At 47.8% G+C, this 144179-nt stretch overlaps 2 protein-coding genes across 2 annotated transcripts; both read right to left on the bottom strand.

Annotated features, from left to right (window-relative positions):
• Positions 1-18502: 18502 nt before the first annotated feature.
• Positions 18503-60122, bottom strand: LOC140389946 (uncharacterized). Its single transcript, XM_072474628.1, has 5 exons — positions 59934-60122; positions 47871-47972; positions 44542-44586; positions 23746-23897; positions 18503-21945 (listed from the first exon to the last, which is right to left on the bottom strand). Exons 2-5 carry the CDS (start codon positions 47941-47943, stop codon positions 18652-18654), a joined length of 3564 nt encoding a protein of 1187 aa, XP_072330729.1. The 5' UTR covers positions 47944-47972; positions 59934-60122; the 3' UTR covers positions 18503-18651.
• A 67821-nt stretch (positions 60123-127943) lies between these two features.
• cops9 (COP9 signalosome subunit 9) lies at positions 127944-139665 on the bottom strand. Its single transcript, XM_072474630.1, has 3 exons — positions 139503-139665; positions 136521-136593; positions 127944-128216 (listed from the first exon to the last, which is right to left on the bottom strand). Exons 1-3 carry the CDS (start codon positions 139563-139565, stop codon positions 128179-128181), a joined length of 174 nt encoding a protein of 57 aa, XP_072330731.1. The 5' UTR covers positions 139566-139665; the 3' UTR covers positions 127944-128178.
• Positions 139666-144179: the final 4514 nt, after the last annotated feature.

Here is a 144179-nt window from a genome sequence, read left to right on the forward strand (position 1 = left end):
TAGCAGGGTAGGCTTTGAGATGAACTTTAATACATGTTCCATGTGCTTGGTAATTAGAGCTGGGGGATCAGAAGATACTTTTTGCAAACTTACAATGTCTCCTTGCTTTTAGCCGTCAAATGCAAACAACCTGCAAATTGTCAAGCAGAGGACTCTGTATGCTAAGGAAGCTGTTGAGATGTTAGTGTATAGCTGTATAATCATGCCTCAGCAGACATTGAGCCAATGACCTGCCTTTAGGAACAACACTTATCAATTGGAATAGATTGATTTTAGCATAAATGTAACATACCAGATGTTACATTTTCTTACTGATGTTAATCAAAATTTAAAAGAAGGTACATAGGAACATGAGACTTAGGAGGAGTCCATTCAGCCCTTTGAACCTGTTCCGCCATTCAATAAGATTATGGCTCATCTGGTTGTGGTCTCAATTTTACATTGTCATCTGCCCCCCATAACCCTTGATTCCATTGTCTACCAGAAATCTGTCTAACTCCGCATTGAATAAATCCGATAACTCAATCTCCTCGGCTTTCTGCGGAAGAGAATTCCACATATGAACGACCCTTTGAGAGAAAGAAATTCACCTCATCTTCAATGGTCAACTCCTTTTTCTTAAACTGTGTGTCCCTGGTTCTAGTCTCCCCCATTGGTGGAAACATCCTCCTGGTATCCACCCTCGCAAATGCCCTCAGCCTCTTACAGGTTTAAATATGATCACCTCTCATTATTTTAAACTCCAATGGGTACAGGCCCAACTTGTTTAACATTTCTTCATGAGTTAAACCCATCATCCCAGGAATGAGTGACGTGAGCCTTTTCTGAGCTGCTTCTAACACAATTGTATCATTTTTTAAATATTTAATATATAAATACAGTATTTAACTGTACACTTCTTTAAAAATCGATAGCTAATGATTTCCTGCTGATCTTTCAGACCTTGTGGAGAAGATACTGAAAATTTATAAGCATTTGCCAAACTACAGAGGAATAAATGATGTTGGGATGTGGGAAATATGCCATCAGGTGATCTAAGACCCTTTTTGTCAGGCCTGTTGGTTGTTCTTTTAGTAATCTATCTTAGTGAAAGCAAGCAGTGCCAGGAGAGGTTGATTAGTAATGAGGATTGCTTTATAGTTCAGTTGGTTTATTTTCCGACAGAAGTTAACCCAAAGGCTATCCATCACTATCATTCCAATTCCCGATGAAGAAATGGCAAGCATGTTCACCAACCCATTTTATTTGCATTGGGACATGAGCAACGAGATACATTTTCTCTCTTTTCAAGGTTGGGGTAAGATGCAAGTAAAACTGCTGATTAGCTCCAGGTAATCTTGGCCCCCGTGCTGGAGAAGTCTTCAACTCAAGTTGCTCCACACAGGAGATGCTGCTTTGATCCAGTTTCCCAATGTTACCAGTGAGAAAGCTGCAAGTTAGAGTTGAGATATCCTGAGAAGACAAGAAAGAAACTAAGAGGGAGAGTTAGCCCATTTCTCTGCATCTCCTTGTCGCCAATCCTGGACACCATTGGCTCAGATCCGTCATCACCTTCTCAGCTACACTACTTGCATGGAAAACATACGTGGAAGTAATCAGCTGAATGAAGAGAATTTACCCTCAAACTGGAGAGAAGCAAATATAAATCTAGCACAAAAATTTGTGAAAAATAAAATGATGGAACTTATGTTTATATAATGCCTTTCACAATCTCAGGCGGGCCAAAGCGCTTATTGTGCATCAATTGTGTAGACCACGAGTAAAGCATTGATACTGTTATCATGTAAGAAACACGGCAGCCAATTTGTGCACAGCAAGATACTACAGACAGCAATGAGATAAATGACCATCTATTTAATATTGATTGAGGCATAAATGTTGGTCAAGACATCAGGAGAACTTTCCTACTCTTCTGTAAAAAGTACCATGTGATATTTCAGAGCTACTTAGAGAGCAAATGGGGTCACAGTTTATTGTCTCATCCAAATGGCAACACTTTCAACAGTGCAGCACTCCCTCACCAGAGAGTTGTATCTACATTTTTGAATCAAGGCTTGACCCACCGTCTTTGGATTGGATTGGATTTGTTTATTGTCACGTGTACCGAGGTACAGTGAAAAGTATTTTTCTGCGAGCAGCTCAACAGATCATTAAGTACATGAGAAGAAAAGGGAATAAAAGAAAATACATAATAGGGCAACACAACATATACAATGTAACTACAAAAGCACTGGCATCGGATGAAGCATACAGGGTGTAGTGTTAATGAAATCAGTCCATAAGAGGGTCATTTAGGAGTCTGGTGACAGTGGGGAAGAAGCTGTTTTTGAGTCTGTTCGTGCGTGTTCTCAGACTTCTGTATCTCCTGCCCGATGGAAGAAGTTGGAAGAGTGAGTAAGCCGGGTGGGAGGGATCTTTGATTATACTGCCCGCTTTCCCCAGGCAGCGGGAAGTGTAGATGGTGTCAATGGATGGGAGGCAGGTTTGTGTGATGGACTGGGCGGTGTTCACGATTCTCTGAAGTTTCTTGCGGTCCTGGGCCGAGCAGTTGCCATACCAGGGTGTGATGCAGCCTGATAGGATGCTTTCTATGGTGCATCTGCAAAAGTTGGTAAGAGTCAATGTGGACATGCCGAATTTCCTTAGTTTCCTGAGGAAGTATAGGCGCTGTTGTGCTTTCTTGGTGGTAGCGTCGACGTGGGTGGACCAGGACAGATTTTTGGAGATGTGCACCCCTAGGAATTTGAAACTGCTAACCATCTCCACCTCGGCCCCGTTGATGCTGACAGGGGTGTGTACAGTACTTTGCTTCCTGAAGTCAACTACCAGCTCTTTAGTTTTGCTGGCATTGAGGGAGAGATTGTTGTCGCTACACCACTCCACTAGGTTCTCTATCTCCCTCCTGTATTCGGACTCATCGTTATTTGAGATCCGGCCCACTATGGTCGTATCGTCAGCAAACTTGTAGATGGAGTTGGAACCAAGTTTTGCTACACAGTCGTGTGTGTACAGGGAGTAGAGTAGGGGGCTAAGTACGCAGCCTTGCGGGGCTATTGTGGAGGAGGTGTTGTTGTTCATTCTTACTGAATCAGTAAGATGAGTGCGCTCCCATTGTCAACTACAGCGAAATATTAACACAGTTAACTCAGCATTGTTTAATCCATGGAATGATTCGGATGAATGTGACCTTGTAAAATGCCACTTAGATATTCACCAACCATATATGACGTTTTAAGGTTATGCATTAGTTTCACAGCTTAACAAAGGACAAACTTTATCTTGGAATATTTTAGGAACATGTCCCATAAAATGTGTTGAGCAAACTATGATAATGACATTCATCCTTCAGAATCTTAGTCCCTCAATACCTTTTGAATGTCACTTATCCCGGTCCAGTAGCCAGACATTAGATGGCATGGTGGCACAGTGGGTCGCACTGCTTCCTCATAGTGCCAGGCACCTGTTTCAATTCTGACCTTGGGTGACATGTGGAGTTTGCATGTTCTCCCCTTGTCTGCGTGGGTTTCATCCCGGTGCTCCGGTTTGCTCCCACAGTCCAAAGATGTGCGGGTTAGGTGGATTGGCCATGCTAAATTTCCCCTTAGTGACCAAAGATGTGCGGGTTAGTGGGGTTACAGGGATAGGGCGGGGGAGTGGACCCAGGTAGGGTGCACTTTCAGAGGGTCGGTGCAAACTTGATGAATCGAATGGCCTTCTGCACTGCAGGGATTCTATAGAATGTCCCATGACTGAGCTGGAACTCTGTATTCAGAATAGTTTATTGTTTTAAATGTAGACACCATGGGGAGGCAGGCAGACCCCTATAGGAAGAGAATAGACTGAGCTCAGGTTACCCTCAAATCAAGGTTAATTTGAATTACATAACCCAATACTCGGTTCTTGATCCTTTTACCTGTCGCTCTGACCACCCACTTGCTCACTCCTACTTCTCTTGTATCGCAGCTTCAAGTGCTGGCAAAAAGTATACACCTAAAACAATGCCCACATTTCACAGCATTCCCTAGTTTTAAATCCTTGAACACTCATCACCTAACTGCAATTGCAAATGCTTTGTCAAACAAAAGCATTTTCAACATAATTGCTGCTCAAATTCCCAACACAACAGACAGATTTGGAAATGTGAGCCAATAAAGTTTTTTTTTCCATAATCAGTGCAAGATTATGCACTTAACTGCTTCTCGTCCAATGTAAGGAAAAGAGCAACAATTAATAAATTCTTTCTCCCTCACCCTCTCTCACACACACACTGAATAAACAATTCTCAGTTACCGGTCCAGATTTCTGTATGAACCGGCAAAATTGACAAACTCCAGGTACACAAACAAGGTCATTTGCTTCCGTCTTTAAATCAATGGCTAAATCATTCAAATTTCCTGACTAGACTGTTTCACGAAGTGTAACGGATGACATTTAAGGAAATGTAAGTAAATCAAATTATTCAAGAAAACGAAATATGCAACTGTCTCTGAGGCGAGCCAAAGTTACAGGAAACAACTTGCCAGTTTACTCCAGTAGCTTTCACTGAGCAGGAGGGGGCGCCAAACGATTTGGGATGTATTGAACTGTGAAATGGGCGATTTGAACAAGAAGTAGAGAAACACACACGTTCGGGTCTGTCAGCAAACGTTAAAGAGATTGGAAAGAAGGGTTGGGGAATTACATTTCAGCAGTTTTTGCTCTTTACGGATGCTGTCTGAACTAATGTTCTCTGAGATTTGCACAGATTTACAGCACTTTCACTTTTCCCAAGTGGTCAATTTCACTTTTCAATTTGGAACACGCCCCCTGACATCTGAAAATGTCAACTGTGCAATGTCCAACTAAACTCTGTGGAGTATTTCTTGGTCCTCTGCAACCAACACCCCCCCGCCCCCCCTCCCACATAGCAATGTGATTTTTAAAAAACTGTCAAATGGCTCTTCTAATCCTCTAACCTGTCTCAGATTGGTCCGTGTGGGTCTGCAATGTCCAGATTGGAGTCATACGGCCGGCAGGACATTACAGCGAAGTTGGCAAAGGTGACTCCCATTTCTGAGCCGCATTCACGAAGCTCCCACTGCTCTCCCATTGGCGATCTCTCTCTCCCTGTCAGCCGAGTATAATTTCAGGTGGGGTTTCAGTTCTGTTTCACACTTTGAGATCTGACTGTGCTTGAGCATCGGGCTCGCCTGGTAATTTCACGGCGGTGCTGCTGGGGCCTGATCCCTAGACTGTTACTAAGTGCAGGGGGGGCGGGGGGGAGATCAGGCTGCACTCTGTAGGACCTGGCACTTTCTGTATTATGTATGAAGCTTGTTCAGTTTCAGTGAGTGTCGTGTTGGGTGCTCTGCTACACAGACGAACTAACACGGTTGCGGAAGGTACAACTCAGTTTTATTACTAACAATTATTAACATTTGTAAACTGGTTACTGTGGTTCGTTCATTACCCTCTAACCTGTGGACCCAGCCCTAACACTATCTTGGAGAGGCACTCAGCACATGGTGAATGTCTGAGTGGCTTGCTGTGAACTCTGTGCCCTGAGCTGTCTCCTGCTGGAATGAATCTGAAGTGTCGTGTCCCCCGTTTTATAGTGTATATGCTCTTGCTTGTGATTGGCTGTGATGTTGCGTGTGTATTGATTGGTCTGTTGATCTGTCCATCAGTGTGTATGTGCGTTTGCACCATGATGTTTATCTGAATATCATGACAGTGAAGAAAGAAGAGCTCATGGAAATGGCTCGATCAGTGGCAGGGTACAGGATTCCTTAGCATGACAGAATGTCCCCATCCCTCACCCCGCCCCTTTGCTCTACCCGTCACTTCATCCTCTTCCCTGCATCCCCCATCTTTCCTTCCCTGCAACTCCCTTCCTTCCCAACCCGTTTTCTCTCTCCTCCACTCCTCCCATGCCTCTACCCCAGTGACTAATTGTGCCTTCCTTACCATTTCATTGGCTAGGTTAAGAATAAACAGTGGATCCTTGTTGGTTTATTTGGTTCAGTTGCTTATTCAGCTAAGCAATTCTGGGGAGCAAGTGACTGAATTTGCATAATAACATTCTTGTTCTTGCTTTAATTTTTCTAAATGTACATGAAATGTACCGAATTACAAAGGTTGCTCACAAAATAGTATAAAGTTTGAAACTAAACTCTGATAGCAGTGGTGTTTGATTACACTGACACCTTCCTTTTGCATGTTTCATATTGTTCGCTTTTGAATAATCATTGTTACCTTCTTTCAAAATTCTCTTTAACGATTACAATTCAATGACGTTGACTTGTATAAATACAGCTTTGACAAGGGGTGGTCTACACTCTAAATATTAGCTCCCTTCTCTCTCTCCACTGATGCTGTCAGACCTGCTGAGATTGTCCAGTACTTTCTGTTTTTGTATAAATGCATGTCGCAGAGCGAGGTCATCAGACTAATTAAAACGTTAAAAGGCATTTCCACTCAGTTCGATTTTCTGGCACTCACCTTTTTGCATATACATGTTTTTCTGTTTCTATTTTAAATATTAGAGTCACAGAGTCATACAGTAGAGAAGAGGCCCTTCGGCCCATCGAGTCTACACCGACAAAACTACACTAAATCAACACTAATCTGGGGCGGAATTCTCTGGAAACGGCGCGATGTCCGCCGACTGGCGCCCAAAACGGCGCCAATCAGACGGACATCGCGCTGCCCCAAAGGTGCGGAATGCTCCGCATCTTTGGGGGCCGAGCCCCAACATTGAGGGGCTAGGCCGACGCCGGAGAAATTTCCGCCCCGCCAGCTGGCGGAAACGGCCTTTGGTGTCCCGCCAGCTGGCGCGGAAATGACATCTCCGGGCGGCGCATGCGCGGGAGCGTCAGCGGCCGCTGACAGTTTCCCACGCATGCGCAGTGGAGGGAGTCTCTTCCACCTCCGCCATGGTGGAGACCGTGGCGGAGGCGGTGGGCCCCGATCGCGGGCCAGGCCACCGTGGGGGCACCCCCCGGGGTCAGATCGCCCCGCGCCCCCCCCCAGGACCCCGGAGCCCGCCCGCGCCGCCTTGTCCCGCCGGTAAGGTAAGTGATTTAATTTACGCCGGCGGGACAGGCAATTTATCGGTGGGACTTCGGCCCATCCGGGCCGGAGAATCGAGCGGGGGGGCCCGCCAACTAGCACGGCGCGATTCCCGCCCCCACCGAATATCCGGTGCCGGAGACTTCAGCAACCGGCGGGGGTGGGATTCACGCCAGCCCCCAGCGATTCTCCGACCCGGCAGGGGGGTCGGAGAATGTTGCCCCTGATTTCCAACACTTGGCCATAACCTTGAAGTGCTCGTCCACAGACTTTTTAAAGATTGTGAGGTTTCCCCAGCTGTGCTACCCTCCCAGGCAGCACATTCCAGACTCCCTTTGGGTGAAAAATGTTTTCCTCAAATCCCCTCTAAACCTGCCTCTCACCTTAAAACTTTGCCCCCTTGTTACTGACCCTTCAACTAAGGGGAACAGCTGCTTCCAATCCACCCTGTCCGTACCCCCTATAATCGTATAAGGTAAAGTTGTCGAAGTCCCAGATGACATTTCCCCTTTGAGAGAGAGAGCTGACTGGTGATGGTTTAACCTGAGGATCACCAAACCTCAGGCAAGCGGGAAAGGTGGAGAAAGCTCAGCTGGTATGGGAATTGAATCCATGCTGCTGGCCTGGCTCTGCATCATGAACCAGCTGTCTAACCAACTGAGCTAAACTGGACCCCATAATCATATACACCCCCTCCCACTCTGCACTAAAGAAAACAACCCAAACCTATCCAGCCTCTCTTCATTGATCAAATCTTCCATCCCAGGCAACTTCCTGGTAAATCTCCTCTGCACCCTCTCCAGTGCAATTATATCCTTCCTATAGTGAGGCGACCAGGATTGCACACAGTATTCCAGCTGTGGCCTAACCAAAGTTTTCAATAGCTCCAACATAACTTTCCTGCTCTTATAATCTATGCCATGACTGATAAAGGCAAGTGGCAAGTTACATTTGCACAACACAAGTGCCAGGCAATGACGATTTCTTACAAAAGAGGGTCTAGCCACCCTCCCTTGACATTAAATGGCATTGGGCAGCGCGGTGGTGCAGTGATTAGCACCGCTACCTCATGGCACCGAGGACCCGGGTTTGATCCCAGCCCCGGGACTCTGTCCGTGTGGAGTTTGCACATTCTCTCCGTGTCTGTGTGGGTCTCACCCCCACAACCCCAAAAGGTTGTGCAGGGTAGGTGGATTGGCCATGCTAAATTGCCCCTTAATTGGAAAAAAATAATTGGGTACTCTAAATTTATTTTAAAAATGACATTCAATGGCATTACCATCGCTGAATACGCCACAATCAACATCCTGGGGGTTACCATTGACCAGAACTGGACCAGCCATATTAATACTGTGGCAACCAGGGCAGGTCAAAGGCTAGGAAACTCACCTCCTGAACTCCTCAAAGTCTGTCCACGATCTACAAGGCACAAGTCAGGAGTGTGATGGAATACTCTCCACTTGCCTGGATGAGTGCAGCTCCACCAATACTCAAGAAGCTCGATGCCATCTAGGACAAAGTAGTCCGCTTGACTGCTCCCATTCCACAAACATTCAAACCCTCCACCACCGCCGAACAGTGGCAGCCGTATGTGCCATCTACAAGATGCACTGCAGTAACTCACCAAGATTCCTCAGACAGCACCTTCCAAACCCACGACCACTATCATCGAGAAGGACAAGAGTAACAGATACCTGGGAATTCCACCACCTGGAGGTTACCCTCCAAGTCACTCACCACCCTGACTTGGAAATATATCTGAAATATATCTTACCTGATAGAATTTCATAGAATTTACAGTGCAGGAGGCCATTCAGCCCATTGAGTCTGCACCGGCCCTTGGAAAGAGCACCCTACTTAAGCCCCATGCCTCCACCCTATCCCCTTTATCCCCATAACTGAGTAACCCCACCCAACTTTTTTTGGACACTAAGGACAATTTAGAATGGTCAATCCACCCAACCCTGGACCGCAGTAGGAAACCGAAGCACCTGGAGGAAATCCACGCACACACAGGGAGAATGTGCAGACTCCACACAGACTGCGACCCAAGCCGGGAATCAAACCCAGGACCCCAGAGCCGTGAAGCAACTGTGCCAGGCCACCGTGCCGCCCTGAGGCATGTGATATTTATATGATTGCTCGATAGCACCATCTAGTGACTCGAGTAGTAACATTACATTAACCCTTTATGTTCCTTACAATGGGCAGCACGGTGGTGCAGTGGCCAGCACAGACGTCCCACGGTGCCGAGGTCCCAGGTTCGATCCCGGCTCTGGGTCACTGTCCGCCCGGAGCCCACACATTCTCCCCACTCCTGCGTGGGCCTCGCCCCCACAACCCAAAGATGTGCAGGGTAGGTGGATGGATCATGCCAAATTGCCTCTTAATTGGAAAAAATGAATTGGGTACTCCAAGTAAAAAAAAGTTCCTTACAATATCCACATATTGTGACATCCCCTTCTTTGAAAACTTTAATTTTACATTCATCTTTACATACAGACAGTATGGGCAATGTACAGTAATGAACATTATTAAAGTTACACATGAGTTAAATCAATGTTTTACAGTTCATAGATTGAGATGATCAGCTTTCTTTTTTGATCTCGTTGATCTTCTCAATCCCACAGTCATGTAGTCAAAATTCTCTTTCTTCTGATCGGGACTTGTATTAGTCAGTTGAGTAGACTGGTTTCTTTGACAAATATCACATTCAGAAATATAATTTTCAATATCAGAATTTATGTCAGGCCAAAACACGGATTGCCTCGCACGTCGCTTATATTTCTCAATACCCTGATGCCCTTCATGGGTCTGGGTAAGAATCTGTCTTCTCAAATTTGTAGGAATGATTAAGGAATGATGAAGGAGCTGCGCTCCAAAAGCTAGTGATTCGAAACAAACCTGTTGGACTTTAACCTGGTGTTGTAAGACTTCTTATTGTGCCCACCACAGTCCAACGCAGGCATCTCCACATCATAAAAATGTATCACCAGTCCTCCACTGTCGGTGGAGCAATATCCTGGAATTCTCTCCCTAACAGCACAGTGGGTGTACCTACAACTGAAGGGCTGCAATGGTTCAAGAAGGCAATTCACCACCACTTTTTGAAGGGCAACTAGTGATGGGCACTAAATTCTGGCCTAACCATCGCCGCCCACATCCCGTAAATGAATAATTTTTATAAGTGTCCTGTATGCCTTCATAACTACCCTATTAACCTGTCCTGCTACCTTCAGAGATCTGTGGACAAGCACACCAAGATCCCTCTGTTCCTCTGAGCATCTTAGTACATCCTTGAGTACACCCTTGTCTTGTTACTCCTTCCTAAGTGCATCACCTCACTTTTCAGGGTTAAATTCCAACTGCCCATCTGATCAACCCTTCTATATCTTATTGCAACCTAAGACCTTCCTCACTATTAACCACCCTGCTAATATTCAGGTCATCCGCAAATTTACTTATTACACCCCCCTCCCCACATTCTTTTCTATATTGTTTATATATACCACGAACTATAAGGGATCTAGCACTGATCCCTGTGGTATGCCACTGGAATCCAGCCTCCAGTCACACACAGTCTTTTACTACCACCTTCCGTCTCCTACAGCTAAGACAGTTTTGGATCCTACTTGACAAATCACCCTGGATCCCTTACCTTCTTTATCAGCCTCCCTTATGGGACCTTGCAAAAGCCATTTTTGAAATCCATATAAACCATATCAACTACCCTCATCTACAACCTGATCACCTCCTCGGAAAATTATATCAAATTTATTAGGCATGACCTCGCTCTGGCAAAGCCATACTGACTATCCCTGATCAAACCTTGCCTCTCCAAGTGTAGATTAATTTTCTCCTTCAGAAGTTTCTCTAATTGTTTCCCACCACTGATGTGAGACTCACTGGTTTGTAATTCCCTGGTCTATCTCAATCACCATTATTGAAAAGTGGAACCACATTAGCTGTCCTCCAATCTTCAGGTTCCGCCCCTGTGGCCAGAGAGGAATTAAAGATTTGGGTCAGAGCCCCTGTAATTCCATCCCTTACCTCCCACAGCAGACTGGGATACAACTCATCTGGATCTGGGGATTTGTCCACATTATTAAGCCTGCCAAAGCCTCCAATACCTTAAAACTCCCTATATCAAACCGGTAAAGAAGCTCACAGTCTCTCTCCCCAAATTCTTTATCAACATTTTCCTTCTCCCAAGTAAAGACAGATGTGAAGTATTTGTTTAACTCTCTACCAATGTCCTCCAGCTCCACGCATAGATTGTCTCATTGGTCCCTAATGGGCCCTACTCTATCCCTGGTTATTCTCTTCCCTTTAATAGGCTTTTAGAATATCTTGGGATTCCCCAGAACCTGTGTATTTAATATCTTAATTGGCTGTTCAGTTACAGAAGTTTATTGGACAGACATCAGGAACCAATCATTTTGCAGCTTCCCGCATGTTCCTTCCATGTGAGGTGCCTATTTGTTTCTGATTGAAAAAGGTGCTACTTGAGACACAGTCCTGTTAGACTTGGTACAGCTCATAAAAGTTGCAGGAACGCAGGAACAAGGTGGTCCCTAGGATTTCTAGCACAGCAGCAGCAACAGCAGTGTCGCCTGGAAGAGCTGACAACATTACCTGTGAAGTTGCTGAAAATTATTTGTTTAACTCAAACTAGAGATACTGGGGGTGGGGGGTGGGGAACAAATCTAGGTAATGATACCCATGAAAAAATGTATTGGAGAAGTTGAACATTTTAAATGACAGCGTTTTAAACAATGTGTCTATCAGTGAGTTAATGCAGAGCTGTGCTTCAGGATCAGATTAGAGGTGGAATAGTTGGTGAGTGGGACATAAGAACGATTCTACCTATCCAGACATTTTAATTGGATTGGGTCATTATTCCTGTCGTGCCAGGATAAGATGGTAGCATCCAAGCTCCCTCTTGCACCAATCGACTGCTCTTTATCCGCAGGGATGTGTTAAGGGGTTAGTGAGGGTGATTCACTTGAGTGAGCTTTCGTGATGAGGAGCATATGTTCATGGGGGCGATTCTCCCAAATGGAGCCCAAGTGTTTGCGCCGTCGTGAACGCCGTCGCGTTTCACGATGACGCGAACCGGGCCCGGGTACGACCTATTCTGTCCCCCACAGGGGGCCAGCACGGTGCTGGAGTGGTTCACGCCGCTCCAGCCTCCTTTCCCGGCGGCAAATGGGCGCTACGCCAACCCGCGCAAGCGCAGCTGGGCCGTGCCAACCCGCGCATGCGTGGGGGACTTCTTTAGCGCGCTGGTCCCGACTCAACATGGCGTCAGTATTGAGGGGCCGGCCGCGAAGGGGAGGAGGCCCGGGGGGGGAGAGGCCGGCCCGTCGATTGATGGGCCCCGATCGCGGGCCAGAACCCATCGGAGGCCCCCCCCCGGTGAAGGAATCCCCTTCCCCCCCCCCACAGGCCGTCCATCGACCGTTTGCGCAGAGTTCCCGCCGGCAGCGACCAGGGGTGAACGGCGTCGATGGGAATCTGGCGTATCTGTGAGGCCGCTCAGCCCATCCGGGCCGGAGAATCGGTGGCCCCGCCGATTCCAGCGGCCCGCGGCCGGCGCCGCGCCAAACGCGCCAGCGCAAATGGTGCCGATTCTCCGCACCTCGGAGAATCGTGTGCTGGCGTCGGGGTGTTGAGGCGCGGTTGCGGCGATTCTCCGGCCTGGCGCGGGCTTCGGAGAATCGCCTCCCATAAATTCATAAGATAAAGGAGCAGAATTAGGCCATTCGGCCCATCGAGTCTGCTCCACCATTCTATCAATGCTGATATGTTCCTCATCTGCTACCTACAATGCTACAGACCAAGAGCTGGATTGCGAAATCAGCCAGGGTATCTCCTCCTTAGAACACATGACCTCGGAGCAGAAGAAAGTAATTTAGCCTCCCGAGCCTAACACCCTCAATGTGAACATGGCTGATCCCATCCTGGCCTCAGCTCCACTGTCCTGCCCATTCTCCATAACCCTTCAACCCATTACCAATTAAAAATCTGTCTAACCCCGTCGTTAAATTTGCTCACTGTCCCTGCATCCACCACACTCTGGGGTAACAAATTCCACAGATTCACAATCCTTTGGGAGAAGTAGTTTTTCCTCAAATCGGTTTTAAATTTGCTACCTTTTATTCTAAGATTACGACCTCTCGTTTTCGAATGCCCCACAAAAGGAAGCATCAGCTCCATGTCTACTTTATCCGTTCCTTGTATACCTCAATTAGATCTCCCCTCATTCTTCTGAACTCTAGAGAATATAAGCCTAAACTGTTCAATCTTTCCTCATATGACAAACCCCTCATCTCTGGAATCAATCTAGTGAATCTCCTCTGAACTGCCTCCAATGCCACTACATCTTTCCTCAAATAAGGGAACCAAAACTGTGCACAATACTCCATAAGTTGTCTTTCCATTTGTTCGACCAAAATGCATGACTTCACACTAATCAATGTAAAACTCCATCTGCCACATTTTGACCCACGCTCCTAACTTATCTATATCCATTTGTAAAGTTCTTATTTCCTCATTGCAGCTTACTGTCCCACCCATTTGTATGTCATCTGCGAATTTGGCTATAGAACCTCCTATCCCTGCATCCAAGTCATTAATATAGATTATAAATTGCTGGGGCCCAGGGACAAAAACCCTGTGGCTCGCCACTAGTTACATCTTGCCATCCAGAAAAATACCCATTTATCCCGACTCTCTGTCTTCTGTCCGTCAGCCAGTCTTCTATCCAAGCTAATAAATTATTCCTAATTCCATGTGATCTCACCTTGTGAATTAACCTTCTGCGTGGCACCTTATCAAATGCCTTCCGGAAGTCTACATCTACACGATCTCCATTAGACGCTTTGCTTGTTACATCTTCAAAGAACTCAAGCAAATTAGTCAAACATGATTTGCCCTTCATAAAACCATGCTGACTCTGATGGATAGCACTTTGGCTTTCCAAATGTCCTGATATTACGTCCTTGATAATTGATTCTAACAATTTTCCAACAACAGATGTTAAACTAACTGGTCTGTAATTTCCCACATTCTGCCTCCCTCTCTTTTTGAATAAGGGCGTTATATTATCATTTTTCCAATCCACTGGAACCTTTCCCATGTCCATGGAATTTTGGAATATCATAACCAATGGATCCACTATCTCTACTGCCACTTCCTTTAACACCCTATGATGTAGGCCATCAGGCCCTGGGGACGTGTCTGCCCTCAATCTCAAGAGTTTGTTGAGTACCATTTCCCTATTGATGGTGAATGTTCCAAGTTTCTATTACATCTGAATTGCCCGTTCCTATAGGAATGGTACTAGTGTCCTCCACTGAGAAAACTGAGGCAAAGTATTGATAGGCATCTCAGCCATTTCTGTGTTCCCCACTATTAACTCACCAATTTCATCTTCCAAGGGGCCAACATTCACTTAGCAACTCTCCTCCCTTTTATGTACCTGTAGAAGCTTTTGCTATCCTTTTTGATATTCTGTGCTAGTTTTTTTTCATAAATTACCTTAGCTCTTTTTATTACATTTTTAATATCCCTTTGTTTATGTTTGAAAGTTTCCTAATCTTCCAGCCTGGCCTTTGCAATTTGTCCTTGTAATGTCCTTGACCTCCTTGTTTAGCCATGGATGTTTTTTACCCCCTTCCCATCTTTCTTCCTCACTGGGATATATTTTAGTTGTGAGGAATTGAGTATCTCCATAAACAACTACCACTTCTCATCAGCTGTCTTACCTTTTAGCCTTCCTGCCCAGTCGATACGGACCAAATCTGACCTCAATCCTATGTAATTTCCTTTGTTAAATTCCAGAACACTAGTGTGAGACTCCACTTTCTCGCCCCAAACATAATCTTGAATTCTACCATACTATGGTCACTACTCCTAGTGAATCCTTAACTATGAGGTCATTAATTAATCCTTCCTCATTACAGAATACCAAATTCAGAGTCAGAGTAGCCTCCTCCCTGATTGGTTCCCCAACATACTGTTCCAGGAAACAATCTCTAATGCATTCAATGAGCTCTGCCTTCAGGTTACCCTTGTCAATTTGATTCCTCCAGTCGATGTGCATATTAAAATCACCCATTGTTATTGCCGTACCTTTCGTACAAGCCCCCAGCATTTCCTGGTTTATTCTGTGCCCCACTGTAGAACTACTGTTTGGGGAGCTATACATTACTCCTACCAAGGACTTCTTCCCTTTCTTATATTTTATCTCTACCCAGACTGATTCCACATCTTGATCTCCAGTGCTCATGTCATTTCTCATTACAGCACTGATCCTTTCCTCACCAGCAGGACTACGCCACCTCCTATTTCTTTCATCCTACCTTTCCGAAATTTTGCATAACCTTGGATATTCAATTCCCAGACGTGGTCCCCCTGTAACCACGTTTCAGTAATCCCCACCAAGTTTGTTAACCTTTTGTTTCTATTTGCGCCATTAGCTCATTAAGTTTGTTATGAATGCTTCTTGCATTTAGATACAAAGCTTTTAAATTTGTTTTAATGTTAGGTTTCCCTACTCTTCTATAATTCTTTGGTGTATAAAGACATTCACCTGTTCTGTCCCTCACTTTCATTTTCTGGTAACCATCCACCACATTGCTAACCTGCACTCTTTCCTCCTCCTTTAAATTGGGGTTTCTAGTTTCCCCTACAATTGAACCCCCACCCCCCCCCCCCCCCACCCCTATTATTTAGTTTTAAGCCCTATCTACAGCCCTAGTTACGCGATTCATTAGGACTCTGGTCCCAGCATGATTGAGATGAAGACCTCCCTTCGGAACAGGTCCCCTCTTCCCCTGTACTGGTGCTAATGTCCCAGGAATTCAATGTCCCATTTCTCCCACACCATTCTTTGAGCCACGTGTTTTCCTCCTTAATCTTATTGACCTTGTGCCAATTAGTTTGTGGCTCAGGTAGTAATCCAGAGATTATTACCTTTTTGGTTCTGCTTTTTAATTTAGCTCTTAGCTGTTCATACCGGCATAGCAGAACCTCTGTCCTTGTTCTACCTATGTCATCGGTAACAACGTGGAGCACAACAAATGGATCTTTACCTTCCCCTCCAAGTTCCTCTGCAGCCCAGATGAGATATCCTGAACCCGAGCACCAGGCAGGCAACACTACATTCGGGATTCTCGACCCTCGTCACAGAGAACAGTGTCAATTCCCCGAAGTATAGTATCCCCAATTATGGCTACATTACTTTTCTCTCCCCCCAACTTGAATGGCTCCCTGTACCACGGTGCTGTGGTCAGTTTACTCATCCTCCCTGCAGTCCCCATTCCCGTCCACACAGGGAACACGAATCTCAAATATGTTTGACAGGGATAAAGGCTGATGCTGCTGCAACCCTACCTCCTGGATCCCTCTACCTGCGTCATTCACAGTCACACCCTCGTCTGCGTGACCACTGGCCGAATTTAAGTTAGTTATTGTAAGTGGTGTGACTACCTCCTGGAACACTATGTCCAGGTACCTCTCCCCCTCCCGGATGTGTTGTAGTGTCCGAAACCCAGACTCCAGCTCATCAACTCTGAGCCAAAGTTCCTCAAGCAACTATCACTTACTACAGATGTGCCCACTGAGCCTTCCTGGGATGTCCTTTGTTTTTTTTCCCCAGCTGGAACTCTTGTCAGTTTCAGTGAGAGCGACGATGCTTCCTCACCTTCCCGAGTTGCAATTTGTTTAATTACCGGTCAACTATTCTCCTCTCCGCTACGGTGTGTGGAACTCCTCTCTCTGACTCTGCTCCCTGGAGACTTACCAGTCACTTCTCTCCCTTGTAGCCTCAGCTGCCAGTTTCACGTTCTCCAAATTCCACCTAATCCCAGTTTTCATCCAACTCCAAAATACACTCTCACTCAGCCAAAGCAGCACCTTCCAGTGAAGACGTTGGTACCTTCCTATTTCAAAATCACGGTCCCACATCCTGGTCTCTAACGGACATATGTTCCACCCCTGTTTAATCTACCATTTTGCTCTCCTAATTGTTTTTTTAAGTTTCCCTCTACACTTTCTATACGCCACAAAGCCCTTAGCTGATTTGCTCCATTTGTCTTAGAATCATAGAATTTACAGAGTAGAAGGAGGCCATTCGGACCATTGAGTCTGCACCGGCCCTTGGAAAGAGCACCCTACTTAATCGCATGCCTCCACCCTATCCCCATAACTCAGTAGCCCCACCTATCCTTTTGGACACTAAGAAGCAATTTATCATGACCAATCCACCTAACCCGCACATCTTTGGACTGTGGGAGGAAACCGGGGCATCCGAAGGAAATCCATGCAGAACGGGGAAACTCCACACAGCCAGCCACCTGAGACCGGAATTGAACCCGGGTCTCTGGAGCTGCAAAGCAGCAGTGCTAACTACTGTATCACCGTACGTGCTAAAAGCCACTCTTTTCTTTCTTATTCAGTCCTGAATATTTCTAGACATCCAGGGCTCTCTGGGATTGTTGCTTCTACATTTAACCCTAAATGGGACATGTTGAACCTGTTCTCTCCCCATTCAATTGGGAATGCTGCACCCCACCCTCCCATCTCACTGCTCTGCTGAAGAATTTCCCAGGTGAAGCTGTTCCCAGTCTATTTTGGCTAGATCTTGCCTTATTCCAATAAAATCTGCCTTCCCTCAATCCACAACTGTTTTTTGAAGACCATCTTTTTCCTTTTCCACAGCAAACTTAAATCAAACCGTGTTGTGGTCGCTATCACTAAAATGCTCCCCACCACCACCTTAAACACCTGTCCAGCTTCATCAACTTTTTTTTTTGAAAGCCTGTTTCTCATTGGACATTTCATGTACTAACAATTCTATGTATTAAAAAATACTTCCAAGCCTTAAACGTTCAGTTGGTTTTGCTCCCTTAATTCATTTTAAATGTCCAAAGGATCATGTTATATAAACAGGAGGAATCTGCACAGGACACAATATAGCATTGAATATATTTTAGTTTCTCTCAGTTTTCTTACAATCCGGAAAACAATGACACATAACACTTGGAGAAAAGGAATTCATCGCCCTCTTTTCTGTTGAAATAATATTCAATCAGTGGGCTTCAGTAATAATTGAATTAAAAATGGAAGGCAGTGGGTATTTTTGATACAATATTAGAGGTGTCAGTGCAGAAAGAAAACTACACTTTTCCACTTAAATATATTTCTATCTCACAAGAAACAAGGCCAATGAAATAAAAATGCCTTTTTTGATTTTGCATCATGTGAGAACTACTGTCAAAGTCCATCAAAATCTGGCTAAGTGTTAATACATGATTTAGCTAAAGGGAGATAAAGGACAGAGAAATAAGTCTGCACCTTTGTTGTGGAATTATCTATCAATTTATGATTATCGTATGGAAGCATGCTGCATCGGGACCTCAGTAAAAACTGCTGGCACAGACACAAATTAGTAGGAAATGTGTTCTTTTATTTACTTACTCAGATCAATATTTTAGATTCACATCTCTTCAATTTTCTATTATTCAGAGGCATACAATACAAATAAAGCCATCACAAATACCTTTCCTCTAGCAAAGGTAATAGACTTGCGGAGATCTAGTTATCTCCTTCAGAGGCATTTGGATTTTTTTGAGAATCATCTTCAATTTCAGTTACATGATGAGTCTCCTGATCACTTTGATATCGTTCTTCATACCCTGCACTATAAGGGTTATATACATGATGATATTGATCATAAGACGTTGTCACATCATTAATATCATTTTCATAAGGACACGGAGTTTCAAGGTCTGGATCACAGATGATTTCATAACGACTAGTATCACGGAAGTCACCCTCTCCGTCAGTAGCACCAAATCGCTCCATGCGGCATTCAAAGTCACAGTCAGAATCTGGTTCATAAAAATCCTCTTTCTCATTGCGGCAGTTGGAGTCATAATATGGGTCGCAGTCTTCTCTGTGTATTTGGTCACCACCGTGAGATTGAGAAGTCTGGCAGTCAGGGTCGTGTTCAGGATTACAGATGCCTCTTGGCTGATGAGAGTCTGTTGCCACTCCATTACAATAAGGGTCATATGGGTCACACACCTTTGTATGTGTTCGTTGACTGGAATGGGAGAGCCTATGACTACAATCAGGGTCATGGTCAGGGTTACACTCACGCACCATCTGTTCGTGACAGTTTGAATCAGAATTTGGATCACAATCTTCTGGGCGCCTTCTGTCTTGTGTTTGCTCATTAATGTGAGATTGAGATCTGTCACAATGAGGGTCAACATTTGGATCACAATTCTCTGCAGCTGCACTCTCTTGCTGTCGAGCATGATATCGGGAGTAACACTCCGGGTCAGTGTGTGGGTCACAATTCTCTGAGGCTGCTCGTTCTTGCTCCCTCGCTCGATATCGGGAATAACACTCAGGGTCTGTATATGGATCACAATTCTCTGTGGCTGTTCGTTCTTGCTCCCTCTCTCGTTGTCGGGAATAACACTCAGGATCCGTGTATGGATCACAATTCTCTGAGGATGCTCGTTCTTGCTCCCTCGCTCGATATCGGGAATAACACTCCGGATCCGTGTATGGATCACAATTCTCTGAGGATGCTCGTTCTTGCTCCCTCGCTCGATATCGGGAATAACACTCCGGATCCGTGTATGGATCACAATTCTCTGAGGCTGCTCGTTCTTGCTCCCTCGCTCGATATCGGGAATAACACTCCGGATCCGTGTATGGATCACAATTCTCTGAGGATGCTCGTTCTTGCTCCCTCGCTCGATATCGGGAATAACACTCCGGATCCGTGTATGGATCACAATTCTCTGAGGCTGTTTGTTCCTGCTCTCTACCTCGATATCGGGAATAACACTCCGGATCCGTGTGTGGGTCACAATTCTCTGAGGCTGCTCGTTCTTGCTCCCTCGCTCGATATCGGGAATAACACTCCGGATCCGTGTGTGGGTCACAATTCTCTGAGGCTGCTCGTTCTTGCTCCCTCGCTCGATATCGGGAATAACACTCAGGGTCTGTATATGGATCACAATTCTCTGTGGCTGTTCGTTCTTGCTCCCTCTCTCGTTGTCGGGAATAACACTCAGGATCCGTGTGTGGGTCACAATTCTCTGAGGATGCTCGTTCTTGCTCCCTCGCTCGATATCGGGAATAACACTCCGGATCGGTGTATGGATCACAATGCTCTGAAGCTGTTCGTTCTTGCTCTCTCGCCCGGTATCGGGAATAACACTCAGGGTCCGTGTATGGATCACAATTCTCAGAGATTGTTCGTTCTTGCTCCCTCGCCCGGTATCGGGAATAACACTCAGGGTCCGTGTATGGATCACAATTCTCAGAGATTGTTCGTTCTTGCTCTCTCGCCCGGTATCGGGAATAACACTCAGGGTCCGTGTATGGGTCACAATCCTCTGGGTTTGCTCTTCTATGACAATAGGGATCACGTTCGGGATCACAGTTTCTGTCTTGTTCAGGTACTTGATTGTATTCATTTCCACGACAGTTGGGGTCATGGGGGTCACAGTTATCATTTGGCTGAGAATCATGAACTGGATAACAGTCCGGATGATAATAGAGATCACAATCATAACCTTCCTTTGTTTTCCCTTTGTACATGGATTGAGGCCTGCGGCAATTACGATCATATTCAGGATCACAGTCAGGATCTTGAACATCTTGGTCAATAGATTTTACATTTTGTCGACAGTTGGGGTCACGATAGGGATCACATTCAAATTCACTTTTACCACCGTATACTGAGCTCTCAGCCCTACAATAAGGATCATATCTTGGGTCACATTCAGAGTCTGGTGCAGGTTCATCCTTAGGATGATATGCTGATTGACAGTTGCGATCATAGTATGGGTCACAATCATACGGACTTTTATATGCAGCCAGGGTGGAGCGGCAATATGGATCTTTTGCAGTGTCACACGCAGAGTGTGTGGAATGCACTTCTTTCTTTGTTCTTGGAAAGCAGTTAGGATCTGAGTATGGATCACATGTTTTCTTTAAGTAGGCAACTAGTGCCAGACAGTGCGGATTATTTGGATCATATGGATTGCAATACTGGTTTACTAACTGAGCATATTGGGTGTACGTGTAGGGTTGTTGGTAGCAGTTTGCATCAGAACGTGGATCACATGCAGAATATGCTGATGGGATGTGCTTAGAATATGAGTCAGGATTGCAGTAAGGATCTTTCGAGGGGTCACATGACACTACCTGGGCTCTGCAGTTGGGGTTTTTGTATGGGTCACATGGTTCTGCTCTGCCATATGCATCTTTCGGTGGATCAATGGGGTATTTATCAGTTCTGCAGTATGGATCTTTCTGTGGATCGCAGGAGTATGCTTCCGCTCTGCAGTATGGATCTTTCTGTGGATCGCAGGAGTATGCTTCTGCTCTGCAGTATGGATCTTTCTGTGGATCGCAGGGGTATCTCCCTGTTCTGCAGTATGGATCTTTCTGTGGATCACAGGAGTATGCTTCTGCTCTGCAGTATGGGTCTTTCTGTGGATCACAGGAGTATGCTTCTGCTCTGCAGTATGGATCTTTCTGTGGATCGCAGGAGTATGCTTCTGCTCTGCAGTATGGGTCTTTCTTCGGATCGCAGGAATATGCATCTTCTCTGCAATATGGATCTTTCTTTGGATCGCAGGAGTATGCTTCTCCTCTACAGTTTGGGTCTCTGTAAGGGTCACATTGCTTTTGAGTATAAGCTACTTGCTTCTGAAGAATAGTTGGCTGACAATCAGGATCTTTTGCTGTGTCGCATTCCTCTTCACGCAGACGCTGAAGATATGCTTGATATGACTGATGGCCTTCATCTCTGTTCTTGGCCTTAAGATAGTGTAGATAAACTCTATCCATTTCATGTACCTGAAGTAAAATGGAAGTAGTGGTAGATAATAGTGGGTATTCCAAAAGTCTGGCACATTTCTGCTAACTTGCACCTATTGGCAAAATAGCTCACGTTCTTGTCTGATAAACTGCAATTTATAATTTCCTCATCTTCTGCTTTAGTTTTATGTGACACACTGTTCCTCCACCCAGAGGTTCAATAAGCCTTTGGCCTTTTGCAGCCAGTGGTTGTGAGGTAGGTGCGAATATCTGTGCAGCTGTCTTATTTATTACACATTCTCTTTCTACTGCAAAGCTATCAATCCAGTTTAATTCATCCCTCTGACAGCCCAGTTGAGATTGGCGAGCCAACATATTGTTGTTGGAGCATTCAATCTGACCGTTGAACACCTATCCACTCTTTGGAAAGTGGGAGACTTTGAGGTGATTCATGAACCAAATTGTTCAATGTGATAATGGGCTGAAATAATTAGGAAGGCACAATCTAAAAATTAAGAACTTTCTGCGGGTCAAAGGGGAACTTATAGTTCCTGCAGTATGGATCTTGTTGAGGATCACAGGAGCATGTTTCTGCTCTGCAGAGTAAGAAGGCAGTTGGGCAAGATTTCTCACACCACAAATTGTGGAGTAAAATATCAGAAAGGACCACAGGAGTGGGCAGGCTAATTAAAGTGATTTATGGTGAAAAGATGGAAAGAAGAGGTTTTCATTGGTGTCACAGAGGCGAGCAATATTTCGCAAAAGCATCATCTCTCAGGTTCAACTGAAAATGACTTTTATTAGATGATAGGTAAGTTCCATGCAAAAATAATTATTTTTTCTATCAAAATATTACCGACAAACTGTTTGCATAGTTTGCCCTCTGGAAGAAGACAATGTACAGATGAAGTCCATGGGATTTTAATGTGTGCTTTTAGATTTAACAGATATGTTTGCATGAGGTAATTTACTAGGCCAGAATTTGCATTAACGGGGTGTCTCATGGCATCTGCCATTAGTTTAACTTGCACTTGCCTCTTCCAGCTCAAAAAGGTATTGCCCGAGAGCTGTTGAAAGCACAACTGATAATGATACAGAAAGTGAAATAGGGCATCCTGAGAGAACAGGATAGTCCCCTTAATCTATGAGTTTTAAGAATTGAGTAAGAAATACTGTAAGAACAAGAAGGACTGAGTTGGTCGTGAGGGGGGGGGGGGCAGTGTTGAATGTAAGTTGGTGAATTCGATGTTTGATCAGATACAGAAAAAAACGAAGAAAGGAAAATAAATATTAAATAAATAGAGAAAATAAAGATGCAGAAATGCTTAAAAATATCTGGCATTTCTAAAATTCCTAAAAGTTCAAATCAAGGGAATGAGACTCAGCACTTGTAAACATTCATTTTTGCTGCCAGAGAGATTAATTGACGGTCATTAACACTTATCACATCAGTAAAAGTGTATTTACACTTGTAATGACAAGGATTAACTTTCAGTTGCAAGTTTACTGTACAAATACAACAAATTCCTAAAAACAATGGGGAGACTAAGGGCAAGATATCAGTTTCCAAGTTAACGACAGGGAATAACAACTCAGGCAGCAACAGTTAGATATTGATATTTACCCGTGCACCTGCTCCTCACCATAGGTTTATCCATAAGTAACTGTAAATGCCATTAGCCTTGCTATTATTCTGGGAGCAAATTCTATCTGGGATTTTCACAGTAACTCCATTGTAGTGTTAATGTAAGCCTACTTGTGGCACTAACAATGATTATTATCATTGGCTATCTATTTTGCATAAGTAAATCCCTCCTTCACAAGAACATTGGTACTTACTCCTTCATCAAATCCAATATCGCTGAAATGCTGATAGGCGATCCAGAAATCTGGGTGCTGTTGATACCGTTTTGTGTGTCGTCGAGAACGTGTTAGTTTCTGTAAGAAGTTTGTTGCTTCTTTGGGTTCCACGGTAATTTTCTGTTCATCAACTGGGAGAAACAGAAAACATGGAATTGGCTGAAATCGAGGCTATTAACTTTGCCAGAGTCCACCAGGCCTGAAAAGTCAGATCTGTGGAAAACAAATTGAAAACTTTTCCATTTTCATGAGTTTTGGCTGAAACAAACGTCCCTCCCAGTGATGAAAATTAAATTTTAAATTTAAAGAGGACTGTAACCTGCATTTATTTAAAATAAATTATTTTAATAAAACTGCATGGCCCTGGAACTGATTCTGAAGTAAGTTGTACAAAGTGTAATGATGAACCTGTTACACTACCATGCCACTCATTATTAGACTACTTAAGATGTCTCCAGACAAGGCACGTCTAAAAGCATCCAGGGACTGAATACCATTTCCAGTAAAGGTAAAGGGAAAGAATTTCCATCCCATCTTGAAGATCCTGGGATTAATTGCCTAGATGAGATAGGTCTACACTGATCCTCTTGACATATACATGTTAAAAGCCAGTTTGTTACCAGCCTGCTGGTGTCTGTCTGTTAATCTGTGGATGTGTGCCGTATGAAAAAGCAGCTGGCAGTTTTCCACACTAAAGGTGTGTGATACATTAACTAAAGCATGGCCCCTGCAAAAATAGCCATCTTCTGCAGGAATATTTCAGAACTCTTTTTCAGACTGTGGAAGTCAATTGCAGCTGGAGAAAGCACAGAAATCTACGTACCAAACCACAGGACAATTGAGGGCAGCACAGTAGCATTGTGGATAGCACAATTGCTTCACAGCTCCAGGGTCCCAGGTTCGATTCCGGCTTGGGTCACTGTCTGTGCGGAGTCTGCACATCCTCCCCGTGTGTGCGTGGGTTTCCTCCGGGTTCTCCGGTTTCCTCCCACAGTCCAAAGATGTGCAGGTTAGGTGGATTGGCCATGATAAATTGCCCTTAGTGTCCAAAATTGCCCATAGTGTTGGGTGGGGTTACTGGATTATGGGGACAGGGTGGAGGTGTTGACCTTGGGTAGGGTGCTCTTTCCAAGAGCTGGTGCAGACTCGATGGGCCGAATGGCCTCCTTCTGCACTGTAAATTCTATGATAATCTATGAATTGAAGGGGTCCAATGGTGGTGAAATAGAGCTGAGTGTTGATGGCATAAACAAAGAACTTGATTGGTTTTCGGATGAGGTCACCGGGGGTAAATAAGAAGATGCAGAAGGCTGGTGGAAGGGGGACAAGGATATATCCTTCAGGGACATCAGCAGTAACGATGCATGAATCAGAGGGAAGCCGCTACAAATGATTCTCTGCCGATTTCTTCAGAACTGAAGAGAGGTAGAAGCGTGATGGGTTTTATGCTGTTGAAGAGGGAATGTGGAGCTGGTGGAGCAAAATAGGACATCAGGAATAAGTTGAACCTCAGGAGAGATTAAATTACAAACTGTCATGGACTGAAGACAAAGGGAATGGTAATGATAGTGTAAAAGACTAAGGTGGATGCTAAAGGCCAGATAGCTGAATGTATGAATAGTAGAACAAGGGACAGCAGTCCCTGAAAGTTAAGTATGAGAATATTGTCATGTGAGAGTACCTTTAAGAAATGGGTGTTTATAAATGAGTGCATATAAATATCTGTAGTGAGAGTACCTTTAAGAAATGGGTGTTTACTACTGCAGTGATGTCAGAGAGTGCGTGGAGCTGGGCTGTCTGTCAGCTTTTTACTTTGTTTTCGGCTGTTTGTTGCAGGGTGTGTTTTAGTTTCGTTTTCAGAGCTGGAGATCTGCAGTCACAGCCAGAAGGGGTATTAGTCACTCTCTCTGTAATCTAAAGACTGTAAATTGATCCATTGGTGATTTAAACCTAATAACTGCTCTCAGTAGTGACATTAACCTGATGTGCTTCTCATTAAAGTTTTTCAAAAAGTCATACGGATGTTAAAAGGACAGCGTAAGGATTACTAAGTGTTGTATTCTTTGGGGGTTGTATTTGAATTAATGGTTGCTAAGATGTTCACTGGATGTTTTAAAAAGGTCAACTTGAGTTCATAGAATAAACATTGTTTTGCTTTAAAAAATACTTTTCCATTTCTGCTGGACAACTCCTATAGAGTGGGTCGTGTGCTCTCCATACCACAATCTAGTAAAAGTTGTGGGTCAGGTGAACTCCATGGTACACTTTGGGGTTCTCTAAACCCTGGCCCATAACAAATCGGGGGCTCGTCCGGGATAAAAGTCTATCTATTGGATTGGCTGAGTGAGCTTAAAGACAGTGAGGGGTAAGCACATTGTGGTTGCTTTTCAGGTGTGGTATTCTAGTTTAAGTGGGGAGTGTGTTGTGGACAATGGCTCCTTCAGAGGCTCTGAAGTTTTGGGGGATGGAGACGGTCACACGCAGTACCTTACGGAAAGAGACTAAAATGCAGACTGTTAGATTTGGCAATAATATTGCAGTTAACATTACCTGACAAAATGCGAAAAGACAAAGTAATTATGGCGGTGGCTAAGCATTTAAAGTTGCCTGAGATACAGTTTGACTCATTGGAAATGGCAAAAATTCAGTTACAAATTAAACAAATGGAACATGAGAAAGAATTAAAGCAGCTTGAATACGAAAGTGAGGAAAAAGAAAAAGAGAGAGAGCGGAAAAAGAAAGAGAAAGAGATAGAGAGGAAAAAGAAATGGAGAGCGAAGGAAGGAGAAAAGAAAGAATAACCCGAGCAGAACAAAAAGAAAGAAAAAGGGAGATACTGATCAGGGAAAAAGATAAAGAGAGAAAGTTTGAACTTCAGAAAATGGCCATGAAACATGACAGTCAGTTAAAATTGGCAGACGTAAAGGGAAACGTACAGTTGGATGATAGTGATGAGAATATGAGAAAGAGCGTCAAAGTCGAAGGCTTGGTGGGGATCTATTTAAATATGTCCAAGCATTGCCAAGGTTTGATGAGAAGGAGGTTGAAGCCTTTTTCATTTCATTTGATAAGGTAGCTACAAAAATGAAATGGCCATAGGACATGTGGGTATTACTGATTCAAACAAAGCTGATATGTAGGGCTAGTGAAGTGTTTGCATCACTACCAGTGAAGGTATCTGGGACTTATGAGGAGGTGAACAAAATCCATCTCAGGTGCATATGAACTAGTGCCTGAAGCCTACAGACAAAGGTTTAGAAATTTAAGGAAAGAATTTGGTCAAACATACATCGGGTTTGAAAGGATCAAAGAGTAATTTTGATAGGTGGATAAGGGCTTTGAAAATAGACCAAACGTATGAAGCTCTCAGAGAAATTATACTTTTGGAGGAATTTAAACATTCAATTCCTGATGTAGTGAGAACTCGTGTGGAACAGCAGAGGGTTAAAACTGCGCGATTGGCAGCAGAAATGGCAGATGATGATGAATTAGTTCATAAATCAAAGCTTGGTTTCTGACATCAGTTTCAGCCTGTGAGGGATAGAAACTGGGGACATAAGAAATACTCAAGTGGTCAAGGTAAAGGTGATCTGATGGGAGATAATAAGGAGAGTACTCAGATTAAAAAAGAAATCCAGGACCGTGGAAAAGAAATGAAAAATGTCAAATGTTTTCACTGTAATAAACTAGGCGATGTAAAGTCACAGTATTGGTGGTTGAAGAAAAGCATTGGGAATGCTGACGTAGTAAAACAGGATAAGACAGTGGGGTTTGTTAAAGTGGTAAAGGAAAGCCCAAGTCAAGTGAAGGAGGTGCAAACGATTGTACAGCCTGATCAAGAGGTGATTGATAAGAAGGTGCCAGATCTCTTTAAAGAATTTACTTGTGTGGGTAAAGTTTACTCATGTGTATCAGGAGGAGCAGGTAAAGAAGTCACAATTTTAAGAGATACTGGAACTAATCAATCTTTAATGGTAAGTGATGAGGAGTTATGTAGTTTGGGAAGAATGTTGCCGGAAAAGGTATTAATATGTGGAATTCAGGGTGAGAGGAGTAGTGTTCCATTATATAAGGTAAGGTTGGAAAGTCCAGTGAAGAATGGTGAAGTGGTAATAGGAGTAATAGAGAAACTATCTTGTCCAGGAATACAGTTTATCTTCGGTAATGATATAGCTGGATCGCAGGTGGGAGTGATGCCTACTGTGGTTGATAAGCCAATGGAAAATCAAACAACTGAAGTCCCCTGGGCCGGATGGGATTTATCCTAGGATTCTTTGGGAAGCTAGGGAGGAGATTGCTGAGACTTTGGCTTTGATCTTTAAGTCATCTTTGTCAACAGGAATAGTGCCAGAAGACTGGCGGATAGCAAATGTTGTCCCCTTGTTCAAGAAGGGGAGTAGAGACAACCCTGGTAACTATTACCAGTAAGCCTTACTTCAGTTGTGGGCAAAATCTTGGAAAGATTTATAAGAGATAGGGTGTATAATCATCTGGAAAGGAATAATTTGATTAGACATAATCAACACGGTTTCGTGAAGGGTAGGTCGTGCCTCACAAACCTTATTGAGTTCTTTGAGAAGGTGACCAAACAGGTGGATGAGGGTAAAGCAGTTGATGTGGTGTATATGGATTTCAGTAAAGCGTTTGATAAGGTTCCCCACGGTAGGCTACTGCAGAAAATACGGAAGCATGGGATTCAGGGAGATTTAGCAGTTTGGATCAGAAATTGGCTAGCTGGAAGAAGAAAAAGGGTGGTGGTTGATGGGAAATGTTCAGACTGGAGTCCAGTTACTAGTGGGTTACCACAAGGATCTGTTTTGGGGCCACTGCTGTTTGTCATTTTTATAAATGACCTGGAGGAGGGCGTAGAAGGATGGGTGAGTAAATTTGCAGATGACACTAAAGTCGGTGGAGTTGTGGACAGTGCGGAAGGATGTTACAAGTTACAGAGGGACATAGATAAGCTGCAGCGCTGGGCTGAGAGGTGGCAAATGGAGTGTAATGCAGAAAAGTGTGAGGTGATTCATTTTGGAAGGAATAACAGGAAGACAGAGGACTGGGCAAATGGTAAGATTCTTGGCAGTGTGGATGAGCAGAGAGATCTCGGTGTCCATGTACATAGATCCCTGAAAGTTGCCACTCAGGTTGAGAGGGTTGTTAAGAAGGCATACGGTGGAACTTCCGGGTGTGGCTATGCAGAGCTAGGTCGCATATTCGGCAGCTCCCCCTTGGAACGGACTTTTGGGCTCTTTTACAGGGCCCCCACAGCATTTGTTTGACATTTCCCGGTGTGGGAAGAAGACCGCAGCATTCCCCTGACAGTGTCCCCCAGGAATGTTATGTCTTTTGACTGCCAGACCCGGCAGAAACAGTAAAAGATTTGGCTTTGGCTGCAGGTTTAGACAAAAACCTCTTCCAGCATGCAGGCGGGGGAAGGGCAAGCTTAAAGCTGCAACCTGACTTGACTCTATCAAAGGTGAATTCGAGCAGCAGAGGGAACAACTGTGAAAAGATCTACCAAGGCCATTGAAGAAGCAGGGACGAGGCTTCCCGTGGCGGCCATGGAGGAGTAGGTCGCGCATTCGGCAGCTCCCGTCTGGAACCGACTCTCAGACCTTTTTCAGGCGTTTCCATAGACTTTTTGGGGCAGACTGGTGAAGCAAACACTGCCAACTTCTATGAAACGGACCAGAAGTGTAACGGCCAAAGGAGCGGCACTGGAGCAACGGGAGAAGCGAGGGAAAGAAAACAAAATGGCGGCGGCCAGGGACAAAGGGGAGCTGCAGGAGTTCATCAAGCGCTGCTTCGAGGAGCAGCGCGAGGAGATGCGCAAAGAGATGTTGGCGCCTATGCTTTCGGCAATTGAAGGACTCGGGATCACGCAGAAGGCCCACGAAGCTAAGATCCAGGAGGTACAGAAAAGAGTCAGTCAGAACGAGTCGAGCTCATGGGGCTGGCTGTGAGAGTGGAGCAGAACGAGGCGCTACACAAGAGGTGGGCGGGAAGACTCGAAGACCTGGAGAACAGGTCGAGGAGAAAAAATCTGTGAAACCTGGGCCTCCCTGAGGGAGTGGAGGGGGCGGATGCCGGGGCATACTCGAGCACGATGCTCGAGGCGATGATGGGCACGAAGGCCCCTTCGAGGCCGCTGGAGTTGGACGGGGCACATCGGGTGCTGGCGAAGAAGCCCCAGGCAAATGAGCCGCCAAGGGCGATGGTGGTGAGGCTCCACCGGTTCACGGACAGAGAGTGGGTCCTGAGGTGGGCCAAGAAGGAGCGGAGCAGTAAGTGGGACAATGCAGAGATCCGAATATACCCGGACTGGAGCACGGAGGTTGCAAAGCGGAGAGCCGGTTTCAACCGGGCAAAAGCGGCGTTGTACCGGAAAGAAGTGAAATTCGGAATGCTGCAGCCAGCGCGACTGTGGGTCACATACAAAAGCCAATACTATTACTTCAAAACGCCTGAAGAGGCGTGGACCTTTGTACAAGCCGAAAAGTTGGACTCTAACTGAGGGTTTGTGAGGGTGGGGGGGATGTTTTGGGGTTTGATGTGTGATGGTTGTTGTATATAGGGGATCAATTACACGCAGGAAATGTTACATGGGCTGGGGGAGAGAGACAAGGCAGCGACAGGAGCTGCGCCAGAGGGGGCGGAGCGGGCTTTGGAAAGCGCGGGGTGTTTTCCCGCGCGCGGGAAGAAAGGTGGGAAGGGGAACGAAGGAATGCATATGGATTGGGAGACTCCCACGCGGGGAGGTCAATGGGACGGCGGGGGAAGCCGGGGTCAGCAGGCGTCAGCTGACTTACGGGAGTGACATGGGGGGAGCAAAAAAGCTAGACAGGGGTCTAGCGGGGGGGAGGGGTGGGGGGGAAGGGGGGGAAAAAGGGTTGCTGCTACACTGGCCGAAAGGGAATGGGACACAGACGAGGTGGTCGGGACGGGGGTCCCCCCTCTGGGGGACTGGAGGGTGAGGGAGGCGTGGACACGGGACTGGCCCAGAAAAGGAGATGGCTAGTCGGCGGGGCGTGGGGGGGTGAGAGCCCCTCCAATCCGGCTGATAACGTGGAATGTGAGGGGCCTGAATGGGCTGGTGAAGAGGGCTCGAGTGTTCGCGCACTTAAAGGGACTGAAAGCGGACGTGGCCATGCTCCAAGAGACACATCTGAAGGTGGCGGACCAGGTCAGGTTAAGAAAGGGATGTGTAGGACAGGTATTCCACTCGGGATTGGACACGAAGAATAGAGGGGTGGCAATATTGGTGGAAAAGCGGGTGTCATTTGAGGCCAAGACTATTGTAGCGGACAATGGAGGGCGATATGTAATGGTGAGCGGTAGGCTGCAAGGGACGTGGGTGGTGTTGGCAAACGTATACGCCCCGAACTGGGATGATGCAAGATTCATGAAGTGCATGTTGGGGCGCATTCCGGACCTGGAGATAGGAGGCCTGATAATGGGAGGGGACTTCAATACAGTGTTGGATCCAGCACTGGACCGCTCCAAATCAAGGACTGGAAAGAGGCCGGCGGCGGCCAAGGTACTTAGGGGGTTTATGGATCAGATGGGGGGAGTGGACCCATGGCGGTTTTCAAGGCCGCATGCCAGGGAATTTTCTTTCTTCTCCCATGTACATAAAGCCTACTCCCGGATAGATTTCTTTGTTCTGGGTAGGGCGCTCATCCCGAGGGTGGAGGGGACGGAGTATTCGGCTATAGCCGTTTCGGACCATGCCCCGCACTCGGTGGAACTGGAGCTGGGAGAGGAGAGGGACCAACGCCCGTTGTGGCGGCTGGATGTGGGACTGCTGGCGGACGAGGTGGTGTGTGGGAAGGTGAGGGGGTGCATCAAAAGGTACTTGGAGGCCAACGACAACGGGGAGGTGCGGGTGGGTGTGGTATGGGAGGCGTTGAAGGCGGTGATCAGGGGAGAGCTAATTTCCATTAGGGCTCATAGGGAGAAGACAGAGGGTATGGAAAGGGAGAGGTTAGTAGGGGAGATTTTGAGAGTGGACAGGAGATACGCAGAGGCCCCGGAGGAAAGATTACTTGGGGAAAGACGACGGCTCCAGACGGAGTTTGACCTGTTGACCACAGGGAAGGCGGAGGCACAGTGGAGGAAAGCGCAGGGGGCGACCTACAAGTATGGGGAAAAGGCTACTCGGATGCTGGCGCACCAGCTCCGAAAGAGGGCGGCAGCGAGGGAAATAGGGGGAGTCAAAGATGGAAGGGGAGCCACGGTTCGGAGTGCGACAAAAATAAACAAGGTATTCAAGGTCTTTTATGAAGAGCTGTACAGATCCCAGCCCCCAGCGGGGGAAGAGGGGATGAGACGTTTCCTAGATCAGCTGAGATTCCCGAGGGTGGAGGAGCAAGAGGTGGCTGGTTTGGGGGCACCAATTGGGTTGGAGGAGCTGAGCAAGGGTTTGGGGAGCATGCAGGCGGGGAAGGCCCCGGGACTGGAAGGATTCCCGGTGGAGTTCTACAGGATGTACGTAGACCTGTTGGCCCCGCTACTGGTGAGGACCTTTAATGAGGCAAGAGAGGAGGGGACCCTGCCCCCGACAATGTCGGAAGCGACAATTTCTTTGATCCTAAAGCGGGACAAGGACCCATTGCAATGTGGATCGTACAGGCCGATCTCGCTCCTCAATGTGGATGCAAAGTTGCTGGCAAAAGTGCTGGCCACGAGGATCGAGGACTGTGTCCCGGGGGTAATCCACGAGGACCAGACGGGATTTGTAAAGGGCAGGCAACTAAACACCAATGTGCGGCGGCTCTTAAACGTGATAATGATGCCATCGGAGGAGGGAGAGGCGGAGATAGTGGCAGCTATGGACGCGGAGAAGGCCTTTGACCGAGTAGAGTGGGAGTAGCTCTGGGAGGTGCTGTGTAGGTTTGGGTTCGGGGTAGGGTTTATCAATTGGGTTAAGCTCCTTTACAGAGCCCCGATGGCGAGTGTAGTGACGAACCGGCGGAGGTCGGAGTACTTTCGACTGTACCGAGGGACGAGGCAGGGGTGCCCCCTGTCCCCCCTGTTGTTCGCATTGGTGATCGAACCATTGGCCATGTTATTGAGGGAGTCTAATAAATGGAGGGGGGTGGTCCGAGGGGGAGAAGAGCATCGGGTGTCGCTATATGCGGATGACCTGTTGCTGTACGTGGCGGATCCAATGGAGGGGATGGTGGAGGTCATGCAGACTCTAAGGGAGTTTGGGGAGTTTTCGGGCTATAAGCTCAATGTAGGGAAGAGTGAGCTCTTTGTATTACAGGTGGGGGACCAAGAAAGAGGGATTGGGGACCTACCGCTGAGGAGGGCGGAGGGGAGCTTTCGGTATCTGGGGATCCAGATAGCCAGGAGTTGGGGGACCCTACATAAACTGAATCTGCCGAGGTTGGTGGAGCAAATGGAGGAGGATTTCAAAAGATGGGACATGTTACCGCTCTCGCTGGTGGGTAGAGTGCAGTCGGTCAAAATGGTGGTCCTTCCGAGGTTTCTGTTTGTGTTTCAATGCCTTCCCATCGTGATCACTAAGGCCTTTTTTAAGAGAGTAGGCAGGAGTATTATGGGGTTTGTGTGCGCGAATAAGACCCCGAGAGTAAGGAGAGGGTTCCTGGAACGCAGTAGGGACCGAGGAAGGTTGGGCCTGCCAAACCTGGGGAGCTACTACTGGGCAGCAAATGTGGCGATGATCCACAAGTGGGTTATGGAGGGAGAGGGGGCGGCATGGAAGAGGATGGAGATGGCGTCCTGTAAAGGAACGAGCCTGGGGGCGTTGGTGACGGCACCGCTGCCGCTCTCGCCGACAAAGTATACCACGAGCCCGGTGGTGGCGGCAACGCTAAGGATCTGGGGCCAATGGAGACGGCACCGGGATGCAATGGGAGCATCGGTGTGGTCCCCGATCAGGGGTAACCACCGGTTTGTCCCGGGGAAGATGGACGGGGGGTTCCAGAGCTGGCATCGGGCGGGGATTGGAAGAATGGGGGACCTGTTCATCGACGGGACGTTTGCGAGCCTAGGGGCACTGAAGGAGAAGTTCGAGTTACCCTTGGGAAATGCCTTTAGATATATGCAGGTGAGGGCTTTTGTGAGGCGACAGGTGAGGGAATTCCCGTTGCTCCCGGCACAAGAAGTTGAAGATAGGGTGATCTCGGGTGTATGGGTCGGGGAGGGCAAGGTGTCGGAAATACACTAGGAGTTGAAAGAAGAGGGGGAAGCGCTGGTCGAAGAGTTGAAGGGTAAATGGGAGGAGGAGCTGGGGGAGGAGATCGAGGAAGGTCTGTGGGCTGATGCCCTAGGTAGGGTTAATTCCTTCTCCTCGTGTGCCAGGCTCAGCCTGATACAATTTAAGCTGGTCCACAGAGCGCACTTGACGGGGGCGAGGTTGAGTAGGTTCTTTGGGGTAGAGGACAGATGTGGAAGGTGCTCAGGGAGGCCGGCGAACCATGTCCATATGTTTTGGTCATGCCCGGCACTGGAGGGGTTCTGGAGAGGAGTGGCGGGAGCAATATCTCAGATGGTGAAAGTCCGGGTCAAGCCAAGCTGGGGGCTAGCAATATTTGGAGTAGTGGACGAACCGGGAGTGCAGGAGGCGAAAGAGGCCGGCATTCTGGCCTTTGCGTCCCTAGTAGCCCGGCGAAGGATCTTGCTAATGTGGAAGGAGGCGAAGCCCCCCAGCCTGGAGGCCTGGATAAATGATATGGCTGGGTTCATAAAGTTGGAGAGGATTAAGTTTGCCTTGAGAGGGTCTGCGCAGGGGTTCTACAGGCGGTGGCAACCGTTCCTAGACTATCTCGCGGAGCATTAGAGGAAGGTCGGTCAGCAGCAGCAGCAACCTTGGGGGGGGGGAGGGGGGGGGGGGGTGGAGGGTGGAGGGGACGTCCTGGGAGGGGGGGGAGGGGGGGGAAAGGGGGGACTGCCTGGGAGGGTGGATGAGCAAGAGATAACATGAAGGGTTGGGGAAACTGGCACGTACGGGTGAGGGCCAGTGTACAAAGCTGTGTAAATATATCATTTTGCCATGTATATATCTTGCTCTGCGCGATTTCTCTTTTTTTTTTCTTACGAGGGGAGGGGGTTATTGTTTGTAAGGGAGAAGAATTGTGTTAAAAAACTTTAATAAATATATATATTTTTTAAAAGAAGGCGTACGGTGTGTTAGCTTTTATTGGTAGAGGGATTGAGTTTCGGAGCCATGAGGTCATGTTGCAGCTGTACAAAACTCTGGTGCGGCCGCATTTGGAGTATTGCGTGCAATTCTGGTCACCGCATTACAGGAAGGATGTGGAAGCATTGGAAAGGGTGCAGAGGAGATTTACCAGAATGTTGCCTGGTATGGAGGGAAGATCTTATGAGGAAAGGCTGAGGGACTTGAGGCTGTTTTCGTTAGAGAGAAGGAGGTTAAGAGGTGAATTACTTGAGGCATACAAGATGATCAGAGGATTGGATAGGGTGGACAGTGAGAGCCTTTTTCCTCAGATGGTGATGTCTAGCACGAGGGGACATAGCTTTAAATTGAGGGGAGATAGATGTAAGACAGACGTCAGAGGTAGGTTCTTTACTCAGAGAGTAGTAAGGGTGTGGAATGCCCTGCCTGCAACAGTAGTGGACTCGCCAACACTAAGGGTATTCAAATGGTCATTGGATAGACATATGGACGATAGGGGAATAGTGTAAATGGGCTTTAGAGCGGTTTCACAGGTTGGCGCAACATCGAGGGCTGAAGGGCCTGTACTGCGCTGCAATGTTCTATGTTCTATGTTCTATGAAGTGTTGAAGGACGAATAGCCTGGGACTTTTCTGGATTGTGTAGTAACAAGGTCGCAAAGTCACAGGTTATGAGCACGAGGAGAAATCAAAGAGTGAAGATAAAGTTGAAGTGCAATTATCAGAAACGATTTTTGATCAGATGGTTGAAAAAGAACAAGAAAATGTAGAGGATGAGGCGGATATTTTTAGTTCAGGAAAATTGGCTGAGTTACAACAGAAAGATAGAACATAGAACGATACAGCGCAGTACAGGCCCTTCGGCCCACGATGTTGCACCAAAACAAAAGCCATCTAACCTACACTATGCCCTTATCATCCATATGCTTATCCAATAAACTTTTAAATGCCCTCAATGTTGGCGAGTTCACTACTGTTGCAGGTAGGGCATTCCACGGCCTCACCACTCTTTGCGTAAAGAACCTACCTCTGACCTCTGTCCTATATCTATTACCCCTCAGTTTAAAGCTATGTCCCCTCATGCCAGCCACTTCCATCCGCGGGAGAAGACTCTCACTGTCCACCCTATCTAACCCCCTGATCATTTTGTATGCCTCTATTAAGTCTCCTCTTAACCTTCTTCTCTCCAACGAAAACAACCTCAAGTCCATCAGCCTTTCCTCATAAGATTTTCCCTCCACACCAGGCAACATTCTGGTAAATCTCCTCTGCACCCGCTCCAAAGCCTCCACGTCCTTCCTATAATTCGGTGACCAGAACTGTACGCAATACTCCAAATGCGGCCGTACCAGAGTTTTGTACAGCTGCAACATGACCTCCTGACTCCGGAACTCAATCCCTCTACCAATAAAGGCCAACACTCCATAGGCCTTCTTCACAACCCTATCAACCTGGGTGGCAACTTTCAGGGATCTATGTACATGGACACCTAGATCCCTTTGCTCATCCACACTTTCAAGAACTTTACCATAGCCAAATATTCCGCATTCCTGTTATTCCTTCCAAAGTGAATCACCTCACACTTCTCTACATTAAACTCCATTTGCCACCTCTCAGCCCAGCTCTGCAGCTTATCTATGTCCCTCTGTAACCTGCAAAATCCTTCCACACTGTCGACAACACCACCGACTTTAGTGTCGTCTGCAAATTTACTCACCCACCCTTCTGCGCCTTCCTCTAGGTCATTGATAAAAATGACAAACAGCAACGGCCCCAGAACAGATCCTTGTGGTACGCCACTTGTAACTGAACTCCATTCTGAACATTTCCCATCAACCACCACCCTCTGTCTTCTTTCAGCTAGCCAATTTCTGATCCACATCTCTAAATCACCCTCAATCCCCAGCCTCCGTATTTTCTGCAATAGCCTACCGTGGGGAACCTTATCAAACGCTTTACTGAAATCCATATACACCACATCAACTGCTCTACCCTCGTCTACCTGTTCAGTCACCTTCTCAAAGAACTCGATAAGGTTTGTGAGGCATGACCTACCCTTCACAAAGCCATGCTGACTATCCCTGATCATATTATTCCTGTCTAGATGATTATAAATCTTGTCTCTTATAATCCCCTCCAAGACTTTACCCACTACAGACGTGAGGCTCACCGGTCTATAGTTGCCGGGGTTGTCTCTGCTCCCCTTTTTGAACAAAGGGACCACATTTGCTATCCTCCAGTCCTCTGGCACTATTCCTGTAGCCAATGATGACATAAAAATCAAAGCCAAAGGTCCAGCAATCTCTTCCCTGGCCTCCCAGAGAATCCTAGGATAAATCCCATCAGGCCCCGGGGACTTATCTATTTTCAGCCTGTCCAGAATTGCCAACACCTCTTCCCTACGTACCTCAATGCCATCTATTCTAATAGCCTGGGTCTCAGCATTCTCCTCCACAATATTCTCTTTTTCCTGAGTGAATACTGACGAAAAATATTCATTTAGTATCCCGCCTATCTCTTCAGACTCCACACACAACTTCCCAACCCTGTCCTTGACTGGTCCTACTCTTACCCTAGTCATTCGCTTATTCCTGACATACCTATAGAAAGCTTTTGGGTTTTCCTTGATCCTACCTGCCAAATCCTTCTCATGTCCCCTCCTTGCTCGTCTTAGCTCTCTCTTTAGATCCTTCCTCGCTACCTTGTAACTATCAATCGCCCCAACTGAAACTTCACACCTCATCTTCACATAGGCCTCCTTCTTCCTCTTAACAAGAGATTCCACTTCTTTGGTAAACCACGGTTCCCTCGCTCTACGCCTTCCTCCCTGCCTGACCGGTACGTACTTATCAAGAACACGCAGTAGCTGATCCTTGAACAAACTCCACTTATCCAGTGTGCCCAACACTTGCAGCCTACTTCTCCAACATATCCCCCCCAAGTAACGTCTAATGGCATCATAATTGCCCTTCCCCCAGCTATAACTCTTGCCCTGCGGTGTATACTTATCCCTTTCCATCATTAACGTAAATGTCACCGAATTGTGGTCACTGTCCCCAAAGTGCTCTCCTACCTCCAAATCCAACACCTGGCCTGGTTCATTACCCAAAACCAAATCCAACGTGGCCTCGCCTCTTGTTGGCCTGTCAACATATTGTGTCAGGAAACCCTCCTGCACAAAAAACGACCCATCTAATGTACTCGAACTATATCTTTTCCAGTCAATATTTGGAAAGTTAAAGTCTCCCATAATAACTACCCTGTTACTTTCGCTCTTATCCAGGATCATCCTCGCCATCCTTTCCTCTACATCCCTAGAACTATTTGGAGGCCTATAGAAAACTCCCAACAGGGTGACCTCTCCTTTCCTGTTTCTAACCTCAGCCCATGCTACCTCGGAAGATGAGTCCCCATCTAGCATCCTCTCCGCCACCGTAATACTGCTCTTGACTAGCAGCGCCACACCTCCCCCTCTTTTGCCTCCTTCTCTGAGCTTACTAAAACACCTAAACCCCGGAACCTGCAACATCCATTCCTGTCCCTGCTCTATCCATGTCTCCGAAATGGCCACAACATCGAAGTCCCAGGTGCCAACCCATGCTGCCAGTTCCCCTACCTTATTTCGTATACTCCTGGCATTGAAGTAGACACACTTCAAACCACCTACCTGAACACTGGCCCCTCCTGCGACATCAAGTCTGTGCTCCTGACCTCTATACTCTCATTCTCCCATACCCTAAAACTACAATCCAGTTTCCCATGCCCCTGCTGCATTAGTTTAAACCCCCCAAAGAGCACTAACAAATCTCCCCCCCAGGATATTTGTGCCCCTCAGGTTCAGATGTAGACCATCCTGTCTGTAGAGGTCCCACCTTCCCCAGAAAGAGCCCCAGTTATCCAGAAATCTGAATCCCTCCCGCCTGCACCATCCCTGTAGAAATAAAACAAATTTATCAGAAAGCATACACGGAAGAGGAATCTGAGTGTATACCAGAGTGTTATTAACGTAAAAGTAATGTCTTGATGAGAAAATGGAAGCCTTTACATATGCAGGCAGATGAAAAGGGGGCAGAGGTTCATCAAGTAGTATTGCTGGTAGGGTATAGAAAGGAGGTGTTGCGAGTTGCACATGAGGTACCAATGGGAGGTCATTTGGGAATAAGGAAAACTCAAGCTAAAATCCAGAAACATTTTTATTGGCCTGGGCTACATAAAGATGCAGTTAAATGTTGTCAATTATGTCACACATGTCAAGTGATAGAGAAACCTCAAGCAGTGATAAAACCAGTACCTTTAATACCCATTCCAGCATTTGAGAAACCTTTTGCAAAGGTCCTAATTGATTGTGTAGGACCGCTTCCTAAAACAAAAAGTGGGAATCATTCTCTTTTGACTATAATGGATGTGTCTACTAGGTTTCCAGAGGCCATTCCAGTACGTAATGTTGCAGCTAAATAGATTGTGAAGGAGTTACTTAAATACTTTACTCGATATGGACTACCCACAGAAATACAATCAGATCTAGGATCAAATTTTACCTCAAGGTTATTCAAAGACGTTATGGGGAGCTTAGGAATAATACAATTTAAATCAACTACGCACCACCCAGAAGCGCAGGGAGCGTTAGAAAGGTGGCATCAGACATTAAAGACAATGTTGAGGGCTTATTGTCAAGATTATCCAGAGGATTCGGATAAAGGAATTTAATTCGTACTGTTTCCAATTAGGGATGCACCTAATGAGTCAACCAAATTTAGTCCTTTTGAACTAATTTTTAGTCATGAGGTAAGAGGACCACTTAAATTGATTCAGGAAAAACTGTTGAGTGAGAAATCGGAAATTATATTATTGGATTATGTGTCAAATTTTTGGGAATGATTAAATAGAGCAGGTGAATTGGCGAGACTACATTTAAAAGTTGCACAAAATGTGATGAAACGGGTAGCGGACAAGAAATCCAAAGTTCGTAGTTTTGTCATTGGAGATAAAGTTTTAGTGCTGTTACCAGTGGTAGGTGAGCCTTTAAAAGCAAGGTTTTGTGGACCTTATCAGATTGAAAGGAAATTAAGTGAGGTGAATTATGTGGTAAAAACACCAGATAGAAGGAAGACTCATCGAGTGTGTCATGTGAATATGCTTAAAAGGTACTTTGAAAGGGGAGGAGAGAAAAAGGAGGAGGTTTTAATGATTCTAGCTCAAAGTGATGAACCAAATCCAGATGACTGTGAATTTGACATACCTCAAATTAAATTGGAAAATGAGGATGCTCTTAAAAATTGGGATAAATTGGTGAGTTACCGTCCAGAGGAAAAACAAACTGACCTGAAAGAATTATTGATATCACATGGGCAAGTTTGTGGAGATAAATTGGGAAGTATTAAAATGGCTATACATGATGTAGATGTGGGAAATGCTGTGCCAATCAAACAACATCCATATAGACTTAACCCTTTAAAATTGGCACAGGTTGTCAAAGAGATTGAGAGTATGCTTAAAAATTGCATAATTAAAGTGGGTTGCAGCCAATGGAGCTCACCCATAGTGATGGTACCCAAACCAGACCGTACCCAATGGTTGTGTGTGGACTATAGAAAGGTTAATGCCGTCTTATCCTATCCCACATTTGGAGGATTGCATTGAGAAAGTGGGACAATCAGCTTTTATTTCCAAACTGGATTTACTTAAAGGTTACTGGCAGGTACCTTTATCTGAAAGGGCGAAGGAGATTTCAGCTTTTGTGACTCCAGATGGTATATACCAATTCAAAGTTCTGCCATTTGGCATGAAAAACGCCCCAGCCACATTTCAACGGTTAACTAACAAAGTTGTTTCAGGATTACCCAATTGTGCAGCATACATCGATGATCTGGTAATTTTCAGCCAGACATGGAAAGAACATTTAAAACATCTGATGGAGTTATTCGATCGACTTCAGGAGGCGGGTTTGGTGATAAACCTCGCCAAAAGTGAATTTAGAAAAGCCCAAGTCACTTTCCTTGAGGAATTTCCCATACCCTCAAGACAAAGGGAAATAATGCGATTTCTTGGCATGAGTGGATTTGATCGAACTTTTGTGAAAAGGTTTTGTAGCGTGATTGCTCCACTAATGGACTTGCTGAAGAAGGGTAAAAAATTTCAGTGGACAGCGGGGTTTCAACAAGCATTTGAGTGCCTGAAAGCTGTGATAACCAATGCTCCTGTGTTGGAGAATTACAAGGGACTCTGTGATCAGATTGAACTAAAGTGTCTGACTTTAAAGAGAAATGCCGAGGCGTAAAGAATGGATGGATCGTGCAAAGACCTTCTCGTTCAAAGAGACTGTCAATCGAGAAGGATTTCAGCTGGAGGAAGAGAACAAGAATGGACTTTATTATTATACCTGTTTGCGTGTGTTGTTTTTTTTAAATGAAAAAGTATATTTACTGTGTGCATTTCTTAAAGGATAGTGAAAAGGTGAAAAATGAAACCATCTTGAAGTTGATGATTTATTTATTTTTCTTGGGGGGAGGTGTCATGTGAGAGTTCCTTTAAGAAATGGGTGTTTATAAATGGGTGTATATAAATATCTGTAGTGAAAGTACCTTTAAGAAATGGGTGTTTACTACTGCAGTGATGTCAGAGAGTGGGTGTAGCTGGGCTGTCTGTCAGCATTTTACTTTCGTTTTAGGCTGTTTGTTGCAGGGTGTGTTTTAGTTTCGTTTTCAGAGCTGGATAGCTGCAATTACAGCCAGAAGGGGTATTAGTCTCTCTCTCTGTAATCTGAAGACTGTAAATGTATCCGTTGGTGATTTAAAATTAATAATTGCTCCCAGTAGTGATTTTAACCTGATGTGCTTCTCTTTAAAGTTCTTTTTCATGTCTTACAGATGTTAAAAGGACAGCTTAAGGATTACTTAGTGTTGTATTCTTTGGGGGGTGTATTTGAATTAATGGTTGCTACGTTGTTCACTGTATGTTTTAAAAAGGTTAACTTGAGTTCAGAGAATAAACATTGTTTTGCTTTAAAAAATACTTTTACATTTCTGCTGTACCACACCTGTAGAGTGGGCCGTGTGCTCCCCATACCACAATCTAGTAAAAGTTGTGGGACAGGTGAACTCCATGATACACTTTGGGGTTCTCTAAACCCTGACCCATAACAATATGTTACAGACTGACTTTTGGAGTGGGGGGGGTGGGGGGGCAGGGAAGATGGAGCTCATGGTCTGAAGCTGTTGGATTCTATGTCAAGTCCAGAAAATGCAATGCTGTTCCCCCAGCTTGCATTTGGCTTCACTGGAACATTGCAGCAGGCCAAGGATGGAAATGTGGTCATGGGAGCAAGATGGTGAATTGAAATGACAAGTGATGGGAAGATCGGGGTAACGCGGATTGAGTGAAGGTGTTCCACAAAGTGCATTTAGGCTCCCTAATTTAGAGGGGACTGTATGATGATCAGTGAGTACAGTAGATTAAAATGAAAGTAGTGCTTTACCTGGAAGGAGTGTTTGGGAGCTTGGACAATTGGGAAGGTGGAGGGGGGGAGGTGTCAGGGAGGAGGTAAAGGGGCAAATGTCACCTCCTGCGATTGCATGGGGAAAGTGTCATGAGAAGAGGATGAGGCATTGGGAATGATAGAGGAGTGGATCAGGGTGCCACAGAGGGAACAGTCCCTCGGGAATATTGACAGGGGTGGTGAATGGATAATGTGTTTGGTGGTGGCATTATACTGGAGTTGGTGGAAATGGTGGAGGATGATGCTATGGATATGGAAGCTGCTGTGGTAAAAAGTAAGGACATAGAGAAACTTATCGTATTCTGGGAGCGAAGGGAAGGAGTAAGAAGTGCAGCAGATGGGTCGGACATGGTTGAGGACTCTGTCAGCCAAAGTGGGGGAAACCTTGGTTCAATGAAAATGAAGACATGCCAGATGCACAGTGGTGCAAGGTAGCATCATTGAAAAACATATTATCGGGATTGAGAAACAGAGAGAATGGAATGGAGTCCTTACAGGGAACAGGGTGTGGAGAGGTGTAGTTGAGGGAGCTATGGGCACAGTGAGCTTGAATATTCGTAGACAGTCTATCATCAGAAATGGAGACAGAGAAATCAAGAAAGGGGAAGGGAAGTGTCAGAGATGGACCATGTGGAGGTGATCGAGGAGTGGAAATTGAAGCAAATTGATTCATTTTATGGATTCAGATGAATGAATGAAGTGGCACTGTTTTAGTCATCAATGTAGCAGAAAAAGAGTTGTGGAGGGGCTTGAATACCTTGATCCGTTTGCTAGTTGTAGTGTCACTGCAACTAGGTTCATGTTCCTGAGATAGGGACGGGAAAGTCACTTAAGGCTCCCATTGCTGTTCATTAACCACACACCCTGCTAGATGTGCATGTCATTAGATGTTACATGAGAGTAATTATGTTTGACCATGATCTCACTCCATGCTTAAATAGCATTCCAATAACTCACCTTCAAGGCCTCACATGAATATTAGCCACTCAGTTAATGTATCAGAGGGTGCCAGATAATTAGGGACCATAACACAGCAAAGGATAAACCCTTTCAGAAGATGAAGTAAGCTGATTTTGAATATAGACTGCCTGGTTAGTTTGTGGCCTATTATTTTACGGCATGTCATTTTAAAAGTGAAAACATCCAAGTGCATTGTCAAATCCTTCAAGACCCTCAGAATTTAACCATGGCCCATTTAACATAGTGCTTTGCTGAACTATAATGCTAATTTTAAAAATAATAACCAAGCATATGAATGGAAAAAACACTAGTTAAATGCGCCATCATGAAAGGTAAGTCACAGACTGACCGATTTTCCTCTAGATTTCCCAATACCCATTCCCCACCACCCTCACTGAAGGCAGCGACTCAGGTTGAAGGCTATTCCTTGGGCATTGACACCTTTCACTACCTAGGGTGTGGCATGGTGGCACAGTGGTTAGCACCGCTGCCTCACAGCATCAGAGACCCAGGTTCAATTCAGCCTGAGTGAGTGTGTGGAGTTTGCACGTTCACCCCGTGACTACATAGGTTTAATTTTGGTGCTCCGGATTCTTCCCACAATCCAAAATGTGTAAGTTAACAGAGACAGGGAGATGCTCTTTCAGAGGGTCGATGCAGACTCGATCGGCAAAATGGCCCTTTGCACTGTAAGGATTCTGCAGGGATTTTACCTCACCCAAGAGTGGCTGCTGTTCACGTTCGAGCTCAGAGTTTACCAGAAAGCTCCTTCACTTTCACTTGGAGGTGGGCGGGGAATGCTGGGCGGGGGCAATGCAGAGGGAAGAAATACACCAAAGTGTACAACTGGCGGCATCCTGTTTGACTTCTCTGCCAAAGCATATTGAGGGTAATTGTACTGTCCTTCCATCTGTTCCAACAATGATTAGCTCACTGGTCACAGGGCAGAGATCAAACCTGAGGCCCACCTGCTCAAAGGGCTTAATAACATACCAGACAGCCCAGCTACTGACTGCATCATCTGGGAGACCTCCTGATCTGCCGCCTTTTAACAAGCTTTCGCTAGAAAGAAAGCAAATGGATCCCCCCTTGGTAATTGTTAGCTGCGTAGATGGTTCTTGCACCGTTCCATTAGCATGCAGCGGGTTACTTACCATTCCTTTTAAAGAGCTGGCGCAGCACGTTAGCCTCCAGCATGTCTGAAAGAGAACAGCAACAAGACAAACCAGATGTGACAGACTGAAAGAACAAGAGAAAATCCACTACCTGCTAACTAGGATGTTCTGTGCTCACACCAGAGCCTTATGTTTCAGTGCTACAGGTGGTATTTTAGTGGCGCAATCTTCAAATGCTTTCGGTCTTTAATCCCAATACTAAATCAGCAGGAGTTAGTTGTTAATGTGACTAACTGGAAAGTCAGGCCTAAAACTACAAAGCCAAACCAATTTGCCCAAGGCATTCTCGAAATAAAACCTTCTACAGCCTCCTGGCCAGGCATTTTGCAGATTTATTCCAGGTTTATATTCAAAAATAACAACAAAGTAAACAACAGAATCTTGTTTTAGAATGATTTAAAGCTAATTCACCAAACAACTCAGATGAACCACCAGCACCGTTTATGTTTGATTCCTTCTCTACAATTTAAGAGTAAAATTGTACCTTTAAAATGTATCTTAATTTTGGTTTTATTTAGCTTTAATAATATGCATGTTTCCTGTCCCATAACACCTAAAACAAATTACTTGCTGGAAATTTTGAGTATTATAAAGAAGTTAAATGAAGCTTGAGAGATGAATGGCACAGTGTACAGAACAGTCGCGGGGCCAAAATCCTGGAACCCCTCATCTAACAGCAGTCGTAGTACCAGACATGTTGCAGCCATTCAAAAAGGCATTTCTCAAGGGCAACTAGGGATTGGTAATAAGTTCTGGCATTGTTAGTCATGCCCAAATTCCAAGGATTAACAACAAAAAAAGATAATTGGGAGTTTGATTGACAGCTGGAATTTAGTTGAGAAGTTTATTTTTTGTCATTAACATAGTTACTGCTTGTCAAGATCATCCAATATTGGTATTGAATTACAGTACACCCTTTAACGCCCTCCAAGGGATTTCTTTACATTCATATATATAATATACATATTTTATCGTTCCCTCCATGTTACATACTGAGGATATAAAAATGGCAGCTGCATAGGTCAGGCATTGTGACAAGTGACTTGTAGATGGACAACATCAAAGAGGGCTAGTATTGCAATGCTTCATTGCAACAATTTGTCATTTGTTAAACTTATAAATTATATTGCAGAATGTTTTTGTTTCCATTATTTAATGGATAATTTAGAGAATTGTATTTTTCAGGACGGGGCAAACTGGATGTTATGATTATCAAAGGCGTATTTCTGCTGACTGGCAACAACAATCCACAACCCGCAACTCTTAACTAATCAGGAACTCATTATTGTGTGACTTGTATTCCCATGTTTTTCCCATTTTAAAAAAGGCATTCAATGAATTTGGTGAATAATTGAACAAAGAACCTTTGTCATATTCCTCTACAGTTTCATCATATTTTTGTTTGTATCACACTTCATCTGATAGTGCAGAATGCATTCCACACAAACATTGGAAAGACTTCGAGGGGCAATTTCCCAGCACAAATCCTGCTATATCGGAAAAACTCTGGGAGATTTGCGCTGGGTGCCAAACAGGTTGTGATATTCCCGGACCCTCCCAGAAGATGTAGTCAGGTTCAGGCACAGCAAGGGTGTGAACCTGATTACCATTCATTTAAATAGATTTTAATTTTCAAAATCGGCTTAACGCCGGATCTTCCAGAATGTGCAATTTTCCCTCCCGCCGACAGGATGTGCTGCCGGTGGGAATCACTACTGCTCTCCACAAAGGGAGTCGAGATGTGATGACACGCTGGGGGACTCGGAGGCCATTGTAGCCCCCCGATGTTTGGACTGGCACTGCCAGGATTCCAGGGGCAGGACCAGAAGGGGTGGGGCCTGAAGGGACGGGCATATAGGGTGACCCATTGGGAGTGCAACAATGCCCTGACGTTGACCATCTATGTTCGGGGTGGTGGGGGGCAGGATGAGATCAGGCCAGCGATCTATTTTGGGAGTGGGGGCAGAGATCAGGCCAGTGATCTATGTTTGTGGGGGGGGGGGGGGGGGGGGGGGAGCATGAGGTCCATGGTGGGGAGGGGTCTTTAATTTCACTTTGCGTTCAGGGCATCCTTTTCGAAAGGCAGATCTCTGTGAAGCCGGACTTGCCCGTGTGTTTAGGCCACACCCTTCACAATGTCAGGGTAAATCACGCTCGCCTTCAAAGAATGGCAAAATGTGGGAAGATCTCAGGCTGAATTCTCTGATCGGCAACGGCGAAATCGCATTCGGCAATCTGCCGGAGAATCCACATTTACGCTGGAATTGGGGGCGATGCTCCGTCCCCTCAAAAACAGCATATTCGGGGAGTATGCCACATGCCGTGTGGATGGCCTCAGGATGTCACCTGGGTGACTTGGCAGTTCTAACAATTGCTGCAAAGAGAAACTGTTTCCTCCAGCAGGAGGATGAGTGACCATGTGGACACAGATTGACAGATTTAAGATAATTGTCAAAAAGAAGCAGAAAGGAAATGAGAAGTTTTGTTTTTGCACACAGTGGGTTGCTATGATCAGGAATCCACTACTTGAAAGGACAGTGGAAGCAGAATCATTTGTAACTTTCAATATTCAACTGGGTACATGTATGTGAACAGGGAAAATATGCAGGGCTAGAGAGAAGAAAAATGAGACCAATTGGGGCCCCATTCAAATAGCCAATATTTGAGATGGGCTGAAATGGTATCTTTCTGTGCTGTGTCATCCTATGGAGCAGGGAACATTAGTGATATCAAATATTAAAAACTAAAAACTGGCTTACAATATCCAGGAGCTTTTAATCTGTCGTGAGGTTACTTTAGCTAACTGAGTACACTTTTAATAGCCACAATTCCATTAACTCTGGTTTCAGCATGTATTGGACAGGGAATCACCTAAAAAATAGCAGATATCCAAAAGAGCAGCCCCATGAGGCAAGGATCAAGACTTTAAGACAAAGCTGAGGAGAAGTCCAAACGAGCAGACTTTCTTTTCAGGGTTGAATTTATTGCATATATTAGAATGCCTTTTCGACAAATAGCCCAGTATCGTACAAAAGTAAATTGACTATTAAAAGTCTGGATATTAATTATCTATTATTATTTTTATTATTATTATATTTGCAAATTGATATAATTTTGCATACACTTGAAATTTAATATAAAATAATATGTAATAATTTAATATAACAATAATTGGCTTTGAAATTGGAACAATTTGGATATTTAACCAGATGCGGTGCAGATGTGTAGAATTTAATCATCATAAATGCAGGAATAAAATAGAAAATCTCTCATTAAATATTGAAAGAGGTTATAATCATCCCACTCACCGGGTAAGAACAAGACGGTGAGAACCATAGTAGCCAGGATCAAAGAGAGCATGTTCCCCTTTGTGATGTCCATGTTAACCTATATTTTAACACCTGTGAATACTGTGGAAAAACATAATAAAAGATGTGTTAAATTGCCTCTTGTGATGTGGAGTGCAAATTGATGGCTCATTTCCACGTACAATCTGGGATTAATAACATTCTGTTGACCAACATGGAGGAAAATTACAGATGCAGTACATTATGTAAAGATTGTTAGAAACGGGAAAGGCTGTAAGCACATTCCTTTTCCACAAGCCAGCTCCACTTTCTCATCATCTCCATTAATCTCTCATTCAAAATTAACTCTCCCCTTCATTGACCGTCCCTGACCACTTATTTTAAAATTCTGTTCCATGGGTGAAAACATTCAGGCCAGTTTCCCTTCTTATTGCTCAACCCGAACCTTTTCTCTCATTGCAGGCTTCACCTCAGTGAACTGCTTAATTGGTTCCTTTCATAATTTTGAAAACATGAAGTAGGTTGAAGAAAACAAGCCGGACCTCTTTAAAATTTCTGTAACTGGACACATCTTTGTTAATCCCTGCATCAATCATCAATATTAAGTAAATCACACAGAATTTAGTTTTAGATGTACAGAAGCAATAATCAAAACTTGCATATTTTTCATTATTGTAGCGCACTGATCTAAGTTGTCTATCGCTAAAACATTTTGATATGTTTTTATATTGATTGAAGAGGTGTGGCATTGTGCACTTGTGATGGGTTAGTCTTGAAAAGCCAGAAACAATTCAAAGTGAATTGCCAATGATTTGTTCAGGTTCTTTATTTTCACTGGGTCAAAATCATGAAACTTCTCCAACAGCATTGTAGGAGCACCTTCACCACACAAACTTGCGGCAGTTCGAATAGAAGGCCCGCTCCCACTTTCTCAAGGACAGCCAACAGGGAGGGGTTCTAAAAGTCATCCTTGCCAGTGATACCTACATCCTGAGAATGAATGGAGAAAAACAAGATGGCGGACAGTGAGACTTTCTTTGTGTTACTGGGTCAGCCCACCAACCTGTCTCAGTGAATCAGACAAATGTACTCCTGGGTTGACACCAGTTGAGTGGCACTGTGTGGAAATCACATGCACCCCAATAAATCCACATTCTGCTCTCAGATGTTAACTTGCCTTCTAAATTGGTACTATCCAAAAATTTGCATTGAGATTTGCATCAACCATACAATGTTGCAATAGAGTGAATGATCAGGTTAATCCACACTGAATAATTACAGATGTGTTACATACTCCTCAATATATTTTTACAAATGCTCTTTACTCTTTAGTATAACATCAACTTCTTGCTGGATGGTATGGAAAACTTTACTTGCCCAAATGGCCATTATTCACGTGTGTTTTGACAGTGAGTACCAGAAGCACCTCAGTTAAGCCCGATCCTGCCTTCCCTGCCACTGGAAAGCATCAGGAGTGTCAAACCTCACTGACTTTCTGTTCTAAGTCCCAGTATCAGAGGTTAATTGTGGCACCGGGACTGCCACTGTCACTCTGATCAGCTAACTCAAGGCAGAACAGAGATAAAATATGAAAACCTTCCTGGTTTGGCTGCCTCAGCTGCTCAATGGAATGACTTGCTGAGTCCTCATGAGATTTGGAATTTAATAAGACATCATTTTGTTGAATTAATGTGAGCCCAAATCACTGGATCACAGAGTCATGGAATCATTCAGTCCATCCGAACAAAGTCCTGCCACCCTGCCACATCCAGTCTTAAATGTGGCAGCTAGAACAACTATAATGAGGAGGTGGCTCTGGGAACATCCCCATCCTCAACAACAGAAGAGCCCACCATGTAAGTGCAAACTACAAGGTTGAAATGTTTGCAACTATCTTCAACCAGATGTGCCCAGTGGATGATCCAGCTCAGTCTCCTCCTGAGAGTTCCAGAATCACAGCTGCCAATCTTCAGCCAATTTGATTCCCTCCACATGATGCCAAGAATTGAGTGCTCTAGATACAGCAAAGGCTATGGGGACCTGACAACATTTCCCAGGTATGATAAATAGCATGAAAAATCCACTCCAGCTCATGAGTGCCCCCAACAGGAGACTCCCAATCATCAGTAAAGTGATGATTGGGAGTAATTGGGATAAAATTACAGTGCTAAGGAGCTCTTAAATATCAGTAACCTGCTCACAAAAGTCCAGTTTGAATTCCACCAGGGTCACCCGGCTCCAGACCTGGACAAAATAGCTGAATTCCAGAGGTGAGGCAAAGTGGCTGAAGGTGGCATCAGGAGCCCTAGTAAAAGTTGAAGTCAATGGGAATCAGGGATAACCATGACTGGTCAGAATAATACCGAGCACAAAGGAAGCTGGTTATGGTTTCAGTGGCCAATCACATCAGCCCTAGGTGATGGCTGTAGGAGTTCCTCAGGAGAGTGTCCGAGGCCCAACCATCTTCAGCTGTTTTGTCAATAAGCTTCCCTCCAACATTGAGTCAGAAATGGGGATATTCGCTGATGCTTGCACAATGTTCAGTCTCATTCACAATTCCTCAGATGATGAAGCATTTTCAGCCCGCATGCACTAAGACCCAGACATCAATAAAGGCTTGGGCTGACAAGGGGCAAATAACATCCACGCTTCACAAGTGGCAGGCAAAGACTATCTCCAACAAGAGAAAGCCTAACAAGTTCTCCTTGCTACCAATGGCATCACCATTGTCAATCTCCCACCATCAAAATCCTAGGGAATCACCCTTGACTAGAATCTGAACTGGACCAGCATAAATATGCCTACAAGAACAGGCCAGAGGCTGGGGACTCTGCAACAAGTGACTCACTACCTGGCTCCCCAAGCCTCTCAACCTTCCGTAAGGCACAAGTATGAAATGTGATTAAATACTGTCCAATACGCTCAAGAGCTCAACATAATTCAGGACAAAGCACCCTGCTTGATTGTCATCCTCTCCATGGCATAATAATAATAATAATAATTTATTGTCATGACATATGGCAGATCATGACTGCCACGTGTGCACAACAACAGCAACATGCCAAGACTTCCTCGACAACCCCACTCCCCGAGAATTGCAGCAGGCATTTAGGAATGACACCATCGCCAGATTCCCCTCCAAACCACATTTCTGACCTGGAAACATGTCACCATTCCTCCCTCATTACTGGGTTAAAATCCCTTGCCCAACAGCACTATGGAAAGATCTTCACCACACCGACTGCAGCAGTTCAAGTGTTCGCCACCATCCTCTCAGGGATGAAGCAATAAGTGAACGGCAGCCAGTAAAAAAAACAATTCAGTGCATTAAAATGTTTCATAAAAATTATGAAAATCGAAAGTGCTTCAGTTGAAATGGATGTGACTTGGCGTGGAGTGCAAGGCTAGCTGCAGGCATTTCTCAGAACAAAACTGGAAATTCTAGAGGAGCTTTGATCATGCAGTACTCAGAGTATATTGTTTTATAGCGCACTAAAAACAGTAAGTAGCTCTGGCAATGAGCCCGGAGACTACTGATCAAAATGTGTGCCAAATGAATCTGTAAAGCTGCCAGACACCAATCTGGGACAGCAAACTGTTTTAATATGTTGTACTATCTCCTTTTACTTGGAACCATCTGAATAATTCTGCTTGTAATGAGTTTTCAGCCATTGTAAAGGCAGCCGAATAGCCGCCTGTATGGCAAATGGGACCCTTGAGTTTTCTTTAATCATAGGATGAAAGGAGCATATAAACTAGCAGGGAAACTACTGGATGATGTGTTGAAATACTAACACTTTAGACTGCTAACCAAAAGCCGCACAAAATGTAACGTTATAAATGTTCCTCATTATATAATTGCAGACAGCCAAATAACTCGCTGTTTTTCTGCTGAAACAAACATTCTTTTACAACTGGAGCCCATCTATTCTCAGAATTCTGCAGATGGTAATATGGCTGTAGTTTCAAAAATAAAAGTCAGTGAGAATTTTAAATCATGTTTTATTATTTTACTGTAGAAAACAAAAATAACAATACTGGAAGTCTGACGACATTTTTTAAAAAAAGATGTTGGGTACGATTTAACTAAATGGGAACAAAGTCCCATAGTGAGCGCGTTTAGCCACGTATTCCCCGGTGCTCGAATCGCCATGAAACACCGCGCTATTTAACTCATTCCCGGATAGATGGGGGCCTCAGCGGGGAATGCGCGGACGAGCCAAAACATAGCCCCATTTTCTGTAGTGAGGAGCTCTGCTCGCTGGAACTCCTCAGTGTAGCAAGAGATCGGGACTCTATTTTTAGATGGTGTCCCAATCTCTAAAGCACCCACTATGCCCCCCGAATCCCCCACACAGCCCCAACTCACTATGCGGGGCCTGTTCCTTCTGGTCCCCGTTTCTGGAGAACAGTACTGGATGGTGCTCACCCGAGGTCGCAGAGGCAAAAGGATAGATCCAACACCTCGGGTGCCCTGGGAAATTGCATATTAAAATGAGACTAGCTGTCTCGCTCTAATATGCAGATTTGCCAAAAAGTGATCCCTCACACAATGGGTGGGATTCACATTGCAACATCTCATGAGATCGCATTAGATCTAGCGAGGCATTGCGAGCCAGGTAGACCCCGGGAGCGGGGTCTCCCGGCTTCTATTTGCCACGTTGTAACGTGGAGCGCTGCTTTTCAGGCACAACGTGGCCATCCAATCGCCCCCATTGGAAATATTAGAAAGGAAAGAGGACATCTGAAAAAGGCCATATCGGCGATTGGGGGGGGGGTGAAGATCGATTTGCTGCCGGTGAGAGTGCCACGGTTCTTCTTTGAGGGAGGTCCACCAAACCATATGCTAATTAGGCAGTGGCACGGCCACTTATGCTCCTTCCACGGCACCAAGAACCCGGAGCAGACGTCCCACGTAGCAGGAAGCTCTTGCGCTCAACAATGCCACTAAGGAGTCATGGCTACTGCCGGAAGGGACACCCCCCCCCCCCAACACCTCCCATTCTCCCGAGATTGCAAAGGACCAAGGCTACAGATCAGTAACAAGATGCGGGGGTTCAACAGGGTGGAGGTCATCAGGAGAGGGAGCAGGGGGGTTAGAAGCAAAGGGCAGGTGTTGGGTCTCAGTGGACAAAGTTCATTTTTCTATTATTGTAGGAAGAATTTTCCTATTTGCCTTTTTACTTGTGCAACATTTAAGAGTTGAATTTGCGCAGAACTCAAATGGCCTTCTTCCTTTGCCCCCACTAAACAACTGTATTGGTGGAATTTATTTGGATTGGATTGGTTGTAGGGACAAACACTGAGTGAATCCTAATGTGCCAACATTGCTTCCGTAAACTCTGACTCTAGAAATTATACAAACAGTATTTACGTTCTGCCAACACAATTTCAATACTGCATTCTCAGTTTTAAAAAAACCATTGAAAACAAATTGCTGGGGCGGCCCAGCAACCTCTCCCCCCAAATGCAGTGACTACTCGATGGGGTATACCTCTAGGATTTTCACTCAAGCACCCGTTTTAAGACAGCAGGGATTCTGAGCTATTCAACTGCAGGAGCATCACAAGGGAGCCCAATCCTGCTTATAAGAGCAGAATATATTTTAAAAGGCACAAAACTTTGAAATGTTGATGTTCAGGAACACTTGGGTGTGCTTCTTCACGGAACGTTTAACACAGAAAGCGAGCATGTAGGTAAAGCAAGAAGCTAACAAGGCCAATGGCATATAGATGAATGGCGAGGTTCTTTCCCTGTCTGGAGAATCTAGAACATGAGGTGGGGGCGGGGAACATTCTCAGGATTAAGAGTCAAGCATTTAGGACTGAGATGAGGGAGGTTTGTTTTCACTCAAAGGGTTGTGAATCTTAGAAATTGTCCACTCCAAAGTGTTTCGATGCTCCATTGTTATATCACAGGCTCAGGCACATATTTTTTGGTCTCTCAGTAAATCAAAAAGCCAATCTGAAAGTGGAATTGAGGCAGGTCAGCTATGGTGGTACTGAATGGCAGTCTGGGCTCAAGGTGGCGAATGGCTTCTGCGCCAATTTCTTACCTGCACATGATTCAAAAATACATGTACATTTTTATAATGTGCAGGCTGCAGGGGGAGGGATGTGAATAGGAAACCCTGGTTGATACTCCTCTCCACTCCTGTATAGAATCAAGTAAAATATTAGTATTTTTGAAAACAACCAAAACTGTGACAAAACTGATGTTACAGCACGAGAGAATATTTTTAATTTAAAGACAAAAGTGTTAAAAATTCAAATCTCACCCTGTGAGGTGAGTCATAACATGCTGATGTTCAGGATTTTATCAGGTCCAAGTGCAACGTGTTCAGGGGGACCAAGTGGGGAGCAGGAACCTCTTTACAGAGAGGGAGAGAAACGGGCGAAAGAAAAAACATTCATTTGCTTCTTCTAGGAATTTTTTAGTCATTAATTGTGGAAGTTTGAGCGCAGGCTGCTTCTTGCTCTGTTGGCAAGTGAATAGTACATTGTGGGTAAAAGTGAGGAGAAGAGTGTGAGGGAAACCAACAATCTGTATTTATATAGTGCCTGTAAGGTAGTAAAACATCCCAAGGTGCTTCACAGGAATGTTATCAGTCAAGAACAGACAGTAATCCAAAGGAGAAGACATTAAGACAGGTGACCAAAAGTTTGGTCCAAGACGAATGTTTTACCTGTTTGGGAAAAAACCCAAAAAAGGATTCTGAAGAAGAGTGATGCGGACTTAAAACGTTGGGCATGATTTCAAGCGCTCAGCTCGTCAATGCAGGAAGGTGATTCGCGGATCAGGGCGCCATTTATAAATGGCCTCCATCCTACCAACCCCTCATTGCCCCAACCTACCTCTTACGGGCCCTTGAGCCTCCACCTCTTAATGCCCAATCACCCGGGGTCTCCAGTAGCTTGGATGATAGCCCCAGTTGTAGTTGCGCCTGGCCCACAGCGCCATCATGAAGTCTCCCAGATGCGGGAGTTTGTTCCCATGCCACAGGAGAATCCAGCATAGATAGATTTAAATGAGTCCAATGGCTCACTTAAATATGTTAATCTGGATCTCGCCCAGGGGACAGATCCAGATCGCGAGATCTTGCTAGATCTCGCAAGACTTTCCGAGTGTCGCAAATCTCGCAACAGTTTTACAGTCTCGTCTTGACACCATGTCGGACGCGACGAGACCATTAGATCGTTCCCGGTAACCCTGTTCCTCTCTCCACAGATGTTGCCAGACCTGCTGAGTTTATCCAACACTTTCTGTGTTTATTTAAAAAAGGAGATGATTTGATTCACAAAATTAAGTATAAATTTTAATTCTCTATTGTCTCTAGGAGCACAGCTGCTTTTCCAATCTTTTTCATTGTATACTTCAAATGGTTCAAGAAGATAGAATATACAAAAGTCAGAATATTCCTTCACTGACAGAATCCGACTTCAATGTTTCTGAGATCACCGTGATGTATTTTGCTGTTAAAGTTTTGATTGCTGGTCAAAACTCAAAATCATTAGCGCCTCTCAATTATATAATAGTTTCCAAACTTGAAAAACAGCTGATTTTTTTTTGAATCATTAAAAATGCTTCGCTGATGGGAGCTACAATATGTCACTTTTCCCTGTTGCGAATCTCCTGCTAAAGTAAATATGTGGGGCGCGATTCTCCGAGCCCCGCCCTGGGCTGGAGAATCGCCGCAACCGCACCACGCCGCCGGCGAGTGATTCTCCGAGGTGCGGACAATCGCCGCCATTTGCGCCGGCGCGTTTGGCGCGGCGCTGGTCATGGGCCGCTGTCCGCGGCTGGGCCGGCGATTCTCCTGCCTGGTAGGCCAAGCGGTCGCACGGAAACAGCAGAGTCACCCCCCCCCCGCCGCCGTTCACCCCTGGTCGCTGCCAGTGGGAACTCTGCACGAAGGGTCGGGGGGCGGCCTGTGGGTCGGGGAGAAGCTTTCCTTCACCGGGGGGGGGGGGGTCTCCGATGGGGTCTGGCCCGCGATCGGGGCTCACTGATCGGCGGGCCGGCCTCCCCCCCCCCCCCCCCCCCCCCCCCCCCCCCCCGCCCCCCCCGGGCCTACTTTGTTCCACTTCCGGACCCAGAACCCCCGCACCATGTTGCGTTGGGGCCGGAGCGTTGAAGAAGTCCCCCGCGCATGCGCGGATTGGCGCGGCGCCCATTTGGCGCCGGGGAGGGAGGCTGGAGCAGCGTGAACTGATCCAGCGCCTTGCTGGCCCCCTGTGGGGGACAGAATCGGTCGTCCCCTCACGGCGTTCACGATGGCGCAAACACTTAGTCTCCATTTTGGAGAATCGCCGCTTCTGCCATTTTAAAAATTTATAAATTACATTTATAAAGGTAGCAAGTAAGCCAGGAGGCTGGGTTGAATTGGTCTTCCCTCTGTGCTCTTTGACATTATCAAGCACTGAACTGATCTACTTACATACAATGTCAGTCAGCGTCAGACGAACACTGTTTCTTCAACAATGCATTTTGTTCACTTGCTAATCTTGCACTTTCTTCTGAACCTCATTGTCACAATGGAATTTCACCCAAGAGGTCAGTTTCCTTTTGATCAAAACACCAAAAATATGCCACTAGCCATGAAGAGAAAAACAATGTGATGGCAGCAAAAAACACATATTGCTCCCATTCCTGCCTCCAATCCTCTGATCTGTCCACTCTCTGAACACTCTCATTAGAGAATACCATTGATTTTAAACTCCCTAAGTATTGCTCAAGTGAAAGAGCGTGACAATGAGGTGAAAGTCGCATATCTAATAATAATAATCTTTCTTGTCACAAGTAGGCACACTGCAATAAAGTTATTGTGAAAATCCCCCAGTCACCACATTCCGGTGCCTGTTCAGGTACATTGAGGGAGAATTCAGAATGTCCAAATTATCTAACAGCACGTCTTTTGGGAATTGTGGGAGGAAACTGGAGCACCCGGAGGAAACACACGCAAACACGGGGAGAACGTGCAAACTCCACACAGGCAGTGAGCCAAGCCGAGAATCGAACCTGAGACCCTGGCGCTGTGAAGCAACAGTGCTAACCATTGTACTACCGTGCCGCCCAATAGTTGGGTAACAGTGTGCTGGCATGTATGGATGTTTCAACTTTTTCTTCCTGGAAAACTGACACAACGTTTAAATTAAGGAGATGCTATTTACAACAAACAAGCTTCTGTGGTTGAATAATGAAATTGCATCAACTTTCAGGAATTTCATCTGATTTTGGGGAGTAGTTATGGAGTACTTACTCCCTTAATTTAAATGAGGAGGGTACAATCTATAATAGAGTGAACTATACAGAGCATTGTGGAAGGCACGGGTATTTTCTTATCCCATGCTCTCTTATGTGGGTTCCTGTGTCTAACCTGTTGAAACCAATTTGGAATATGACAGAAAGACATGATTAGTTATGGCCAGGTTAATCCACCTTTTGTAATATTGACTTCCTTATCTACAGAACAAATAAATATTACCAAAAAAGTGGATTTAAAGTACTCATAATTCAACAGGAGCACGATTAGAAAACAAGGGGAAATAAAATCACACAAATTAATTGACCCCTTTCCCCACATTAACAGCAATAATAAATAATGTATTGATGAGACTTAGCTCACTGATGCCAATTCAACTTGCATTACAGGCAACTTTATGTTGTGAATTTGTGTCCACTGGGAATTCGACCAGAACTCCTCAAACTGCTTTTATTTAGGGGCCATAAGCAACTAAATGAGACAGGAAACATCCATTCTTATGAACTGAATTAAAAAGATCCAGATGCAAGAGGGTCTGTTCTAACTAAGTACAGCTCTGACCTCTAATCTGAACTCTGTCCCACTATATTATTGCACATCAAGTAATTTACAAGAGACCACATTTTCATACTATCAAAAAGCACAGTCTAAAAGTTACACAAATTGAATGTATCAATATTTTTCTGACTTTGTCCAGTGGTCATTACCATCTTCATACAGCCAACAGGATGGTGAGCTCTATGTTGTGAAAGGGTTTAATGAGTTCCAATTCATGAAATGGAGCAGGTATAATCTTGGGGTAAGTGGCCAGTCCCAAAGCAATGAACTTCAGAAAATTAATTCCAAAGAAGTATACTTGCAGTGCAGATTTAGTTTCTCTGCAGTGCAAATGATTTCTGCAGATATGTTAACAAAGGAGGCCAATGGGGTTTACCTTCGGATGCCTTAATTTGCCTGTGTCCAATTTATTTCACAGTATCTTTATAGATAACAAAATTGACCTATCTGCTTGTCCTACCAGAAGAAATCCAACCTATAATTTTTCAAGCCCAGAAAATTTTTTTCCAATTGAACCAGGCAAAATCTAGAGTCTTACATTCAAAAATATTTAAGAATGGAGAACTCTAATTAGCTACCCAGTCGACATTCACTCCCAGTTTAAATATTAATAATGGTTCAAACATGTGTACACCATGGATGTCTGAACCATCTACTAATGTTGCGCACTGAACTATGCTACCAAAAAACAGCCTAAAGATGTTTAAAACATGTGACTAGATAATCCGGCACATTACCTTCATGGGTGTATGGCGTGAGTTATAAAGATAGCACACATCTACATGGCAAACAACCACACCCAGATTAGTTCACCAGACATTGATACTGATGACTCACTCAGCTCCCACTGGTGGCTCTAAGTGCCAGACTCTGGGAGCTTGCTTCAGTTGGCACCCTGGACCTAGTGAGTAGTCAAGGAGTAATGGTCAAACATTTGGCGATTTTTAAGCCTCATCAGCCCAATCATCGCTGCTTAGCTGACAGGTGGGAATTCGTAAGTCAAAACACTGACAGATGCAAAAATCACCGTATCTTCTCTCAGAGTACATGCATACAAGTGTAATGCATGAGCAGAATTGGAAGCAACATTTTGTTTATGTATTACATCCTTCTGAAATTTGGTTCTTTTAAGTATTGGCTCACCATTTAATCTGTTTGGTGTCTGATCTTGCTCTCATCTAGATTCAAGATACTGAAAAGAAAACTGAATTCTTTTAGCTTGGTCAGGCAAATCACCATTACAGACAACATCAATTGATTAAGGCCACCTATGCTATTTTTCTAATGTAGTCTCAAATATGTATTAATGGAAATAAAATCCACTTTTTGGACTGGCGAGCATAAAAACTGTCACAACAAAAATTTACATGAGTTGTCCAAAACAAGACAATTTGTAGTTTGCACTTATACCAAAATCTATATTATTTTCTGATCTTGCACGAACGATAAATTATCCTCCATTTTCTACATTATTCAAAAATATATTTTCAATTTTTTCACCACTGATAATTCAAAAATTATTATTTTAAAATTATTTTTCAAAATTGTTTTAAAAGTAATAATTTAAAATGACAGATTAAGCAGGTGTGGAACATATGCCCGTTAGAGATCTGTGGGACTGCGATCTTGAAATGAAAGGTACCAAAGTGATCCTCATCCCGAAAGCTCACTCAAGTAATTCACCCTCATTAACCCAATGACACATCCCTGCGGATAAAGAGCAGTCGATTGGTGCAAGAGAGAGCTTGGATGCTACCACCTTATCCTGGCATGACAGGAATAATGACCCAATCCAATTAAAATGCTCAGATAGTTAGAATTGTTCTTATGCTCCATTCACCAACTATTCCATCACTAATCGTGTGGGGAGACTGCACGTTCTCGCTGTGTCTGCGTGGGTTTCCTCCGGGTGCTCCGGTTTCCTCCCACAAGTCCTGAAAGACGTGCTATTAGGGGAATTGGACATTATGAAATCTCGCTCTGTGTACCCAAACAGGCACCGGAATGTGGCGACTAGGGGCTTTTCACAGTAACTTCATTGCAGTGTTAATGTAAGCCTACCTGTGACAATGAGATTATCATTATTATACAAATCTGATCCTGAAGCACATCTCTGTACTAACACACTGACAGACACATTGTTTAAAATGCTGTCATATAAAATGTTCAACTTCACCAATAGGCAAACTAGTATAATCGACTTAAAAAATTTACAGTACTGTATAAAATCAAAAGCAGCTCACCGGTTTTTCATGGGTATCATTACCTAGATTTGTTCCCCACCCCCCACCCCCAGTATCTCTAGTTTGAGTTAAACAAATAATTTTCAGCAACTTCACAGGTAATGTTGTCAGCTCTTCCAGGCGACACTGCTGTTGCTGCTGCTGTGCTAGAAATCCTAGGGACCACCTTGTTCCTGCGTTCCTGCAACCTTTAGGAGCTGTGCCGAGCCTAACAGGACTGCGTCTCAAGTAGCACCTTTTTAAATCAGAAACAAATAGGCACCTCACATGGAAGGAACATGCGGGAAGCTGCAAAATGATTGGTTCCTGATGTCTGTCCAATAAACATCTGTGACTGAACAGCCAATTAAGATATTAAATACACAGGTTCTGGTCTTCTAGGCTGCAATTTGTGTTACAGTTTTTCAAAACTATTGTGCACAAATTGTAAAAAGTATTAACTGTACAATTCACAAGAGAAAAGAAAATACACCATAAGCAATAGGTATTTAGCATATCCTTTTAATACACATGGATAAAATTACAGAAAGTATAAAGGGGATTAATACAGAAGTCATTTTTCACATATTTTGGACAGAATTTTTTTCCAATAAAACAGCTTTTAAACACTGAAAAACATGAGAAGGATGCTAAAAATGACAGTACAACTATTTCTGAATTAGTGCCTACCAACGGATAAATTGCAGAAGGTATAAAGCCGGCAAGTTTCAGGAAATAAAAATCAATAATCCAAATCAGTGCATTTTGAACTATTTAAAAAAACTTTAGAGTACCAAATTATTTTTTTCCAATTAAGAGGCAATTTGGCAAAGCCAATCCACCTAACCTGTACATCTTTGGGTTGTGGGGGTGAAACCCACACAGACATGGGGAAAATGTGCAAACTCCACACGGACAGTGACCCAGGGTTGGGATTTGAAACTGGGTCCCAGTGCTAACCACTGCACCATATGCCAACCCCTATTTTGAACCATTTTAAAAATTGTTTCTTAAATTGAGATTCAAATCTTTATAAGAAGTTTAATTTCAATGATCACAAGTCAATTTGTCCTTAAACTTTCATTGATGCCATATGTGCTTTAATAGGGATCGCAATGCAGACTACGTTCTATAGCCCTGATAAATGGGTGTAGTGATCACAATGTAGATTAACCCATGCCTGCTGTTTCCGGTGCAGGCAGCTTGCCAATTTGTTGCTGTCTGCTAACTTGAATGCAGCTTGAAGCCAGTGGGTACCATGTTGTTGAGTTGCTGGACGGCTAAGCAGGGGACCCAAAACTGTGAGAGGCTGGCACTACTTAAATCATTCGCACTGATTGCATTTACACTCACTCTGGGCAATATATTTTACTATAATCATTACCACTCCTGTTCCATGACACCTTTATGATTTAACCGCTCGCATACTCTATCCTAATCCCAGACCTTTCCTTTTGTACTTCTCCCACCCCCTTTTGATGTCTGACAACCCACCCCGTCTACCCTCCTTCAGTTCTGAAGAGTCATATTCAATCCGAGAATTCAATCTCTCTCCACAGCTGCTGCCAGATCTGCTGAGTATTTCCAGCAGTTTCTGGTTTTGCTGCTTAAATCAGCCTGCATTACTTAAAGCCAGCCTGTTCATCTTAAAGGGGTGTCGCACTGTGTTTGGAGAAGCTCCTGGAAGTTGTTGTGGAACTCTACTGGAATTGTGACGTAGAAAACCTCAATAATGGCACTGTGTGGAAGAGAGGCTGCCCCAAGATTCTCCAATGCTGCACTGGAAACTATGGCACAGCAGGTGGAAAGGAGAGAACAGCCAGGGGTCAAGGAGACCCTCCAGACAAATAGTCGAAAGGCAGTGGGAACTGTAGACAGAAATTGAACTCTGAGGTCCTGGATCAGAAGCTCACAGAGGTCGAGGGGAGATGCCATTTCCCACCAACTGGTCAATCACTCACCAATAAACAATCTCTACAATCATAACTCTTGTCTATCATTAAATAAAAATAGGAAACATTGAAAATATTCAGCAATTCTAGCAGTATCTGTGGAGAGAGACCTGTCACTAAAATTTACCCACCATTCAAATTTCGCATCGTATCTGACAGCTTGCACGCACTGCCAGCTATTCTAAAATGACAGCCACATCAAACAAACAGAATGAACCACTGAACAGACAGACTTCCCTCCCTCTCTCGTGTAGGACAAGGCAGGACCAGAGGCAGGAAGGGTGAACGGGTAGGAGAAAAGGGTTCATGTTCTTCCCCCAATGGAGGGGCTGGTTCATGCCATCATTGGAGTGGCCATCACTGAGACTGTGACCAGGGCAAGGCTGAAACCATGGAAGGTGACAGAATACTCCTAATTAACCATCCATCTCACAACCCACTTTCCCCTCATCCCCCAATCTCATGTGATTTACAGACTATAGATAGTCTGAACATGCACCTCATCCTTTACTCCTCACCCATTCCCCAAGCCACGTGGCTCGCCATGACCTTAACCTTCTGCAATCTGGACAGGCAGTGATGGAAGAGCAACAAGGCATGGATTGTTTTGTAATATAAATTTAGAGTACTCAATTCTTTTTTTTTCCCAATTAAGGGGCAATTTGGCATGGCCAATTCACCTACCCTGCACATCTTTTTGGGTTGTGGGGGTGAGCAGACAGGGAAAGAATGTGCAAACTCCATATGAACAGTGACCCGAGGCCGGGATCGAATCCGGGTCCTCAGCGCTGTGAGGCAGCAGTGCTAAAGACTCATAGCCCCCAACTCATACATTAGAGAGTAACATGGAGGTGGGATTTCATAGAATTTACAGTGCAGAAGGAGGCCATTCAGCCCATCGAGTCTGCACCGGCTCTTGGAAAGAGCACCCTACCCAAGGTCAACACCGCCACCCTATCCCAGCAACCCCACCCAACACTAAGGGCAATTTTGGACACTAAGGGCAATTTATCACGGCCAATCCACCTAACCTGCACATCTTTGGACTGTGGGAGGAAACCGGAGCACCCGGAGGAAACCCACGCACACACGGGGAGGACGTGCAGACTCCGTTCAGACAGTGACCCAAGCCGGAATCGGACCTGGGATCCTGGAGCTGTGAAGCAATTGTGCTATCCACAATGCTACCGTGCTGCCCAATTTATCTTTGTTGAGGTGCCAAACAAGAGCTATCTGAAGCCAAGGGAAAAGGGATGGTTGATGTAGGTGCCAGAACATCAAAAGGTGAAAATGCACTTAAGATCCGAAGCAGAAAAATCAGATGAGCTCTTTGATGGGGCAGGCTACAGAAAAAGACTGACGGGGAAGCACAAGGAAAAGCTTGGTGGGCAGAAAGCTTGAAGCCAATGACAAAGAGAACGGAAGGGACCAGCAATAACATGGCACATGGTTTTGTGAAGAGCTTGGGGCTCATCGTTTCCAGCATGGAAATAGCAGCCAGATCCATTATCACACCGATGTAGCCCCAATGGTCACTGTCATAATATACATCTATGTATACAATGGAGTGCAGACAGGCAGTGATTGACACACAGGATGACCAGAAAGCACACAGGACAGAGCAGCCAATCACCAGACAGGAAACGACCACTACAAAGCCAGTGGGCATCAGTTTTCCCGTGCTCTCCGTCTCCGACTCTGAGACAGTCAGAGTTAGTGAGCTGGCCAGTGCAAACACCATGTGGTAGCTAGTAAGTCTGGTTAGGCAAGTATCAGGTCTCCAGTCAAGTCAGCATAGTGTCAACCCACAGTTGAACATGGATAATAGTTTAGATGTTAAATAATATCGTGTTGCATCTTATCAAGTGTTGAAGGTCTGTCTCTCGCTACACTGCATCAAGTGCAGTCCACATCGACCCAGCCTACCCAACATATCAGTCACTGTCTCAGCTTTCATTGAAGCACAAGCATTAAGCTACCCATCGTCTGTGCCTGAAGTGGAAACACAAACTTGAGTCACATAGGTTTCGCTCGCTGCCATCACAACTGCCGATACCAATAGTCAAAGGGCCTCATCGAGGGTCGCAGATTACGGGCCTGCTGAGCTGAGGCGGTGGGCCAAGGTGGTACCAGTCATGCTGTGGAGCACAAACCTGCTGCCCTCTCTCAGGATGACAACATTTGTGCTCCACCCCTGCCTCTCTGCCAATGCAGCTGCAGTTGCTTGTCAATCAGCCAACCGGCCTGCCCAGATTGCTGACTCACATGCCGAGATGATTCAGTGTGAGATCTGTGCAGCATGGTAGCACAGTGGTTATCACTGCTGCCTCACAACGGCAAAGACGCAAGTTCGATTCCGACCTCGGATGACTGTCTTCGTGGAGTTTGCACATTCTTCCCGTGTCTGCGTGGGATTCCACCGGGTGCTCTGGTTTCCTCCCACAGAACAAAGATGTGCAGGTTAGGTGGATTGACAATGCTACATTGCCCCTAGATGGGGTTACAGGGTTAGGGTGGCGGATTGGGCCTGGGTAGGGTGCTCTTTCAGAGGATCGGTGCCGACTCAATGGGCTGAATGGCCTCCTTCTGCACTGCATTGATTCTATAATCTGGGCCTCTGGAGCATGAGCTGCTTGAAGATAGTCTGCAAGGCCATCTGCAGACTCCCCCCACTGAAAGTCACCTGCTTTTCATCAGATACCCCGCTGCCACTGGAATAGCATTGTGTAGGAGCATGAGGACAGGTTAAAGCATGATGACCAACGACAAGGGTGATTGGTTGATTTTTGTGTGGAATATTTCATTGTTTTATTTATAAGTTTGCTTTGGTGAATATTTATTTTGGTGGTATTTATTTTTGCATTGTGGTCAGGCAGAAGTTGTAGTGTTCAGTGAGAGAGCAAAGGGAAGATATGGGACAGAGGAATTGGAGCTGTGGTTGACTGATGGACAAGTTCCTCGTGGACAGCCATTCCAGACAGTGGAAGTCAATACTTCCTCTTTCCTCCCTCGCACCTATTCGCTGCTCACCTATTCGCTGGTGTAAGGACTTTGTCCACATATTAGCAGATCACCAAAGTTTGCCACTCATTCTATTAAGGATGACAGGGCTCATTCAGAGTCGTCCGGATAGCAATGGCATTGTTTCAGCTGACCAAAGGTCTACCCGATCACATTTTGTGTGGCTACATGGCTTTCATTTGATACATACCTGTGTGTAGATTGTACACTGGTATCGCCAGTGGGTAGTCCCATGCCCAGTAGCTAACCTCAGAAATAATGATGGATTACTGCAGAACAAAGACATCATGAATGTTTCCAGGGTGCTGGGCATTGACCAACATGGCCACACACCAGGTGGACACCGCGGAAGTGGAATCCTTTGCAGTTGTGACTCAGACTTAACATATGGCACCTGCAAAACAGTGAGTGGGCACCTCAAATTATGCTGCATCCCAGAGAAGCTTGCATTTCTATCAAAGCCATATGCTCACTCCACTTGCTCCTCTCTAAATAGAGAGCTTCAGTGATCTCCCTTACACAACAGAAGACAACAAACTGCAAGATGTTGAAAATATCGCCAGCTCTCGCCTAGAAGAAGCAAGATACATAAACGTTCATCACCACAGTCAGATTCACAGTCACTGACAATGTGATCCTTGCCCTGATCTGAGGTTGCAGTTGTGGCTGCAGCAGACAGCAGATTTCCTTAATGAAGTGGAGACATCCGACACATTGGCCGGGACGTTCTGTCCCATTTTTAGTGAGCGGAAAGCCATGGAGGGTGGAGAATCCAATGGAAATCCCCAAACGGTGTTTACGCTGGTTAGATTTCCATTCAGATTGTCCCCACCTCCTGCCTTTGATGTAATGGGGTTCCCGCCATAAAAGGTTGAGAATTACATACCATATATTTACATCTCATTTGTTCCCACTATATTATCCCCGCATGTTAGGAATTCCATCACGTCAGCAGGGTTAGAACCAGTCTGCACCAATGGAGACCTGGGGAACTGTGCCCGATGGGGGCACACAAGGAGCTACAGGCTTTTCAGGGCTTAGGATCATGTCTGGGCAGTGCCCAAGCATGGCCCTATCACTGAGTCTATCTATATCCATCTGTAAAATCTTTATCTCCTCTTCACTGCTGGCTTTCCCACCTATTTTAATATCATCCACAAATTTTGCTATGTTAAACTCTGTCCCTGCTCGCAAATCATTTATGTAGATTATAAACAGTTGTTAATAATAATCTTTATTTCTAATAATCTTTATTGTCACAAGTCGGCATACATTAACACTGCAATGAAGTTACTGTGAAAAGCCCTGAGTCGCCACACTCCGGCGCCTGTGACCGGGTACACTGAGGGAGAATTCAGAATGTCCAAATTATCTAACAGCACGTCTTTTGGGACATGTGGGAGGAAACCGGAGCACCCAGAGGAAAACCAAGCAGACACGGGGAGAACCAATATCCTGGGGGGGAAATTTGCCAATGCTCTTCAGGAGGGTTTAAACTAGTTCAGCAGGGACTTGGGAACCTGAATTGTAGCTCCAGTATGCAGGAGGTTGAGAGTAGTGAGGTCATGAGTAAGGTTTCAAAGTTGTAGGAGTGTACCAGCAGCAGGAAGGTGGTTTAAAGTGTGCCTTCTTCAATGCAAGGAGCATTCGGAATAAGGTGGGTGAACTTGCGGCATGGGTTGGTACCTGGGACTTCGATGTTGTGGTCATTTTGGAGACATGGATAGAGCAGGGACAGGAATGGTTGTTGCAGATGCCGGGGTTTAGATATTTCAGTAAGCACAGGGAAGGTGGTAAAAGAGGGGGAGGGGTGGCATTGTTAGTCAAGGACAGTATTACGGTGGCAGAAAGGACGTTTGATGAGGACTCATCTACTGAGGTAGTATGGGCTGAGGTTAGAAACAGGAAAGGAGAGGTCACCCTGTTAGGGGTTTTCTATAGGCCTCCGAAAAGTTCCAGAGATGTAGAGGAAAGGATTGCAAAGGTGATTCTGGATAGGAGTGAAAGCAACAGGGTAGTTGTTATGGGGGACTTTAACTTTCCAAATATTGACTGGAAACGCAATAGTTTGAGTACTTTAGATGGGTCCGTTTTGGCCAATGTGTGCAGGAGAGTTTCCTGACACAGTATGTAGATAGGCCAATGAGAGACGAGGACATATTGGATTTGGTACTGGGTAATGAACCAGGATAGGTGTTAGATTTGGAGGTAGGTGAGCACTTTGGTGACAGTGACCACAATCCAATTACGTTTACTTTAGTGATGGAAAGGGATAGGTACATACCGCAGGGCAAGAGTTATATCTGGGGGAAAGGCAATTATGATGCGATGAGGCAAGACTCAGGATGCATCGGAAGGAGAGGAAACTTGCAGGGGATAGGCACAATGGAAATGTGGAGCTTGTTCAAGGAACAGCTACTGCGTGTCCTTGGTAAATATGTACCTGTCAGGCAGGGAGGAAGTGGTCGAGCAAGGGAACCGTGGTTTACTAAAGCAGTCAAAACACTTGTCAAGAGGAAGAAGGAGGCTTATGTAAAGTTGAGACATGAAGGTTCAGTTAAGGCGCTCAAGAGTTACAAGTTAGCTAGGAAGGACCTAAAGAGAGAGCTAAGTAGAGCCAGGAGGGGTCATGAGAAGTCTTTGGCAGGTAGGATCAAGGGTAACCCTAAAGCTTTCTATAGATATGTCAGGAATAAACAAATGACTAGGGTAAGAGTAGGGCCAGTCACGGACAGTAGTGGGAAGTTATGCTTGGAGTCCGAGGAGATAGAAGAGGTGCTAATTGAATATTTTTCGTCAGTATTCACACAGGAAAAAGACAATGTTGTCGAGGAGAATACTGAGATTCAGGCTACTAGACTAGAAGGGCTTGAGGTTCATAAGGAGGAGTTAGCAATTCTGGAAATTGTGAAAATAGATTAGTCCCCTGGGCCGGATGGGATTTATCCTAGGATTCTCTGGGAAGCTAGGGAGGAGATTGCTGAGCCTTTGGCTTTGATCTTTAAGTCATCTTTGTCGACAGGAATAGTGCCAGAAGATTGGAGGATAGCAAATGTTGTCCTCTTGTTCAAGAAGGGGAGTAGAGACAACCCCGGTAACTATAGACCAGTGAGCCTTACTTCTGTTGTGGGCAAAATCTTGGAAAGGATTATAAGAGATAGGATTTATAATCATCTGGAAAGGAATAATTTGATTAGGGATAGTCAACACGGTTTTGTGAAGGGAAGGTCGTGCCTCACAAACCTTATTGAGTTCTTTGAGAAGGTGACCAAACAGTTGGACGAGGGTAAAGCAGTTCATGTGGTGTATATGGATTTCAGTAAAGCATTTGGTAAGGTTCCCCACGGTAGCTATTGCAGAAAATACAGAGGCATGGGATTGAGGGTGATTTCACGGTTTGGATCAGAAATTAGCTAGCTGTAAGAAGACAGAGGGTGGTGGTTGATGGGAAATGTTCAGCCTGGAGTTCAGTTACTAGTGTACCAAAAGGATCTGTTTTGGGGCCACTGCTGTTTGTCATTTTTTTAAATGACCTGGAGGAGGGCGTAGAAGGATGGGTGAGTAAATTTGCGGATGACAATAAAGTCGGTGGAGTTGTGGACAGTGCGGAAGGATTTTGCAGGTTACAGAGGGACATAGATAAGCTGCAGAGCTGGGCTGAGAAGTGGTAAATGGAGTTTAATGCAGAAAAGTGTGAGTTGATTCATTTTGGAAGGAGTAACAGGAATACAGAGTACTGGGCTAATGGTAAGATTCTTGGTAGTGTGGTTGAGCAGAGAGAGCTCGGTGTCCATGTATATAGATCCCTGAAAGTTGCCACCCAGAAGAATAGGGTTGTTAAGAAGGCGTACGGTGTGTTGGCTTTTATTGGTAGAGGGATTGAGTTTCGGAGCCATGAGGTCATGTTGCAGCTGTATAAAACTCTGGTGCGGCCGCATTTGGAGTATTGCGTGCAATTCTGGTTCGCGCATTATAGGAAGGATGTGGAAGCATTGGAAAGGGTGCAGAGGAGATTTACCAGAATATTGCCTGGTATGGAGGGAAAATCTTATGAGGAAAGGCTGAGGGACTTGAGGCTGTTTTCGTTAGAGAGAAGAAGGTTAAGAGGTGACTTAATAGAGGCATACAAGATGATCAGAGGATTAGATAGGGTGGACAGTGAGAGCCTTTGTCCTCGGATGGAGATGGTTAGCACAAGGGGACATAGCTTTAAATTGAGGGGAGATAGATATAGGACAGATGTCAGAGGTAGTTTCTTTACTCAGAGAGTAGTGTTATGGGTCAGGGTTTAGAGAACCCCAAAGTGTATCATGGAGTTCACCTGACCCACAACTTTTAATAGAGTGTGGTATGGGGAGCACACGGCTCACTCTACAGGTATGGTACAGCAGCAATGGAAAGTATTTTTTCAAACAAAACAATGTTTATTCAATGAACTCAAGTTAACCTTTCTAAAACAAACAGTGAACATCTTAGCAACCAGTAAATCAAATACACCCCCCAAAGAATACAACACTAAGTAATCTGTATGCTGTTCTTTTAACACCCAGAAGACTTAACAAACCTTCAAACATAAGCGCATCAGAGATTACATTCACTACCGAAAACATTTATAATTCTTCTGAATTCACCAAATGATTAAGAGGTAGTCCTTCATGGCAGAGATCAACAGTACAGTTGCTTTGGCTGACTTGAGCTGCAACACACTGAAAACAAAACCAAAATGACAGAGACACACCCAAGCTTTTCTCATAGTGAAACTAAAAATCAGAACCAGAGCTCAGGTCCACCCACTATCTGACATCACTGCAGTAACATGTGCAGCTAACCATTTCTTAAAGTGACATTCTCATGACACCTCCCCCCAAGAAAGAAAACCCCATCAACTTCAAGATGGTTTCATTTTTCACCATCCTTTAAGAAATGCACACAGTAAATATACTTTATCGTTTCAAAAAAAAACACACGCAAACAGGTATAATAATATAGACCATTTTTTTTTTGTTCTTCTTCCTCCAACTGAAATCCTTCTCGATTGACAGTCTCTTTGAACAAGAAGGTCTCTGCACGACCTGTCCATTTCTCTACGCCTCTGCATTTCTCTTTAAAGTCAGATAATTTAGTTCAATCTGATCACAGAGTCCCTTGTAATTCTCCAACACATGTGCCTTAGTTATCACAGCTTTCAGGCAGTCAAATGCCTGTCGAAGGTCCGCTGTCCATTGAAATTTTCGACGTTTCTTAAGCAAGTCCATCAGTGGAGCAATCACGCTACAAAACATTTTCACCAATGTTTGATCAAATCCACTCATGCCAAGAAATCGCATTATTTCCCTTCGTCTCGAGGGTATCGGAAATTCCTCAAGGAAAGTGACCTGGGCTTTTCCAAATTCACTTTTGGCTAGGTTTATCACCAAACCCGCCTCCTGAAGTCGATCGAATAACTCCATCAGATGTTTTAACTGTTCTTTCCATGTCTGGCTGAAAATTACCAGATCGTCGATGTATACCGCACAATTGGATAATCCTGAAACGACTGTGTTAGTAAACCATTGAAATGTGGCTGGAGCGTTTTTCATGCCAAATGGCATAACTTTGAATTGGTATGTACCGTCTGGAGTCACAAAAGCTGAAATCTCCTTCGCCCTTTCGGAGAAAGGTACCTGCCAGTAACCTTTAAGTAAATCCAATTTGGAAATAAAAGCGGACTGTCCCACTTTCTCAAAGCAATCCTCCAAATGTGGGATAGGATAAGAGTCCGTTCTTGTAACTGCATTAACCTTTCAATAGTCCACACACAACCATTGGGTACCGTCTGGCTTACGTACCATCACTATGGGTGAGCTCCATTGGCTGCAACCCACTTCAATTATGCCATTTCTAAGCATACTCTCAATCTATTTGTTAACCTGTGCCAATTTTAAAGGATTAAGTCAATATGGATGTTGTTTGATTGGTACAGCATTTCCCACATCTACATCATGTATAGCCATTTTAGTACTTCCCAATTTATCTCCACAAACTTGCGCATGTGATATCAATAACTCTTTCAGGTCAGTCCGTTTTTCCTCTGGAAGATAACTCAACAATTTATCCCAATTTTTAAGAACATCTTCGTTTTCCAATTTAATTTGAGGTATGTCAAATTCACAGACATCTGGATTTGGTTCGTCACTTTGAGTTAGAATCATTAAAACCTCCTTTTTCTCTCTTTCCCATTCAAAGTACCTTTTAAGCAAATTCACATGACACACTCGGTGAGTCTTCCTTCTATCTGGTGTTTTTACCACATAATTCACCTCACTTAATTTCCTTTCAATTTGATAAGGCCCACAAAACCTAGCTTTTAAAGGCTCACCTACCACTGGTAACAACACTAAAACTTTATCTCCACTGGCAAAACTACGAACTTTGGATTTCTTGTCTGCGACCTGTTTCATCACATTTTGTGCAACTTTCAAATATTGTCTAGCCAATTCACCTCTTTAATCGTTCCCTAAAATTTGACACGTAATCCAATAATGTAATTAGTTCAAAAGGACTAAATTTGGTTGACTCATTAGGTGCATCCCTAATTGCAAACAGTACGAATGGAATTCGTTTATCCCAATCCTCTGGATAATCTTGACAATAAGCCCTCAACATTGCCTTTAATATCTGCCACCTTTCTAACGCACCCTGCGATTCTGGATGGTACGTAGTTGATTTAAATTGTTTTATTCCTAAGTTATCCATAACTTCTTTGAAGAACTTTGAGGTAAAATTTGATCCTTGATCCGATGGGTAGCCCATATCTCGTAAAGAATTTAAGTAACTTCTCCACAATCTTTTTAGCTGTAATATTACATACTGGAATGGCCTCTGGAAATCTAGTAGACACATCCATTATAGTCAAAAGATATTGATTCCCATTTTTTGTTTTAGGAAGCGGTCCTATGCAATCAATTAGGACCCTTGTAAAAGGTTCCTCAAATGCTGGAATGGGTATTAAGGGCACTGGTTTTATCACTGCTTGAGGTTTCCCTATCCCTCGACATGTGTGACATGATTGACAACATTTAACTACATCTTTATGTAGTCCAGGCCAATTAAAATGTTTCTGGATTTTAGCTTGAGTTTTCCTTATCCCCAAATGACCTCCCACTGGCACCTCATGTGCAACTCGCAACACCTCCTTTCTATACCCTACCGGCAATACTACTTGATGAACTTCTGCCCACTTTTCATCCACCTGCATATGTAAAGGTCATCATTTTCTCATCAAAATATCACTTTTACGGTAACAACACTCTGGTATACACGCAGATTCCTCTTCCGTGTATGCTTTCTGTTACATCTGTTTTATTTCTATATCTTTTTGTTATAACTCCGCCAATTTTCCTGAACTAAAAATATCCGCCTCATCCTCCACCTGTTCTTGTTCTTTTTCAAACATCTGATCAAAAATCGTTTCTGATAATTGCACTTCAACTTCATCTTCACTCTTTGATTTCTCCTCGTGTCATAACCTGTGACTTTGCGACCTTGTAACTATACAATCTAGAAAAATCCCAGGATATTCATCCTTCAACACTTCAGTTGTTTGATTTTCCACTGGCTTATCAACCACAGTAAGCATCACTCCCACCTGTGATCCAGCTATATCATTACCGAAGATAAACTGTATTCCTGGACAAGATCGTTTCTCTAATACTCCTACTACCACTTCACCACACTTCACTGGACTTTCCAACTTTACCTTATATAATGGAACGCTACTCCTCTCACCCTGAATTCCACATATTACCACCTTTTCTGGCAACATTCTTCCAAAACTACACAACTCCTATTCTCTTACCATTAAAGATTGACTAGCTCCTGTATCTCTTAAAATTGTGACTTCTTTACCTGCTCCTCCTGATACACATGAGTAAACTTTACCCACACAAGAAAATTCTTTAAAGAGACCTGGCACCTTCTTATCAATCACCTCTTCAACAGTCTATACAATCTTTTGCACCTCCTTCACTTCCCTTGGGCTTTCCTTTACCACTCAAACAAACCCCACTGTCTTATCCCGTTTTACCAAATCAGCCTTCCCAGTGCTTTTCTTCAACGACCAACACTGTGACTTTACATGGCCTAGTTTATTACATGAAAACATTTGAAACTTTTCATTTCTTTTCCACCCTCCTGGATTTTAAAAAAAATCTGAGGTACACTCTCCTTATTATCTCCCATCAGATCACCTTTACCTTTACTACTTGAGTATTTCTCATATCCCCAGTTTCTATCCCTCACAGGCTGAAACTGATGTCAGAAACCAAGCTTTGATTTATGAACTAATTCATAATCATCTGCCATTTCGGCTGTTAATCTCACAGTTTTTACCCTCTGCTCTTCCACATGAGTTATCACTACATCTGGAATTGAATTTTTAAACTCCTCCAAAAGTATAATTTCTCTCAGAGCTTCATACGTTTGGTCTATTTTCAAAGCCCTTATCCATCTATCAAAATTACTCTGTTTGAGCCTTTCAAACTCCATGGATGTTTGACCAAATTCTTTCCTTAAATTTCTAAACCTTTGTCTGTAAGCTTCAGGCACTAGTTCATATGCACCTAAGATGGATTTTTTTCACCTCCTCATACGCCCCAGATACCTCCTCCGGCAGTGATGCAAACACTTCACTAGCCCTACCTACCAGCTTTGTTTGAATCAGTAATACCCACATGTCCTGTGGCCATTTCATTTGTTTAGCTACCTTCTCAAATGAAATGAAAAAGACTTCTACCTCCTTCTCGTCAAACCTTGGCAATGCTTGGACATATTTAAGTAGATCCCCACCACGCCTTCGACTATGACGCTCTTTCTCACTATTCTCATCACTATCATCCAACTGTACGTTTCCCTTTGCGGCTGCCAATTTTAACTGTCTGTCATGTTTCATAGCCATTTTCCGAAATTCAAACTCTCTCTCTTCATCTTTTTCCCTGATCTGTATCTCCCTTTCTTTTTCTTTTTGTTCTGCTAGGGCTATTCTTTATTTCCTCCTTTCTTCTCTCTCCTTCTCTTTGTCCTCTCTATCTCTCTCTCTCTTTCGTTTTCTTTTTCCTCTCTTTTGCATTCAAGCTGCTTTAATTCTTTCGCATGTTCCATTTGTTTAATCTGTAACTGAATTTTTGCCATTTCCAGTGAGTCACACTGTATCTCAGGCAACTTTAAATGCTTAACCACCGCCATAATTACCTCATCTTTTCGTATTTTGTCAGGTAATGTTAACTGCAATGTTTTTGCCAAATCTAACAGTCTGCGTGTAACCGTCTCCACCCCCAAAAACTTCTGAGCCTCTGAAAGAGCCATTGTCCACAACACACTCCCCACTTAAACTAAAATACCATACCTGAAAAGCAACCACAATATGCTCACCCCTCACTGTCTTTAAGTTCACTAAGCCAATCCAATAGATAGACTTTTATCCCCCTCAAGCCCCCAATTGTTATGGGCCAGGATTTAGAGAACCCCAAAGTGTATCATGGAGTTCAACCTGACCCACAACCTTTAATAGATTGTGGTATGGGGAGCACACGGCTCACTCTACAGGTATGGTACAGCAGAAATGAAAATATTTTAAAAAACAAAACAATGTTTATTCTATGAACTCAAGTTAACCTTTCCAAAACAAACAGTGAACATCTTAGCAACCAGTAAATCAAATACCACCCCCCCCCCAAAGAATACAACACTAAGTAATCTGTATGCTGCTCATTTAACACAGACTTAACAAACCTTCAAACATTGTCTGTCAAACATTGTCTGTCATGTTTCATAGCCATTTTCCGAAATTCAAACTCTCTCTCTTTATCTTTTTCCCTGATCTGTATCTCCCTTTCTTTTTCTTTTTGTTCTGCTAGGGCTATTCTTTATTTCCTCCTTTCTTCTCTCTCCTTTTCTTTGTCCTCTCTATCTCTCTCTCAACAGTACAGCTGCTTTTTCTGACTTCAGCTGCAACACATTGAAAAACGAAACCAAAAAGACAGAGACACACCCAAGCTTTTCTCAAAGTGAAACTAAAAATCAGAACCAATGCTCAGTTCCACCCACACTCTGACATCACTGCAGTAACATGAGCAGCTAACCATTTCTTAAAGCAACATTCCCATGACAGTAGTAGGGGTGTGGAATGCTCTGCCTGCAGCAGTAGTGGACTCGCCAACATTAAGGGCATTTAATCGGTCATTGGATAAAGATATGGATGATAATATAATAGTGTAGATGGGCTTTAGATTTTTTTCACAGGTCGGCGCAACATCGAGGGCCGAAGGGCCTGTACAGCGTCGTAAATGTTCTATTGTTCTATTGCTCGGTGGCCCATAAATTACTCCGACCAAGGAGTTTTCCCCCTTGTTTTTTATTTCCACCCAGATGGATTCAACATTTTGTCCTTAGTGCCAATATAATTTCTTAATGCAGCCTTGATGTCATCTTCAACCAATAAAGCAACTTCACCTCCTGTTCCATCCTGTCTATCCTTTCGGAATACTGAGTACCCTTGGACATTCAACTCCTAGTCCGGGTCCTCCTGCAACCATGTTTCAGTAATCCCCATCAAATCATACCCATTTGTCTCTATTTGTGCTGTCAGCTCATTGACCTTATTCTGAATACTGCATGCATTTAGGTACAAGGTTTTTAATTATGTCCTATTGATTTGTCTTTCCCTTGCAGGATTTTCTTGTGCACTACGCTTTTCACACATTCTGACCTCCTTTATTAATGTCTGGTAACACTCAGCCTCATCCCCAACTTTCACTCCCACAGTCACCCTACATTTTGATTTTTTACCTTTCCTTTCCTTCCATAGTCGTTAGATTGGCTGTGCCTGATCATCCCCCCATTGACCTCTACCTTCTCCTCACATGCTGACCTGCTGCTACGGTTCCCATTAACCATTATACTTCTTCGTAGTTTTGGGGCAGCACAGTAGCTCAGTGGGTAGCACTGTTGCTTCACAGCTCCAGGGTCCCAGCTTCGATTCCCAGCTTGGGTCACTGACTGTGTGGAGTCTGCACGTTCTCCCCGTGTCTGCGTGGGTTTCCTCCAGGTGCTCGGGTTTCCTCCCACAAGTCGCGAAAGACGTGCTGTTAGGTAATTTGGACATCCTGAGTTCTCCCTCTGTGTACCCGTACAGGCACCTGAATGTGGTGACTAGGCGCTTTTCACAGTAACTTCATTGCAGTGTAAGCCTATTTGTGACAATAAAGATTGGGCGGGATTCTCCAACCTCCCGCCGGGCGAATCGCACGATTTCGCTCCAACGCCGGGACACCATTCTCCGATGCGTGCCAAAACGAGCGCCCGCGCATGGCACCCGGCCGCACGGAGAATCGGCGAAAACAGCCGTAGCGGCGATTCTCCGATGGAGCAGGGATTCTCCGGACCAGATGGGCCGAAGTCCCGCCGGCGTGACCGGATGTCACGTCGGCACCATTCTAACATGCTATAAAACAGCGTTAACCAGTCGTGCTGGCTGATGCTGCGGGAGGATGTGGGTGACGGCATGGAGCTGCCCCCGGGGGGTGGGGGGGTGGTCCCACACATCTGGGGGTGGGGGGGCCCACACATCCGGGGTTGGGGGTGGGGTTGGGGGGTGGTCTCACACAAAAGCGGGTGGGGGTGGGGTGGGGGGTCCACACATCTGGGGGTGGGGTTGGGGGGGGAGTGGTCCCACACATCCGGGGGTGGGGGTTGGGGTGGATGGGGTTGGGGGGACCCACACTTCCGGGGTTGGGGGTGGGGAAGGAGCGGTGGGGGTGACAAAGGCTGCGGGCAGCCATGGTCCGCCATGGCAGGGCGGATCCAACGGCCAGACCTCATGACGGCGGACACGTGGCTGTCCACCCAACCCGTTCGCTGTCGTGGCGCATGCAGCTCGGCCATCGTGACGTGTGCCAGACCCGCCCCACCAAACTGCCGGCAGCCACCAGCGGGTAGGTCCAGGGCGGCACACACGGCAGCCCCCCCGTTGAGGGCAGTGCCACCAGATGGTGGCCCTGGCAGGGGACGGCCGACAGGTCTCAGGGCACCGAGGGGGCAGGGGTGGGATGCGTGCTGGCAACTGGGCCGGCCATGTAGCCCATGGCACCTGGTTGTGGAGGGGGGTATACCAATGCTGAAACCCTGTCTACTCCCACCCCCTCCAGATCGTACAATGTTTAGCCATCTCCCAGCGTTGTTGGCGCCGTGGCGGGGGCAGCTGCTCTACATGAGGCCCAGTGGGAGCTGGAGCACGGGCGTGATAGGGAGGTGGCGGAGCCTGCTGTAGAAAACGGGCCGTAGTGGAGCATGTGCAAGCTGCCCAGGCCGCAGGGCCTCACGCCCGAAGGCGCAGGAGGAGCACCATGCCGTGCGGGAGCCACAGCACGAGGATAACGAAGAGGAGAAGGAGGAGGGTGTGCCATGGCCACGGAGGCATCCAGTGCGACAACGTGTGTACCGGCCCCGCATGTCATTTGAGGACCTCCCGGACAGGGCGTGCAGGAGGAGACTCCGGATGAGCTGGGAGACCATCGCCCACATCTGCCACCTGATGGCATCATCTGGCACCACGTGGGACTGGGGCTGGACATGCCCCATTGGTGGCCGTCAAGGTGATGGTCGCCCTCAACCTCTTCGCCACAGGGTCGTTCCAGTCGCCGAGTGGGGACCTGTCCGGCATCTCCCAGACATCGGTGCACAGGTGCTTCAGGGCCGTCCTGTATGACATCGCGGACCGGTACATACAGTTCCCTGTGGACCGCGCCCACCAGGATCCCCGCGCAGCGAGTTTCGCCGCTGTTGCCCGGCTACCCATGGTGCAGGGGGCAATCGATGGAGTACACATCGCCATGCAGCCCACCCCGGTAGAAAGGGCCATGAGCCTGAACAGGAAGGGTACACATTCAATGAACGTGCAGGTGGTCTTTGACCACAGGATGACGATCCTGCACGTCTGCACCAGGTACCCTGGCAGTGTGCATGACTTCTTTATACTGTCCCAATCGTTCATCCCCGCCATGTTTGAGGGACACCCCCGCACCTGCGGGGCTGGTTGCTGGGTGACAGGGGTTATCCGTTGCGGTCACGGCTGATGACGCCTATACGGAGGCCACAGCCCGAGGCGGAGCGCCGCTACAATAATGCCCAGGCAGCGATCAGGAGTGTGGTCGAGAGGTGCTATGGGCTCCTGAAACTGCGCTTCAGGTGCCTGGACCACTCTAGAGGGACCCTCCAGTACCTGTCGGAGAGGGTCGACCGCATCGTCGTGGTCTGCTGCGTCCTACATAACACAGCCCAACAGAGGGGCGATGTGCTGGAGGAGGAGGAGGAGGACGGTCAAGGTGAGGGGAACCCTTCTCCAGAAGCGTGGGATGGCGAAGGGGAAGCAGGTGCACGGGACATGGGGGATGGACGGCAACAGGAGGCTGCCCAGCGCCGCCGGCTGGGCCAGCAGGCACGGGTGTCGCTGGTAGCTGAACGTTTCAGCGACCACGGTGGGGGTCAGTCGTGATGGGCATGGGCACAGACAGCAGAGTTCGGCACCTCCCCCACCACCGACCACCCTCACCTCCCCCACCACCACATCATCCGCATGCATACCACCCCTCCATGACCCATTCACCGGCGGCACAACGGAATGGGGTCACGGTCGATGGTGTACGCGGGTCTGCTACAAGGCATGGAGGATGATGACAGCCTGCCCTGCGATGGGCTCCGAGCAATACATTGTTTGACAATGTCTGACTCACGGGTGGACCCTGCACGCGGCCCAGACACTGCATCCCATGGCCCTGTCGTATGGCTGGGGGCAGGTTGGCGTGGGAGAACCGTGGGGGCATGGGGGGGGGGGGCACGTCACACGCACCGGAGCTCAGCTTCAATCGCAGCACCCCTCCCACACACTGATGCACTGGCACACAGTCCCCGCCCCCACACGCATCGGATAGAGTGCAAAGGCAGCTCACATAGGTGTGGAATGTGTTTAATAACAGACGTCTCTACATGTGCCCTAGCCCATTTAACTGTTCTGTGCCCTGCACCCATGCCAACTTACTCATCAGTGTCTACCTTTGTGGCCTTACGGCCCTATGGCTAGGTCTCGTTGTTCCCCCAGATGGTATAGCAGAACTGGAGGTGGACTCCTGTGATTCCTTCCCTATGACTAGAGTCCCCTTTGGCGGCTGTTTCCTGGGGCGGCCCGGCCTGGATGGGCCAGGCTGCACCTCGGGCAATTGGGATAGCGTGGTGCCACCCTGTTCTGCCCGCTGTCTACCAGATGCACCAGGGACGGTAAGGGGGGGGAGTCCGAGGTGGCGCGGGGTTCCGGCACCCCCCCCCCGCAGGGGGAGCCGGAACGGGCCCCAGCACCCCCTCAGGGTGCCCTGTGGCCCCCGGGGCTCTCCATGGGATGGGGGTGCGAGCGAATCCAGCGCCTGGGGCTGCACCATTATCTGGCGCTGCCAGACCTAGAGGCCCATGCTGGTATCGACCAGGGTCTGGACGTTCGCAGCCATGGAGCTCAGGGCATTCACCATCCCTGTAATAACGCCATCCATCACCCGGGCAATGGCGTTCATGCTCTCAGCGATGGCCTGCTGAGACCGCGCCAGGTTGTTGAGCACCTCTGCGATATTCAGCTGGCTCTGGCTCTGGCTCATGGCTGCCTATGCACGGGTGTCGCTGGGAGCTGAACGTTTCAACGACCACTGTGGTGGTCAGTAGTGATGGGCATCGGCACAGACAGCAGAGTTTGGGACCTCCTCCACCACCTCCCTCACATGCACAGGGCCCGTTCACAGATAGCCCCAGGCCTTGCAAACTCAGTCCCATGCCCGACACCGTCGCCACCATTGTCTCCACCGCGGACGCCACCCGTGCGGTGTTGGCCTATGTGGCAATAATGGCCGGCACCATTTCCTGCTCCTGGACGCGGATGCACTCCTGCACTTGCGTCTGCAGGTGCTGGAAACCGGCCGTCACATTCTCACGCCCCTGGGTCCCTGACTGCATCGGGTCTATGGGTGGGCGGGGGGACTCCAGGAACCCGGGACCCGTCTGGGCGGCAGGTGTTAGCCGGGGCTGGGCTGCCCTCCGACCGTCCGGCCCCTCTGCTGCTCCTACCTCCACCTGCTGTACTGGAGCGGCTGTGTGGTGCGCTCCAGTTAGTGTCCCAGAAGCCTCAGAACTAAAATGGCCAACTGAGGTGAGAGTAGCTGCGGTGACGGAGGGTGCAGGGCACAGCTGTGACGCAACCTCAGTGTCTTCATCGGACCTGTGGTCGGGGATCCCCTGGGGTGCCATGTCCTATATGTCCGTCCTGCCCGTGGTGGTGTTGAGTTGTGTTCTTTCACGTTTCTCTGTGCCCTGTGTGCTAGTGTCCTGTGTCGTTGTGTCGGGTCTGTCTGTCCCCTGTGTGCTTGTGTCCTGTGTCATCGTGTCGTGTCTGTCTGTCCCCTGTGTGCTGGTGTCCTGGGTCGTCGTGTCGTCACTGGACTGGGCCGGAGGGCTGTTCTTGGACCTACCCTCCCCATCGCTGCTCGAGTCCCTGTGGGCTGGTTGCCCAGGCGTGGCCAGGGGCGGTGTAAGCCTGATGCGCCCGGTTGATCAGCGCGGCTGGCCGTCCAGGCGCTGGATGCGGGCGGTGTCTGCCAGGTGCTCCGGGTCGGTCACCGCGTGGCCCTGCGACACACAATACACCATCATGGTTAGGCAGGTGGAAGGGGGTGAGGGTCGTGGTACGGGGTGAGGAGGGAGTGCTGAGGGGAGAGTGCTGAGGGGACAGGGCTGAGGGGAGGGTGCTGAGGGGACAGGGCTGAGGGGAGGGTGCTGAGGGGACAGGGCTGAGGGGAGAGTGCTGAGGGGACAGGGCTGAGGGGAGAGAGCTGAGGGGACAGGGCTGAGGGGAGAGAGCTGAGGGGACAGGGCTGAAGGGAGAGTGCTGAGGGGAAAGGGCTGAGGGGAGAGAGCTGAGGGGAGAGTGCTGAGGGGACAGGGCTGAGGGGAGAGTGCTGAGGGGACAGGGCTGAGGGGAGAGAGCTGAGGGGACAGGGCTGAAGGGAGAGTGCTGAGGGGAAAGGGCTGAGGGGACAGTGCTGAGGGGAGAGTGCTGAGGGGACAGTGCTGAGGGGAGGGTGCTGAGGGGACAGGGCTGAGGGGAGAGTGCTGAGGGGACAGGGCTGAGGGGAGAGTGCTGAGGGGAAAGAGCTGAGGAGAGAGTGCTGAGGGGAAAGGGGCCAGGCGGGGGGGGGGATCTCACTTCGTGGCGCCCCCCCCCCGATCTCGGCATGGGCAATCTCCCAGTCCTCGGGTGCACCAGCTTTATCCAGTGCCCTCTGCTCGTGCACGGCGAGGGGCCTCATGTGACGTTCACCACTTACGGTTCGGGCACGCTCTCATTGGTTATGGCCGCTCTTCTCCTGGGGGGGGAATGACAGCATTGTTAGGCGATCTGATGCATGCGGTTGGATCTATGTTGGCATTGGTGCACAGGGCACATGGCCAACGCGGCTTGCATGGGTGGCTGCAGACATGCGGGTCACGGCTGTGGTTGCACCGTCCACCTGAGAGGGGGTGGGTGTCACACATGTGGAGGGTACGGGGTTTGGTACCATGGGCACATTGCTGGGTACTCACCCTGTCTGCCCTCAGTAGGTCGTTGAGTTTTTTGCAACATTGATCGCCAGTCCTGGGTGTCAACGCGATGGCACTGACGGCCGCGTCCACCTCCCTCCACTGACGCCGGGCCACGTTGGATGGTACCCTCTGGCCGGGTCCAGGGTACAGGCGCCCCTTCCTCTCCTCGAGGGTGTCCAGGAGCGTCTCCAAGTCGTAGTTGGTGAACCGGGGCGCTGCTTGGCGTGGCGCCATGTTGCTCTATCGGCTGCCTGTGCACTCGCGTCGTTTCACGTCCCGCCGCATCTCCGAATCTGCTCTGAGGCCCTGCCCCCGCGCCTCCCACCACGCCCCTGCTAGCCCCCTTGTATGGCGCAGAATGGGGTCCTGGAACGGGCGCCAACCGCGGAGTGAAACACTCCCGTTTTGACACCGGCGCCAACACTCTGCCGTTGGGGCAGAGAATCGCGCTCACAATTATTAATGATTAGTTTTACCCTTCCCTTACCACGTCTGGGGATCTCGGTCCAAGGAATTGGATCTGTGCTAGATTATACTGCAATTCTGTTACATTGTTCGGAAATAGAGCTAGCGAAGTAAAGTAAATTGTTTTTGTATTTGTGAGTGTTAGAAATAAGGTTAAGCTTTAATTTTAATGTGTATTTATGTAGTTGTGTGTTAAGCAAAATTGAGTTTTAGTTTCACTTTAAAGGTTGCCTGCTGGTCTATGGTTCTTTGTATACCTGCATTTTTAATTAGCTTTTATGACTCTTGAAAGGAAATGAAAGCAAACTCATGGGCTGGAACTCTCCGGCTGTTAACTGGCGGTGGGATTCTCTGGACCCACTGGCACGGCACCCCCCGTCTGCAGGTTTCCCGGTGGCATGAGGTGGCTGAGGCATGATCAATTTGGCTGGAGACGAAGTTGAATTCAAACTGAGGCTTTATTAGTATCTGAAGTGTGGCCTCCTACAACAGCTGACGAAATGGCTGCGAGCTGAAGGACACGCATATTTATAACCCGGCTCCTGGGCGGAGCTAGCATGCAGGGGCTCAGGTGAACCTGTAGTGCAGGTTCTACCGTACAACACTTAATATAGGAACACAGTGGTCCCTGTTAAAATTGAGTCCGGTGGGGGTGGTGGATAACTATATACAATTCGCAATCTTTAATATTTACAGAACAGTGAAAAAAAAATGTCTCTGGTCATCCGGTGGGCCGGTCAGAGGTTCAGCCGGTCCGGCGCCTTGATCGTCCTCTGGGATCGACGAAGTGGAGCCGGCGATGTTGGTGCTGTCGTGGTCGAATGTTGACTCCGGGAGCGAGTAGAAATCCTCTTCACCAACGGGGGTAGGCAGGGGGAGGACGGACAGTCCTAGGTGGGGTGATGGGGGCAGCGGGGGAGGGGAGGGTGGTGCCGGGGGCGACGGGGGTGGTGTGGGGGCGGAACCTGCTGGTGCCAGGTCCCTGAGGGAGACGGTATCCCCGTCGGGGAACGCCACGTAGGCGTACTGTGGGTCTGCGTGGAGCAGGTGCACCCTTTCCACCAACAGGTCCGCGTTGTGGAGCCGCACATGTTTACGGAGAAGCACGGTTCCCAGAGCTGTAAGCCAAGTTGGGAGTGATACCCCGGATGTGGACATCCTGGGGAAGGCAAAAAGACGTTCATGCGGTGTACTGTTAGTAGCAGTGCAAAATAATGAGCGAATGGAATGTAGTGCATCAGGGAGGATCTCTTGCCAGCAGGAGGCCAGGAGATTTCTGGACCGTAGGGCCAGCTGGACGTCCCTCCATATCATCCCATCTCCCTTTCTACCTGTCCGTTTCCCCAGGGGTTGTAGCTCGTCGTTCTGCTGGAGGCGATACCCCTGCTGAGCAGGAACTGACGTAGCTCATCACTCATGAATGAGGATCGCCTGTCACTGAGGATGTAGGCAGGGAAGCCGAACAGAGTGAAGATAGAATTAAGGGCTTTAATGATGGTGGCAGACATCATGCCGGGGCATGGGATGGCGAAGGGAAAACGGGAGTATTCATCGATCACACTGAGGAAATACATGTGTTGGTCGGAGGAGGGGAGGAGGCCTTTGAAATCCACGCTGAGGCATTCAAAGGTGCGGGAGGCCTTCACCAGGTGCGCGCGGTCCGGCCAGTCGAAGTGCAGTTTGCACTCTGCACAGACCTGGCAGTCCTTGGTGATCGTCCTTACTTCCTTGATGGAGTAGGGCAAAGTTCGTGCCTTAATGAAGTGGCACAACCGAGTGACCCCTGGGTGACAAAGGCTTCCTCCCCTCCTCCGGGAGGCACATGTACCTCGGGATAGGGCGTCTGGGGGCTCGTTGAGTTTGCCGGGGCGATACTTAATCTCGTACTTAGAGGTGGAGAGCTCAATTCTCCACCGCAAGATTTTGTCATTTTTGACCTTGCCCCGCTGTGTGTTGTTGAACATGAAGGCTACCGACCATTGGTAAGTGAGGAGAGTGAATCTCCTGCCGGCCAGGTAATGCCTCCAATGTCGCACAGCCTCAACGATAGCCTGGGCCTCCTTTTCGACGGATGAGTGCCGAATTTCGGAGGCATGGAAGGTGCGGGAAAAGAATGCCACGGGCCTGCCTGGTTGAGGGTGGCGGCAAGGACGACATCCGATGCGTCGTTTTCTACTTGGAAAGGAAGTGTTTCGTCTGCAGCGTGCATTCCAGCTTTGGCAATATCAGCTCTTATCTGGGCGAAGACCTCTTGGGCCTCTGCCGTCAGGGGGAAATGAGTGGACTGTATGAGTGGGCGGGCCTTCTCCGCATAGTTTGGGACCCACTGAGTGTAATACGAGAAGTACCCCAGGCAGCGTTTGAGGGCCTCGGGGCAGTGGGGAGGTGAAGCTCCATGAGGGGGCGCATGCGGTCGGGATCGGGCCCCAGAACTCCGTTCTGGACTACATAGCCGAGGATGGCTAAGCGGTTTGTACGGAACACACACTTCTCCTTGTTATACGTGAGGTTGAGGAGAGTGGCGGTGTGGAGAAATTTAGCGAGGTTGGCGTCATGGTCCTGCTGATCATGGCCGCAGATGGTCATATTGTCTAGGTCCGGAAACGTGGCCCGCAAGCTGTACCGGTCGACCATTCGGTCCATCTCCCTTTGGAAGACCGAAACCCCATTGGTGACGCCGAAGGGGACCCTAAGGAAGTGATATAGCCGGCCGTCTGCCTCAAAGGCGGTGTATGGCCGGTCCGATTTACGGATGGGGAGCTGGTGGTAAGCGGATTTCAGGTCCACCATTGAGAAGATCCGGTACTGTGCAATCTGGTTAACCATGTCAGATATGCGTGGGAGGGGGTACGCGTCGAGCTGCGTGTACCTGTTGATGGTCTGTCTGTAGTCCACGAACATTTGATTTTTCTCCCCAGACTTAACCACTACCACTTGAGCTCTCCAGGGGCTATTGCTGGCCTCGATGACTCCCTCCTGAAGCAACCGCTGGACCTCGGACCTGATGAAGGCTTTATCCTGGGTGCTGTACCGTCTGCTCCTGGTGGCGATGGGTTTGCAATCTGGAGTTAGATTGGCAAAGAGGGAAGAAGGATCGACATTTAAGGTCGCAAGGCCGCACACAGTGAGGGGTGGTCAGTGTCCGCCAAATTTAACGGTCAGGCTCTGGAGGTTGCACTGAAAATTCAGGCCAAGGATAAGTGCAGCGCAGTGGTTAGGGAGGATGTAGAGGCAAAAACAGTGGAACTCTACGCCTTGGACTGTGAGCGTGACCGTGCAGTACCCCCGGATCGCTACGCGATGGGATCCGGAGGCCAGGGAGATACTTTGATTGGTAGGGTGTACCTTAAGGGAGCAGCGCCTTACCGTATTTGGATGTACAAAGCTCTCGGTGCTCCCGGAGTCCAGTAGGCAGGAGGTCACGTGGCCGTTGACGTTCACGCTGGTGGATACGTTGGTCAGAGTGTGTGGTCTGGACTGGTCGATTACCATGGATGCGAGTCGTGGTTGATTGTCAGGTAGTGAGGCGGCAGCAGCGTCGGGGTCCTGAAACGCCTTTGGTCTCCATGTGCTGTGGCTTGGACAAGATGGCGGCGCCCGGAGGTCCTGGGGGTCACAAAATGGCGGCGCCCATGGAACGCACGTTGTGGGGGTGGAGCAAGATGGCGGCACCGATCAAACACATGTGTTGTGTGGGGGAGAAGGTGGCGGCGCCCATTGCTCGCACAAGGCCTGGGAGGAGGAGAGGATAGCAGCGGCCATTGTCCGTGACCGGGGTTGGGGGGGACCACTGCCGCTGAGCAGGCCTGGCACACCGCTGCGTAGTGGCCCTTCTTCCCGCAGGCCTTACAAAGGGCAGCGCGGGCCGGGCAGCGTTGGCGGTGGTCTTTGTTGGCCGCAAAAATAGCATCGGGGCTCCCGGAGATCACTGGCTGGCGCGTAGCGCAGACGCATTGAATGGGTAGCGCCCCCGCTGGGGCGGCTGCCTGTGGGCCCATGAAGCATAGTAGGAGTGCGCCGCGTGGTTGGGGGCGTAGGACTGTACATTGCACAGGGCGACCATCATGGAAAGCGCTAGTGTTTTAGTCTCTGCGAGGCTCCCTTCTCGGAGCACTGCCTGATAACATCGGACCCAATCCCAGTTACAAAAGCGTCCCTCATAAGGAGATCTGTGTGCTCCTTAGCTGTCACGTCCTGGCAGTCACAGTCCCGAATTAGTGGGGTCAGGGCCCCCCAGAAGTCCTCGATTGACTCACCCGGTAGTTGAGTATGCGTTGCGAGCGCGTGTCTGGCGAAGAGCGTGTTCGTCTTCTGCTCATAATTCTCTTTGAGTTGAGTCATAGCATCAGTGTAATTGGGCGCATCCTGGATCAGCGGGAAGATTTTAGAGCTGAGTCTGGAGTACAAGATTTGAATCCTCTGAGCCTCTGGAACAGGGGTCGGCGCCGCGTTGAAAAACGCTTCAAAACAAGCTAGCCAGTGCTGGAAGTCCTTTCTGGCGTCGCTTGTGTGTGGATCCAGCTGTAGTCGATCTGGTTTAATCCGGAGGTCCATCTTCTGAATCAGATACTAATAAATTGAGGCACGATCAATTTGGCTGGAGACAAAGTTGAAGTCAAACTGAGGCTTTATTAGTATCTGAAGTGTGGCCTCCTACAGCAGCTGACGAAATGGCTGCGAGCTAGAGGCCACGCATATTTATAACCCGGCTGCTGGGCGGTGCTAGCATGCAGGGACCCAGGTGAACCTGCAGTGCAGGTTCTACCGTACAACCCTTAATATAGGACGCATTGACAGTTGCGGGAGAAGAGAATTCCGCTGCCAGCGAACGGAGCGCCACCTCCCACCATCGAGAAGCAGGAGGTTGGGAGGCCTGAGAATCCCGCCCATGGTATAAAGAAATGGGACTGTTGCCTAGCAAATGAAAGGCTCCAGGGGAATAGACAGCAATTTGAGATTCAGTTGGTGATTATGCTCTAAAGTGAAGGGAGCAGTTTAAGTCTCTCTCTGGACTTGCTAGAAGATTGCTGAGGAAAATAAGTCCAAGAATTTTAGGTGAGTTGCTCTAGAGTTTGTTTTCTTTATTCGTGGTTCATGTTATTTGTGGGCATCGCTGTCCGGGCCGGCATTTATTGCCCATCCCTGAGGGCATTTAAGAGTCAACCACATTGCTGTGGATAGGCCAAGTCAGGCAAGGATGACAGACTTCCTTCCCTAAAGGGCATTTGTGAACTAGATGGATTTTTACAACAATCGACAATGGTTTTATGGTCACCTTTTAGACTTGTCAGATTTTTTTTATTGAATTCAAATTTCACCATCTGCCCTGGCAGGATTCGAACCCGGATTACCAGAGCATGACTCTGGGTCTCTGGATTACCAGCCCAGTGACAATAACACCACACCACTGCCTCCCCAAAAGTTAAAGTAACAGTGAATGTAGAGTGAGTTAAGGATCTCAAGGGAGATAACCCTGTCAACAGTTTACTGGGAGGGATGCAGAGAGCAGGTTCCAAAAGAAAAGAAGGGTCCCAAGAAGAGTTTCTCGTCAAAGGAAAAGAACAGGAATCCGGAAAAGCTTGTGTTAAGTGAAGTTAAGAGCAAAGAGCAGAGGCTCCAAATTAAAAGACAGAGCTGCAGTGTGCAGATCTGGAATAACGTGGGCATGTGAAAAGCCAGAGGGCAGGATTCTCTCATTTTGAGACTACGTTCGGTGACGGGTGACTCCAGCAGTCCCTGTCCAGCACATCAGAATGACAGGATCCTGCATCAGATTCTGTTCTTGGAGCCTCATTAATTATGCACAGTTGAGTTTCCCTCTGACTCTCATGGTGGGCAGGCAATTGATTCATTCACCAGACCTCAGCTGGTGGGTTTGAAGGTCCCAGTGCCATATTTAAATACCAGTCCAACATACAGCACTCCCCAGACCATGCAGGATGTCAGCAATCCTGTGGTAAATGGCTAGCAGCCTCAAGAGAAAATCTGTTCCTTGATTCAATTTACCACCCCCAGAGCCCATCACTTGCAAGGCACCAATTCCCCACTTGGACCTCTATCATTCCCATCTGGAATCTTCATTCATTCCTTCCGATAACAATGTGGTATTCCAATGACCCTGTTGTTTGTAAGCTTTTCATGTTGGCTTATCAGGGTCCAGGCCCCGTCCCCTCAGTCTTCCCTCTGCCATCTTCCATCTTTCTGCGTCTCTGCCTGCCATCATCACCCCTCACCCTATCCCCTTCCTTGCTCACCCATCTTTCCACATTGCCCCCCTTGTCTTCATCAGGCCACCTCCATACCCCTCACCACCCTCCTCAACTCCCACCATTGAACTTTGGACCTTAGTTTCAGTGGTTGCATGTGTCCCACAGCACAGTGCTGTCCAGTTCGACATTGTTGTGTGGCACCAGGAGGGTAGGAGACCCCTGTACCCTGCAACCCCAGGTACAGTACTGATCCAAGTTGGGGACATAGGAAGATCCATGGATCCAGCAACATGGTGCTCTCCATAAAGACCAGCTCAGAATGGAGATGGAGGGCAGGAAACTGTCTTCCCCGGCAGAGTGGTGGGCAGTGCATCAGGAACAGCCTCCATACCAGCCGTACCAGCCTCCCCGAACAGGCGCCGGAATGTGGCGACTAGGGGCCTTTCACGGTAACTTCATTTGAAGCCTACTTGTGACAATAAGCGATTTTCATTTTCAACAGCACAGCACGATGATAGAAAGGCTTTGTTGCACTCACCTGAAAGTGTCTTGCGAACCGAGGACCCTTTTGTGCACGTCACTCTTTAGCAATCAGGTTTGACGCCAACATGATTTTTCATTGGTTGGAAGGTCTGATGGGACACTGACGGTCAGCTGTTTTAATGAGCAGTCATGAGATGCCAATGAATGCAGTAGTGTTCGTGCCACGTGCCAGCAGAAAGACCGAACTGCCATTGACCCACCATTGGGAGAATTGCAAAGGCATTTTACGATGGCCGGTTTCTGACTTTGATTTTCACCACATTCTCTGCACTCACCCACCCACTGTCATACCCGCCATGGGCAGATTGGGAGAAATCCACCCAGAAGATCCGAGGAGACTTTCAAAGGTTGGTAACTCCTTACTATGTGTATCTGCATCATCAGTGTTCTGTTGGCATGGCTGGGTATCTAATAGAGTCCGTGGAAGGTGAAGCTTGCTCCAGGGCAGAAGAACATCAACAAAGGTTAAAATCCTGGAAGTGGACCCTTGGTGAAGAAATCCGAGTGAAAATGTCATCTGGGAGAAGATTCCCAGATGTGTTTTTTGAGAGCGGAAATTGGAAATACTTGCGTGGAAGACAAAGGGAGACCAGTTGGCTCACGGTTTGACAGGTGTCTGGGGGGAGCTGATGAAAAATCCATAGTTGTTTGGCTGACACCCATCACTTGATTTCAGAGCTTGGTGCATCTGGCTACATGTCACCTATTGGTTTACATGGACTGTGTGGTTACTGTGAACATTAGAATATAAAATTGATTTTGTAACTTGTATTATCCTTACGAATCTGTATATATCTATGAAGCTATAGTTGTGGTTGAACAAGTAGTGTATTATAGTACATCTTTCCTTGTTTAATTAACGTTTTATTCTTTTGTCACAAGTTCATCAGCGGACTCTGATTGTGCTCAGTAACCACTGTCCACGTTTCTAAATAAAAGAATAAAAGTTAGGATCTATCAAGCAGAGTTCCACCCTGGATTTGAACTTGTCCAGCAGTCAGATGAGCTGGGTTAATAACAATATCAAAAACTGTACTGAACTAAAAATAGGCTTATAAATTTGTGATTATTGACTAGATGCCAATGCTGTATATTCTAATTGTTATTACACCATTTTCACACCTTTTCATTATCTCAACTTTCCTCCTAAGTCATTTGGCAATGGACCACATATTTTTAGACTTCTCCTTTTAGTTACTGTATTTCCACTGACAAATTAATGTTCTGAGGGGCAGTGATTGGGCAGCTGTGTGTATGCCTGATTAAACTATAGTCACTAACATTGGATCATTACCTTTTTATTTGAAGTCAGTTATAAACTACATTTCCTCGCAGTGTGACTCTTGGTATAATGAACTTCAAAAAAGGATGTTGAACACTTTCAATAATTATTGCCAATTCCCTTTGGCCCAGGGACATCAATCGCTTTTGGGCAACTTTACCTGTCCTTCATCAAACCCCTAAGTAGAGAGAGCATCAACAATGGCGAACTTAAGCTTAAGGCATGCTCGTAAAAGAGAGATGAACAGCAGCTCTTGAGAAATCCATAGCCTGGAATACCAATATCACAACAACATGACAGCAATTTGGGATGAGGGCAATAAAGATGAAAGAATATATTGTGATCTTTCCAACCCATCTCTGTGCTTCTAAATTTATTTATTTTTTAAAAAAAATTTTAAATAAAATTTACAGTGCAGAAGGAGGCCATTCGGCCCATCAAGTCTGCACCGGCTCTTGGAAAGAGCACCCTACCCAAGCCCACACCTCCACCCTATCCCCATAACCTAGTAACCCCATCCAACTCTAAGGGCAATTTTGGACAATAAGGGCAACTTAGCATGGCCAATCCACCTAACCTGCACATCTTTGGACTGTGGGAGGAAACCGGAGCACCCGAGGAAACCCACGCACACACGGGGAGAACGTGCAGACTCCGCACAGACAGTGACCCAAGCCGGGAATCGAACCTGGGACCCTGGAGCTGTGAAGCAATTGTGCTAACCACAATGCTACCGTGCTGCCCACCAGCACCAAATCAGCACCAAGCTCTCTTCTGTTTCCCTTGAAAGGCTGCATCTCAAAAGTAACCATTTTTATTTTGGGAAAATCGCTTTCAAATCTGTTCCAGCTGTCTTGCAAGTACCCACACCAGTTGATGCAACCAGCCAGCCACTGATGCAAAACCAAGGTAAAATTTGAATTTATTGCCATAACTTCTGACAACAGGTTTCAGGTTTCACATTGGCGTAGAAAGTTGTGCTGACCATTTGTCCTCACAGCCCTCTGAACTCCATTGCGCTGCCAGTATCGCCCTATAACCCTAACCTACCCATTACATCTCCAGCCTCACGCCACCGAGTCGTGTTCTCCTATTACTTGATCCTGAATCTCCTGCTCCAAGGTGCACATCGGCCCTGGTTCCTTACCTTCTGACTCATTCTTGGATTGTCGCAGTTTCTCCGGCCTCATCCTTGATCTTTGAGCAAGACGGTGGAAGATACGAGACACAATGAAGACAGAAAGGAGAAGATTTAGAGAGAGGTCCGGGTCAGGCAGCATCTGAGGAAGATTTGGAATAAAAGTATCTTGGGTACAGACCCACCAGAATGAAGGCTTCTGACAGGGGGTCTCAATCCAATACATTAACTTAGCCCGGACTTTACAGTCAACAGTGAAGCGCACTTGCTGGCTGACCAGTTGGATAGTTTTACTGAGAGATGCAGTGATCTTTATGGTGGGAATTCCATTCCTATCACCATGCAGTGGTGAATGTGTCATTCATTACTGGGCATTGCCAGCATGGAGCTGAAGTGATCTCATTAGGGTGCCCAAATAGCCAATCCAAAGATTTTTGCATTCGACTCACCACACCATCCTCCAAATAACCAGGAAACAAAAAAATTAAGTATTTTTTAAAAGTTAAGAGAAATTTAAAGAATGGAACATACACGGGTATGGTAGTATAGTAGGTAAAATATTCTGAACTATTTTTACATTTCAAAAATGTTGTTTTAAAAATCTACCCATTAATCAATTAATAGTACTCAATGATGATAACACTCTTTTGTCAAAATTAGTTGTTGACCAAATTTTATGAATCAAATCGCAATTAAAAGCACAGTTATAACTGATTGAACAACATGTAGCTTTATAAAGAGGTTTCAAATGATGATATGGAAGGGGTAAAGTTGAAGTTCCCATTGATTTTAATGTGTTACTGGCTCTAAGTGGATCTACAGTGCAGCCTGCATTGGAACCCTAAGTGACAGACCAAACACACTCAATATCCTGACGTTGTGGTCAATTTCACAGAATAATGACAACTAACACTGCCACTCCCTCAAAGTGTGCCCCTTTTTACTTTCCAGGTGCTGACAGTACTGCTGTGTATTTTCAGCATTGCGATGGAGAAAGTCACAAGGAACTATAGGCTCCCAAAGCTCCCAGGTAATTTGGCTTGAACATACTTGTTTGTTTGCAGAGAGAATGTCCCTGCATCATTTGTCATTTTTAGCAACTTGGCTGAGTCTGGGTTTACCACTGTCGCATTTAAGGGGTACCCCTATGATGTGCTCGGAATCCCTCTTGGATGATCCCACCTAAAGGTTTATCCGGCAATTGCCCGGAAGAGCTCATTGCTCTGGGAGCCATCGGAGAGAAGTGATTTAAATCGCTACGTTCAGATGAGTCTGCCAGTTTTACCCCAATAATTACTCTGAGTCAGTCAGGAAAAAAACTTTTAACACCTGAGTAACCATGTAAACACCCATGCCCAGCCTCACACAAGGCAAGACATACAAATGTGACTCACCACACCACCCCCACACTCAAACCGACCCACCCAACCCAACTGCCCCAACCTATGACCTGACCTGAACTCCTCCCACCCCCAGCCCAACATTCCCCCCCTGGCACGACCCTGTAAAAAGGGGGGCTTACCTCTCTGCACCCCAGTTAGTCCACAACGATGCTGTCAGGAGCCAGCTTCACTGTGTGGTGATCCACTGTAATAGGAGATGTAAGGTAGGACCTGCACTACAGGTTCGCCGGTAGCTCCTGCCGGCTGGCTCCACCCACGGAGAACTGTATAAATATGCATGACCTCCAGTGCCCTGCCATTTCGCCAGCTGCAGCAGGAGGCCACGCATCTGACTGTAATAAAGCCACAGTTGTACCCAACTTTAGTCTTTGTGTAATTGATCGTGCATCAATTTATTGCAGTGAGATTTTCCACAGAATGGATATCAGAATTAAGCCCGATCGCCTGCAGCTGGATCCGCACTCGCCCGACGCAAGGAAAGACTTTACTCACTGGCTAACATGTTTCGAGGCTTACATCAACGCTGCGGACCCCGAGCCAACGGAGGCTCAGAAGATAAACGTCCTGTACTCCAGACTGAGCTCCAGCGTGTTCCCGTTGATCCAAGACGCCACGACTTATACAAAAGCAATGTAACTCCTCAAAGAACATTACACGCAGAAGGCGAACACGCTCTTCGCCAGGCATGTACTCGCCACCCGCTCGCAACCACCTGGTGAGTCCATCGAAGACTTCTGGCGGGCCCTAATTCCACTCGTCCGGGACTGTGACTGTCAGGCCATCACAGCCGCCGAACACGCGAATCTCCTCATGCGCGATGCCTTCATGACGGAGATTGCGCCGGACCGCATCCGAGAACGATTGCTGGAAGGAGCCACGCTCGAATTGGCGGAGACGAAAACCTTGGCGCTCTCCATGACGGTCGCATCCCGTAACGTACAATCGTACATCTCCCGCCGCACTGCCCACCCTTTTACTCCTTCCTACCCCTCCTGGACCCCGCCGACGACCTCCTCAGCCAGGGCCCTGCCTTCGCAATACGCCTGCGCCGCACGCCGATCTGTGCACCCGGGGGTCCCTGCTGCTACTTCTGTGGTCAGCAGAAGCATCCCCACCAACACTGCCCGGCCCGCACTGCAGTTTGTAAAACCTGCAGTAAAAAGGGCCACTTCGCGGCTGTGTGCCAGGCCCGCACAGTCGCTGCGATTTCGCCTGCTATCGCCCCCTCCCCCATGCCAGACGCACAATGGGAGCCGCCATCTTCTCCTCCCGGGTCCATGTGCGACCAATGGGCGCCGCCATCTTGTCCCCCTTCGGCCACGTGCGCCCCATGGGCGCCGCCATCTTGTCCTGACCCCGCAATGTGAGCACCATGGGCGCCGCCATCTTGTCCCAACCCCGCAATGTGCGCACCATGGGCGCCGCCATCTTGTTCCCCACGGGGCCCCGGACATCCCGACATCGGAACCGCACACGCTCGCCACCCGAAGCATCTGATGGCTACCCGCAGCTTGCTGGACAAATCTCGTCCGCATAACCTGCCCACCGCGGCGACGACGGTTAAAATCAACGGCCACGCGACCTCGTGCCAGCTGGACTCTGGGAGCACCGAAAGCTTTGTTCACCCAGATACGGTAAGGCGCTGCTCCCTCGCGGTCCACCCTGCCAATCAAAGGATCTCCCTAGCATCCGGATCCCACTCGGTCCTGATCCGAGATTTTTGTACAGTCACCCTCACGGTCCAGGGTGTAGAATTTAGTAACTTCCGCCTCTATGTCCTTCCTAATCTCTGCGCTGCACTCCTGTTGCACCTGGACTTCCAGTGCCACCTCCAGAGCCTCACCCTCAAATTCGGCGGGACCTTACCCCCCCCTTACCGTTTGCTGCCTCGCGACTGTTGCTCGTTTCAGCCTTAGTTTGATTGCTCTTGTTCTATCACCTTTGCTCTTGAGTCGCCAGGTATCTTTCTGATACCGCCACGTGGTTCAAGTCCGAGTAATGATCAATAATCCAACACACCGCTTAGTAAGAGTTAAATCAACACACATTTATTATATACAGCAATCAATACTTATACATTAATTCTACTTCTAAGCTACTTCCTACAACTAACAGGCCAATACTTAACTTTGGAAATGGCCCACCAGGTCAGGGGAACGAATGGCCTTTCGTATGGGTTCTGAGCCTGCGGGATTCAAAGCTGGTACAGATCGATAGTTAGGAGTGTCTATCTCGTAGCGAGCGATGGAGTAAGACTTACGTTTCTTGCGGCTGTTGTAGAGGGTCAGCAGAGGGCTCATGAAGGGTGCGGAGAGGAGAAGAAGAAGGGTCGATTTGAACTTGGCCCCTATTCTTATAGTTCCCGCCTCTCTGGGTGGACCTTGTACCTAGTTCCAAGTGATTGGACTTGGTCCCAATCACTTGGTTCGATATTCTCCAATGCTGGAGCGATTCCTTGATCGAGGGGTGGTCATTCATTCTCTTTGTGTAAGCTCCATGCTGGCACCGAAAAGTCTGGGTTGGCTTTGTGTTTCGAATTTGTAGCATATTGTTCCCGGGATTGCTACTTACTATGCCGATGGCTGGTGTGTTGTTGTGTTGATGGCTGTAGGTATTGATTCTGTCTGGCTTCCCCAGAGGCGAATACACTGTTTTACCTGCAGCTGTCTGTTTGAGTCCTGTTGGCTGATTTTCCCATCAGCCTCTTCCGTTCGCCATTTTAAATCAGGGTTTGTCCATTCTAATCGGGAGTTAGCCATTTTACATGGCTACATTCCCTCCTTGTGATCCTAACGCGGAGCGTGAAGGATCACATCATGATTGTTACTTTCCATTCCCTGACTGGGGGGGGACACCTCCTACATGGCCTCTGCACTGACCATAGCTATGCACAAAAATTTTTAACTAACAATTCTAAGGGCGCTATGTCAGACAGGGACATGCATTACAAAACAACAAACTTGGAACCTCTAACTTATACTTAGTATACTACACTCGCTAAACATTCCATTATCCTACCTTCCTCAAGCATACAACAAAATCACAGCATTTCATACAATCTTTCCTGGCTTGGCAGTCAAGCTCAGGATCATACAATTTTTACATCTCTTTATTTACAACAACAATAAACGCAAGTGAATGCACTTTATTATTTTATAATAGATCGCGGGGGTCAGGGGTCTGGTCGTAACCGAACATAGGGGATCTGATCCTATATACCGGGGTTCGAGCGTGGTAGGCTCTCCTCCATTTATGTAGGTGCATAGTCTGCACTACACAGCAGAGTATCGCCAACGCTAACAGTGTTTCGATCACATAGGACAGGGAGTACCAAGTTATGAACCTGGCACACCAGGATGATGCAGTGTCGCTGGTGACTGAACTCTGGGTACTGCAGTGAAACATTAACGGCTGGGGGGTTTGAAGTCATGGGATTCGCGGTCACGCGCAACCAAATGTCCATAAACAGTATGTTGATCACGATGAAGGAAGTCCTCATGGCTGTTCTCTTTCTTCTCTTCTCTTTATCTTCTCCGGTCCTGGAGCTTCTGGAGCTCTGTAGAAACAAGCATAGTGTCTGTAACTATCTTTGTTTAATATCTGGTATGCTAGTGTATCTGTCCTTTGGTGCCAATTATTCCCTTTATAATTGGTCACTATTGCGACTCCCTCATTTTTTTCAAAAAACAAATTTTAGGACACGGTACACTTCCCAATAATAAACGAGTGCTAATTTACCATCCAAATATTCCAGGATGTAAATAGCAAATGGCCGGCAACCTAAGGGTTACCTAAACAAACAAACTTTTTGAACTGAAAAATGCCAAAATGAGGTGCGTATGGGCCGCGATGGGTAAGATTTGGATGGAATCCCCGGGTAGGACGGCTACCAATGCCGTATCTCTCCTACCCGAGCGAAGTTGACCAGCGGGGGGGGGTTCCCAGGCAGGGCGGGTCTCAAGTGGTTTCTCCACTGCCTGAGCAACCGACAAGAACGGGCAAAAATGTAGTCATCATGGTGGGGCTGCCGTAGTGGTTCTATCCTTCGAACCAGAAGGGCAGTAGAGTATCAGCTGAGAAGCTAGTTCCTCTGAACAAGCGTCTGGCAACGGTGGGTCTCTGAGGGCAAGTCCTCAGAGGTTTCGACCGAATAGGCGTGTGGCAGTGAGAAAAATTCTCCTGTCGGACATACAACATGCAACAAACGTACAAACAACATAAAACATTCTGCAGGTTCCATCAGAAAGGACAACACTTTTCCCAAGCGGTTCCTTTTAAAACATCATCTGGACACCTCAGTTCTCGGTTGCGAACAGGGTCGCAAAGGGGTTGGCGGTTTGGGAGTCAGACCCAAGGTCGTCCTCTTCTCCCGGGTGCCAATCTCTGAAGTGGATTAGGGCTGAAAGGGCTGCATGGTGTGATGTGGGGTCACTCTCGTCGTTGTGGACGTGTCGGTATGAATTGTCACGGTGCCAAAACTCGGGGTCGTTGGTGTGGTTCGGTGGTCGGTGGTGTGATTTGTTTAGAAAAGTGACCAGGAAGGGATCACTTGGATCGTAGTCGGAGTCGCTGGGTGTGGGTCCGGTTGCATGGGGATAGTAGGGAGGCGTGCTGTGGCTATCGTCCGAGTCACAGTCGCTGTCTCTGCTGCTGCAGTCTGTGGGCGTTCCGGGGTGGAGTGTGTATTTCGGGGGTGGAGGCGAGGTCGATTCCGTGGCTGGGCTGGACGTGGCGGGGGTTGGTAGGGGTACGTTGGCTGTGGGCGGGGTGTGGTCTGCTGCGTCAAGCATGACGTGGTGTTCGTGGTTCGACTGTGTCCCATATGCCTTCAGCTGGTTTATATGAAACCACGCAGTCTTACCATTGGGGTACTTTATTTTGTAAACGGATGGGCTCACTTTATCCGCAATGGAATACGGACCCGAGTATTTAGGTTACAGGAATGTGCTGGGGTTATTTACAGACAGCAATTGCTGTCCGATATCGTACTCAGTCGCATGCACTGTCTTGTCGAAACAAGCCTTGCTCTGTTTCTTTTTGGTGCCCAATTTTACTGCGGCTGCTAACTGAGCCGTTTTAACATTCGCAACTAATTGCTCCATGGCTTTCTCGTGTGTGAGGGCCGTCACTTCGGGGCTGGTCAGGTCTAAACCTAACAAGTATTCTGTCCCTTTCATAGGGCGTCCGGTCATGAGAGTGTGTGGGGTGTAACCTGTGGATGTAGAAATAGTGTTACGCAAAAATATCAGCGCAAAAGGGAGGACTGAGTCCCAAGTGGTGTTGTTCTGCTGGACCATGTTTCTGAGGGTGTTTTTTAGCGTCCGATTCATGCGCTCCACGATACCACTCGACTGTGGGTGGTATGCTATGTGGAATTTTTGGGTGATGCCAAATATCGTGAGGACGTTCTGCATGACACGTCCCGTAAAATGGGAGCCTTGGTCAGATTCAATGCTGCGGGGGAGTCCCCATCTTGTAAAGATGTGGTGGGTTAGAATCTTGGCTGTGGTTTTTGCAGTGTTTGTGCGGGCTGGGAATGCTTCCACCCATTTCGTAAACGTGTCAATTACCACAAGTACATATTTATAGCCATTCCTGCAAGGGGGCAATGGACCTATAAAATCAATCTGGAGGTTAGTCCAGGGGCCATTAACGGGTCGGGTGTGGCTGAGTTGGGCCTTTTTGGCATATCTGTCGGGGTTATTCTGCGCACAGATAAGACAATTTTCTATGTAATGGCTTATATCTTCCTTTAAATTTGGCCACCAACAAAGCTGTTTGAGATGGGCTGTAGTGGGATTGATTCCCTGATGTGCATGACCGTCATGGAACAAATAAATCAATTGGTTCCTGTCCTGTTCAGGCACCACATAAAGGGTGTCCTTTAACACCACACCATCATGTGTGGTCAGTGTATTTCTAAACCTCTCGTAGGAGGCGGGATACTTCCCTTTTACAATCTCTGTGAGAGCGCTGTCCTGCTTCTGGGCCTCTATTAGATCCTCGATACTAGTCTGTGTGACCTGAACTGCACTCACTGGCGCGCTTTCGGGGGGTTTCCAAAAATACCCATGTCTGGAACCTGCCTTAGCCAGTGCGTCGGCTTTTACATTTCCAGGGGGGGAGGAACGATGGTGGCTGCAAACTTTGATGATGCCAAAAGTCCTGTTCTGGGCTTCCTCTAAAATATGGCGGAGCAATGGGGCTGAGGGGAGGGGTTTTCCATCTGCGGAAACAAATCCTCTTGCTTCCCACAGGGGCAGAAATTCCGTAAGGCTGTTACAGACATAGAGGCTGTCCGAGTATATGTCTGCTGGGCTGGGGAAGGTATCTGGGTACTCAACAATATATGCAATGGCAGCAAGCTCTGCTGCCTGCGCGCCTAAGTGTCCGGGTAGTTTCAACGTTATTTCCTCAAGGACGCGTCCCTGCGCGTCCTCAACATAAATCCCGCAACCTGTTATGCGCTTCCCATCTAAGACTGTGGAAGATCCATCCACATAAATCTTAATGGGCTCACACGTGTCCGTGATGCGGGGGGGCTCTGAGTTGAATTACCTATCTTTCTGGGGGATGTCTTAGCAATAAAGGGGCCTGTGTTGTGGTGTAGAGAGATAATCTCACATTCATGGGGGGTTCCGGGGTACTGTAAATTGTCGGCTAAGTAGGTGTGTGTCTTTGTCCTTTTTACTGTGATGTCCCGTCCCTGCAAGAGAAAGGTCCATCTCGCTGCTCTTATTTGGCTGACGGTACCGTCCTTGAGCCATCCGTCCAGTAAAAGTTGGGTGGGGGGGGTGTTCGGTCAGAATTGTGATGGGGTTCAGTCCGGTAATATATGAAAAGTACTGCACTCCCCAGAAAACTGCGAGCAGGTGCCTCTCACAGGCTGAAAATCCCTGCTCCACAGCATCTAAAAGTCGGGAGGCGTAAGCTACGGGTCTTAACTGGTCGTGCCGTTCCTGGAGGAGCACGGTTGAAAGGGTGCGGTCTGTGGTCGCTACCTCTATGGCGTAAGGGGAAAGCGGGTCTGGAACTTGTAGTGCGGGGGCTGCTATGAGTGCCTGTTTTAAAGAGTCCACAGCATCCGTATGCTGCGGAAGCCATTCCCAAGGGGCTCCTTTCTTTAGGAGGTCTGAGAGGGGTGCTGCCTTGCTGGCGAAACCATCAATGTGGTTTCGGCAGTAGCCAACCAGTCCTAAAAACGACCGGAGGGCTGAAACGTTCTGGGGAAGGGGCAATTTAGCAATCGAGTCAATCCTTTTATGCTCGATCTCGCGTTTACCGTGCGTGATAATTGTTCCCAAATATACCACTTTTTCTTCCAAAATCTGGGCCTTTTTGGGATTGACTTTACAGCCAATTGAATGTAATAGTTCCAGGAGTTCGGACAGAAGCTCAATGTGCTCTTCCTTGGTGTCTGTCTGCAGTAGTAGATCGTCTACATACTGTACCAGACATTCGGGGCGAGAGAATTTTGCTAATCCATTTGCCAGCTGTCGGTGGAAAATGGAGGGGGAGTTGTGGAATCCTTGTGGCAGGCATGTCCACGTGTCCTGCTGTGCTTTAAAGGTGAAGGCAAATTTGTACTGGCACGCCTTTGCCAATGGAATGGACCAGAATCCATTACTGATGTCCAAAACCGTGAAGTAGCGGGAATTGAGTCCCTGCTTGAGCATGGTCTCGGGACTTGTGGCTACTGTGGGGGCTGCTGCGGGGGTGACTTTGTTGAGTTCCCGATAATCAATGGTCAGTCGCCATGATCCATCGGGCTTTCTCACTGGCCAAATCGGGGCATTATTAGTGGAGGCTACTGATCTGAGTACACCCTGCTCAAATAAGCTCTCTATTACTTTTGAGATTTCTCCCTCGCCTCTTGGGGAAATCCGTACTGTTTTTGGGGTCTAGGGTCAGGTCCTGTTACTTGTACGGAGCCAGTCATCCGTCCACAGTCGTGCTTGTGGGTCGCGAATGCTGCCCTGTTCTTTTGCAGGACTGCCCTAACCTGCTTGTCCGTGCTAAGCGTGGTCGGGTTGAACCAAAATTCGCCTACCGCGCTAATTTTGTTCATGTATTCGCCTATGTTGAGCGTTGCGGGGGCTCTTGCGGATTTCGCCATCTTCCAGGCACACTGGTTGACTGGATCGAATGAAAGGTGGTGGGAATTGATGAAATCAATTCCCAGAATGTGTTCTGCTGTGTGGGGCAGGACTACGAAAACCACGGGGTGTTTTGTGGTGATGTTGCCGATTTGAATGTGTACAGGGGCTGTGATGTGTCCCTGCTGTGAGTGGCCTGTAAAGCCGCTGAGGGTGACAGTGGCTATAGTGGGCCATGTGTCCTTTTGAAATAGGGTGGAGGAATTTATGGTGGTGCGGGACCCTCCTGTGTCCCAAAGAAATTCGATAGGCTGTCCCCGAATTTTAGCTGCAACTACTGGTCGTCCTGACCTATCCCAAAGGGTGTCGCAGACCCAACTGGGGGTGCCCGTACACCGTCAGTCCGTTCCGGTCAAGTCCGTCTGATCCGAACGGGTGCTAACGCTATGGATGGGCTCTGCCTTTTACTTACTCAGAGTGCCTGTCTGTTGGGCTCTCTGTGGCTTTTTAGGGGCATTGCACTCTTTTGCGAAATGTCCCAACTGTCCGCAGCTGTAACACTCCTGTGACTTGGGTGGGGGGATGTTCTTTCCCTCATTCACCCATGCGGGGTTCTGGTGTGTTGTTTTTACTGCCTGCATATCTGCGGCGGCCTGCTTTTCCTCGCTATTTTTAACAGTGGGCTTGCTCTGAACAGATTGCTCCCAAACGCGGGACAATCTTTTAACTACCCACTTCTCGTTATGGGCCTCTTCTGAGGGATCATAACTCATAAAGGCTTTCTGTCCTGCATCTGTGGCATGGGAGATAAGGGCGCGGGTCCATTTGGCCATGTTGTCTGGGGACAAATGGGCACGGTCTACGTCTCCAAAGACTGCTGCGAAGTGAATCCACAGTCATCCAGCGAACGCTGTGGGGTGCTCAGATTTCTTCTGCCTACATTTATTGAGGCCATCTATGGGGTCACCCCGGTTATACCCGATCGCATCCAGGATTGCGGTATGCATTTCTGTAAGGGTGCCTCCTCCTACATTCTGTGGGTCGGGAAGGGCTGCTGCTACCGACGGAACTTAAAACCATGAGTTTTACATGCTCTCTCTCGTCCAGGCGGGACATGTTCGCCTGATGTCTAACTGTGGCAAAGAAATGGTGGGGGTCTGAGGCGGGGAGGAACGGTGTGATCTTCTTGCACGCGTCCTGTAATCGGGTCACTGTTAAGGGGGTGGAATATAGATATTCCGCATCATCTGATGTGACCGTGCGGTGGGTGGTTACAGGGTTCATTGGATCCTGAACTATCTGCTGTGTGGGGGGTTGGGGTGCTTTTTTCTTTTGGGGCTTTCCCTGCGCACATGTTCCCTGAACATATCTCTGCGCTGTTTTGTGTAACTCTTCCCAATCAGGGCCGTCTTCCTGGTCTAACTTTTCCCCAAAGGTTTGCTGAAAACCTTTCTGAACAGAAAGCAGTGATTGCAGCTCTGCAATCTGCTTCCGGCACTTGTATGATCTATGGTGCTCTGTCTTTGTTCTGTGGTGGCAGCATGGAGTGCTCTTAAGGCTGCCTTTAGATCGCTACACTGTCTCTGTAACGCTTCTACCTGTTTTTCTGTTTCTTCTCTTACCAGGACTGCACGTTACATGTCCTGATAGGCCTTTTCATATTGCGACTGGAAACTGCTTAAATGCGCCAGACAAGACTGGTGAGCCCGTTTGGCGTCAGCCACCTCTCCATCTTTTGCTGCCAATTTCCTCCTTAATTCTAAATTCTCTTTTTCAACTTCGCTTACATCGACCTCACTCATCCGATGTATGCCCTCAACTTCTTTGCGGAGCGTCTTGACGACCTCCTCTGTGCCTCGCAATTGTGCCAAACAGGACATGATTGCCATCGGCTTGCGAGCTTTTCCCAAGCTCTTTTTGTGTATCTCGCTCAGGTTCTCCCACCAAGTGTGTCCTAATACTTCCGGGACCTGATTCCTCATTATCGCAGAAATCATTCCACAGGGGCCATCCTTTCCCCTTGAGATATTTCCGGATTTCCTCCTCCCAAATGGGACACTGTCCCACTCTACTGCTGCTGGTTACTGCGACCGCAAATTCCTCAGGGTTCATGAGGCGCTGCACTTCCTGCATGGCCATCTTTCCTATCCGACTGCTTCTTCTAAATTTGGAACAGGGGGCTAAGGCGGTGTTGTAAATGCGGGTACGGCTTTCGCTACTTTCCGAAAATACAGACTTCCGACAGTTTTGACGCAACAAAAATCTATCAGTTTTACCTTATAGCCCTGTTAGTTACGCATGCTCCACACACTTCCAAATTATGACTATTGATCAGAACTGCTTGAACACTTGTGGTTTTCTGTTTCCAATTGGGTTTCTAATTCAAATTTCTTGGGTTCTTCCGGAGTGGTTTTCCACTTCTAGGTCGGGTCCCGTCAGGATGTGGCCAAAATGTTGCTTGTTTTAGCCTTAGTTTAATTGCTCTGTTCTATCACCTTTTCTCTTGAGTCGCCAGATATCTTTCTGATACCGCCACGTGGTTCAAGTCCGAGTAATGATCAATAATCCAACACACCACTTAGTAAGAGTTAAATCAACGCACATTTATTATATACAGCAATCAATACTTATACATTAATTCTACTTCTAAGCAACTTCCTACAACTAACAGGCCAATACTTAACTTTGGAAATGGCCCACCAGGTCAGGGAAACGAATGGCCTTTCGTATGGGTTCTGAGCCTGCGGGATTCAAAGCTGGTATGGGTCGATAGTCAGGAGTGTCTATCTCGTAGCGAGCGTTGGAGTAAGACTTACGTTTCTTGCGGCTGTTGTAGAGGGTCAGCAGAAGGGTCTCGAAGGGTGCGGAGAGGAGAAGAAGAAGGGTTAATTTGAACTTGGCCTCTATTCTTATAGTCCCCAGGGGCTTCCCGCCTCTCGGGGCGGACCTTGTACCTGGTTCCAAGTGATTGGACTTGGTCCCAATCACTTGGTTCGATATTCCCCAATGCTGGAGCGATTCCTTGATCGAGGGGTGGTCATTCATTCTCTTTGTGTAAGCTCCTGCTGGCGCCGAAAAGTCTGGGTTGGCTTTGTGTTTCGAATTTGTAGCATATTGTTCCCGGGATTGCTACTTACTATGCAGATGGCTGGTGTGTTGTTGTGTTGATGGCTGTAGATATCGATTCTGTCTGGCTTCCCCAGAGGCGAATACACTGTTTTACCTGCAGCTGTCTGTTTGAGTCCTGTTGGCTGATTTTCCCATCAGCCTCTTCCGTTCGCCATTTTAAATCGGGTTTGGCCATTCTAATCAGGAGTTAGCCATTTTACATGGCTACACGACACTCAAGGTCGATCCCCCCTCCCTTTTTGCCAATCTAACTGCGGATTCCAAGCACGTAGACACTAGGAGCCAACGGTACAGCACCCAGGACAAGACCTTCATTAGGTCCGAAGTCCAGCGGCTGCTTAAAGAGGGTATTATCGAGGCCAGCAACAGTCCCTGGAGAGCCCAAGTGGTAGTGGTTAAACCTGGGGAGAAACACAGGATGGTCGTGGACTACAGCCAGACCATCAATTAGTACACGCAGCTCAACGCGTACCCCTTCCCACGCATATTTGATATGGTCAATCAGATTGCGCAGTACCAGGTCTTCTCAACAATTGACCTGAAATGCGCCTACCACCAGCTCCCCATCCGGAAGTCGGACCGGCCATACACTGCCTTCTAGACAGACGGTCGCCTCTACCACTTCCTTAGGGTCCCTTTCGGTGTCACAAATGGGGTCTCGGTCTCCCAAAGAGAGATGGACCAAATGGTTGACCAGTACAGTTTGCGGGCCACCTTTCCGTACTTAGATAATGTCACCATCTGCGGCCATGACCTGCAGGACCACGATGCCAACCTCGATAAATTCTTCCGCACTGCCACTCTTCTCAACCTGACCTACAACAAAGAGAAGTGTGTGTTCAGCACGACCCGGTTAGCCATTCTCGGCAATATAGTCCAAAACGGACTTCTCGGGCCCGACCACGACCGCATGCACCCCCTCATGAAGCCTCCCCTCCCCCAGTGCCCCAAGGCCCTCAAACGCTGCCTGGGGTTCTTTTCCTACTACGCTCAGTGGGTCCCAAACTATGCGGACAAGGTCCGCCCACTCATCTAGTCCACCCAATTCCCCCTCGCGGCCGAGGCACAACCCGCTTTCGCCCGCATCAGAGCAGACATCGCCAAGGCCGGGATGCGTGCAGTGGACGAGTCACTACCTTTCCAAGTAGAAAGCGACGCTTCAGACGTCGCCCTTGCCGCCACTCTAAACCAGGCAGGCAGACCCGTGGCATTCTTTTCCCGCACCCTTCATGCCTCTGAAATTCGACACTCATCCGTCGAAAAGGAAGCCCAAGCTATCGTTGAAGCCGTGCGGCATTGGAGGCATTACCTGCCCAGTAAGAGATTCACTCTCCTTCCGGACCAACGGTCGGTAGCCTTCATGTTCAATGACACACAGTGGGGCAAGACCAAAAATGATAAACTCTTGCGGTGGAGAATCGAGCTCTCCACCTATAATTACGAGATCTTGTATCGCCCTGGTAAACTCAACGAGCCCCCAGATGCCCTCTCCCGAGGTACATGTGCCAGCGCACAAGTGGACCAACTCCGGGCCCTACACGACAGCCTTTGTCACCCAGGGGTCACTCGATCAAAGCTCACAATCTGCCCTACTCCGTCGAGGAAGTAAGGACAGTCACCAGGGACTGCCAGGTCTGTGCGGAGTGCAAGCCGCACTTCTACCGGCCGGACCGTGCGCGCCTGGTGAAGGCTTCCCACCCTTTGAATGCCTCAGCGTGGATTTCAAAGGGCCCCTCCCCTCCACCGACCGTAACACGTACATTCTCAGTGTGGTCGACGAGTACTCCAGATTTTCCTTCGCCATCCCATGTCCCGATATGACGTCTTTCACCGTCATCAAGGCCCTCAGCACCATCTTCGCCCTGTTCGGTTTCCCCGCCTACATCCACAGTGACAAGGGATCCTCATTCATGAGCGATGAGCGGCGTCGGTTCCTGCTCAGCAGGGGTATAGCCTCCAGCAGGACGACTAGCTACAACCCCCGGGGAAACGGGCAAGTAGAACGGAAGAATGGGACGGTTTGGAGGGCCGTCCAGCTGGCCCTATGGTCCAGGAACCTCCCAGCCTCTCGCTGGCAGGAGGTCCTCCCTGACTCTCTGCACTCCATCCGGTCACTATTGTGCACCGCCACTAATAATACACCCCATGAACGTGTTTTCACCTTCCCAGGAAGTCCACATCCGGGGTGTCGCTCCCGACTTGGCTCGCTGCTCCAGGACCGGTCCTTCTCCGTAGGCACGTCCGACTCCACAAGGCGGACCCCTTGGTGGACAGGGTTCACCTGTTCCACGCCAACCCTCAATATGCCTACGTTGAGTTCCCCGACGGCCGCCAAGATACTGTCTCACTCAGGGACCTGGCACCGTCAGTTTCCACCCCAACACCCCCCCCCCCCTCACCAATGCGCCCCGCTCCCACCTCCCACCGCGCTGCCAATATTGACTCCACCAGACCACCCATCCACCTCCCCTTTTCCGCACAAGAGGACGAAGAGGACTTCTGAACGCTCCTGGAGTTCCCCGATGACTGGCCAGTATCAGCACTGCCATCACTGCCATGACGCTCGGGCGACTGATCTCCCTGCTCTGGCGCCGGATGACAACATCCGCATCCATCTTCCGGAGGGTGGCTGGTCTGCAACTGCTGTGGTTATTCGGCAGGTGTCTCCCCGCTCGTTCCTGGTTCGTCTGCCAGATGGTTCCATTCGCCGCCGCAATCGGCGTGCCCTTCGTCTCGTTCCACGCTCGCTACGTGATCCTCCACCGGTGCCATGCCCTCCTGTTGTCCCCAACCTGGACTATGTGGAGATTCCGAATACTCTGCATCCTCCTCACTCTGCCGTGGCCCAGCCCGTTCCTCAGCCGGTGGCTCCTGACCCACCCTTGAGGCCGTCAACCAGAATTCGTTGCCCACCTCAGACACTTGACTTATGAGTTTTACAGTGTTGGACTCTTTGATCTGTTCTGTTATCCTGTTTCATCGTTCCAGTAGTTTGTATATAATGTTCATTTCGTTGTTGGTGTGACACCTTATTTCTCTGCACCAGGTACCTTCCCATAAATAGATTAGCCTCATGTACATAGTCATGTAAATAACACGCACACACATAGTCAGGTACATTCACTACACGATATTTATTGTCACGCAGGCAGATGTTCTTATATAAAAGGGGGGATGTCATAATATACACCAGTATATTATGGTGCAAACACACACACACTGATGGACATGCAGTGGGACCAATCAGCAGACACAACACCGCAGCCAATCACCAGTGAGAGCACACGCACTATAAAGACAGGGAACAGGAGAGTTCCCGTTCATTCTAGTAGCAGCCAGCTCGGAGCACAGAGCTCACAGCCTGCAACACAGACATTCACAATGTGCTGAGTGCATCACCTGGTTAGGACTAGGCAAGGGTCAACAGTTAAAGCTGGTATTGCATTTACCCACAGTTCAAATATGTTAATATAGTTAACCTAATAATAAAATAGAGTTGCACCACTTTCAGTGTTGGTGTCCTGCTTGTGATCCAGAACACCCAACACATCACACAGAACAAAATTACTTTCTACCTGGTGACAGCTTGGTCAATTAGGATCGACTTGCCAACCAGGATCGACTTGCCAACCAATCAGCAGCCTTTTCTCCTATAGCGTACGTTGTTGTGTCTGTTTGAAATTTGACATTCTTTCTTTTGTCCTGATGAGCGCAGGATAAAAAACCTTAGCAACACGTTCCCTTTTCAACAATATTTGCATTCTGTACTACCAAGTGACATTTTCAAAGCACTGTGTAAGACAGGCTTCTTAAGTATATTATTTGCACATTCCAATAATGAACTTGTAAATAATTACAATACTGCATACATCTTTGATAATATAATTCAAGCTGTTTCTGATTATGTGGGTGGGACTGAGGAAGAAGTAAAGCTTCAACTTGCTACTGTTGACCATTAAAACAAACTTGAGACCATTTTTCTTAAGTATGCGAGTTGGCTTGTGATTCTGATGGGGAAAATAAATTAAAATAGCTGGACAGCTCTACCGCTGTGACAGATCTGCAGATATTCATAATCTTTTAGAGCAAATAAAAATCAAATTGCACAATAAAATGTGGCCCATTAGAAGCAACGGCCATTTATTTATGTAACCGAACATATATATCATTCTTGAAAATAAATATGGTTCTTATTTAAACAATTTAATACGTTCCACTGCTCCTGCTGATTTTCTTTCCATTCTAAGGATGTGGGTGGAAGCGCAAACTGTAACACTTTCCAAATGCTGAAAGATTTCCATAATTCAGCTGCATTTTTTAAAAAAGCTTGAGATTGAATCGTATTCCCATTTTACATGTATTTCCCCATATATTGAAATATTTGGATCTCGGAGCGACATTTTGTTAAAGAAATATTTCAGTAGTGCATTGAATGGCAATGGTGTGTTGTCAAGACATCACTAAGGTTGTCAGGCTAAAAAGAGATGAGGCCACTCACCAAACCTGGCCTTTAAAAACCTGGACATTATGCCTACTGCAAAGGCAACAAGGCTTTGTATCATACATCATCAGGGTTGCCATTTTAAATATACTATTGTCCACAGGGGGAAAAGCAAAATAGATGGTACTAGTCGGAGATCACACCTTACATGTAATCGTCACTGTCATTTTGTGTCAGCGTAGGAATATTTAATGGTTTCGATCCATCGACCACTGGGTTATGGGCCCAGCATGCTTCCGCTGCGCCACTCTGCTCCCGGTGGCAGGAACATTTAAAATAAAAATATTGGAAATAATGTCAGGATGTGGAGAATGAATAATTAGAACTAAAGTGACACTTCCTCGCGAGTAACTGACCAGAATGTACTGTGTATATCTGTTTCAAGGAGCTTTGCTCCCTGCTTCAGTTGCAAAGAAGTGTTCTCTATATGATACTTGAATGACCTCCAATTTGCATTATTGGTTGGCCAATTGGAGTATGAGCTCCCTCAATGATAGCTCATTGAGGGGGCCCATATAAGCACCTGTGTAGGCTTTGTGAGGCAGTCTTAAGTTGACTGGAATGTTGGGAGCTGCTCTTGTATATAAGTTATTGCAAATAAATACTGGTGTGGTGACGGAACCCTTGCCTCCTGTGGATTATTACAATACTTTTAAAATGTTTCAACAAAATGTTACTACTGAATGCAAATGCTTTGTATCGGGGGGAAATACATGCAGACTGGTGATATTATTCAAGGTAATGCATTCCATACACTCATGCCAAAGGGCGGCATGGTGGTGCAGTGGTTAGCACACCTGTCTCACAGCACCAGGGACCTGGGATCAATTCCGGGCTTGGGTTATTGGCTGTGTGGAGTTTGAATGCTCTCCCAGTGTATGTGTGGGTTTTCTTTGGGTTATCCCGTTTCTTCCCACAGTCTAAAGATGTGCAGAGTAGGTGGATTGGTCATGATAAAAAATTGGTCAGGCTTCTCTGTCACTGGGATGCCCAGATTGCATTCCCTGATGGGGCAGAGAATCACGCATTGGGACAAAATTGGGATTGGTGGCATGTGCTAACCCGGACGCCATGCCCCGACCCATTGCTGCTGGCATGAACTCCGTGGATGGAAATAAATGGAAATCGGTCGTAATGACCCGTTTGCATCTATTTAGCGAGCCCGGTGCCCCATGCTCCACCTTCCCATGATTCTCTGGTTTCTGCGCCCGGGAATCACGTGGGCGAGTTTCACTTGTGGTCTCAGCAATCGTGAACCTGGCGCGCGTGAAGGGCCAAGAGGACAACCATTGCCCCCTTGACCCACCTCGAGATCCCCATGCCAGGGCCACAATAATAATAATTGTAGAGACAATCCGATGCCATTACTTCTCCCCCCCCCCCCCCCCCCACGCACTGCGAAACAGTGGCAACCCACTCCTCCGCGCCCTCCCCCCCCCCCTCCCCCCCCCCCCCCCCCCCCGTACCGCAGCACACAACCCCGGATTGCCTGGGCGCCCCTTCCCACCCAGAAGTATGGGGGTGACCCGTCTCACCCCTCACAGGAATCCCTCTAATAGGCGAATCCTTCTCCAGCGATCCCACCTAAAGGAATCCCCATACATAGACCCCCACACACAGACCCCCCCCAATAAAGACTCCACCCCCCAGAAAAAAAGACCCATCTGGAAGGTAGAAAGAAGTCCAGACAGGGACATAGGAAGTATTAGAGCTGTACCACTTACCTTGCAGCTCCAAGGGTCCATTCCTGGAAGGTGAGCAGCTGTGCCTGCGTCTGGTTCCCACAGATTCACTGTCTGCAATCCATTCATGCCTTTGAAGTAGTGGTTTGTGATTGACAGCTCATAAAAACCATCTGTCCTTTGACCCATTCATCTTCCTTCACACTTCATGACTTAAATGATGAAATTCCAATGTTTGTAACCATTGCCCACATCAAAGAGATGTCAGTTGCATTAAATGGATTCCAATCACTCAAGCATGTGATTACACTGCATTTACCTCTCTTTGATGTAGGGGACTGGGCCTACCCTAGGTAGGATGCACCTTCAGTGCAGACTCGATGGGCTAAATGGCCTCCTTCTGCACTGTAGGGATTCTATGGTTCAGGGATGTATAGTATAGAAGATATTTTGAATATTCCAATCAATCTGCCATGGCATTGCACACTGTGAATAGATTTCCATTAAGGCAAGTCCGAGATCGGGGTACAACCGGGCCAGACGCGGATACCAATAAAAGTCTATATTTTGAAGTCTTGCATTACATCTTAACATCCATATTTTACATTATTCTTGTCCATCCCTCAATTTTATTTCCTCCAATGAAGTGAGCATAAAAGAGGCAGCCAATCTGCAACTACACTTTTACTATCCAGGTCCAAAGAGCAAATTACCCCAAAAGGATGGCCTCACCAGTCTGATCTTCGAAAGAGAATGCATGCAAGCTCCTGAACCATGGAAACATCTGAAATCATAACAATATTCACAAGCACCATTCTGATTCAGAAATCTTTAACTATGTTACAACCACAGTTTGGGTCCAGCCCAACAACTATCCTTTTACACCCGAGATACTTCGGTAAGATCAGAAGGATCAGACATTAACGAATCTCATAAACACATTTGAGGAGCAGAACGAGATCTGAATATTATTGTATGCTCAACAAACAGCAAAAAAAGCCAATAAGATGCCAACAGCTTGCATTTATATAGACATTTTTACGATAAAAAATCCGAAGGTGCTTCATAAGAACATTATGAAGCAAAATTTGAAACAGAGCCACATAGTAGATCAGATGACCAAAAACTGGATCAAAGAGGAAAGTTTTAAAGGAGCATCTTAAAGGAGGAAAGAGGTACAGCGGCAAAATAATTTAGGGAGGGAATTCCAGAGTTTTAGGGCTTAGGCGACTGACAGCATGACTACCAATACGGAACCATTAAAATAATGAGCGCACAAGAGGCCAGAATTAGAGGAACAAAATATCTTGGATGTTTATAAGGCTGGAGGATATTACAGAGAAACCGAGGGACGAGGCCATGGAGCAAATTAAATACATTTTAAAGTGCTGTTGTTTAACCGAGAATCAAGATCAGCCAATGAGCACATGTGGGCAAATGAATTAGTACAAGTTAGAACATAGGTAGCAGAGTTTTGGATGATAAAGTTTATGGTGGGAGGTGGGGGGCGGGGGGGGGGGGGGGGGGGGGGGGGGGGGGGGCGTAGATCCGGGTCACTCAACAGAGAACGTTAGAATAGTCACATCTGCACAACGGCATGAAGGAGGGTTTCAGCAACCAATGAGTTGAAGCAGCAGTGGAAATAAACAATATTAGAATGGAAACGGTGATGCAGCGGATGTAGTCAGAAATCATCTTGGTGTGAAATATTAACCAAGTTTGCAAACAGTTTGGATCGACTTCAGACAATTGCCAGGATGGGGGAAGGAGTCAGTAGCTATGGAACAGAGTTTGGAGCGGGGAAGAAAGGCAATGGCTTTGATCTTCCCAATATTTAATTGGAGAACATTTCTGCTCATTTAGTCTTTTTCAGACACCCTCTTGTGGATCTAGCATAACTTGCTTCCACTGTGATTCAATACTGCTGTCTGTAAAATCACTTCGACCAGTTTATTACTCAAGCATTTTACCCAGCTGTACTTATTTTCAAGATGAACAAAGGATAAACACAAGTTTATAATTCAACCCAAGTTTATTTTCAAACACAATAACACAGTGATGCACGATCAATTGCACAAAGACTAAGGTTGGGTACAACTGTGGCTTTATTGCAGTCAGATGCGTGGCCTCCTGCTGCAGCTGGCGAAATGGCAGCTGACTGAAAGACACGCATATTTACACTCCTCCTACTGGGCGGAGCCAGCCGGCAGGGGCTACCGGCGAACCTGTAGTACAGGTCCTACCTTACATCCCCTAATACAGGTGTACAGTGGTTCACCACATTCACCCCCTGTTAAAAATGAGTCCGGCGGGGTGGGGTGGAACTATATACAGTGTTGAACATTATTTACAGTGTCGTAGAAACAAAATGGAGAGAGAAAAAAAAATTGTCCATTTTGAAGGTCCAGTTAAAGGTTCAATCTGTCTGGAGCCTTGACATTCCGCTAGGAGCGGCGTATCGGTGGTGGCAACGGCGGTGCTGGCGGTGCTAGCCTGCTGTTAGATAACTCCGGGAGCGTGCCGAAATCTTCGTCATCCTCTTGCATGGGCAGGGGAAGGGGGGATGCGCCTGGTGGGGACAATGATGGAAGCGCCGGGGAAGGGGAGGATGACGCTGGGGCAGGGGGAGTGTGTTCGGTTGGAGACTGACGGTGCCAGGTCCCTGAGGGAGACAGTATCTTGGCAGCCGTCGGGGTACACAACGTAGGCATACTGGGTGTTGGCGTGGCGCAACAGTACCCTATCCACCAACGAGTCCACCTTGTGGAGTCGGACGTGCCTATGGAGCAGGACCAGTCCTGGAGCTGCGAGCCAAGTCGGGAGCGACACCCCGGATGTGGACTTCCTGGGGAAGGTAAAAAGACGTTCATGGGGTGTGTTATTCATAGGGTGCACAGTAGTGACCGGATGGAGTGCGGTCCATCAGGGAGGACCTCCTGCCAGCGAGAGGCTGGAAGGTTCCTGGACTGTAGGGCCAGCTGGGCAGCCCTTCAAACCGTCCCGTTCTCCCTTTCTACCTGCCCGTTTCCCCGGGGGTTGTAGCTGGTTGTTCTGCTGGAGGCGATACCCCTGCTGAGCAGAACTGACGCAGCTCATCACTCATGAATGAGGATCCCCTGTCACTGTGGATGTAGGCAGGGAAATCAAACAGAGCGAAGATTGTGTTGAGGGACTTGATGACGGTGGCGGACGTCATATCCGGGCATGGGATGGTGAAGGGGAACCTGGAGTACCCATCGACCACACTGAGAATATACGTGTTACGGTCGGTGGAGGGGAGGGGCCCTTTGAAATCCAATCTGAGGCGTTCAAAGGGACGGGAGGCCTTCACCAGGTGCTCATGGTCCGGCCGGTAGAAATACGGCTTGCACACACCTGGCAGTCCCTGGTGACTGTCCGTACTACCTCGACGGAGTAGGGCAGGTTGCAAGCCTTGGTGACAAAGGCTGTCATGTAAGGCCCGGAGTTGGTCTACTTGTGCGCTGGCACATGTACCGTGGGAGAGGGTGTCAGGGGGCTCATTGAGCTTGCCGGGGCGATGCGAAATCTCGTAATTATAGGTGGAGAGCTTGATTCTCCACCGCAAGATTTTATCATTTTTGATCTTGCCCCGCTGTGTGTCATTGAACATAAAGGCTACCGACCGTTGGTCAGTGAGGAGAGTGAATCTCCTGCCGGCCAGGTAATGCCTCCAATGCCGCACAGCTTCAACAATAGCCTGGGCCTCTTTTTCGACGGATGAGTGCTGAATTCTGAGGCATGAAGGGTGCGGGAAAAGAATGCCACGGGTCTGCCTGCCTGATTGAAGGTGGCGGCAAGGGCGACATCTGATGCGTCGCTTTCTACTTGGAAGGGCAGTGACTCGTCTACTGCGTGCATCCCTGCCTTGGCGATATGAGCTCTGATCCGGACAAAGGCTTGTTGTGCCTCGGCCGTGAGGGGGAACTGGGTGGACTGTATGAGTGGGCGGGCCTTGTACACATAGTTTGGGACCCACTGAGCGTAGTACGAGAAGAACCCCAGGCAGCATTTGAGGGCCTTGGGGCAGTCGGGGAGGGTCGGGATCGGGCCCCAGAACTCTATTCAGGACCACATAGCCGAGGATGGCTAAGCGGGTCGTGCTGAACACACACTTCTCTTTGTTATAAGTAAGATTGAGGAGAGTGGCGGTGCGGAGAAATTTATCGAGGTTGGCATCGTGGTCCTGCTGATCATGGCCGCAGATGGTGACATTGTCTAGGTACGGAAACGTGGCCTGCAAACCGTACCGGTCGACCATTCGGTCCAGCTCCCTTTGGAAGACCGAGACCCCATTAGTGACGCCAAGGGAACCCTAAGAAAATGGTAGAGACGACCGTCCGCCTCGAAGGCAGTGTATGGGTGGTCGGATTTACGGATGGGGAGCTTGTGGTCGGCGGATTTTAGGTCAATCGTTGAGAAGACCCGGTACTACGCAATCTGGTTAACCATATCAGATATGCGTGGTGTGGGTACGTGTCAAGCTGCGTGTACCGATTGATGGTCTGGCTGTAGTCACGACCATTCGATGTTTCTCCCCAGTTTTAACGACTACCACTTGAGCTCTCCAGGGGCTGTTGCTGGCCTCGATGACACCCACCCGAAGCAGCTGCTGGACCTCGGACCTGATGAAGGTCTGCCCTGAGTGCTGTACCGTCTGTTCCTGGTGGCGACGGGCTTGCCATCTGAAGTAAGATTGGCAAAAGAGGGAGGGGGGATCGACCTTTAGGGTCATGAGGCCACACACAGTGAGGGGTGGAGGGGGCCCGCCGAATTTGAGGGTGAGGCTCTGAGATTGCACTGAAAATCCAGGCTAGCAATAGTGCAGTGCAGAGGTTAGGAAGGACGTAGAGGCAAAAGCCGCTGAACTCTACTCCCTGGACCGTGAGAGTGACTGTGCAGAACCCTCGGATTGGGACAGAGTGGGACCTGGAGGCCAGGGAGATCCGTTGATTGGCGGGGTGGACGCAAGGGAGCAGCGCCTTACCATGTCCGAGTGTATGAAGCTTTCGATGCTCCCGGAGTCCAGCAGGCAAGAGGTCACGTGGCCGTTTGATTTACACCGTTGTCAAAGCGGTGGCCAGGTTGTGTGGACGAGACTGGTCCAGCGTCATCGAGGAGAGCTGCGGGTGATCGTCACTGGTTTCAGACGAAGAGCGTTGGGGGCCCAGGTCGTGGAAGGTCGCTGGCGTCCATGGCCCGTGGGGAAGGCAAGATGGCGACGGCTGGGAAATCCTGCGGGGAACAAAATGGCGGCGCCCGTGGGGCACATGGTGCGGGGGCGGGACAAAATTGCGGCGCCAATGGGCCGCACATTGGTGGAACAGGACAAGATGGCGGCGCCCATGGGCTGCAAGTGGACTGAGGGGGGGGAGAAGATGGGGGCGCCCACTGGCCGCACGTTGCCCCGGGAGGTGAAGATGGCGGCACCCACTGGCCACGCGTGGCCCGTGGGGGTGAAGAGAGCGGTGCCCATTGTGCATTTGGCAGGGGAGGGGCGATAGCGGCGACTGCGCGGGCCTGGCACACTGCGGTGAAGTGGCCCTTTTGCAGCAAACCTTGCAAATGGCGGCGTGGGCTGGGCAGCGTTGGCGAGGGTGCTTCTGGTGACCGCAGAAATGCCATCGGGGACCCCCGGGGTGCGCGGTTCTACGTGTGGCGCAGACATATTGGCTAGGCAGGGCCCCAGCTGAGGCGGTCATTTGCGAGGTCCAGGAGGGGATAGGAGGGGTGGGCCACGCGGCTGGAGAGGTAGGCCTGAACATTACAAGAGGCGACCGCCATGGAGAGCGCTATTTTCTTGTCTCCACTAGGTCGAGTGTGGCCCCTTCCAGCAATCGTTGTCAGATGAGGTCCGACCCAATCCCCGTTACGAAAGCATCGCGCATGAGGAGATTAGAATGTTCCGGCGGCCGTAATGGCCTGACAGTCACCGTCCCGGACGAGTGGGATTAGTGCCTGCCAGAAGTCTTCGGTGGACTCACCAGGGAGTTGAGAGCGAGTGGCGAGTACGTGCCTGGCGAAGAGTGTGTTTGTTTTCTGCGCGTAGTTCTCTTTGAGGAGGTGCCATGGCTTCCGCGTAAGTCGGGGCGTCTTGGATCAGCATGAACACGCTTGAGTTCAACCTGGAATACAGGACCTGTATCTTCTGAGCCTCCGTCGGTGGGGTGGTCGCTGAGTTAGTGTAGGCCTCGAAGCAAGCTAGCCAGTGATTAAAGTCTTTTCTAGCGTCGGTCGATTGCGGATCCAGCTGCAGGCGATCTGATTTGATATGGGTGTCCATCCTGTAGAAAATCTGACTGCAATAAATTGATGCATGATCAATTACAAGACTAAGGTTGGGTACAAACTGTGGCTTTATTGCAGTCAGATGCGTGGCCTCCTGCTACAGCTGGCGAAATGGCAGCTGAATGAAGGACACGCATATTTATACTCCTCCTACTGGGCGGAGCCAGCCGGCAGGGCTACTGGCGAACCTGTAGTACAGGTCTTACCTTACATCCCCTAATACAGGTGTACAGTGGTTCACCACACACAGTTTATCCCCCAAATTACCCAACTATAATACGCTCAAAATTCTTAATTTTACCCCTGCCGATGAACTTGATCGAGCTGCTGATCCAATGCTCTGAGTGCGGTCATCTCAGGGCGTTTGTCTGTGAAGGTGGATCTGCTTTCTTCTATCCTCTGGCCTGCCGTTGAGGCTTCTCCGCAGCCTCTGCATTAAGCCTTTGCTGGGGAGGTTCTCTGGAGTGTCTATTTCTTATCCTACTCTTCGCGCCTTCCAGAAGCGTCTCTGGCCTTCAGGTCACGGGTCGCAACAACCAATGGAGTTGCCGATTGCAAACTCTGCAGGACACCTGGAACTCCCCTCAGAGGTCTAGCCCCAGGAGCATTGTCTGCACGTAACCTTATCCAACATAAAGTGAACTAGGTGCCATAAAGTCTGCCTTCATCTGGGTAATCCACAATTGATCCATTTGAATGGGGCTGATTATTTACCGATGCCCTGTTTATAGATCAAGCCCACTTGCCCTGGCTGTCTGTTTCTGACTAGTGTATTCAAACTTAGCTGTTTGACTTCCCATCAGGCCTGTCTGTGGTTTTAATTTAAAGCATCCAACACTGTATTGGGCCCAAGATTCAGGCTATTGCACCACATAGATTCTGAGATTAAGTCTAATGTGTGAGCTGCAGACTAGACACATGCAAGACAGGTGATGCTTGAAAAGTTAGACAGATAGGCTGACGTTTGTGTGGTCTCTCCAATGTCTCGACTCTGCAACTGTATGAGTACCACTGCACGTTTCTGACAAAGTCACTTGATGTGGTTGGTGTTTTCCTTCTACATTTTGGTCGGTCACACTCCTTTATGTCACCAGGGATGTTTGATCTCTTCATGGATGCTTTGAGGACATCCCAAATGTTTCTGCTATTCTCCTAGGAGCGTCCTGCCACAACTAAGTTCAGAGTACAGCAGTAGCTTCAAGAATCTGGGGCAAAATTCTCCGTTATCGGCGGGAAGTCCGCCGATCGGCGCAAATCCGACTTGCATCACGTCGGAAAAATGGGTCGAAAGTCTCCGGCCCGAAATGGGCTAGCAGCGACGTAACGGGATCCGCGCTTGCACAGTGGTTCATGCCGTGCAGCGTCATATGCGCTGCACGGCGTGACGGCTCATAAGGCCGCGCTGCTCCCCCCCACCCGACCAGAACACCCGACCGGAACACCCGACTGGATGGCTGGTCGCCGCTCAGCCCCAAGGTTCGAGTCACGGGATGTGGAGGCGCTCCTGGACGCGGTGGAGCAGAGGAGGGACGCCCTGTATCCCGGGCACGGCCGCAGAGTTGCCCCACGCCACAGCCGGCGTCTGTGGAGGGAGGTGGCAGAGGCCGTCACCGCTGTGGCCCTGACACCACGGACAGGCACCCAGTGCCACAAGAAGGTGAACAACCTCGTCAGAGCAGGCAGGGTGAGCCTCCCCCATATCCCCCCTCCCACATATCCCCCCTCCCCCATATCCCCCCTCCCCATATCCCCCCTCCCCTATATCCCCCCTCCCCATATCCCCCCTTACCCCATATCCCCCCTCCCCCATATCCCCCTCCCCCATATCCCCCCTCCCCATATCCCCCCTTCCCCCATATCCCCCTCCCCCATATCCCCCCTCCCCCATATCCCCCTCCCCATATCCCCCCTCCCCTATATCCCCCCTCCCCATATCCCCCCTTACCCCATATCCCCCCTCCCCCATATCCCCCTCCCCATATCCCCCCTCCCCATAGCCCCCCTTCCCCCATATCCCCCTCCCCCATATCCCCCCTCCCCCATATCCTCCCTCCCCCATATCCCCCCTCCCCCATAACCCCCCTCCCCCATATCCCCCTCCCCCATATCCCCCCTTCCCTCATATCCCCCTCCCATATCCCCCTCCCCCATATCCCCCCTCCCCATATCCCCCATATCCCCCCTCCCCCATATCCCCCCTCCCCCATATCCCCCCTCCCCATATCCCCCCTTCCCCCATATCCCCCCTCCCCCATATCCCCCTTCCCCCATATCCCCCTCCCCATATCCCCCCTCCCCCATATCCCCCATATCCCCCATATCCCCCCTCCCCATATCCTCATATCCCCCCTCCCCATATCCCCCCTCCCCCATATCCCCCCTCCCCCATATCCCCCCTTCCCCCATATCCCCCATATCCCCCGCCCCCATATCCCCCCTCCCCCATATCCCCCCTTCCCCCATATCCCCCCCTCCCCATATCCCCCCTTCCCCCATATCCCCCCCTCCCCTCTATCCCCCTCCCCCATATCACCTGATCACTGCCTGTGTCTAACCATGCATGCTTCATTGTGTATCGCAGGACCAAACGTCCAGGCACCCATCCCCGCAGATGCAGACCGCCCGCAGGATGCCCCTCGGAGGCCACGGGAGACGGAGAGACACGGACCCTCCAGCATGCGACGCCCGCAGGATGCCCCTCGCACACCACGGGAGACGGAGAGACACGGTCCCTCCAGCATGCGACGCCCGCAGGCTGCCCCTCGCACACCACGGGAGACGGAGAGACACGGACCCTCCAGCATGCGACGCCCGCAGGATGCCCCTCGCACACCACGGGAGACGGAGAGATACGGTCCCTCCAGCATGCGACGCCCGCAGGCTGCCCCTCGCACACCACGGGAGACGGAGAGACCCGGACCCTCCGGCATGCGACGCCCGCAGGATGCCCCTCGCACACCACGGGAGACGGAGAGACACGGTCCCTCCAGCATGCGACGCCCGCAGGCTGCCCCTCGCACACCACGGGAGACGGAGAGACCCGGACCCTCCGGCATGCGACACCCGCAGGATGCCCCTCGGAGGCCACGGGACACGGAGAGACCCGCACCCTCCAGCATGCGACGCCCGCAGGATGCCCCTCGCACACCACGGGAGACGGAGAGACACGGACCCTCCAGCATGCGACACCCGCAGGATGCCCCTCGGAGGCCACGGGAGACGGAGAGAAACGGACCCTCCAGCATGCGACGCCCGCAGGATGCCCCTCGCACACCACGGGAGACGGAGAGACACGGACCCTCCAGCATGCGACACCCGCAGGATGCCCCTCGGAGGCCACGGGACACGGAGAGACCCGCACCCTCCAGCATGCGACGCCCGCAGGATGCCCCTCGCACACCACGGGAGACGGAGAGACCTGGAGCAACAGGGAGACGACACCCCCGTCACGTGCGGGAGCGACCACCCAGCGACGAGGGGGGCAGCCACAGGCCCCCGTCACATCCGAGCCAGGACACCACTACCCAGGACACCACTACCCAGGACACCACTACCCAGGACACCACTACCCGGGACACCACTACCCGGGACAGCACTGCACAGGACACCCCTACCCGGGACAGCACTACGCAGGAAGACGAAATACCGGACAGTGACTCAGAGTGGATGGGTGGAGACGAACCCCCACCCCAAAGTGCCATGGACTCAGAGTGGGACAAAGAGCACGACACAACGCCACTGCTGTCACCAACACCCTCCACCATCGCAGAAACACTCACCTCGGTTGGGCACTTTAGTGATGAGGCGTCTGCTACACTCACTGGTGCGCACAACACAGCCGTCCCGGTACAGCAGGTGGAGGTAGGAGCAGCAGAGGGGCCGGACGGTCGGAGGGCAGCCCAGCCCAAGCGAACATCTGCCGCCCAGATGGATCCCGGGTTCCTGGAGTTACCACACCCACACATAGATCCGATGCAACCACCGACCCGGAGACGAGCGAAGAGGGTGACGGGCCGGCTTGCGGCGGCTGCAGTCGCAGGTGGAGGAGTCCACCCGCGTCCAGGAGCTGGGAGTGGTGCCGGTCATGCGTGCCACCCAGGCTGACACCGCACGGGTGGCGTCCGTGGTGGAGGCAATGGGTGCGACGGTGTCAGACATGGGGAACGGTTTGTGAGGCCTGGGGCTTTCCGTGTGTAGCGCACAAAGACTCACGAGAGACGAATAGAGATGAAGTCGATGAGGCTTTATTAAGCGTGACTTGTTCCCCGCAGTTCAGCAACAGACTGACCTGCGGGGGAGAACTCCTGGTTCTTATGCTCCGCCTTCAGGGCGGAGCTAGAGATCAACAGCCAACCAGGACCCGGGATCTGGCAGCCAATGACATCACGGCTTCACAGTCCCACATGACCCCTAATGCATACTACCACATTCACCCCTTGTTAAAATGAACCCGGCGGGGTGGTGCTTCGCATGGTGGTAGGGGTTTACAAGGCTGGTCCTGGGAGGAAAAAAACTTTTGCATGTCATCACAGTGCCCTACCCTGGGCTATGTACAGGGTTTTTTGTTTTGAACTATTTACAGTATTCGTAAGAGGGAAAAAGGAAAAAAAATTCTCGTTAATGTCCACAACATTCTAGTGTTACACCGATGCCACGAGTCGGTCGGGCGGTCTGGTCGTCCTTGTCGATCGCCTCAGCCCCGGTGGTGGTGGTGCTTGTTCCAGTGTTGTCGTCTCCGGGAGCTTTACGGTTTCTGCTTCAGCTTCACTTCTGGGCGGACCTGGGAGGAGGACCGATCCTCCCGGGAAGGGGGCGGTCGCGGGGTGCGCCGGTGGCAGGGAGGGGGTGATTGGTGTCAAGGGGGTGTGCGTGTTGCCGGCGGGCGCCAGATCCCGCAGGGAGACCGTGTCCTGTCGGCCGTCGGGGTACTCCACGTAGGCGTACTGCGGGTTCGCGTGGAGGAGGTGAACCCTCTCGACCAACGGGTCCGACTTGTGCGCCCGCACATGTTTCCGGAGCAAGATGGGTCCTGGGGCTGCCAGCCAGGTCGGCAGCGACGTTCCAGAGGAGGACTTCCTGGGGAAGACAAGGAGGCTCTCATGAGGCGTTTGGTTAGTGGTGGTACACAGCAGCGACCGGATGGAGTGGAGAGCGTCCGGGAGGACCTCCTGCCACCGTGAAACTGGGAGATCCCTGGACCGTAGGGCCAGTAGGACGGTCTTCCAGACCGTGCCGTTCTCCCTCTCTACTTGCCCGTTCCCCCGGGGGTTGTAGCTGGTCGTCCTGCTCGAGGCTAAACCCTTGCTGAGCAGGAACTGGCGCAGCTCGTCACTCATGAAGGAGGACCCCCTGTCGCTATGGACGTATGCGGGGCAACCGAACAGTGTGAATATGGTGTTAAGGGCTTTAATGACTGTGGCCGCTGTCATGTCAGGGCAGGGGATGGCGAAGGGGAAACGGGAGTACTCATCCACCACGTTCAGGAAGTATGTGTTGCGGTCGGTGGAGGGGAGGGGCCCTTTGAAATCCAGACTGAGGCGTTCAAAGGGACGGGAGGCCTTGATCAGGTGCGCACTATCCGGCCTGAAAAAATGCGGTTTGCACTCTGCGCAGATGTGGCAGTTCCTTGTGACTGTACGGACCTCCTCCACGGAGTAGGGGAGGTTAGGCACTTTATAAAATGGTAGAACCGAGTGACCCCCGGGTGGCAGAGGTCCTCGTGGAGGGTTTGGAGATGGTTAATTTGTGCGTTGGCACATGTGCCGCGGGATAGGGCATCGGACGGCTCGTTCAGCATTCCGGGACGGTACAAGATCTCATAGTTGAAGGTGGAGCGCTCGATCCTCCACCTTAAGATCTTGTCATTTTTAATTTTGCCCCGCTGTGCATTATCGAACATGAAGGCTACTGACCGCTGGTCAGTGAGGAGAGTGAATCTCCTGCCGGCCAGGTAATGCCTCCAATGTCGCACAGCTTCCACTATGGCTTGGGCTTCCTTTTCCACTGAGGAGTGGCGGATTTCTGAGGCGTGGAGGGTTCGGGAGAAAAAGGCTACGGGTCTGCCCGCTTGGTTAAGGGTGGCCGCTAGAGCTACATCGGAGGCGTCGCTCTCGACCTGGAAGGGGAGGGACTCGTCGATGGCGTGCATCGTGGCCTTTGCGATATCCGCTTTGATGCGGCTGAAGGCCTGGCAAGCCTCTGTCGACAGGGGGAAGGTCGTGGTCTGTATTAGGGGGCGGGCCTTGTCTGCGTACTGGGGGACCCACTGGGCGTAATATGAAAAGAACCCCAGGCAGCGTTTTAGGTCTTTGGAGCAGTGAGGGAGGGGAAATTCCATGAGGGGGCTCATACGTTCGGGGTCGAGGCCTATTATCCCATTGCGCACTACATATCCCAAGATGGCTAGCCGGTTTGTGCTAAAAACGCACTTGTCCTCGTTGTATGTGAGGTTCAAGGCTTTAGCGGTCTGGAGGAATTTTTGGAGGTTGGCGTCGTGGTCCTGCTGATCGTGGCCGCAGATGGTTACGTTATCGAGATACGGGAACGTGGCCTGCAACCCGTGTTGATCAACCATTCGGTCCATCTCTCGTTGGAAGACCGAGACCCCGTTTGTGACGCCAAATGGGACCCTTAGGAAGTGGTATAATCGCCCGTCTGCCTCGAAGGCTGTGTACTTGTGGTCACTTGGGCGGATGGGGAGCTGATGGTAGGCGGACTTGAGGTCCACGGTGGAGAAGACCTTATATTGGGCAATCCGATTGACCATGTTGGATATGCGGGGGAGAGGGTACGCATCTAGCTGAGTGTACCTGTTGATGGTCTGGCTATAGTCTATGACCATCCTTTGCTTCTCCCCGGTCTTTACTACTACCACCTGTGCTCTCCAGGGACTATTGCTGGCCTGGATTATGCCTTCCTTCAGTAGCCGCTGGACTTCGGACCGAATGAATGTCCGGTCCTGGGCGCTGTACCGTCTGCTCCTAGTGGCGACGGGTTTGCAATCCGGGGTGAGGTTTGCAAACAAGGATGGGGGCTCAACCTTGAGGGTTGCGAGGCCGCAGATAGTGAGTGGGGGTATTGGGCCGCCGAATTGGAAAGTTAGGCTCTGCAGATTGCACTGGAAGTCTAATCCCAGTAATGTGGGCGCGCAGAGTTGGGGAAGGACGTAGAGCCTGTAGTTTTTAAACTCCCTCCCTTGCACCGTTAGGGTCACTATGCAGAAGCCTTTGATCTGTACGGAGTGGGATCCTGCAGCTAGGGAAATCTTTTGTGCACTGGGACGGATGGTCAAAAAACAGCGTCTTACCGTGTCGGGGTGGATGAAGCTTTCTGTGCTCCCGGAGTCGACCAGGCATGGTGTCTCGTGCCCGTTGATCAGCACCGTTGTTGTCGTCGTCTGGAGCGTCCGGGGCCGTGCTTGGTCCAGCGTCATTGAGGCCAAATGTGGTCGTAGTGCTTCAGCGTCTTCCTCGAACCCCGTGGAGCCGTCGATGCTGGGGTCCATTGTTGCCGTCCAAGATGGCGGCGGGGGTGAACAAAATGGCCGCCCCCATGCATCGCACATGGCTGGGGGGTCCCAAGATGGCGGCGGGGGTGGACAAAATGGCCGCCCCCATGCGTCGCACAGTGCTGGGGGGTCCCAAGATGGCGGCGCCCCTCCTCCCTTCGTGGTGGCCGGGACCCAAAATGGTTGCGCCTGCGACCCGCACATGGGGCGCTGGGGGGGTTGGGGAGCGTTTGAAATGCGCAGGACTCCTTCTTCTCCGGGGACAGCGGCGACCCCCCGGGACCGGCACACAGCCGCGAAATGGCCCTTTTTCCCGCAGCTCTTGCAAATCGCTGCGTGGGCCAGGCAGCGCTGCCGGGGGTGTTTCGCCTGGCCGCAGAAATAGCAGCGGGCCCCCCCGGGACGACTTGGCGTCTGGACCGCGCAAGCCTGTAGGGGGGGTTAGGGTTAGTCGCGACGGGGGTCCACGGAGCCCAAGGGGCTGCCGCGCGGTCGGGGCCGTAGGCGCGGGCGTTTCGCGCGGCCACATCTAGGGAGGCTGCAAGGGCCCATGCCTCTGAGAGTCCTAGCGACTCTTTTTCTAAAAGTCTTTGGTGGATTTGGGGAGAGTTCATACCTGCCACAAAAGCATCGCGAATTAACATGTCCGTGTGTTCAATCACCTTTACCGGCGGGCAGCTGCAGGCCCGTCCCAAAATTAGCAGCGCGGCGTAGAATTCGTCTAGCGATTCTCCGGGACTTTGCCGTCTCATTGCGAGTTGGTAGCGTGCGTAGATCTGGTTCACTGGGCGAACATAGATGCTCTTTAGTGCTGCGAACGCCGTCTGGAAATCCTCTGCGTCTTCTATGAGAGGGTAAATTTCCTGGCTTACCCTCGAGTGCAGGACCTGTAGTTTCTGGTCTTCTGTGACCCGGCCGGTGGCCGTTCTGAGGTAGGCTTCGAAACAAGTCTGCCAGTGTTTAAAAACTGCTGCTGAGTTCACTGCGTGGGGGCTGATCCTCAGGCATTCCGGGACGATCCTGAGCTCCATAGTCCTTTAAGCACGCTTAATAAATTGTTGCTCATCAATTTATCACCGCAGACACACCTCTCCTCACATTCAGACTGCGGCCACGCCATCGCCTGCCCCATCCCCCTCCCCGGCACGGAACCCCCCCAACCTCAACCCCGGCACGGACCTCAACCTCCTCCCCGGCACGGACCCCAACCTCCTCCCCGGCACGGACCCCCCATCCCCCTCCCCGGCACGCAATCCCCCCAACCTCCACCCAGGCACGGACCCCCCCCCATCCCCCTCCCCGGCACGGACCTCCCCAATCCCCCTCCCCGGCACGGACCCCCCCAACCTCCACCCCGGCACGGACCACAACCTCCTCTCCGGCACGGACCCCCCATCCCCCTCCCCGGCACGGACCCCCCCCCCCCCAACCTCCACCCTGGCACGCACCCCAACCTCCTCCCCGGCACGGACCCCCCCATCCCCCTCCCCGGCACGGACCCCCGCCATCCCCCTCCCCGGCACGGACCCCCCCCCAACCTCCACCCCGGCACGGACCCCAACCTCCTCCCCGGCACGGACCCCCCATCCTCCCTCCCCGGCACGGACCCCCCATCCTCCCTCCCCGGCACGGACCCCCCCCCCCCAACCTCCACCCCGGCACGGACCCCAACCTCCTCCCCGGCACGGACCCCCCATCCCCCTCCCCGGCACGGACTCCCCCCCATCCCCCTCCCCGGCACGGACCCCCCCCCAACCTCCACCCTGGCATGGACCCCAACCTCCTCCCCGGCACGGACCCCCCATCCCCCTCCCCGGCACGGACCCCCCCCCAACCTCCACCCCGGCATGGACCCCAACCTCCTCCCCGGCACGGACCCCCCATCCCCGGACCCCCCCCCAACCTCCACCCCGGCACGGACCCCCCCAACCTCCTCCCCGGCACGGACCCCCCATCCCCCTCCCCGGCACGGACCCCCCTCCCGGCACTTCCCCGGAGCCCAGCCCACTCTAACCCCCCCCCCCCCTGCGCACAAACACATACACAACCCGAGACACACCTCTCCTCACATTCAGACTGCGGCCACGCCATCGCCTGCCCAGAGCCAACCCCCCAGGCCGTCACTCACCTCCACGCTGGTCGGCGTGAACCTGGAGCACAGGGTCACGCCGATGAAAAGGTTTAATTTACGTCGACGTGAACGGTCATCACGTCGACGGGACTTCGGCCCATCCGGAAGGGAGAATATCGGCAGGCCGAAAATCGGCTGCCTTGCGCAGACCCGTGCCATTCTCCGACGGCAGCGGCGACATTAACGCCCCGCCGACTTTTCTCCTTTCGGAGACTTCGGCAACCGGCGGGGGCGGGATTCACGGCGGCCAACGGCCATTCTCCGACCCGCTGGGGGGTCGGAGAATGACACCCCAGGTATCAGACATACAAACAATATGAGACTCAATGCTGTATATGTTGACTTGGGAGAAGACACTATTGGATCTCCTTTCTTGCCACCAGACTTTGAGGGTCTGGTGGTTGTTCTCCAGTAGTTTAAGGTGTCAGTTATAGGTTGTCCAAGAACCCCAAAGTCTTGTATTGGAAGTTGGCTAGGCAATCTGATAATTCAGACAGTGGAGTTGGTGAGAGGTGTGATTGTGAAGTACAGCTAAAGTAATTTTTTGAAACTAGTGCACCGGTTTAAAGTTTCAAGCTGTATTGCACTCTCAGTTCTGGTCAATACAGTACTCGGGAAACAGCCAATTACTGAAAGGATTATCCTCATCATCAAAGAAAAGGAATTAAACTAAAGGGAACCTTGGACATACAAATAATATGAAGGGGCACAGAAAAACTTCATTATAAAGCACTATTCCAACTTAAAAATCATGAATGCAGAGCAAGGAGTCGATAACATTCAACGTTATCAACACCAAATCCCCACCATCATCGTCCTGGGGGTCACCACTTGCCAGAAACCGAACTGGACTAGCTATATAAATACTGTAGGTTCAAAAGCAGGTCAGAGGCTGGGTATTTTGCAGCAAGTAACTCATCTCCTGACTCCCCCGAAACCTGCCCCCCCCCCCGAACAAGCCAGAAGTTCAGAGTATGATGGAATTACTTTAATGAATGACTACAGATCGAACAGCTCTTAAGGAACTCAACAAATCCAGATCAAAGCAGCCTGTTTAATTGGCACCCTGCTCACCGCATTAAACATTCATTCCCTTCACCACTGGCATCTGGTGGTAGCAATGTATGCCATCTACAAGATGCATTGCAGCAACAAGTCTCTTTCAACAGCATCTTTCAAACCCACAACCACTGCCACCGAGAAGAAAAATAGCAGACACATGGGGACACCAGCACCTGCAAGTTCCACCTTCACATGGATATTTTGCTCTTCCTTTTGCTGGGTTAAAATCCTCCAACACCCTCTCTAACAGCATTCTGGGTGGTACCCATACCACATGGACTGCAGTAGTTCAAACATATGGCTCATCACCACCTTCTCAAGGGCATTCAGGGATGAACAATAAAGGCTGGTTTTGCCAGTGAGGCCCACACCCCATGAATGAGTAAAAGTTGAAGACTAATCTCGTAATTCTTCACACGCTGATGTTTGGGATTGTCTTCCAGGTAGGGGTACTGGAGGTAAACTAAATCATTTGGAGGCAGCTGGATATTGAGAGAAGAGCTTTGCCCCCAGTGTTAGGGCTCAGCTTTATATTTATTTTTGTGGTAATTAGATATTCAAAGATGTGCCTTTAGCATTGGAGTCAAACAACAGGAGAAAATTGGAAACCTTCACAATGAGGTGAATCGACTTCTCAGCTTTGTAATATTCCCAGTTTGTATTTTTGAACAACACATACCCTATTCAATCGGTGTGCTTACATGCACAGGAGCCAATGATAATGAAGTGATTTGCCACCATTGGTACCAAGAGTAGGACTTTACTCAAATAATTATAAGCAACCTTTGTACTCAAACAGATGCTTTGCAAAACTCAGCCCTTCAATTACATTGCCACTGGTGATTAGGATCTGAAAAAAACCTCAACATAAATGTTGTCTGCATAATGGAATGACAGATTTGTTGGAAAAGAGGTTGCACCTTTTATATTTATTTTTCAAAACAAACACAACGCTTTGCTCCATTTTTCTTTAATAAAATAAATTCATAACTTTAAAAAGACAAAAATTAACATGGTGACGGTACACAAGTCTATGCTGGTTTGTAAAATGTGGACTCCTTCTCAAGAAAACATCCCACTGTGTGCATTTGTCCATACAGCGTGAGCAACAGTCTTTCCAAAGTATTGACTATTCTTTTCTCTCCTCATCGTTTGAGAAAGTACAGTGGTTCAGATGTAGAATGTGGAGTCACTGAATATCGTCATCATCAAACAGGTCTTCAAAATCTAGTTTAAAGAGGAAGCACAATTAATATCTGCGAATCAAAATTTGCTATACTCTGCTTTTTTTCCTGTTCCTCCTCTAATCCCCTCCCTCTTCCCCCATCTCCCCCTCTCCCAACAGTTACATTCCTATTGGTTTCACTCACAATAAAGATGAGAAAAACTGTAAGCCTTTTTCATAGCTCTATGAATTCAATTATCATTCCCAGTCCAAAAAGAAAAAAGCACATTTGATGATGCCGAAAGGACTTTCCATCAATGCCTTATCATTTTTCCTTCCCTTTGTCAGCAACAAGAGAAAACTGACAGAACAGAAGGATAATGTTTGCGCAGAGCTCAGTCAAGAGTAGGATTTTGACGCAGAGGTTGAAACCATGACATAGGTTTGCTTCCCACCACCCCCACCCCCCCATTCATGATGACAGATCAAACTGCTCTTAATTCAGGCACCAGTCAAGCACCCCAGGTTAACTATAATAATAATCTTCATTGTCACAAGTAGGTTTACATTGACATTGCAATGAAGTTACTGTGAAAAGCCCCTAGTCGCCACATTCCAGCACCTGTTCGAGTATACAGAGGAAGAATTCAGAATGTCCAAATTACCTAACAGCAAGTCTTTCAGGACATGTGGGAGGAAACCGAAGCATCGGAAGGAAACCCACGCAGCCACGGGGAGAATGTGCAGATTCCACACAGACAGTGCCCCACGCTGGAATCGAGCCTGGGACCCTGGAGCTGTGAAGCAACAGTGCTAACCACTGTGCTATCGTGCCGCCCACAAGTTTGCTGCAAAGTGAATCTTCTTCCCCTTTGACCCAACCATCAGCATACCACATGATTGTGGCACCACTTCTACTAGCCTCGAAGTGAAATGTTCAATTAGTGTCTCCCGTAACCATCTACAGCACTCCCAAGATCTGTGGGCTGCTCCAATTCTGGTCACTGGAACATCCCCGATTTTAATCACTCTACCTTCGGCGGATGGGTCTTTTGTTGCCTCAGTCCTCAGCTCTGCAATCTTCCCTAAAATTCTTCATCCCTCTAATCTTTCTCTCATCTTTTAAAATGCTCATTAAACCTAGCTCTTTGACAATGTCCTAATATTTCCATATCTGGCTCACAGTCCTGTGAAGCACCTTGGGATGTTTTACTAGACCAAAAGGTGTAAATACAAGTTGTGGTTGCTAAATTTGCGACAGTTTTGTGCCACAGAACCAAATTCAGTAATTAACAATTTTTAAGACCCTTCTTACTAATTTCTTACAAGGCCTTTGAGGGCAGGGAACCTAGGCTGTTGGAAAATCTTCCAAACAGTTCCTCACACAGAAATTGATCACCATGAATCAAGTTGTTAACCTTCAGGCCATTGATTTTCTGTCTCGCCATTGAAACATTTCAACCAATGGATTTTTCAGTAGACAAATTTAATTTGTACAAGTTCTTCGCCATTCTTCTCCTCTAAGTAAAATTAATCCAGAAACCTATCCTAGAAGGCTCTATTCAAACTGCTTATTTTGGTCAAAGACTTTGAATAACATTGCTTTATAAAGAAACACCAAGGTCATTGCTAAGTGAGCTTGAAATTGACAGCAACCAGCCACATTACATTTCTACAAGGCTCTTGATTATTACCTTCAGTTTTATAGCAGAAAAAGATAATAAAAGTCAGGATATACAATGCTGTAAAATTGTGTTGCCATATTGAGGTTTTGTTTAGGATGAACACTGGAATTGCACCCAAAAACAAAATATTTTTATAAGCTTTGCCGTTTTGCTCATCTGGCTGTTGTTTGTTCAAGCCATCCATTTCTGAACTCACAAGTTTTAAGGATGGTTTCGCTTACATTAGTGTCTACAATTTTGTTCTTATCCCCATTCTAAATACTCTGGTTACCTCTCCAGTCCAGAAATCTATTATTTGAAAACACCAGCTGTTCAGAACTTTTTTCAGCAGACCCGGTCTCATTTTAGTACAGTACTTGGGGAAGCAGAAACATGCAAGACACCGATTTTGGCTAAATAAAACAAAACATTATAAAGCAGTAATAAAATTAACTTCCGATAAATATGGATCACTGCCCGTGTGGAGTTTGCTCACTCTCCCAGTGTCCGCAGGGGTGTCACCCCTACAACCCAAAAGGATGTGCAGGGTAGGTGGATTGGCCATGCTAAATTGCCCCTTAATTGGAAAAAAGAAGAATTGGGTACGCTAAATTTTCTTTTAAATGATTCCGATAAATATTTACTTTGTCGTGTTTTCAATACTCGTGGTTAGGTATTCTAACATTATTGTATCATCTAGAAAATTTCCAAATCTAGAAATGACTTTGACCCAAGCCACATCCAGCATATTTCAACGCAATCTATGATCCTTTTACAGATAATGTAATATCAGGCTGCAGCCACCATCCAATATATTTCCTTAATTTAGAAAGTTTAATGACTTAATGTTGCGGGAGATCTTGGTGCTTTTCGATATCCACATTATATACTCTGACTCAGAGGAAATGCCTCTCTTCATTGCACCAGCGTGCATTTCCCAAATTAGCCACTGAAGTCCCCAAGTGAGCTTTTCAAGTTAGTGCCAATCCGTGGGTTGTTTTGTAGACGCCCGGGTGGGGCTACAAGGGAGCAGTGTGATAGCAGCACATTGTTAGACTGTGACTGCAAAAGCATCTAGCCAAGATCATCACCACATGCTGGCTTCTAAGGAACAAAATGAAACTGCCCCCACAATTCGACACCTCCACACTGGACACCTGATGTCAGAACAAACCAAGTAGGGGACCTTAGCAATGCCTACAAATGCAGTCCTGAGCAAGAGGATGATTTTTCATAGCTAGATATATAAGGTGCATTTCTACTCTGTAAGCCACAGATTCCTGACATTGGAAGATACTTAATTTCATAATTTCCATTATATTATTCAGAATGAATCAGTGATAAAAAATGTCAGACGCATTGAAGCTCTTCAACTTGTGATCCATGTCTGGAAAATTCAGCTCAGCTATCATTGGAACCTAACAAATTTCAAGCTAATTAAATGTAAATACAACATAATATGATCAAGGAGGTCACAAGTACTCACCCTGAAGTTATCTAATTGAGATTTGCAATGATCCCACTGTCTTATTAACCTTGAATAGATTAAACCAAAACTTCAAATGAAAAGCAAATAGCCTTTTGAGAGACTTTCACATAACAATTTAGAAAGACGCACACAAAATTACTTTATTTCTTTTAATATTGTTTTGGCATGCACAGGCAGAGCAAGCATTACATTGCCATTCCTGGATAGAAAAGCATCTCGAGGAGCTGTAGGAAGATTATGTTCTATAGTTGCAACATTTACAGCACTGCACACTGGAAACCCTTTTTATTTGCTTCTTTATGTCAACAGAAGTATAACAGAGTAGCCAATGTTGATGCCAGTATGTTGGAATCGACCAATTTGTAACCTTGGGCATTTGGATTTTTAAAAAATGTTCCAAGTGGAGCACAATTGTGGGAGGGATCCTTAAGAAAAAGGCTGTTTGTTGTTATGTTACAGTACTCCAATCTGCAAGTAACTCTGTTTGAAAACTGCTAGTCAGGGAAAATATTTAAATACAGAACAAAGGTTGTAACTTTGAGCTTGAAAGAAATTCATATCCACAGGAATCATATTGCCTCCCAGGATTTTCATTGCCTATTAAAGATTTTACAGTGATTCATCAGTTTTAATTATGGCCATGTTATTTCCTCTGTAAATCTGACATGTAAACTATGAATAATTGGAGCTGTAGCATTGATCACAAGTACCCAAAGTACAAATATCACCATGAGCATTTCAAAATGTGATTTTTTTGATAGAGCAAACATATAATCTGAAATCTTGTAACGTGTGAATTTATGTGAATGCATCAATAATTTTTCATATGGTTTTCTGGCACGGTCAAGTACTGAAGGAACTCTTGAAAATGAATTGGTACACAATGTATGTGTTAAAAGCAACATAATTCCTTCATTTAATGTAAAATAATATTGAGTTTATGAAGGTTACAACTGATCTGTGATACTGTTGTCCCGTTCTACTAACCTGACTGGCCTGCAACAATCACAGGGCCATAAATTGTGCCTGGCATATTATTTTTAAATGGTCTTCTGTAATCATGTGATAACTGTCTCCAATCACTTTTTTTTTGTTCTTTTAAAATAAATGCAAAGTACCCAATTATTTTTTTTCCAATTAAGGGGCAATTTAGTGTGGCCAATCCACCTATCCTGCACATATTTGGGTTATGGGGGTGAGACCCATACAGAAACGGGGAGAATGTGCAAACTTACACGGACAGTAACCCGGGGCCGGGATCGAACCCGGGTCCTCGGTGCCGTGAGGCAGCAGTACTAACCATTTCACCACTGTGACCCTAACTCTCCAATCACATACTTACGTCACCCAAAGCCTGCCAGAAAACTGCAAGTCATTATTGACCAAAAAACAGTTTCTGACAGATCACTTCACTATTTGAAAATCTCCGAGGCTTTTCATTATATTGATTATCTCCCTAAAGAGTAACAGCCCTCAGAGAGGAAAGTCCTCCTTGTTTCGGTATTTAATGGAAGACCCCTTATTTTTGATCATATGCATTCTTGATGAATGAAAATTTAATCATATATTATGATTAATAATAGTAATTTTTGTTCCATAATTTCAAAGTGTATTTTGTAAAGTCATGTAACTATAAATATTTCTATCACCCCAGTAGAAAGCCGAACTTTGGTGAGAGAGAATGAATGATTAGGTTGTTTGAAATAATGCTTACATAAAGTTCATACTGAGACGGTTTATACCCAAGTACAGAGCATTGTGCAAAGTTTTGATCCCCTTATTTGAGGAAAGATATAGTGGCATTGGAGGCAGTTCAAAGGAGGTTCACTAGGTTGATTCCAGGGATGAGGGGCTTGTTATTTGAAGATAGATTGTAAAGTTTAGGCCTATACTCTCTCGCATTTAGAAGAATAAGGGGAGATCAAATTGAGGTACACAAGATGATAAAAGGTACGGATAAAGTCGACGTGGAGCGGATACTTCCTCTTGTGGGGCAATCTAAAACGAGAGGTCATAGTTTTAGGATGTGTTGGCAAATTTCAAACAGTTGAAGAGAAACTATTCTCCCAAAGGGTTGTGAATCTGTGGAATTCGCTGCCCCAGAGTGCGGTGGATGCTGGGACAGTGAGTACATTTAGAGAGGGGTTAGACAGCTTTTTAATTAGTAATGGATTGAAGGGTTATGGAGAACGAGCAGAATGGTGCAGTTAAGGCCATGATCAAATGGAAGGGCAGAATCGATGGGCCAAATAGTCTAATTCTGCTCTCATATCTTATGAACTTATGAATTTAGGAGTAGCAGTCATAAGAGACTGAAGAACAATTATTTAAATAGGAATTTTGGCTGTACTCAAATCAGTTCCATTGAGAATACAACAGACATCATCAGGATATCTGAAACCAGCGTGTGTGACACTATCCTAAAGCTAAAAGATGACAACTACTGAAGAAGTATGAAGGATCAAATCATATAGTGTAGAAGGAGGTCATTCAACCCATCATGTCTTTGCTGGGTTTTTTGAAAGAGCTACTGAATTAGCCCCCCTCCTATGCTCTTTTCCCCATAGCCCTGCAAATTTCTCCATTTCCAAAAACAAATCCAATTCCCTTTGGAAAGTTACAAAAAAATATTTAACAGTGCATTCTAGATGATTACAGGCAACTTAATGAACATGCACAATAAACTTAGAATTAGTGCATTGTCTTTGGGAAGACAGATTGTTCTGATGTAATAGTTAAAAGAGTTGTATGTTTTTAGATGATCACCCAGGGTACAGAAAGGGCATGTTACTTGTTAGATAAGGACTTCCTAACATTATCAAACACATATTCTAATCTTCAAAATTACCCATGTTATGATAAATTAAGGCTGTGATAATAGGATTCTGAATAGTCTTCCTATGTTAAATCAAACGTAGTTTGTGTTTTAGCTGCAATTCTGAAATTACGTCCATATTTTGTTTGTGAAATTGCAGTGCCATGTCTAGTATTCTGGACTATAGATGCAGTGCAACATTGTAGTTTCGTACATTTAACTTTGACCTGTCAATCTCTAATATTTTGGGCTAAGTTGAGTTAAATGTGCCTGCTTAATTGGTATATATGGCAAGAATGAATTTAAGCACTTGACAGGTAAAGTCTTGATATAAAACGAAATCCTAATCTACTATTCTTATGACTATTTAAAGGCTCTGCTTCGAATGGGCTTGGTGGGGAGGGCTTCGAATGGGCTTGGTGGGGAGGGCGGAGGGATAACTTCAGCAGTTTCTCACCGATCAAGAGCATTGACACATAACTTGTACTCAAAGCACATCAGTAAAACATCAAAGTACTGTATCAACACAATGCAAACTCAATGATTTTGTCCTGTAAGTTTGCCTCAGTTTTAGAAGTTTTATACAGAGAGCTCAGATGTAGCAAGAGAAAGAAATGTTACGGGGGAGTTCATTATGCTCTGGGGGGGTTTGTTAAGTGCTGAGCAGATTAAGTTCTACTCAGCACCTCGCCACATACCTAGCCTTGGGGTACCAGATTTGGGAAATGGGAGCCCGATATCTAGCAGACCTTCATCAAATATACACAATGTATATTTGAAACACAAATTCTTTAAATCGTCAGAGCTTAAATCAGTCTTAACTCCTTTTCCAGTGCACAAATACTTGACTACAACTAACAACAGCTGCCCCCTAGCTGTATGCAATACTAACAGCAGCTAAACATCCCAGCTCATAGTTGCACTGAGAAACTATTCCATTGGTCCATTGTGCACAGAGATTATTCAATAAGAAATGCGCCATTTGATGGAAAATAACACAAAAAACAAATTCCATTGATCAGCCAGGGATTCAAAATAAATATTAAAAGGTCATTCCCTTTGTAGACATTAATAAGTTTTACGATCCTTTCAGTCGGCCGTTATTTTTACTGTAGACATTTTATAAAAATATTTTATATTCTTTTAAATAAGGTAGCTGTCTGCTGACTGGGGTAAATGACTCATTCTTTAAAAGGGCCGATTTGTAAGCAATATAAGACTATTCAGATAACTTCACCTGAAGTTTTTGTTCTTGTACTTTCTGCAATTGTTACATTTCCCGTCAAACCAGATGATGGGAGTGGAAAAAGCAATAACTCAGATTAAAAATGATCAACTTGAATCCAACTTTCGCAATAATTCTGGGCAGCACAAACTAGATTTTGAAGTAATGAAAAGTGGAATACATGAAGAACAATTGGCAGAGAAGAAGATTTCCCGCAAGAATTATGATGACAGAGGATTTGAGAAAAGATGAAACAGATGACAAAATGCTGAACACCAAGAAAAAGATTTATGTAACTGAAGAAACATTTCTTCAGCAGATTAAAAATGTTGGAGCTAGATCTCAAGAACCAAATGCAACGCCTGACAAGTATTAGAGCTATATAGCTCTGTCGAGAGGACACATTAGTGCATATGGTATATAGAAAGTGTCTCTGAAGAGTGAAAATGAATCCCTCAAGACCATTTGGAACGAAGGAATAAGAAGAAGCCTTTCAGCTCCTCAAACCTATTCCTCCATTCAATAGGATCATGCCTGATCTACTACTGAATTCTATATACCCACATCCTTTAAATCTACACAAAAGCAAGACACTGCTGGTGAAGGGCAGTTACGACCTGAAACATTAACTGTTTTACTCCACAGATTATATCCAAACTAAGTATTTCCACCGGTTTACATTTCTTTTCCTTTAAACTAGAGTGATAGATTTTTGTTAATCAAAAGTATTAAAGATAACTGATCTAACATCAATTTACGTTTGCGGGAGAGCTCCAAACCTCAGCACCTTTTGCATATAAAGATGTTGCCTAATTAAAACAGAGATTATTCAGACAGCCACTATAAGTTTGTAATAAAAAGGCTGAGTGCTTGAAATAGTCCAAGAAGCTTTTTAAAAATAAATTTAGAGTGCCCAATAATTGTTTTTACGATTAAAGGACAATTTAGCGTGGCCAATTCACCTGGCCTGCGCATCTTTTTGAGTTGTGGGGGTGAGACCTACGCATACACGGGAATAATGTGCAAACGCCACACAGACAGTGCAAACTCCACACAGACAGTGACCAGGGGGCGGGATCGAACCCCGGTCCTCAGCGGTGTGAGGCAGCAGTGCTAACCACTGCGCTACCGTGCTGCCTAAGTAGTCCAAGAAGCTACTGAAGAATACCTCACCATTAAAGAAATCTGCATGGACTGCTTTCTCATTAGCTGCAAGATCCATTAGAAGTCCTGAACTTCCCCCTGCCTGAAAAATAAAAAAGACTGCAGTTATTTAAAGATATTTTATGGGGTTCAAAGAGTGTTACGCATTTGATCTTCGAAAAGTAGAGAAGCCTAGATTCTCTCAATGAATTACAAATAATGAGTAAATATATAGAACTCCAGATTTAATCATCAGTTTTCACTGAGCTAGTTGAACTAAACAGTGGCAGCAATAGAAAGCTATAAATTAACAAAAAGAAGAAAACAAATTAGTCATGGTTTCTCCTCCTGAGTTCCCTTGGAAAATACCCATTGGGTGAGGACTAGGGATTGGCCAGGCTGTGTTGAGCTCATGATCAATCTCTGAACACTCCCTGTCTAGACTCACATGAAGAATGCTCTTTTGAGCAATGCACTAGAGTACTGCTTTTAGAATCAGATTAAAGTATTAATTTGTGGCCTGACTGCAAGTGAAACATTAAAATATGAAAATATAATACTCAAATATAGGAAACAACTCTGAAGAATAATAGGCGCTAGACTTCACTTTGCAGACTAACTTGCATTTTTTTTCCTTATTCTTTCATGGGATGTGGGCAGAATTTGTTGCTCACCTCTAACTGCCCTTCAACTAAATGGCTTTTAGGCAACTTCAGATGGCAATTTAAAGGCATCCACATTGTCATGTGTCTGGAATCACATGTAGGCCAGACCAGGTAAGGATGGAGGATTTCCTTCCCTAAAAGGACATTTGTGAACCAGATGGGTTTCTATAACAATCGATAATTGTTGTCTTGGTCACCATTACTGAGACAAGCTTTTAATTCCAGATTTATTAATTGAATTTAAATGCCACCAGCTGCCACGGTGGGATTTTAACTCATCTCCCCCCCCCCCCCCCCCCCCAGCATTAGCCTGAGCCTCTGGGCTACTAGTTCAGTAACATTACCCTGATGGCACTATCTCCCCCTAATATCCCAATAAATTGTAAAGTGCTTTTACTTTAATAAAATGTCACAGGGTGCTTTACAGAAGTGTTATGTAGTAACATTTCAAACCAAACTGCAAATGGACTTTCGGACAGATGACCATCAACAGCCCCCCAAGATTCTAGCCTTGCATATTGAGTGAATGAGAATGAAGAAGTGCAGTATCAATAACAAATAAATATTTATGTTGATTTAAAAGCCAAGGAAAGAAGAAAGATCATGAATATCAAAAGATAATCATGCCAGGAGCGAACAGCCCCCCAAGATTCTAGCCTTGCATATTGAGTGAATGAGAATGAAGAAGTGCAGTATCAATAACAAATAAATATTTATGTTGATTTAAAAGCCAAGGAAAGAAGAAAGATCATGAATATCAAAAGATAATCATGCCAGGAGCTAATTTGCAAAACCTTTGGCAAAAGAAAGTACAAACAATGGAAGTTTCACTGCAAGAGGAACAAGAATAGGCCATTCATCCCCTCGAGTCTTCAGTTATTCAATTTAATCATGGTCGATCTGCAACACAATGCCATTTATCTATGTTCCCTGAACTGACAGAAATCTATTAATCTCAGATTTGAAAACTCCGACTGACTCAGCATCCAAAGACTTTTGAGGGATCCTTTCCGCATTCCTAAATAACCTGCCACTAATTTTAAAATTGTGCTCCTTTGTTCTTTATTCTCCACCAGAGGAAATAATTTTTGGGTATGTATTCCATGGAATCTATTATCATTTTAAGCAAATTCATGTAATCTGGCCTCATAATTTAAAACTTTGAGCTCTAAGCATTTTGCACTATACGATCACCAAGGCTTGTACCCCCATCCTCAGGTACAGTGCCCAGAATATAGAATGGAATACAGGACTCCAGATGGCGTGCAATCAAAGCTCTGTATAACTGAAACATGACTTCTTCCCTTTGACTTAGCCCCACCGCACCACTGTCTCTCTTGACCCCCTCCACTACTTCTGACTTGCTGCACCGCTTATGCAACATCTAGTTTTTGTTGAACAGATATCTCCTCAAACTAAAAACACTAGGAAGACCAAAGTCATCGTCTTCGGTCCCTGACACAAACTCTATTCGCCAGCCATTGACTTTAACCTCTCTGCCTACAACTCTCTGAGGATAAATCAAACTGTTTGCAACCTTAGCTTCCTATCTGACCCCAAGATAATCCAATCCCTCATCTGCCCCACCACTAAGAGCACCTACTTCCACCTCAGTTTCTTGCCCATTCCATCCAGTTTCAGGTTCATCTGATTTGTTGATTCAAATGTTGTACCTTCTGATCATTGATGCCCCACCCTCCTTGAGCTCATCCAAAATTCTGCTTCCCATGTCCGAATTCACATTAAGCCCCATTCACCCCATCACCTCTGCACTCGCTGACCTACATTCCCCGATTGAGCAACACTTCAAATTTTGAAACTCTCCTTTTTGTTTTCAAATCCCTCCACAACCTCACCTCTCCCAACCTCTGTAAATTCTCTCAGCTCCACAACCAGCGTGATCAACTCTTGTGGAGAACGTTAAGAGGCAGAGTGCCATGGTGGGAGGGGGGGGGTCTGTAGGAGTTTGGGGAGCAATGCAAACCCAAGGAGATCTGACACTGCGTGTGCGCCCAACTTAAACGTCCCAATTATGGGACGAACAGGGTCCTGGCACCGAACAAACCTGTAAAAGGGTGCAGCAGACTCCAATATGGGATATATTTATATATATATATATGGGGCGGTTGGTTAACCTTCCCCTCCAACCCTGCGAGATCTCTGCACTCCTCTAATTCTGGCCTCTTGTGCACCCCCGATTTTAATCTCTTCACCACTGCGAGCTATGCCTTGGCCCACGGTTAAATTATCTCCTACAGCATCCCTGCGACACCTCGGGGAGATTGTGCTACGTTAAGGGCGCTAGAAGAATGCAGATTCTTGGCCTTGGTCCTGCTCTGCGACAGACCTCGTCCAGATCCACATACGGCCCCGCACCCTCCGGGAACATCTCGTCCACCGCCGGCTTCATTGTGACTGGAATTTTCTGTCCCAGACCGTCTCCCGTCTCCGAGTCCCGGACTCAAAAACAGACGGACCTTCCGGTGTCCCGCACTCGTTCTGTTCCGCAGGAAACCGGGCCCCCGAATAAAAGAGCCGCTCTGCACCTGCAGAGGAAACACCAGCAGGTTCTGTGGGCTGGTTTGTTAGTTACATTTCTTCACATACACTTCTCTCTATAAACATTATATACATCATATATATTTTCATATATATATATATATCGATGGGCGCTTTAGTAACATTTTTCTGTAAATATCATAATTTAACAGCAGCATTTGAAACGTTTTTGCTGATGACCAAATGCAAATCTAAACATAATGCATTTGGGTAGCTTTGTTAAGCAAAGAAGATAACTCCTCACAATAAGCAAACTTAAAAAAATAGATGTTTGCAAACCCGTCACCCCTGTGCACCAAAAATGGCGCTCATGTACCTCCTTCAGTTTTTGTTCATAACTTAGCAACAACGTCAAGCATAGGCCATGTACACTAAATTCAATGATACAGTAATTTGCAAAGTATATCACTGCGTGACAAATTATGTGAGTGAGAGTTGTGTCTTCATCTCACCAGATGTAGCTGCCTCATCAAAATAGATGCACTCGAGGAGCCAGACGTTTTAATCATTGTATATTTAAATTTGTGTTTAACTGTTTAAATTTGAAAAAAGCTTCAAAAAGAACTTTTGGTGCAAAAACCAGCAATGACAAAAGTTCAAATTAATGTTAGAAGAGGATTTGCAAAGGTGCCCCGTTCACATCTTTTTTTATTGTTTTCATGGGGTGGGGATGTCACGGCAAGGGCGGCATTTGTTGCCCATTCCTCATTGCCTTTAATCTGAGTGACTTGCACAGTCTTTTCAGAGGGCAGTTCATTAGAGTCAACCACTGTGGATCTGGAGTCACATGTAGGCCAGACCAGGTGAGGATGGCAGATTTATTCTCTAAAGGACATTAGTGAACCAGATGGGTTTTTACGACAATCAATGATAGTTTCATGGGGCGTCATTCTCCGACCCCCCGCCGGGTCGGAGAATGGCCGTTGGCCGCCGTGAATCCCGCCCCCGCCGAAGTCTCCGCTCCCGGAGATTGGGCGGGGGCGGGAATCGGGCTGTGCCGGTTGGCGGGACCCCCCGCTGGATTCTCCGGCCCGGATGGGCCGAAGTCCCGCCCAGGAATTGCCTGTCCCGCCGACGTAAATCAAACCTGGTATTTACTGGCGGGACCAGGCGGCGTGGGCGGGCTCCGGGGTCCTGGGGGGGGGGCGTGGGGCGATCTGACCCCGGGGGGTGCCCCCACGGTGGCCTGGCCCGCGATCGGGGCCCACCGATCCGCGGGCGGTCCTGTGCCGTGGGGGCACTCTTTCCCTTCCGCCTCCGCTACGGCCTCCACCATGGCGGAGGCGGAAGAGACTCTCCCCACTGCGCATGCGCTGGGAAACTGACAGCGGCCGCTGACGCTCCCGCGCATGCGCCGCATTTCCGCGCCAGCTGGCAGGGAAACAAACGCCATTTCCGCCAGCTGGCGGGGCGGAAATCCCTCCGGCGTCGGCCTAGCCCCTCAATGTTGGGGCTAGGCCGCCAAAGATGCGGAGCCTTCCGCACCTTTGGGCCGGCACGATGCCCGTCTGATTGGCGCCGGCTTTGGCGCCAGTCGGCGGACATCCCGCCGTTGGGGGAGAATTTCGCCCATGGTTACCATTGCAGAGTGATGCACTATCAATTACCACAAAGACAAGAGTAGTGGAATAATCGAGGCTTTATTGAGCAAAGATGTTGTGCTTCCTGTAGCTGGAACCAGAATGGATGCAGCACCGGCGAGCACATACATTTATACGCCACCTACTGGGCGGAGCCAGCAGGCAGGGATTTACTCATGTGCCTCTAGTATACGTGTCTTACCGTAATACATGTAATACTGCGAGTGGTGACTACCACATTCAGCCCCTGTTAGAAAAAAGAGTCCGGAGGGCGTGGTGGAAAAAAATTACAAGTTCAGTCTGTCGGGGGCCTTGACCCTCCTCTGCGATCACCTCAGTCCTGGTGGTGATGTGGGCGCCAACTTGGTCACCTGTCACTCTGGGAGCGTGTTGTCCTCGTCTTCGTCACCCCTGAGTGGAGCCAGTGGGAGGACGGATCCTCCTGGGGCGGGGGCTGCGGTGAGGATCACTGGGGGGAGGGGGAGTGGCGCAGGGGTGAATGAGGCAACCGGGGTGGGGGGGGGGGCGGTGTCGGGTCAGGGGCCGTGGGTGGGGATCCAGCACGTGCCAGGTCCCGGAGGGAGACTGTGTCCTGGTGCCCGTCGGGGTGTGCTACGTAGGCGTACTGCGGGTTCACGTGTAGGAGGTGCACCCTTTCGACCAAAGGGTCCGACTTATGGGTCTGCACATGCTTCCGAAGGAGGACGGATCCAGGAACTGTCAGCCATTTTGGGATCGAGACCCCAGGGGTGGACTTCCTGGGGAAGGCAAACACACGTTTTTGAGGGGTCTTGTTTGTCGCAGTGCAGAGGAGCGATCGGATGGAGTGGAGCACGTCAGGGAGGACCTCCTGCCAGCGGGACACCGGGAGTCTTTTAGACCGCAGGGCCAGCAGGACGGCCTTCCAGATCGTCCCGTTCTCCCTCTCCACCTGTCCGTTTCCCCGGGGGTTGTAGCTGGTAGTCCTGCTCGAGGCAATGCCCTTGCTGAGCAGGAACTGACGCAGCTCATCACTCATAAAAGAGGATCCCCGAACGCTGTGGATGTAGGTGGGGAAACCAAACAGTGTGAAGATGCTGTGGAGGGCTTTAATGACCGTGGCAGAAGTCATATCGGGGCATGGGATGGCGAAAGGGAATCGGGAGTACTCATCGACCATGTTCAGAAAGTACAAAGTACGTGTTGCGGTCGGTGGATGGGAGGAGCACTTTGAAGTCCATTCTGAGGTGCTCAAAGGGGCGGGAGGCCTTCACCAGGTGCTCGATCTGGCCGGTAGAAGTGCGGCTTGCACTCTGCACAGACCTGGCAGTCTCTGGTGACAGTCCTGACTTCCTCAATGGAGTAGGGCTGGTTGCGGGCCTTGATGAAATGGAGGAACCGGGTGACCCCCGGGTGGCAGAGATCATAATGGAGAGCCCGGAGTCGGTCCACTTGTGCGCTGGCAGATGTACCACGGGATAGGGCGTCAGGGGGCTCGTTGATCTTCCCTGGGCGATACAAAATCTCGTAATTATAGGTGGAGAGCTCGATCCTCCACCTCAAGATTTATCGTTTTTGATCTTGCCCCGCTGTGTGTTATTGAACATGAAGGCAACCGACCGTTGGTCAGTGAGGAGAGTGAATCTCCTGCCGGCCATGTAATGCCTCCAATGTCGCACAGCTTCCACAATGGCTTGGGCCTCCTTTTCGACCGAAGAGTGCCGAATTTCGGAGACTTGGAGGTTGCGGGAAAAGAAGGCCACAGGCCTGCTCGCATGGCCCGATGCACCGCTCTCAACCTGGAAGTGGGGGGGGACCCATCGACCGCGTGCATCGTGGCCTTGGTGATGTCTGCCTTGATGCGGTTGAAGGTATGGCAGGCCTCAGCCGTCAGGGGAAATATTGTGGACTGAATGAGTGGGCGGGCGTTATACGCATAGTTATGGACCCACTGGGCATAGTCGGAGAAAAACCCCAGGCATCGTTTCAGGGCCTTGGGGCAATGGGGGAGTGAGAGCTCCATGAGGGGGCGCATGCGGTCGGGGTCGGGCCCTAGAACTCCATTTTCCACGACATAGCCAAGGATGGCTAAGCGGTTGGTGCGGAATGAGGCACGATCAATTTGGCTGGAGCCAAAGTTGAATTCAAACTGAGGCTTTATTAGTATCTGAATTGTGGCCTCCGACAGCAGCTGATGAAATGGCTGTGAGCTGAAGGCCACACATATTTATAACCCGGCTCCTGGGTGGAGCTAGCATGCAGGGGCCCAGGTGAACCTGTAGTGCAGTTTCTACCGTACAACACTTAATATAGGAACACAGTGGTTTACCACATTCACCCCCTGTTAAAATTGAGTCCGGCGGGGGTGGTGGATAACTATATACAATTCGCAATCTTTAATATTTATAAAACAGTGAAAAAAAAATGTCTCTGGTCATCCGGTGGGCCGGTCAGAGGTTCAGCCGGTCTGGCGCCTTGATCATTCTCTGGGATCGACAAAGTGGAGCCGGCGATGTTGATGCTGTCGTGGTTCGAAGTTGACTCCGGGAGCGTGCCAAAATCCTCTTCATCAACGGGGCTGGGCACGGGGAGGACGGACAGTCCTAGGGGGGGTGATGGGGGCGGCGGGAGAGGGGAGGGTGGTGTGGGGGCGGAACCTGCTGGTGCCAGGTCCCTGAGGGAGACGGTATCCTGGCGGACGTCGGGGAATGCCACGTAGGCGTACTGTGGGTTTGCGTGGAGCAGGTGCACCCTTTCCACCAACGGATCCGCCTTGTGGAGCCGCACATGTTTACGGAGAAGCACGGTTCCCGGAGCTCTGAGCCAAGTTGGGAGTGATACCCCAGATGTGGACTTCCTGGGGAAGGCAAAAAGACGTTCATGCGGTGTATTGTTAGTAGCAGTGC

The sequence above is a fragment of the Scyliorhinus torazame genome, chromosome 14 (genome assembly GCF_047496885.1).
Source record: "Scyliorhinus torazame isolate Kashiwa2021f chromosome 14, sScyTor2.1, whole genome shotgun sequence".
In the NCBI taxonomy this organism is placed as follows: Eukaryota; Metazoa; Chordata; class Chondrichthyes; order Carcharhiniformes; family Scyliorhinidae; genus Scyliorhinus; species Scyliorhinus torazame.

Coding starts and splice junctions, on each gene's coding strand:
- cops9 (XM_072474630.1), bottom strand. CDS start 139,565: ATGAAGCCGGCGGTGGACGAGATGTTCCCGGAGGGTGCGGGGCCGTAT. Junction 136,594..139,502: donor CGTATGTGGATCTGGACGAG/GTCTGTCGCAGA, acceptor TTTATTTTTCAG/GCAGGGGGAAGTTCAGGACT. Junction 128,217..136,520: donor CCATGCAGATTTCTTTAATG/GTGAGGTATTCT, acceptor TCTTTAAACTAG/ATTTTGAAGACCTGTTTGAT.
- LOC140389946 (XM_072474628.1), bottom strand. CDS start 47,943: ATGGACATCACAAAGGGGAACATGCTCTCTTTGATCCTGGCTACTATG. Junction 44,587..47,870: donor CACCGTCTTGTTCTTACCCG/GTGAGTGGGATG, acceptor GTTCTCTTTCAG/ACATGCTGGAGGCTAACGTG. Junction 21,946..23,745: donor ATATTGGATTTGATGAAGGA/GTAAGTACCAAT, acceptor ATTTTACTTCAG/GTACATGAAATGGATAGAGT.